The sequence below is a fragment of the Bactrocera tryoni genome, unplaced genomic scaffold (assembly GCF_016617805.1).
Source record: "Bactrocera tryoni isolate S06 unplaced genomic scaffold, CSIRO_BtryS06_freeze2 scaffold_351, whole genome shotgun sequence".
NCBI classification, from domain to species: domain Eukaryota; kingdom Metazoa; phylum Arthropoda; class Insecta; order Diptera; family Tephritidae; genus Bactrocera; species Bactrocera tryoni.
This window is the reverse complement of record NW_024396062.1, coordinates 196289-329564: the sequence shown is the minus strand read 5'-3', so window position 1 is coordinate 329564 and position 133276 is coordinate 196289. Positions and strand designations below refer to the sequence as shown.

Sequence of the window (133276 nt, the reverse complement as noted above, 5' to 3'; positions counted from 1 at the left end):
ATTTGTGTTCCCATTGAACACAACTGAGACGATAATATAAAATTGAAAGCTCTACAAATATTTAAAAATAAACAAAAATTAAGATAAAAACCCATCAAAGGTCTAATTGTACATAAGCATTAGGGTGGTGAAATTAGGTGAAAAAAAAAACAAATCGCTTGTTAATCTGAAAAATATGTCTTTAGACGCTTCTGAGAAAGTCTCTCAAAGTAGAAGCCTTAAGGTTAATGGGAAATTCCGCCTATATGAAAATTCCGTTTCCAAAAATATGAAAATATATCTCATTGCATATATTTTCTAGGAAATTGAATGCCCAACAAAATAATCTGTCGCGAGTTTTTTGGAAATCTAACCATTTAAAAGCTATCAACGGTATCTAAGAACCTATTTTTCAGAGTACCAAGCGAAAAAGTAAATATTATTTTTTGACTCACCCTAATAAACATATTGTATCTCTACGCCGTGATACTTTTTCTACATTAAAATCCAGAGCGTGAGAACTCCATGTCATCTCATATTTATTATTAATCTTACAGCTTTCAAATTGATAAGAGTTGTTGTACACAATTCTATGAAAGTGTGAGTAAGTAACTTTGTCTTCAGATCAAAGTATCGACGAAAATAAACGAAAAATAGAAAAGTGGGCAAAATGTTATAATTGCCAACGCATTAATTAATTAGTTTTTGCTTATTACCCAATTTGATTAAAAATTCTTAGCAGAGCAACAACAACTAAAATAGCGGGATTGTAATTTAAGTAGCAAACAATAAATCAATGCCTCGATGCGCTTATGCGAGAAACAAACAGCTCCTTACCGGCTAACAAGCATTTAATGAAGAAACTCACAGCAAGATAGAATAGTTTCAGTCAACACAAACACACAGACACACAATGGTGCAATCATGGATACCAGCAGACAGAAGTTGAAGCTGTGAAGATGGAAAATGCACTTGACCGTGACTCTGGGCGTTTGCACAAATGCAAAGCTAATGCAGACAAGCTGGAAGATGAAAGCGCCATAAATTATTCACAAGTGAAACGATATTGCTGATCAGCAGAGAGACGCCAAACAACTAAGTGGACGGACATGCTACACATAACTGGCTGAAGTTGAAGCGGGAGCGAGTGAGCGTGTGTAGAGGGCTGTGTATAGCAAGAGAACAAAGCCACGTTGATGCCCATTTATATACAAATATTCATGCATTTGTTGCTGTGAGTGTGATTGTGTATGTGTGTTGCATAAATGCAGCTAAACGCATTGCATACACTAGCTCAGTGGTATTAGGGGGAAAGGTGTGGCTGATGGACGCAATATTAATACGATTTGCTTGTATAAAATTTTCGTTGAAATGGCTACATTTGACTCCGATTATTGTTCTACTGCTGCCTCGTGTATAACTGCTCCTTAGATGGGGTGTAAACTGATTAAAATTAACTTTATATAAATAGCTTTGCGTAATCTGATATAGGGTTAATTGCAAATGAATGCTTTGAAAATACATCATATCCTTACACAATTACATGGATATCCGTTCCAGTTCCAACGCTTATGAATCAAAATAGATGAAAGGCGGATTTCGATTATAATATTCCCATATAGAGTTTTGCACATTGATCATACTTCAATTCGATGAATCATATCATATCATGCGAAGGTATTTAGTTTCTGATCTCTAATGTCAAAATTTTTCGTTATTCATACATGTTAGGGTGAGTTAGAAATTAAATTTCATTTACCATATTAATGAGTTAAAATATACTGAGAAAAACTATAACTCTTTCAGAGTTTTTAGCTCATTTGAGCATTCCAGAAGGACTAGGAACTTCAGAAGAAGCAAGCAAAGACCCCTGGGGAAGGGAATACAAAATTTATAAATCGAAGTTCAAAAATAATTCGCAGCAACCTAATAACGCATCATTTATGAGAAATGAATCATTACCCATTTCCTTTGTTAGGCGAAACGAAGCTACAGAGACAGTCTTATTAGTCACAGAAGAAGAATTATTGGATATTGCGAAAAAAATCAAAAATTCCAAAGGGCTTGGAATAGATGGTATACCAAATAGAGCCCTAAAAGGATACATGACTGTAAAACCCAGTATGTTTGTTACCATTTACAATGCGGGTATATTAGAAGAGGTGTTCCCCGATCCGTAGAGGGTAGAACGTCTGGTTCTACAACCAAAACCAAAAATGCCATCAGAAGGACCTTCATCATATCAACTTCCTATATTGCTATAGTTGAAACACCTTGGTTAGTGGACTCAAGACTTAAATTCAAGGAGCACATGGAAAATGCGCCATGTAAAGGAAATAAAATCTTTAATGCTTTATCTAGAAGGATGGAAAACAAGCTGTGTGCGTTCCAGCCGACGATTTTTAATAACATAGCAATAAGGTATTGAGTTCAATTATACTGTATACGGTAATGTGGATATCGGCGCTGGACAAAAAATTATATGCTAGACCAATCAACGCAGTGCATAGGCTTTCTGCAATATGCGTGATAAGTGCTTTCTAAACCATATCAAACGACGCTGCGGAGGCATTAGCCAGTATGACACAGATTGATATTCAGGGAGACGAATTCGCGCGAATTTATATCAGAGACGTCACAGCAAAAGGAGAGAAGAGAATCGAAAGCATCACAATGTGGACATGCATTCGTGGATAAATGGACATCATGAGAACCTGGATTTCCAGCTGACCCAAATACTTACTGGCCATTTTCTATACAAATATCGTCATGACTTCAGTCCATATTGTCCGACGTGTACAGAGTGTATAGACGACTCTGAACACGTACTTTTGCCCTTGGTTTTCAAGTATAAGGAAAAAACTGAAAACCACACTTGAATGTAGTCTCACGATAGCAAATTTGATTACACTTAAGTGCGAGATTGACATATTTACCTACAACAAATTAGGCGTCAGTCACTCCGTACAATAGAGGAGACTTAATGTCTTCTTTTCGCCCATGAAGTAATACTTCGTCCAGTTGTCCCGTAGGAGAGACAAGGTTTAGAGGATTAAAGTCACCAACTCCGGCTTTCGATGCTTCCTGCTACATCCTTTCTCCCCAAGAAGTGACTCATTTATCCGACCACAATAGCATATAGCTGCCATACAAACTGAAAGATTGGAATTAAGTTCTTGTAAGAAATCTTTTATATTTATGAAGGGTATTATAGTTAACGTATTTTCTTGTTTTATTCAAAAATTCTGCTTTCTCTTCGGGTTTATAAAGCTGAAAAGATCAATTGCGTTAATTAAGTATAAATTTAATTTTAATAAAAAAAATAAATAATTTTTTAATAAAATGAGATAATTAAACGAAATAAATATCCCTTAAAGTTGATCAAGTGTACATCAAATAGTAGCATTTGAGCGGGTAAAACATGAAACAACCATTTTCTTGATCCACCCTATAATCAAGTGATATAAATATTTCCTCATCAAAGCATTCTTATTGAAAGATACGAATATATGCAAAATAAATACGACGAATGTGCACTTGCAGAAACAAAGAAAATACTTAGAATAAAGTCGTGGCTGAGTGCATTTGAGAGACTTTCTTTATTTGAGAACATGACTCATGGCTGTATACATGTACATGTGTGTGTGTGTGTGAGATGAAGTGATGAATAAATCATCGATACTTTTATTGAAGAGTTCGACGAAAGTTTCAGTTATGCGCTGCAGAAGTTACAACAAACTATAGAAAGAGAAATCAAAATAGATTAACGGTAGTTACACATATTTATAAGAAAATTCCGTAGTACTTATTGGAAATATGTATGTATATACTCTATGCGTATGTTTGCATTTGCTTAGTGCGTATTGAATAAGAAATCTACTTCAATTTGTGTATTACATACCATATACATACATATGTATATATATCTATATATATCTGCATATACAAGTATATATGTATGAATGTGTGCTATGAGTTGTAGAAATATGCAGCATCCCGTTGCATTCAATAAGCGTCAAAAACACATGTTAATTCGAAGTTTTGTTGCACCACATCCGTTGGGTGTTTTGCGTGGCCAACACAGAGGTCAATCGAACGAGTGCTTCCGTTTCCGGTACGAGCATGTTGAAAGCGTTGTTAACAATAAAATAAAAACTAAGAAATCCAACAACAACAACATAACAATTCAAAGCAATTGTGGAAATCCCTCTTCTTCCAAGGCTCGCCCGTTGTGCTCGTGTCCGCTTTTGCTGCCAGCGCTTTATTTGTTCAATGCAAATATTTGACTGCAAATGCAACTCTGCTCTTTTGTTTTTGTGATTTCGCCTTTTTCATCTTATTGCTTGTTTAGTTGCAGACGATTGCACACAAGTGCCGCTGCCACTCAGCTGCCACCGCACGCCAGCCATGCACTCATAAACAATGGGGAAGACACAGCCAGTAGCTAGCAGCCAGCAGACGGCCAATCTCTCTTGGTTATTTCTAATTGTGGGTCATTTTATGGCGTATAAAATGGGGCTCTGCTGTCACTTGTGGCCATCGTTGTATTGTTTCAATTGTGTGCACGTTGAGTTGCTTCAGTGATTTACCGCTCCTTCGTGCCTCACGCTGGGCAAATTAAAAGACAGTACCGTTATCAACCTCTAATGTACCACTTAATGACAGCAGATCAACCGACAACAATGAAAGAAATTTGTAAAGCTCTTAGTAGCTGCTTTTAGTTTTTATTGTGGAAGCAGTGTTATAGACGAACTTCTTTTATAGCAGATTGTACCCTCTCTATTCAGCTCTGCAGTTCGAATAATTTCCTTCAGGAGTAGATTGATGAAGTCGCATAAAAGGGAGTCGTCTTGTCTGAAACCTCGTTTGGTATCGAACCGGTCGGACGGGTCCGTCCTGATCCTGACGGAGCTTTTGGTGTTGCTCAACGTCAGTTTTTCACTGCCGTATTAGTTTTGCGTGGATACCAAGTTCAGAAATCGACGAAGAGGAGGAAGAGATGTCGAACCTTTTTTCACCGGTCGTTTCCAAGAATTGGCGCATGGTGAATTTCTGGACAATTGTTGATTTAACAAGCCTAAAGCCACACTGATAAGGTTAAATCTGTTTGTTGACGGTGGTCTTTAAGCTTTCACATAGTACGCCCTATAGAATCTTATATGCGATGTTGAGGAGGCAGTAGTTGGTGCACATTTCAATTCCAACTATGTTCCATGTTCCTTATCAGTTCGTCGCCGCCATATCTAATTAACTCGGTCGGCAATCCTTCGGCCCCCGCCGCTTTGTTGTCCATTAGACGGGTTATTGCTGTTCGAACTTTTTCATGGTAGGGGATTGAAACGTTTGCTCCATCATCCACCTTTTTACCACTTTCGTATTTTGTTCGGTGACTGTTAGTGTGGTCTGCTGATGCAACTTCTCGGATGTGAGCGATTTTTCGACATAAACATAAAAAAAAATAAACAATAAAATACGTCAACTTCGGTCGCATAGAAGCTATAATACCCCTCATAAATAAAATTTGTTCCTTCAAAGAGCTTAATAGTGTTCCGTTATCGGCGGTTCCAAAAAATTAGCAACTTCGTTGAGAGTAAAATACGTGTACAAAGTTTCAGGACGATTTGAAGAAAAAAATATTATAAGATAAGAGAACCCATTCTGCGCTCTATTCTGTTATACGTCAAAATTGGTAGCTGAAGGGAACGCAAGGAGATCATGTCGCTTAAAGTGCACGGACTTTGGCTTTACCAATCTATGATCGGTTTTAGCCAATGGCTGAAACTATTCAAGTTCGAGAAGCGCCTCAAAATCGCGAGCATGATTATTAGTGGTAAATGATCTATCCTTTTCAATTCCAATAGCGTTGTATATTCGTACTACATATCCAAAGGTTCGCGGTTGTTTTAGCATACTGGAAGGGAATACGTACCAGTTTGGTACTCAATTGCGTTTCCTCAGAATGAAGGCACTAACGTAGCCGAAACTACAGTCCCCACAGAAATTCATCTGAAATAACGATCCAAATAGTCGCTCGGAAATTCCTGTGAAACTGCGAAATACTATATGTGTACCATTTGTGGGAATCCCCAAATTTCGTTTACAAAAATGTGTAATATCCAAAATAAGGCAACCAAAAAGCCCCTGGCCCCCCATTCTGCTAACTTAATACTTGAACAATCGCACTTTGAACATTTTTATGTTGAACGGAACGCGTTTTGATCACATTAGTGTATACATATGTATAAATACATTCTTTTTGATATTGCGCAATTTAAAATTATGCTTCTATGCTTTTTTTTTTTAAATAGACTTACATCCGTGTTGAAAATTTCTAACGGAATTGTTTTATTTCAAAGCTTTTGGTTGCATGATTTCTTAGGCTTACACAGCTTTAAGTTTAACGATTTTTCAATTTTCGAAAGCTTAAAGCTCTTTTTTGGAACTTCCGGTATAGCTTTCTTGTAATAAATGCCAACATTTCCTGCAGATGTCGCTTCACATCACACTCCAAAGCAATTTCGTCAACCATTCCCTGAGCTTTGCTTCCAACTCCAATAGGAGAAAGACATGACTTATATTCTCGTAAGCCTTTACTGCTTTTGTTGCCACATTCTGTCGCATAATTAAAGCAAACGAAGAGACAAAGCAACAGCACGTGCGAAGCGAATTTGGAGGAAAGCAATGCCGAAAACAAATAAGAAAAGCTTTATTCGTGCACGTTGCCGTTAGCCACAGCTGCGCTGGACGCGGCATGCAACTGAATTACGTGTATCCGCAGCCTGACGCGTTGCACGCATGTGCGCTAAGACACTACATCCTCATTTATGAATATTCAACGCGTTTCTTAATTTTTAAATTTTATTTATTCTATTTCCTCACACTCTTACTTCCTCTTCATTGCTCTTCGTTTCTGCTTCTGCTTCATTTGCCTTTGCGCTCCTACCGGCGCTGCCGTCGGTTTCTTTTGCCGGCATTGTGCTTTCGGCGCGTAATTAGTTCACTGGGGCATGCAGCAAGCACGCACGCTCACAAACAGACACACACACACACACATTCACACAGCGGTATGACGTCGTGCAAGCATGACGGTATGAATATTGCACATTCCTCCATTCCTTCATTCCGCCATTTGGCAATTCCTCATTCCTCCGTCGCACTGGAAGGCGCGCAGGAAGCCAATGCGGATTTCCATGCCGCTGCACGTGCCACACCAGCGCCGCGCTGGTCGCTGTTGTTGTTGCAGCTGCGCATTGCTGCCACACACATGCCACATGGCTACGAGTGTTGTTGGCGCGCTTTTTGTCACAGCGCGATTTCCTATGCTAACAATTTAAATGAAGCTAAGTGATTTACGACTTGGAGTCATTTCGCTACTTTTCTTCGGCGCTTTCCGCCCCTTCTTCTTTGCCACAGTTTTGCGTACTTATGCCCCATATTTCAGCGTTTTTTCCTTCGGTTTCATCAAATCGCAATTTTCCCACTGCATTCACTTGCAGCTGCGGTCTCTGCGGTGCTGCGGCTCAGTCGCTCCCGTTACTCCAGCTGCGCTTTGGGGAATCGTATTTGCCCCATTTTTGCAACAAAGTCGAGCTACACTGCAGCTGCTGTGTGCGTGTGTGTGTTTGCAACTTCGTTTTTTCCCACTTTCGCAATTCTTTTGGTGCGCTCGGCTCCCGCGCTGCCGTTTTGCTGCCGTGCCTTGCTGCTGCGGTTATTAGTTAGCCGGCAATTGTTACGCCTCCACTGCGAGTTCTTAACCTGCGACCTACTAACCCGCTGTTTGCTGCAATTTCACTTTCACTTTTGCAGCTGTGGCTGTTGCTGTTGTTGCTGGAGCAACTCTGGAAGAACTCCTCGTTGACTTCGTCGTTTGTTGACTTGTGCGGTTTTTTCAAGCCCTGCCTTTTTAATTTCGGTTTGTGAAAGTCATGCCGCGACAGTCACCCGCTCTGCGGCATGCAAAGCAATCATCATTTGTTGCACTTAAGTACACAGACCGCCATGGCGTATACGCAACCCGCATGGAGCAGAGCAATTAATTGGCTGGCAGTCATTGGGCTCGCAGTGCGGTTATCTGACCCGCTTGCAAATAAAATTAGTTAAACAAAAAGTCAGAATTTAATTGCGACAATCCTTTGCTATCACACACACACACACATGCACACAGTGCAATGCTGTGCCGCTTATATGCCGGTTACTTATCTCCGAAATGTATTTGCTTTCCGCTAAGCTTTTTATTCCTTTGCTGACGTATAATTTTAATCGAACTGCATTGCCATAATAAATTGGCGGCCGCTACCTCCCCCGCCGATTGCCTGCGCTGTTGCAATTTGCCAACAGCACTGATAAGCGTTGAATGGCTTCATTTGCGGCCTTTGTTTGTTGAATGAATCAATTATTTGCATGCGCACAAAATAATACATGACACAAACACACATTCACACATACAAAGTACAAACACATACAAAGTACAAACACACACACAAACCCACAAAGTGTTGTGATATTTGCACATTGCGTCGCATTTGAATTCGCTTTTGCCTCAATATTTGCATGGCCAAAGTGCAAACATAACTGTGGTCACTGTAATATATTTCAGAGTTCTCTGTAAAGCTCATTTCGGTAGCAGTTATCAATTTATTGTGCCACACATTGCCATAATTTCAATCATAATTTTCAATAATTATGCTCTGCTGGGAATAACGGCATAAATTGTTGTGCTCCTTGTTTGCTGTTGTAAGTTTGTTTTTGCGCTTGTTGGCAATATTGTCCACTGTGGTTGATATATTTTGAGCTTAACGTTTATATCACGCTCGCAATGCTTTCATACACTCACACGTGCAAGCGTTCTTGCCACTTATGTAACTTTAGTTCAATATATACCTCAATGCATTAACCATTTCATTTCCGTTTTTGTGTTTGATTTCTCCAATCACAATTTTGTTCATCATTAAAAAAAATTAAAGCACGTTCATATAGTGCTGTTGTGAAGAGTAGTTTCGATATTATGGGTTTCAAGTTTTTGCATTCATGTTACTTAATTTGCTTAAAAACAGGGTTTTCTGTCACTGTTGCCGATCTTAATTAATGGAAATTTCGATTAAATTGAACAGAAGTATATTTGTGTAAGAAGTCGCTTGTTTTGTAAATTTTTCGTTTTTCTATTATAATACATTGCAACTAGTTCGATAATACGATGTGACAAAAAAACTCCCGGAAATTGTAAATAGAAAGCAAACTTTTAATTATTCATCAATATTTATTTTGTCGCCTTTAGAGTAGTCCCCACCAGATGTAAGTAATACACTTTTCATAAGAACTTTTTGGGTTGACCTTCAGCTCTTTTTCAGCAAATTTTGTTTCATCTTTTCGGTGGACTGAAAGCGGATTTCACGGAACGGCGATTTCACTTCAGGGGACAAGAAAATATCACATGCAGCGAAATCGTTTTCGACAGACGGCCAAATAAAACTTCTTATTGACCGTCTGTCTCTCCGGAAAAAATTCGTGATGCACCAAACCACGAATATCGCAAAAAATAATGAGCATTAGCTTGATTTTATGGCTTCTTCGTGGTTTTTTTTAGATTTTGCTTTCCATAAACGTGGGAACGAAATTCGCACAATCAAACATGTCCAAAGATATCTTTTTACGGTACTCTTCTTGAAAAAAATTAAGCTTTATTTTGACGAGGTGAGCAAGAATGCGTTTTATACCCAAAAAATTGGAACGGACTCGCGAGCAATGTCAAGCTCTCTTGCCATCTCTCTAAAACTTGCCGGACGATTTTCAAACACCACATCCTTTTTAAATATTTTCATCAGTTGAAGAGGTCGAAGGTCCAAGAGGGTCCAACACTCCATCTTCTGAAACTCCTGCTTTTTTTTCCTTAAAATATGATTTAATTGATATCATAATGAGTTATACGAGATATACGACTACATTGACATAATCGAATTAAAAGACAGAGGCTACGCTGGTTAGGTCATGTCGTCTAAATGGATGAAAACACTCCAGTTCAGTACCCACCGGGGGAAGCGAAGGAAGGCTCCACTCTGTTGGAAAGACCAGATGGTGAAATTAGTTAGAAACCCAAACTGAATTATGGCTTCCATTCTATGAGTTTATTGAGACGTTTTATGACAATTTTCTCGAAAAGTTGAGACATTACCCGCAGAAGCGATATGGACCTGTAAGAGGTTACAACATATTCTGGTTTTCCTGGCTTTTGAATTGTGTTAACTTCAATTTTCCAAGAAGTTGGTACGTGTTTATATTAAAAAAAAAAAACGCGTAAATTATATAAGCGGGCGATTTTTGTTTTTTTTTTTTATGTTTTTTATTCCCTTACTCAGTTCGCTTTTTTGACTAGAAACAGTAGGGTAATCCACATGTGTTTTACATGGGGAGAATATGTTGGCTTAATAATCCGATAATACTTCCGTTTTTTGAATTTTCTTTGATCCAAGTGGTTATTTATAGTTTTTTAAAGATTTTCCAAAGAGGGCATTTCTTCTACTGGTTCAGACCCGTATATTCTTCGCAAAATACTTTCATTTTAAAACCTCTTATTTTCCGATTAACATTTTACGAAATTTGTTAAAAGTAGATTTCTCATCAGGGCAAAGAGTTTTATGGCGCTTTCGTAGTTGCTTTCAATTTAATTTAATTATTTCCTTATATCATTGAGATATTGAAAGTTCATAGAATTTTGCCACTTTTTTGGTATACATACTTTTCCAAGCTACAGGTTGGATACTTGTTGTAAAATGTAAAATTTCCAGATTCCACTTAGATCGTATATAGAGTCATATCTACTTTCATAAACTCGCATGATAGAAGTCGGGTTTCATTATAGCCAGGCATAATAACGAGGTTCCCTAATTTTTCAAAGAAAAAACCATAAACATAAATAATATAATGGGAAATTTTTATTATCAATCGAAAGAACATTCATTGGCGTTCTTTATATGAAGATTATCTTTTTCAAAGGTTGGTCGCGGCTCCGTCTCAGATGGTCCTTCCGTTGAGTCCAATTTTCGAGCATTTCGACTAGTAACTGGCGAATAACACGTGTGATGTTATGGTCCATGGCCTGACTGGAAGCGGGATTGTCCGCATAGCTTTTAGAATTTACATATCCCTACAGGAAAAACCCTAATACCATGTTCAGACCGACACTTAATCACATGATTTCGGTGAAATTGTTTGTTCACCGAAGTGTTCTCTCAATGAATCCATTGATTGATGCGATGTGTGGGAAGTTTCGCCGTCTTGTTGAAATCAAATGTCGCTGAGATCACGAGCTTCAATTTCAGGTAACAAATAGTCGGTTATCGTGGCGTGATAAGGCTCGCCATTAAGGATTACGTTCTTACCGGCATTATTTTTGATGAAATATCAACAGATGATTCCACCAGCACACAAATCACATTAAACCGTTATTTTTTTTGGATGAAATCTCTTGAATCTCTTCAAGTTGTGATAGCTTGTTTACATACCCATTGAGCGAGAAATGGGTCTCATCGCTGAAGAAAATTTAGCTAGAGAACGTCGGTTCTTCTGGGAACTTTTCATTAACTGGCATTTAAATATTTATTTCAATTAAAAATTTGTTTTTGCCATTTATGCTTAAAATTATATGTATCACAAAAAACTGTTACTCACCGCTTTCCTTTCATTCCTTCATCATACAAAACACAACAACTTTTCTTTAAATACATATGTTTTATATAATTTCGTTTATTTATTTGATTTCAGCTTTATATTTACAGTTCAGAATTCCTTCGGTATTCAACCAATTATCTTATTTATGCTCGGAGTTATGAAAATTAAAATTTATTGCATTGAAGTGAACGTTTCTATAAAGACATTTTGGTTTTGTTTTTGTTTGTATATAAGTTTCTTCTATATGTACAATTTATATACTAATTGATTGGTAAAATTATTGTTAGCAATCTTTGCCAAGCCGTCTTGCGAGTAATTGCAACGGTTCTCAAATTATGTAGCTTTACAGTTAAAAAATCGTTTTTTCTCTAAGAGCTATGAGTACATTTTCCTTTCGTCTTTACTTATTAGCTTCTTCTACGCATAAAAACTGCTTTATTAACTACGCGAGTATATATACACGACTCTTCGCCGCAGCTTTTCTCATTTCTGTGCGCCAAGCCACAGTTTTCTCAATTGCGAATGGCTGCAAGTGTCTTGCCCTTTGATTATCGTTAGGTTTATGCTTTTCTCTAGTAAAATTATTATCTTTTGCCTACGTTAGTTAGAGTATGTATGTATATATTATTTGGTGTAAGTTGAAATAGATCTTAGCTGCCCTGTTAGTAAAATAAAAATATCATTTGATTTTAAGACAAAACGAGTATAAATGAAAAGGGGCTCGTCTCTTTTTCTTTACATTAACCGTAGTAGTTCATTGGCGGTTGAGTGGGGTAACTTTTGGGGCCTTGAGAGCTCGAGGAGTACCCGGATGATCCGGAGGATCCGGAGGAGCTGGAAGATGGATTCTCACTGAAGAGACCGCCAAAGTTGCGTGAGCCCAAGATTTCGCTAATCGGATTGCTGCCGCCGGCACGGTTAGCGCTGCTGCTGCCGCCACCGCCGCCACTAAGCAAGCTGCCCAAGAAATTGCTGGCACTGCTACCGCCACTGCTACCACCACTGCTGCTGCCGCCACCGCTCAGAAGACTACCCAAGAAATTACTGGCGCTGCCGCTACTTCCAGCGCTGGTACCGCCTCCACCACCACCCAACACACCTAGTAGACCCCCAAGAATGTTGCTGCCAGATGAACCACTGCCTGAGCTGGTGCCACCACCGCCATAACCACCGCTCGGTTGATAGCCACCACTTGGTTGGTATCCGCCGTTGGCGCCACCATTAGCGCCGCCACCGCCGCCGCCGCCTCCTTGCAAGCTCTTCGTAATTTGGCCCGCAATAATGCCAGATACAGCCTGACTCACCGCCGGATTGGAGAAGAAGCTGGAGAAGAAGCCGCCGCCTTCCTTGTCTTTCGGTTTCTGCGGCTCGTTGCCGCCGCCATAACCCGGTGCATTTGGCACGTAGCCACCGCTGCCGCCAGTATTGGGATTGTAGCCGCCGGGTTGGTAGCCGCCGGGTTGATAGCCACCGGGTTGATAACCACCCGGCTGATAAGCTCCTGGCTGGTAACCGCCTGCTGGTGGCTGATATCCGCCCGGCTGTGGCTGGTAGCCGCCGTAAGGGTTCGATGCGCCTGCTGGCGGGCTGTTGGGTAAAGTAGGATAGAGGCTGTGTCCACCTGAACCGCCGCCGCCGAAACCACCGCCGGCGTTGCCGCTGCTGCCGCCACTGAAACTGTTGCCATCACCAAGATCGGGCACCGGAGCGCTTGGATTGTACGAGTTGTGCGTGGTGCCGGTGCTCACTGTGCGCAGGCGCATTTGTATTGACCAGACGCATGTATGACACGTATTTGCGGGTGTGTGTGCGTGGGTGAGTTGAAAGTGTGGTAATTACATTGGCGAGGTTTGCAAAGCAAGCGGCAGTTTTTTGTAAGTTTTTAGTCGTTTTAGCCACAAATTAGCAGAGCGGAAGAGCGTAGCGTGTTGGAGTAGAGATTTAGCCACAAAAGCGTTAAAACAGAAAAACAAAGAATAAAATGTAAAAATGAGTTACTAATACACAACAACAAAGCAAAAAGCAAATTAAATAAACTAAATAAATAGGAATAACAGAAGATCTACTAAAATTGTATGAAGATGAACTAAGCTACTGAAGAACTAGTCTAAAATGTGATGGCTTTTAATATAAAGTATGACCATTAGGGTGATTCAAAAAAAAATTTTTTTTTCAATTGGTACTCGCAAAAATAGGTTCCTAGACACCTCTAAGAAAGCCTCTCCAAATATGAGTTTTTAATTGTAACGGGAAGGTCCTCCGCCTAACGGTTTTCTATTTTTTCTTATTATTAGATAGAAAAATTTATATCTCGCTTCCAACTACTTGAAAAAATATCTTGTTAATTAGGTTTTGTAAGAAATTGAATGCTCTAAAATAAGGTCTTTTATGATTTTTTCGTAAACCCAACCGTTTAAAAGATATTAACGGTTGAAATTAGACTATTTTTGGAAAAATTCTTTATTTCTTATTAATTTTATAACTCAATGAAAAAAAATTATTATGAATGATGAAACACATAGTTTTGTAGGAAATTTACTGCTCTATAAAAATGGTCTACTATGATATTTCGATTAAGTTAAGCGTTTACGAGATATTCATCGTCAAACATCAATGCATATTAGGGTGGATCAAAAAAAAATTTTTTTTTTTCGTTTGATACTCTGAAAAATAGGTTCCTAGACACCTCTAAGAAAGCCTCTCCAAAAATCTATTCCTATTGATCTTTAGTGGCGCTTTTTCTAAAGCAAAAAATACTGTCAGAGGCAAGCCACTGTACACCGAGGAGTGACGGCTACTAAAAGAAATACGAGGCAAGAGCTTGCATTAATGAACTGCGCACCTTAACTACCTTGCTATGGCGTGTCCCGTACTATGGAACCAATATACATATATCATCTGAAGTTTGTTGATATATCAAAGGACCTGAATCTTTTGAAAGAACGAAGCTTGATCGCGGTCACAGAGAGAGAAAGGCATCATGACTGGTGATGTGCCGTGAAATTATGAGTATGAACACAAAATTGTTCAATAAATTAGCGAATGACACTCTAAAAATTGGTCGAAAACGAAAACAGACAAAGGCCTCAAGGCCTTCTCAGTCGATGCCTATTACGGGTGTACAAAAAATTTATCTAAACGCTGACTTATCTTTTGTTTCTATTGACTCATTTCAGGGCGATGTTAAGGATTTGAAGTTTAAAAAAAATGTTACTAAAATGCGTAGAAATGTAGACCTATTCTTTGTCGGGTCCAATTTGATCCGATAATAATATTCTATTAAAAAACAATAAAAATATGACCGTGTATTGTTAACCTTTTCATTTTTAATCGGACTACTTATGTTAATTTTCCATATCGAATGAGAAATTAAATCGAAATCGAGACGGTGATTTGGCCTTTGAAAAGGGTTTCCAATAAGAGTGGTATAATTTCTTTTCATTGTTAAGGAAATTTTCTATGTTTTTCTATTTAATGTGAAGTAAAATCGATACAATTAAGCTCTGTATGTAATATCATTCAAATAATGGCTTATACACTTCTTTTGCAGGAACGAATTCTATGAAACCGATTTTCAAGTAATTGACTTCTAAAGCTTGAAGAGAGTCTGCTAAGGACCAATAACTTCAAATCACCACACAAAAAGTAGTCTAATGGTGCTAAATCACAATTCTTTGAGGTCATTCAATGTCACATTATCTTGAAATAATCGTATCTCAAAACTTTTCTCGCAATAATTCGGTTGTAGCACGTGCTGTGTGACACGTCCAATTGCGGCCATAAAAGTATGGTTATCATCGATCTATACCGCTCTCCAAGATCATTCATTTCGAATGTACGAACCGATGATTCCACCAGATCGAAAATCACACCAAAGTGACAATTTCGGTGAATGTAATGGTTGTTCATGAATAATTTGCGGATTTTCTTAGCACCAGAATCGACAGTTCTGTATATTTACCACACCACTGAGATGAAAGCGAACCTCATTGAAGAAGATGATTTTCTTAAAAAAGTCGTTATCCTTTTCAAGTTGTTCCAAGGCACAATCAGCAAATTCATGACGTTTACGATACTCTAATGGCTTCAGTTCTTGAGTGAGAACAATTTTATAAGGATGCAAGCCCAATTTTTCTTTCAAAATCCGCAGGGTTGTAGCTTGAGACAGTCTCCATTCTTGGGAACGTCTTGGAATCGACAAATTGCGGTCTTCAGCAAAACTTGCCTGAAAGTCAGCAATATTTTCATTACTTCGAACAATTCTTTGCTTTATTGGAACTTGAATGTTATGTAAAGAAAAATTTCGCTGTTCAACAATTCGACGAATAGCGAGCACAGGCGTTCGTTTATTACGACAATGAAATGGCAAAAGCCCAGGAGAAGTTGCAATTGGACGATGAAGAACGATTATTTTGATAATAAAATTGAATAATTTGTAAATTTTGTGCATGTATGTATCTTTCCATGATGAAATTATAAACATTACTGTGCACAATAAAAAAATCAGATCGTGACATATTAAAAATGGCCGAAACGACACTGAGAAATGACATCATCCCTATAGGAAAACCCGGTATAAGGATTTTACTAGTGTGAAAAAGTACTAAAAGTAATTTTTTTATTTTCCATAATTATTTAAATGTCTGATTCACTAACAGTTCCTAGAAATAACTATTTAACAGAAGTCCGACGGCAGGTTCTCTGAAGTCATACATTACAAAACCCATCACATTTTAGCTATGATCTTTATTATGCCTCAAAGAAGCGTCGAGAGTTTTTGTCTTTATTAATTTCTATAATTATTAAAATGCTAAGCTACTTGTATGAATATGCTTACATTTAGTAACAAGTAATTGTAGTGCTAAAACGCCGCTTTTGGTTAGGCCTAACGCATTTAACCCTCGCTTGTTTGTATTTACTAATTAAAGCCATTACGCTAATAACACACTCGCCCGCAAAGTTACGTTGCCACTTAATTTTATTTCGTTGAATTTTGTTTTCCTAAACCTTTAGTTGCAATCTTTTTTATTTTTATTTTTTAATTAAATGCTAAACAACTTTTCAAGTTCACTAAATATTATAAGTCTTCGGTTGTGTTTTGTTAATTGTTAATTAATTAATTAATTATATAGCTAAACGTTTTCGTATTTTCAGCATGTTACATATGTACAAATTGAGTTAAGTTTCTATAGTTTTTTGTTAAATATTTTCATAATTTCGTTAGTAATAATTGCCATTGACATTATGCGTTTTTGTTATTGTTGTTAGTTATGTTGGTTATGCTTAAAATGAACACAATTATATGAGAGGCATAAAATGCTAAATTCAATACTAAATGCCCATTACTTTGCCATTAAATATAATTTATATATGTACATACATACATACACACACCCAACTGTACATACATATTTTGGTTAGTATTTTGGTTAGAGTTTAGTACTTTGCTATTGTTTATGGTATGTACTTGCGTTAGTTGTGAGTTTTTAATGCCGTTATGCGTAAAAAAATGTTAGTAGCTTTAACGGTAATTATTTATATAATTAATAAATTAATTTGATTGCATTTGTTGAGTTCAGTTGGCAGCTTTAGCTTCAGTTTCTGCTTTTGCCATTTTTCTTAAATTTTTTTGTTTTTATTTTTATATGTATGTGTGAGTGCAAATGAGTAACAACGGACGGAAATATAAAAATAAATTTACATTTGTCGTTAATTTTTCTTATGAGGATTAAAGAAAACTATTTTTATTAAAAAAAACTATTTTAATACATTTTTTTATGAAAATTACAAACAAAAAAATATTTTTATTTGCTTTGAATAACGGTAAAATAAGGTTTTATTTATGATTTGCATACAAAAATATTTGAGATAAAGAGTATCTAGTACAATAGATGCTTTAACATTTCTTACATAAAATAAAAAAAAGTTCAAGAACTCGTTTAAATGCCAACACCTTGCAACAACATTGCTAGTTTTCACATATCTATATGTATATATATATATATATATATATATATATATACCTTTGATATTGATTTTATATTTATTTACAATATTTATTTATATACGCTTTTTTAATTTTTTTTGTTTTGATTTGATTTTGATTCAGTGGTTGCCATATGTTTCGCAGAATTTTAAGTTTTTTTTTTTTTTTATTTTTTATTGTTGCGTAAACATTATTTTTTTTTGCTTTTTTTTAAGTTTCTCTAAACATTTCAAAAAAGCTAAGCTTTCAAGAATATGCCTGAAAATTTAATAGAAAGTTTGTTCTCCAAAAGCAACAAAAATATTCAATTTTGAACGCCAACTTCTTCCAAAAATGTACGGTCTAAAATTTCTAAAAATTTTCGTTAAAAATTGAACAACCCTAATGTGGGTTAGATTTATAAATTTAGTTATAAAAGCAAATAGCTTTTTTAGCTTTTTTTAATTTCTGAGAAACAAAAGCACTTTAGCAATCTTGAAGTATTAAGAAATTATATTGCATACTTTTCGGCATATATTGAATTGAGATTTTTATTTTATATTTCTCATTTTGTGGCAACTCTGTTTAGAGTTCTTTTATTTTATTTAGTATCTTACATTGGTTCAACGTTTCTAGTGGGTCAATTCAGTTGTAAATTTTCCTTCCCAAATTGTGGAATTTGTTAAAATAATATTTTTTGTATGGAGATTTTGTATTTCTTGCTGAAAAATAAAAGAGTTTTTCGTTTAAGACATTTGGCATTACTTTTCTAAATACAAATTCATGTATATAATTAGTATTATTTGCTTAAATTAACTATACAAAGTTGAATTCTATTATAATTACTTATTTATTCAACTACCTTTTTGCTTCTTATTTGAACATTTTTCTTTTTCACTTAAAATAAGACTTTTTTGCTTTTGATTTTCGCTGAAAAATTCGTTGTGTTCAAAATATATTCGAAAATTTTGTGGAAATCACGTGCAAAAACTTCCGTTGTGAAAGCTTTTTTTCAGTAAAAAAATTGGTAATAATTTAAACACGGTTATCGTATTTCCAGTATGTACGCTTATTTATTCAGCTGTTGAAAACATTTTTGAAATACTTCGAAAATCTGCGAAAAAGAGCAGCGCACAAAGGTATGCTAGCAATTTAATATTTTATCAAAAACGTAGTCCAAAATTTGCAGTTGACTTACAAGAGTGAAACCATATTGAGAGTTTTTGACTAGCGCAACCAAAACGCTTACCTACTACCTTGAAATGCTTATAAGATTATACGTTTCATAAAGCACGTTTCCTATAGTAAGTATACCTCTAGGAGCCCGCTAAAATTTCAAATCATCAAAAATAACATTTTGCGACTGTGATGTTAAGGACTATAAGCGCGTAAGCGTTGTCTCCACCAATAAAGATGAAGAAGACTATGTTAGAGGCTGTTCTGACTAATTAATAGTAAACATTTCCTAACACGAAGGATTTTTTTGTTGTAGGCAAGAGGTGGAGGCGTCAAACCAGCCCTACTTACTAAATTTACAAAAATAGCTGTACATAGTGGAACATTTTTCGACTCAAATCCGTAATAAGGGCATCTCAAAGACCCCACAGACGCCAAAGCAATTTTCTGCAGAATTTTGAGTACTGTAAATATTACGATGCTTACGAATTTCATATTTTCGGCAACTACAATTTTTAATTCATACAAATATACCCTTATTTGCATATTCTACATAGGTGAAAACAAAGCAGTGCAATCCTAACGGTATGCAAAAGGAATCTGCTGCGCTAGAATTAAATATCTCTCCAAGCAAGTGGAAGAAATTCTCGAAAATCGATTACGAATGTGTGCACAATTTAATTGCGTTTCCTTTGTGAGTTGGACAAATAGAGAAATGCAAATACTTCTAAGACCACACGCCCACACAACAGTAAACGAGAGTTCAAGCAACAACAAAATGTAGAAAGTTGCAAATCTGAATAACAGTACCATCAAATACATTTGAGAAATTCAATTAGCAGTGGAAGAAATGCATGAGCAACAACAAATTTCCGAATTCCGAAATCAAAAGATTTGAATTTCTCGCAAAATTAATTTTCCAAGCAAAAGATAAAAGAGCTGAGAGCAGTGCAACATTTTCAATATTTATTCAAGTATGTTCGTGCAAATTCAGACATATATGCAGTTGTTGTTCAGCTAACTATTCAGTGTTAGAACCAACTGGATTGCGTGGTGGTGGAGACGTTGTAAAAGCCGAAATTTTGTTGACCCATCGCATTAGAGTTCTGCCAAACTGAGGGGGGGCCACCAAACTGCTGCCTATTGGGAAAATTGCCATTGGGACCGCTGCCGAAACCGTTTCCACCACCAGCCCCGTTCCATTGGTTCATTGGTCCATTGGGGTTGTTATTGCTGCCGCCATATCCATACCAGGAAGCAGAACCATTGGTGCCGTTCATTCCCCTGCCGAAATTTCCATTCCCACCTTGCATATTCATACCGGGACCTCGAGGTGCTCCATTCATCCCCATACCGCCCGGTCCTCCCATGGGACCGCGACCATTCGGCATGCCCATCCCACCTTGTCCGTTCGGCATGCCCATTCCACCTTGTCTGTTTGGCATGCCCATCCCACCTTGTCCATTCGGCATTCCCATTCTTCCTTGTCCGTTTGGCATGCCCATTCCTCCTTGTCCGCCCATCGGTCCGCGTCCATTCATTCCCACACCCATACCCATCCCCATTCCGCCTTGACCACCCATTTGTCCAGGTCCGTTCATGCCGTTTTGTTGTCTAGGTCCGTTCCCCTGAGCTCCCATCCCGGGTGCACCACCCATTCCGGGACCTCGACCACCTGACCCAATCTGTCGCCTTTGCCGGCGATTCATCGTCTCGTTTACTGAGTGCGTTGAACGACGTTGTAGATAATGCAGGATCGCATCTTCTGCAAGGTTTAGGAGAATAAAGTAGTGTTAAAAGAGGGAGACAGGAGAATGGCAAAAGGAGTGCAGTGTTCAGTGCGTATTTTTCCAGGAAAAGTAACCCCTTTTAACATCAATAATGTACAACTTCCTTGGAAGCCTTTAGCAGTGTTGCATTCATACAATTTATTTGACTTTTGACATACTTAAGTCTGGTGCACAAAGTGTGAATTTATGTGCCGTTATCCGTAATTATTGTTACTATAATTATTGTTGTTATAATAATCGTAATTGCCGCCGTAGTTATTGTTGTTGTAAGCGTAGTTCCCATAGTCATTATAGGCGTTATTATTATTATTATTGTAATTGTTGTTGTAATTATAGTAAGCAGGCCGCCTTGTCGGGTAGACTTGTGGCGTGTATGGATAGAGACCCGATGGTCCGTAGAAAGAAGGTTTGTACCCAGAAGGCAGGTAACCGCTACCGATGGGTAAGATGACCACTGGTTCTACAATAATCGTCTGGCCGCCACTATTTAAAAGAGGTAAACGAGGTGGTGGTAATCTAGCTGCTGGTAATTGTTGCATTGGAGGCACCACAATAGGTGGTGGCAAAGGATTAACTGGCATTAGAGGTCTCACAGGTATCATTGGAGGAGCTGCTGGAATCAGTGGAACCGGCCTAACGATGGGTGGGCCAGCTAGCGGCGGTATCAAAACTTGTGGGGATCGTACTGAACGGTGCTTTGAGATAGATATAGGGAGAGAGCTCGCGCTTTCGAACACACTATCTTCACAGAGCATTAAGGTATCCTTGGAAGCATTGTTATCAACTGCAATGGAGAGAGGTGTAGAAGGACAACAGAAAGTGTCGAATGAAAATTGATTATTTGAGAATATTGAAAGAGAGCGTAGCAAAAGGAACGCGTGTACTTATTTATATATCAGGTGCTTTATTTTAAAGTGTTCAGTGCGGAGGTAACGGCAGAAAGGAAGGTAAAGGACTCGCTGTTGCAGTAGATTTTGATGCGTTTTTGAGAACTTAATCAGTGAGTGATTGATTTTAGAAGGAATTTTTTATTAATTTCAAGCGATTTCAGTCACTTATTTTTGAAGAGGAATCTAGAAAGGTTTTGTAAAACAATTTTTGAGCAAAGAATCTTAAGATATTAGAGTTAGAATTTGTCTATTTGCTGAGCAAATTAATGAGTTACTTTACCCAAAAGTGGTAAGGAAATAGATAGAAATTCAGTGAGTAAAATGGTTTGAAACCAGGATAACCTAAAATTGAAAGGCACTAAGAGAAAAGCTTCTTACAATTAGTCGAATTCTACAAATGAAAAATATCAATTATCGTTTATCAAACTTTGAATTGGATGTGATCTCTGCTATTCCAGCGCAGACTTCCAAAGTATTTCAGTATTAACATTAGAATTTGTTCAAACACTTTATATACAATAAAAAAATATCGTTGATTACTTATGGTATTATTATAGTCCGCACCGTTATGTTTCCATTTTATGATTTCGAATTGATATTTTAAAACTACAGCAACGAAAGAGCAAAACAACAAAAAGGTAACCGAATCGAACTGAAAACTAAAATGTAATATCGCTTAACCCATTAAGCACTTAATAAACGTTGACCGTCGATAACAAGACTATAACAGCGCTGCCACAACGACGTCGCATGCAACATTACGTGCTGCGACCGCAGGCCAAACGCTGCGACACCAGTGCCGTCAATAGAGCGTAACCGCATGCAACAATGGTCAGCGTCTGCCAACTAGCCGCACCACCTCGGTGCGCTGCGCCCGATGGATGTCCCTGCGTCTGGCGATTGTACGGGTTCTGATTCTGATATTGCGGCGGTGGTTTGTTGTACATATTCGGATTTTGATAGCCGACATTGCTGTTGCCGTAATAGCCGCTGGGCGGGGCCAAGCCGCCTCCGCTGCCGCCGAGTATGCCGTTGCTGCCGCCGGGCGGGCCTCCAGTGCCGCCTGGCATGGAGTAGTAGGGCTGTTGGCCGAACACGAACGACGGACTGTAGGGGTTGACGGGCTGCAGTCCGACCGGGTAGCCGGGATTCAGTACGCTACCTGGATGATTAGGTTGGGGAAATTGTTGAAAAGATGGTGCTTGTGTGGGTGAATTATAGGGAAAAATTGGCAGATTGGGTAAGATCGGCACCGACTGTGGTGCGCCGAACACATAGTGCGGGTCAATGCCACCGGTACCGCCATTCGGGCGTAACTTTTGGCTATTGCCAGGCGCGCCGTTGCCATTGCCGCTGCCATCGTGACCGTTGCCATAATTCGAGTTAACATTATTACTACTCTTGCCGGCATAACCGTTATTTATGTTATTAAGGCTGCCACCGGGCGATGAATTGCTGCCACCGTTGGCCGCTGACGAGCCACCATTGCCGGTGTAGTATGTGTGCGTGTTAAGCGTGGGGTTGGATGAGGCGGATGAGAAGATGGCGTGCTCGGGACCAGGCTTGAAGCTTGATCCTGGGCACGTTAGCAACATTTAACACGTGTTACGATAGAGAGTGCGGGCAATGAGATGGTTTATTTACGTTTTTTTTGTTTTAATTTCGATTTTGTTATGCAGCAACCAGAGAGCCGGTGAGAGAGAAAGAAAGAGTACAAATTGCGTTTGGTTAGTTGAGAGCACTTAGAGAGATGAAGTTTTTAAAAATATATATGTATGATTACGTTAGTTGTTATATGTGCTACGCTTCATGCAGGCGACAAGTAGCTTAGAGTGGTAAAGACATGCGTGGAAGAAATTAAAATGCAGCAAATCTCAAAAGAAATGTTTTTTAAAAGTGATTTTGTAAGATCAATCAACAACAAATATTACAATGCATGCTTTGAGGCGTGCGAGCATATTTTAGTTTTCGGGTGCAACAACAAACACCAGTATATACTTAATGTTAATGATTATGATTTCAATGCTTGGGTAGTGACTGCAGCAAATAAAAGTCCATAAAACCAAATAGTCGAACCCAAAATGTAATTTCTTGAAGAAAGCAACAACTTTTTGAATTATAATGAAATAAACGTGTGTATGTTATTTGCTTTTGACGTTGCCAGAGTGAATAAATTAGCATTATTTCCGTGATTTTGATGAGTTTTAGTGTTGTTATGTGTCCATTTTTGCGGTGAAATTTACAAGCGTTCTCAGGCCAATTCTTAAATGTAGGCCATATTCATTTCAAGCGTTTTTAGCCTTTTCGATTTGAGCTTTTTGTGAAAGCTTTCGTGAGTGTCCTATGATGCTTTAATTAAGCTCCTAAAGCTCTTAAAAACTAAAAGTTCTCTAACTTTTTAACTGGATTTTTGGGAATTAAAAAAAGTAACTTTTCCTGATTTGATAACTGTTGGTAATATTTGAGATCAAGTGGGTTAGTGGGTGCTATCATAAGAATTTGTCAAATTTAAAAATGTGTTGGCTTATAACGGGTTTTCAATAGGAACGCTACAAAAATAGATCGATAGGGACAGCAAACAACGCCATATTTTTCTCGCTCTTTTGACATTTCTCTTCGGTAGCGTTTGCCATTTCATCATAGAAAAGTAAACGATGCAACAACGAGTCGAAATTATTGAAATTTACTACTGAAATTCGGAGTCAATGGTCTCATCTTTAGGAGCGCTTCGTCCAATTTATGTTCATCATAATCGTCTTGTCAGATCAAAAATTGAGCGTCTAGTGGAAAAGTTTGAATCCACAGGCAAATTAAAAAATTCTCCCGTGCCAGTAAGACAAAGAAGCACCCCTTGCTGCCGCTGGCACATCAATTGAGGAAAACCCAAATCAGTCTCCCACACGTCGTCCTCAAGCGTTGGATATCTCTGTGACGTCATTGTGGCGAATTTTGCAAATTAACACAAGAACTGAAGTCTCCTGATCACCAGAATTGTCGCATGTTCATGAATTGGACTGAGCAACTATTTGAAAATGGTCCGGATTTTCTTCGAAAAATCATCCTCACCCATGAGGCTCTTTCCTGGCTGAATGGCCTCGGCAATTAAAAAAATTTACGTTATTGGTGAGGCAACAATCCACACCTACTCCGGAAAAATTACGGTTTGGGACGGTTTATGGGCTGTCCGTGTACTTCTTCCGTGATGATCAAGACTGGCACATTACTGTGATTGGGAAAGCTACCTCTCAAAGATAACCGAATAGTTTTGGTCCGCATCGGATGTTATGAACTAGGACAATATTTGGTTACAACAGGATCACGCCAGAAGTCACACAGCGAATGTCATAATCGATTTATTTAAAACCAAGTTTGGTGGACGTTTTATCTCAGGAAATGGCCCAAAATTGGTCGCTTCGGTCGTGCGATTTGTCGCCGTAAGACTATTCCCTGTATGGTTATGTCAAGTCGATGGTCTATGCTAACAAGCCAGCGACAACTGATGAACTTCGTACGAATATCGAACGTGAAATTGCAGCAATATCGGCCGAAATCTTTTTGAATGACGAACGACGGATGGCGAAAATTGGGTTCAGCGTCAAGTCTTCTGCAAGCATTCCCGTGGTTTCCATGCAATAGAAATCGAGTTCCATACATAATGGCATCCAATGTACTTTCATAAAAATAAAAAAAAATCATTGATATCGTTTTATTTAAAAAAAAAACTTTTATAGCGCTCTTATTGAAAGACCCGTTAGTTCGAGAAAACGTGAAGAGAGCATTGATATGTTTTTGTTTTTTTTTTTTTTGAAGCTGTAAGTCAATATTTGACACTTTAGATACTCAAATATTGTTGCGTGTCTGTCTTAAGTATTCGACATTTTTATTTCAACCAACTGATTTAGTAAGAGGAATTCATCGCAAGACCAAAATAATTGAAGTGGTTCTTTAAAATATATATTTTTGAATTATTTAAGCCAAAAGTAGGGCCTACAAGCGATATGTTAAACAAGTATGTAGGTCTTCTAGGAGAATGAAAGAGAATACTAATTTTAATTATCTCTAAATTGATCTTAAATATTTCTGTACTCTTTTTTTGAGACTTTTATGAAACAGATAAAACTTTCATTAATTCCCAAAAATCAAAAATAAAATAAAGTAGCCAAAATCATGCCTTGCGGTTGACCTACAGGTACTAAGATTGAGCATCACTTCTGCACCAAAATAAAACTAAAAGAAAAGTGAAAATAAAATAAAACAAAATGATAATCACCTGACGGATTAACTGGCGCCGACGACGAAGAGCTGGAGCCGGACTTCCTCTGACATTTCGGGTAGCTGCCGCAGTCCTTGCCCTCGCGCTGCGTGTAGCTGCACGAGTCGCTGGTGATGACGCACTCCTCACTGGGCAGACAGCCAATGTCGTTGCAGCCGCGTCCGTACTCTACAGTGGCGCGACAAAGCCGACGCCGACGAAGTCAGTGTGGGTAGGCGAGTGTTTGTTTTTTATAACGAGACAGTCGTTGTTGTTGTTGTGATTGTTGATTTGATAACATTTGCAGGACAAAAATAAAATTGATACAATAAAAAGTGAAGTAGAGAAAAATATAAAAGGACAAAATTAAATACACAACAGTAAAAGAGGAACTCAAGAATGGGAGTAGAAAAAAATGTGATTGTGTGTGTGGGTGAAAAGGAGAATGAGTGGAGAGGGAAGGCAGTTTGTTTTGTGTGTGTGTGGGATGTGTACTCGTGTTTGGGGCCGAGTGTGCTGAGCATTGCGAATGGATAATAAATAATATTATGACATGTTGACAACACTGACGCGGGTGAAAATTACTCAAATATTTACAAAATGTTGCGGAAATTGATGAAAATGTGTAAATGCGTGAAATATGTTTTGCTGTGAGTGTGTGTGCGTAGGGGTGTATATGTGTGCTTATTTGTGCTAAAATGTTGGTTGGTAATGTGTGTATGTGTGAAACTGTTTGTGTGCACGTGACCGGATGTCTGTTGAAGGGTTCTTTGTTTGTTCTACACGCTCGAGTTGTTGTAGTGGGTAGGATTTTCAGGATTTCAGGCAAAAGTGAAAAGTGGTTGTTGGTGATTTGAACATTTAAATGGTGATGAGACATGAGAAATGGTAAACTCCCTGAACGCGTATGAGAAATACATACTTTTGAAAGTTTTAAAGACTTAAACATTCCGGAGAGTTAGTATGCAGCAAAAGTAAGGAAGTAAGAAGCGATTTAAACGGCGAAAAAGTTGTTTTAATTAACTCAGACTATTTTAGTTATAAAAAATTATGAAGAAAATTTTTTCTTTTCCAAAAATATATTGAAATAATTTTTTTTTAAATTTTCAAAATTTTTTCGAAATTATTTGAATTTCGAAAAATCATTTTTTTTTTTGTTTTCAGTAGTAATTAATAAAAATAACATTTTCCCGATATTTAAAAATTTTTTTAAAATAATTTTTACCAACAAACAACTTCGAAATGCGCTTCTCCCCCTCATGTTGCATACCACATTGATAATTTATTGAAAATTTTCTACTGAAACTCATGAAATTTTGTTAGTTTCAGGAGATCTCAAATAACTTTAATGTAATGAAATACTCAGTGGTGCTGAGATGAACACTTAACGACTTATAAAACTGTTTAGGTGCTTCACTCGCATTTAGTTCGTAATTTCGTACATACTTGAGAAGGAGTTGACGCTGTTAACGACGCACAGCAGCAATAAGACGCCGGCAGCAAGACCAGCGGTGCCCATTCTCGGCCACATCTTCGCCTAACTATGCTCCAAGTCGTTGTCTTTTGCCTGCTAGTTTTCTAGTTTTCCTTACTCCGTTCGGTTTCCTCTCGATTGGTCGACCACTTTATGCTCTGCTGCTTCTGCGGTCGCTTTGACTTATTACTGCAGCTTCAATATATCTTCTGTCAAATATAGCGACTCGCTGTCCCACACTGTTGAAAGCCAGCAAGTAATATAGCCTGATTCTATGCGTTCTGCAATGAAGAGAGAGCAAATATATTTCTGTTAAATTAGATGCAATGAAATATGAACATCAAACAAATAAGGAGAGATGGAAAAATATTCAGAATGTAAACACAAATCTCCAGCAGAATGAAAAATGCGAAAGAATACTGGAAATGGCCAAATAATATGAAGCTCTGTTCGGTTGTGCTTCGCTTTATACTTTTTGGCAGCGCTGTTATTTACTTTTGATGTTGTTATTGGAGTTCGGTTTGTTAAATATTTGCGCTGTCGCATGCGGATGGCTTTCTTTGTTTGCATTTCTATTTGCACATATTGGTATGACACTTTGACACGCTGCCTTATTTACGATTGCGGCACTGCGACAAAGCAAATTAATGAAAAAATTTGATTTCTCTGGAATACAAAGCGACTCTCATCACTGCGACAACTGTCAATTCGAGTTTTTCGAATATCTCCGCAATAAAGCCACAGTTCAAAGATAACAGGATCTTGTTTTTTTTTTTAGTTTTAATTTTCTTAAATATTACAAATATATAAAAATCGTATTTGGCGTTAATTTTGCGTGAAGCACTGAATTAATATTTAATTTAAATGCTGCATTCGAGAACAATTTTTTTGAATGGTATAAACATTTTGCTGGAATATACTGGAATATATTTATATTATATACATATATTTTTTTATTAAGGAGTTACATTGGTTCACAGTTTGCCAAAACGCGAATCTTTATTTTATCGTATTAAATTCTACAACACCTCTAGAATATTGTCATAAATTTTCAAGTTGATCCGCGTAACAGTTTCGAAAGTACAGCCTTGAGAAATAGTGCGCTCGAGGCTAGTAAGACTAAATGTGACGTCTTTAAATGCGTTTTTGTCGAAACTGTGTTTCTGAAGTCGGTTGGAAAGATTTCTCGAGTCAGTTTTTTCCTTCGTCCATGTTCTAAGTTTAGGGTTCAACTAAAACACGTATTTCTTTTAACTTAGATGATCCTGTGAGGAGATATCCTGCCAACAAATGGAATAGCCAAGTTTAAAATATTTTATTCCAAAAATTTCAGAATTTCTTTTTAACAGTTTATGTTCGAACAATTAAAAAATTTTAATAAAATATATCATTTTTTATATGAAAAAAAAATGTTGAAAAAAGGCTGTTTTTTACCCGAGGAAACCCATGTAACTCCTTAAAATAGTATTCCAGTTTGGAAATTTGACTTTTTTCAAATATTTACCCCTAAAAGGGTTTTTCAAAGTTTAAATTATTTCCGAAAATATAGTGGGTTTAGTCGCGTGGTAACTCTATGAAACTTAACGCAAAGCTTTAGAGGCGTTTTTATTGAAGCTACATTTTTCATTCTAATTAAAGGACTCACTTGACATATGGCAGAAATATTCTTTAAATATACCACTATCTCATTAAGCAACAAAAAAAGAGAAAAAATATGAATTTAAAAAAAATTCGACATACTTAAAAAACTAAGTAAAACTAGTAAAAATGATCTTTAATTTTTGACTGGTCGCCATTTTATTAAAAAAAAATAGTTTTCAGTTCTACAACTTCTTGAACGATATTCGTGCTAACCAAGAATTAATTATTGTTTTATTTTTCAGATGACCTCATGGATAGAAGTCTTGGCGATGAGAACGCGGCATTTTTCCCCTCTTCTTCAAGGATGCATAATTCAATAATATTTTTGGTTTTGAAATTAATTTTGTATTTTCTTCAAATATAAATAAAAAAAGAATAAAAAATGGATTGTAAAAATATTAAATGCATTTAATATCAATTGCCTAAAAGTGCCTCTAAACGACGGTACCCCTCAATGAATTTTTAATTTTGCGCTGCAAAAATTTTTGTTTTTTTTTTTACAATTTTTTAGAAGATATTAGCTGCTAGGACACTACTGGTGCTCTCAAACATCATTTCATATAATGGAATGGAGAATTTAAGGCATTTAATTTAAAAGCTTTGAGGATATTATAATTTGTGAATAATATTACTGTTTTCTACAGTGAGCTGGACACAATTTGGCAAAAAAGCCATTAATTCAGAAAATGTTATGATTTTTTCAAATATACTATATAATGAACCGCCACACGTTATAATAGAATAATAATTCATAATTATTTTGAATCCCATCTAATTTGAAATAGATCGGAGATAAGTCAGGATCGATTTCATGGGAGAAAATATTCAAAGCCGGAAAAACATGATAACTTCGGTTGCGCCGAAGCTTTCACGCAAAAACTTGATTTTGATGCCAAACGTTCAGTCTGTATGGCAGCTATATGCTATAATGGTACGGTATCGGCGGTTTTGATAAATGTGTAGCTTCTTGGGAAGAACATAAAATGGGAAAATTTTTCTGATTGTTATCTCAAGAACTGACAGACAGTCGTGGTTGTATCGACCCAGCTCGTAATGCTGATATTCATATTATACACATAATCCATGTCCTTAAAACTCCTGAAATGAAAGCAAGTGATAGAAGTTTGTTCTCTTGTATTCAAAGCAAACGACATGTAATGTTCAAACTATTAATTTTACTACTAGAAAACTAGAATACCCCAAAAATACAAAAAACTCACCCAAATATTTTAAATAAATTTTTTTTAAAAAATATGTCATTAAAATTCCTTACTCGCGACTATTTTTTCTGTTGTCTAACTTCGAGGAGGTTTAAAAAATATCTGTACAATTTTTAAAAGCGGTTTTGAGTGTATAAAACCAGTGTATAAAAGCAGCAGTGGTCTATACAAATCATAGAACAAAAAATATTATTTTAATCTATTTAAGAATTAAATGTATCTATAAAGGTATCAGACCTCCTATCACAAAGAAAAAAATAATAACTATAAAAACGAATTAAAATTATCAAATAAAGCAACAGGAAGCTAATTGTTTTCACTTCGCATTAAGCATCCGGCTTATTCATATACATACATACACATACAAACACACAGAAAATTACCACAAAGTCGAAATTGCGAATATTAAGAGCAATAACTATTTAATTTTATCAAAAAATATAAACATTTAATGTGCACGATTATTAGCGTATAACCAAAAATACAAAAACACAACGCACGTGGCAATTAAACCACACCTATACTAAGAAAAACCCACAATTAAGCGTTCGATTGTGTGTGTGGGAGGCAAAAATAACGCTGATAAATGACTTTGAGCGTCAATGGCCACCGAATATTCGGCAATTTTCGGCAGAACGCTCACAAAAAACCAGGCTTAATTTTGCCTAATGCCGGATGAAGGTATAAGCTGCTTGTTGTTGTTATTGATTAAGCGTGAAAATGGGAACGAAACAAAATATCGGGTGATTTTTTAAGAGCTTGATAACTTTTTTTAAAAAAAAAACGCATAAAATTTGCAAAATCTCATCGGTTCTTTATTTGAAACGTTAGATTGGTTCATGACATTTACTTTTTGAAGATAATTTCATTTAAATGTTGACCGCGGCTGCGACTTAGGTGGTCCATTCGGAAAGTCCAATTTTGGGCAACTTTTTCGAGCATTTCGGCCGGAATAGCCCGAATTTCTTTTCGGAAATGTTGTCTTCCAAAGCTGGAATAGTTGTTGGCTTATTTCTGTAGACTTTAGACTTGACGTAGCCCCACAAAAATAGTCTAAAGGCGTTAAATCGCATGATCTTGGTGGCCAACTTATTAACGGGTCCATTTCTGAGATGAATTGTTCTCCGAAGTTTTCCTCAAATGGCTATAGAATCGCGAGCTGTGTGGCATGTAGCGCCATCTTGTTGAAACCACATGAGTCAACATTTAAGTGAAATTATCTTCAAAAAGTAAATGTCATGAACCAATCTAACGTTTCAAATAAAGAACCGATGAGATTTTGCAAATTTTATGCGTTTTTTTTTTAAAAAAAGTTATCAAGCTCTTAAAAAATCACCCGATATTTTAGCATGTTAATTGAATCTGTCGAAATGCCAATGCATTTGGCCATGTGTATTAGGCCTAATTATATACTTTGACAAATGATTGCAGATAACGTTTTTTCTTTCTTGTGGCTTTCGATTGAGGCGATCGAGTGTTTGTTGTAATATTTAAGGTACGAGAGTAAGGTTAAACAATTGTGGTAAGAAGCTTTGCTGAAAACATCTAAAAATGTTTGGAAGCTTACTCAGCTGAGTTTTAAATGCCGAGACTTCATTCAGTCGCTTAATTTTTATTTACGAAATTTTACAGAAGAAATTCTCAAAAGAAAAAATTATTCACTAAGTAACTTTTCAAGCTTTTGGGTTCACTTAGGACTTAGAATTTTTTGTGAAGCAATTTCTTTTAGACAGTGGTGTGAAAAATCCTTCAAAAGTTAAAAAAATGCTTTCAAAAATAAGTTCGCTTCGGCATTCTTCTTTGTGGAATATCGGTTATTAGTGTGTTACCGATTACTCCATTCAGAAGACATTCAGTGTGTTTCTACCAAACATCATCTAAATTACTCCAATTACTTCACCACAACTGTACAAGTATTATATGTATAAGCTAGCACATGTCGTTGTTTTCTATTTGCACTTCGAAGTATTCTTCGCCACAAGTGAGTATGTGACCATAAATTGTTGCTTTGTTGCGGCAGCAGAGCGCATTCGCCCGGCCGCAGCTGTTGTTCAACTAAAAATGCCCGGAAGATATGCACAAGTAGGCTATAAGCAATTTTCTTGGCTTATTTGCATCCACATCCGCTGCCACGGTTGCCTTGCCACTTAGCTGCTGCTGACAGGAAACGGATGCAAACTCTTCTACAAATTCACTTAAATGTCATTTCGGCTCGAAGCATCTCCCGTTACGGCGAATGTGTTGCACAAATTTGTTTTGTTTCGCATCTGCTGGTGTCTGCTGCCACATGGTTGGGCCTTCGCAAAAGTTGGCAGCGCATAGCTTACGTGCCGCAGGCAATAACATACGAATTTCGGAGTTGCCAAAAATGCAAGGCATTGCTCTGGGGAAAGGAAATAGTTTTGGGAAAAATAGGTTTTCTAACTCTGCTATTTCTTTTTTAATACTCTAAACGTCATATGCTAAATTTTTGCAGGATTGTTTAGAAGTTTTTTTACATATGGGCTAGTGAGTTTCTGGTAATACTTGAACTTATATACACATATATGTATGTACAATATATAATAAAACTAAATTTTTTCGAAAATAATATGTTTCTAATTGCTTTCAATTAACTTCTCAACCCAAACTAACTCGAATTGTTGTTCAATATCTTCAACAAAAGCAGCTAAGCGGCAAGTTGAAGACAGAAAGAATTTGTCAGCTCTGAAAGAAAAGCTCAATTGAGCTGTTGGAAACTCTCGAAGATAATTAAAAGCATTGCGACAATTTCCTGCTTTGCTCTTCGTGCCAATTTAGTGCGCTCTTTTGTGAAACTTTTCATCCGCAACGAAATGAAAAACGGACAAGGTGTAAAGCGGACAGTGTGATGGACAGAAACCGCTCAGTTTAATGCCAGCTTTAACGAGTAGCTGAAAAAAAAGTTTACTTATTTCACTTTGACTCTGCACTCTTTTCTGTTTTAGCAGCGTGTTATTGATTAGAGAGAAGAACTTCAGTGTAGCCCTCCTTTGAGGCCTACAAGAAGTTGCCAAAATTTTTATAAAAAAAAAGATTATTAATAAATTCGTGTAAAGAAAAAGAATATTTTTCTGAAGAGGTCTTCAGTTTTGTTTCGAAGAGTAGTAGATATTAGCGTGCGACACGTGGTATGAGTAATTTAAAAACAAATTAAATGGAGGAATATCACTATAATAAAAAGAAAGATAATTATTAGAAACATGAACCCCTTCAAAACAATGTGGCGACCGGAACATACTCTTGTAGGTGATCTAGTGACCAGAGCGTACTAAAATTATGAAGGGAACAATTCTCCAGGGGGCTGAATGGCAGCAGAAGCATAACGCCAGGATAAGGCGAACCCGATTCCCCAAACAATGATGATGGAGCAGACGTTCCATTGCCCGACAATGAAGAAGTTCGCAACATAGCAATTACCCGTCGAAAGAACAACAAAGCGGCGGGACCGATGTATTGTCGGCCGAGCTATTCAAATATGACGACGAAGAACTGATAAGGAACGTGCCTCAGCTTCTTTTTAAAATATGGTCGGACGAAAGCATGCGCAACAATTGGGATTTAAGTGCACTCTGCCCAATCCACAAAAAGGGAGATCCCACAATCTGCACCAACTACTATGGGTATAAGGTTCTATCGAGCGTATTGTGTGAAAGATTAAAGCCCACCGCCAACAAACTGACTGGACCTTATCAGTGTGACTTTAGACCTGGCAATTCAACAACCGACCAGATATTCACCATGCGCCAAATCTTGGAAAAGACTCGTGAAAGGAGAAGCGAAAACACACCATCTCTTCGTCGATTTCAAAGCTGCTTTCGACAGCACGAAAAGGAGCTGATGCCCCTGCTATGTAAACTGTCGTTGAGCAACACCAAAACCTCCGTCAGGATCGGGAAAGACCTCGCTGAGCCGTTCGATAACAAACAAGGAAAAACATGCAGAACTTAATGGAGTAGACACAATCTTTTATAAGCCCTAACATTCAAAAGAAGAGTGTATGAATATATCATAGTGAGTGAAGCAACTTTTGTTATTGTGAAAAAATGGTTAACAGTGTGGTTCCCATGTTGAAAAAATATTGCTGCTTTTTGAAGAGAAAAAACATAATTGCAGCAAAAACTACGATTGGTGACGAGATTCCGGACTTTGCCTCAGGAAAATTAACCTTTTGGATGACCGTAAAGTGAATATGTTCGAGTTAGCAAGCGCTCTATGGATATCAACATGAATATGTTTAACATATAATTCAAGAAAATTTGGGTATGAGAAAGCTCAGTGCAAAGTGGGTGCCGCGCGAGCTCACTTTTGTCCAAACACAATCACGAGTTGACGATTCGGAGCAGTGTTTGAAGAAGTTCAAGCATAACAAACCCGACTTTTGGCATCGATATGTGACTAAGGATGAAAAATGGCTCCAACAGTTCACTCTGAAGTCCAATCTGCAGTCGTCCGGTCATCCGAGTGGACTGCACACGATGAACCCGCTCCAAAGCGTGGAAAATACAACAGTCAGCTGGCAAGCGTATGGCGTCCCTATTTCAGATTGCGCATGGAATAATTGACAACTTTAGACCAGGAAAACCAGGAAAAACGATCAACAGGGATTATTATTTAGCTTTCTGGGATCATTTAAGCATTGGTTTAACTTTAATTGCTTCCGCGTTCAGCCCCCAGCGGTAGAAAAGAGCTGGTCGCCGAAAATGAGGCCTATTTTGAAGCAAAAGATAAATCGCACTATAAAAGTGGTATCGAAAAGTTAGAGTGTTGCTATGATGAGTTTTTCAACCTTGAAAGGAAATATGTTGAAAAGAAAAAAATGAAAATGTGTTTTACTGTACACTCTATTTAAAATAAAGTATCTTCCATGTACTAGAAGACCCGAAACTCTTCACAATTTCAATCAGTTGTTGAAAAGCAACTTTTAAATTAAAAATTTAAATATATATCTAACGTATATTATATTACATTAATATAAAAATATATTGTAGTTTAAACTATTACCTAATTAGCATAACAACTTTTCCATTTTTATACACATTTCCCAAAATTTCTTCATCAAGCTGCGCAGCTAATTTGCGAAAATTATCAAAATCAACCAAAAATCATTGAAGAATTTCACCAGTGCCACCACTGAAGTTTTGACAACAACTATTTCAACAAGCCCACAGCAATCCAGGAGAGTTTTGCTTAAATGCACAAATGATTTCATTCGCACTTGGAAAAGTTTGCCTTGGCATGGCAGTTGCACGGAAATAATTGCCAGTTTCAGTTGCAGTTGCATTGCCATAAAGTTTTGGGCACGCGCAATTTCTTCCTTCCTGCCGGCATAAAAGCTTGAAAGCAGCCGAAAATGAATAAAGTTTGGATTTCCATTTCGGCTCGATGTCCTTACGGCACCGGGCGGCCGGTGTTAATGTGCAGCGGGGATGACGCTCGCGATTTCCTTCGATTTCAATGGTAATTTTGGCAGCGAACTTTGGCTTGACTTGCAAGCAAAGTTATAGGTTCAAGAAAACAGGCCGAGAAATAAAATTGCGCCGAACTCAAATTACTTAGTGGGTTATTGGAAAGTTTGGCGAATTAAAACAGAATAAAAGGATTAAAACATAATATATACCAGCTAAGTTGCTCGGAAAAATAAAGAAAATAACAGTTCATTTATTTATTTCTATTTGCCAGCAAAGTTGACACACCAGAGTTAATTAAGTTTTCAGGAGCAGCGCAGAAAAGTAGGCTACCATTTGATTTCCACGCTCACATAAGCAGCTAAGCTCAAACTCCCAAATGATTATCTTTGTCTGCTTCAGCCTCAGTCGTGTTACTTGTCCTGCTCTTTTGCATGCTTTCCCCGTTATTGCCATTTTCGTTTATTGATCCTTGTTTCCTGCATCCTTGCGCAACAACAATGAAACTTCGTTCCTTTATTGCCATTCGCTCTCAATCTTCATTTGATATATGTGGAAAATATTTTAATTACTTTGGATATTGGCAGACGGCAGCCAGCTGCAGCACACAGCAAGCGCACTTGACCGACCAACCTGCCGGAGATGCACACACGTGCAGAATATAGATGTGTGGATGTGGCAAGATTGCCATCATAAACACTTTAGCATGAACACCTTCAGGAAATGTGACAAATTTTCTTCATCCACTCGCACGTTGCTTCCACCTGCACTTCTCCCAATACTTGGAGTCCTTTTCGATTTCGCTTTGTGCTCATGTGCACAAATGGGTCTGTGTATGTGTGTGTGTGTGTGTGTGTGAAAGTCTAAGAATGTGTGTCAATTATGCAAGCAGAGCATTCTTTCGTGTTTAATTGCTTTCGATATATTCACCTGCGCCGACACACCCGCTCTGACTCAGGCAAACTCCTTGCTTGGAGCATTTCGCTTGTGAAAAAGCCGGCTGAAATATGTCTTACTCACACATGCACAATAATGGCTGCAGCTTAGGTATGTACAGGGAGGCATGTAAACATTATTTCGTGTTACATAACTCGTAAATTCGAATGAAATGTCAAATAAAATGCTTGCGTACTAAATTCTAAGCCGAATTCTTTGAGAAGGACGCTGCAGGTGGTGAGCAAATTTCAAATAAATGTATTATACATATATTGGGTGTATTTAGCTTGTCTTAAATTTCTTACAAAGATGATTCTGAGGACATGAAATGCCACAAATTAGGGTCTTCGCCTTACTTAGTGATTTTTGTGGTTGCTTGGCTAAGTTTTCAAACTATTTTTGGTTCAAGTCCTTAGGGGGTTATATGACCAGTCAGAAGGCCGAAGAAAGCGATTTTTCTAAAAATTTTTTCGAGAAAACTTTAAAATTTATTGATCCGAAAATTATAACCCACATTACGGTATCTTTTGGCTTTATTTTAAGACTTAGTTTTAGTAAAAATATTTATTTAGCTAGGAACTACGGCTGATCGCCGGGAGCTCCACTCAAAACGGACACTATCTAGCAAATAATCGGAGGAATAAGCAAAATAAAATTATTTGACTGAATAACGGTTTTTTAAACCGATTTTTGACCAAAATTTCGGAATTAAATTGTTTATAAAATCGAAAAATATTTATAAACTAAAAAAAAAATTTTATTACTAAAATTATATTTATGAAGCTCGTGTTAAAATTTGAGACAAATCGGCTTAGCCGTTTTCGAATAAGGTTGTTCACTCACTTTGAAACAAAACTTTCCAATTAAAATGCGGGAATTTGTTGAGTTGTTATTGATAGCGTTCCTATTAATCGTCTCACACGGGCTTAGAAGCTCATAACATAGCACACCCTGCAATCCTGGGCGTCATGGATATTCGGCTTTGTCGTCGATTTCGCTGGTTTTTCAGGTTTCACAAACGATTTTTTTCATTTATTCTCTGTCGTAATAAATTGATTTTTTATCTCCTGTCAAAATAACGGCTGCTTTGAAACGTTTTGATATTCCTGCAAATGAAATTTCCAAAGATTTTGCGAGCTCTTCTTATGTTTGGCAACAATATTCATAGCGTAATGCTTTCAGCTCCTCACTTTCAAGCTCATAACGTTACTTGTCTTCCACAAAAACTCACCAAATCTTAAATTATATTGAAGGAAACTGAATAACAACAGCTTTAATTTTTAACACAAACACACATACACGCAGGCAAGTTCAAAGCTGGCATCAAAAGTGTGGGTGACATCATTACAAAATCATCAAATTTTAATTTGTTTCGCCCCAAAAGCGCTACAAAGCAAATTGTTTTTCGGTCATGAGCCTCCAAGTAGACTTTAAAGCACCCCTGCAATGCTCTTTGCACGCACACCGGCACACCGCTTGTTTCCCTGTTTTAATATATTTGCGCTTCAAGTATTTTCAGAGCAAACAGCATAGATTCGTGCATGAGCAGCTCACACACACACACACACATACCTACAAACTCCATATTAAATATATATGTGAAATTAAATACAAGTATATGTGCACTTCCAGCTCTTGCAAATGCTATATTTGAGAGTGTATGTGTGTATGTGTGTGTATTGTTGGCTACGACTGTCTGGGCATTGTTCAGCGTTGCTGTCATTTGTTTGATGTATGTCAGTGCACTTACTGTCCGTCGCCGTTGAAGCCGATGTCGTTGACATTGTTCTCCATGTCCGCCTTTTGCTTTGCTTTGCTTTGTGGCACAACATTTCCAGTGTTTTATGAGATTTTTCGTCATATTTGGCTTTGCCCGTTTGTTTTCGCTAAACTCACACACATATACACACACTCTCATAGCAGCGCTAAATTGCTTTTGTTAACGCTTGTTTTGCTTTCATTCTCTTATTTCTGACATTTTCCTTTCGTTTACTCCATGCAAGTGCTTCGTCTTCGATATGCAAATGCGCTGCCGCGAAGTTCACTACACGCCAGAGGGAGGGGGGGAGAAGTGCATAAAAGTTTGCCATAAGAAAAAATCGTATGTCACTCTCCTGTTGTGTACATGTATGTGTGTGTGTGATTGTTTGAGGCTTCTCATATCTTGTATTTAGTTTGTGCTCATGTCTGTAGCATGCTTTCAGGCGTGGCTTTGCTGCAACTGTGACGACATTGACTCGCGCCGCTGCTGCTGCCATCCATTTAGTCTGTCAGTTTGTGATTCTCGCTTCTGTCAGCTGCACTGAATACACACGCATACAAACACATGTGGTGAGGCAAAGTATAAATGCGGAAAAATTACAGTTTTCAGAAACAAACCATATTTATTTTTTCGTTTTCAATTCAAAATCGTGTTCAATTCGCTTCCTGTACGCTCAGCCTATCCACAATTGGCAGCCTTAGCGGCCGCTCTCCAAATCATTACAGTTCTTTCATTACCAGCGTTTGACAAATTCTTTTTTCTGTTTAATTTTTTTGTTGTTGTCATTTAGTCACTCTTTTATCATCGTCTGTCAATGGCAATAGCTGTCAATTTAGCGCGTTTAATAAGCATTCTCGCATAGATTGGCAGCGCTCCGTTCGCCATCCAAAATCCAAATTGCTATTAGGGCCTATTTGCGCTGGTCCATTCTTCGCCGAATGATTGGCAATTTCAATGCGTTGTAACGGCTGCCAAAATTGCCGAAAACAGGCAGCAATCAGCGTGATTCGGACGTATTGCCATGTCACAGTGGAGCAATCAAGTTTCGTAATAATGAAATGTATTAAGGAATGCCGGCATATTTTAAATGAAAATATAATTTTCGTCAGAAAACGAAATCGACAAGATAATGATGTGATTTGACTACTAATATTATAAGCAATATGTTAGCTTATGTTGAGTTATTTTGAGTTCTGTAGCATGTTCTTGGAGAAATCCGGTGCAAAGATTCTGTAGAACTTTATTAATCGGAAGGATATGCAGAAAAATGCGATAATGTGATGGAAAGTGTCTTAAAAGTAGGAGAGTACATTTATTATAAAGCCAGTTGCTAAGTATAAGAAAGCTTAGCCATCTTATAGAAACGTTACTAATTTGGAGCCATATAGTATGTGTTTTAAAAAAATCTCGCTCACACCTATCCCTCAACAGACACAAGTTATGTAGGTTAAGATAACTAAAAATACTTAAACAATATTAATAAGAACACTCTACCTTATGGCGAAATTTTTTCTTACAATTACCTTTTATGCAGGTGAAATTAATTTAAGCACGCTAGTTTTTGGAACGTAACGATAGATATAATAATATCTTTAATTCTGGGGAACGTCGCTCAGAGGAGAAAAAAGTCCCACCTGTTTAAAGAATCATCGTGACTGAGTCGATTTAGCCATGTTGGCTTGCCCGTCTGTCTGTATAATAGTGAAGTAGTTTCTCAGATTTTGAGCTATCGATCTGAAATTTAGTACACGTCCATTTCTCCCCAAAAAGTTGTTATTTGCCGTTACCGCTGTTATCGGTCTGCAATAACATATGTACATACATATATTATAGCTGGCATACAAACTGGCCCATCCAAATAAAGTTCTTGAATGAAAAGTTTGTTTTCAAAATATCTTGAGGAAATTTGGCATAGAATAATATTCCAAGCAATTCTCAGCATATTCGAAACTTTCTGAAAGTCATTCTACATACACGCATGCATCGAAAAGATCTTAGGTCATTGCATAGTAAATACATATATTCAACAATACTCAATTTTAATTTGAAATCGTTCCGCCAATTTGAAAATTGTCGTTTAAAGTTTTACTAATATACTTATGTTTATACCTGTGAGCGGTCGGTCCTCAGAACGATGCCATTCAAAAACTATTCACGATAGGACCTTGCCGATTTCACAGGATAGTTTTGAAAATATAAGCTGTCGAAAACGCAAACAAAAAAATTTTGAAGGTGGTAAAGCACTGGAATAGCACCTTAAAAAGACCGACTTGATGTTTTTATTAAATAAGCAAAACTTATTTAAAGTCCGAATATTAAAGCCTATAATCTGTTTTATATAATTAAATTATTCCAATTTCCCTCTACATTGGTCGATGGCTAAATTTTTACTCGTGGGTTTTAACTCCGTTAATAATGGCAATCCTCATTTTAAAACTCCTCTGCCATAGTCAAATGCCACCAATGCGTTATGTGTTTCGTCCTCCGGCCACAGTATGGTTTAAAAGTAGTAAAGCTCTCTACGACTCGAATTGAAAAATATTTCATTCAATAAATTTAGAAAGGTTCTTACGATTTACGATAGAAAACAAACTAAACGTCGTATGGAATTGTGGCAAAGTTTATTATCTTTCGCAAGTTTGGAAAGTCAAGTTTAAACATATTTTTAAACAACAAAGTAAAATTTTTTTGGTCAAAAACCACTTTTTTTCAATAAAAAAAAATCAGAATTTTATATTTTTTTTGAATTTTCTTAGTTTAACTAGAAGATTAGTTATTAACTAATATGCATCTCTTTGAATTTTTTGTTTCAGATAGAAATTGCGACCTGCATTCTGTCCCGTCGTACGGCAAATGCACATGCACCGGGTAACTGCTTTTCAAAGGCGGAATATAAAAGATTACGTATCCAAAAAAAAAATCAGATGATGTTTATATATATAACTATGAACCTTAAAAATTTCGCTTTAATCAATTATTTCTTTCCTTCCCGAAAAAATCCTCAAAAAAATCGATTTTTTGAAGCCTCTTAAGTAGGCTCCCCCCTAAGGGATCATCTCAGTGTGAAATTTTCGTAAAAATCCAGTTGTTTTGTTGCATTATCCAATAGTATACACTGAAATAAACATTCTCTGAAATTTACAAATCGAAATTCAAATAATTATGGTCGCTACAGTGTTTCTTGAAAAAAGGGAATAGAATGGGGAACATAGCGACTACAATCTTTAAAAGCGTTTTTTGTAGAAACTGTTTCCACTCTCAAGGGAAGATTTTTGAAAATATCTAGTTTTAATTTGAAGAGAACATTTCTAACGTCCTTCTCTTTTTTTATGAAATCTTCCTATTTTTTACGAGAAAGTGTTTTAAAAAGGGCCAAATTCGATACTTTTATTTCAATCCGCCACCATTTTCCAAATTAGAAGAAAACAAAAAAAAAAAAAAAAAATCCATAGCGCGATAGCGACTTTCCCACAGATTAATAAACTTTTCAAATTTTTGTTTAAGATTGAAATTGCGGCCGCAATCGTAGACATCGTTCAGGATCTTTTTCTACGTGTTATTTCAATAATTTATTTAACTATTTCACACAATGAAAAAATTAAAAAAAAATTTGATTTTGTATTCGTCATGAATGTATATATTTACGAAAAATCGGACTGAATAGTTAATTTCAACAATAAAAAAAATCGCGAATTATTTTTCGGAGCGTCACACTGCGACGATACCTTAAACTTGACCGTTTCAAAAATATTAATGTTAAAATTTGATTATTTAAGATTAGAAATTTTATAATTTAATGCAAAAAATTGTTTAAATTGAAAAAATCAAGAATCCAATCGCTTTGTTAGAAGTTTGGAAATTTACTACTCTACAAAAAGGGTTTCCAGTAATCTTCTGATTAAGTTAAGTGTTTATGAGATAATCATCGCCAAAAATGAATGCATATCATATGCGTATTTATATATCAGAATTTAAATCATTTTCTACGCCCACTGTCTTCATTTCTAAATTATTATCATTCATCACTTTAAAAAAAAAAAATTATGAAATATTTTTGGCTATAATCCTATATATTTAGTAAGTTTTTATTCAATTATTCACAAGAATAACATTTAAAGCTTAAGAACATTGAACAAATGTGCTGTGAGCAAAGAACAAATGTGGAATGCTAATAGTCTGGCATCCGCTTGTTAGACATTTCAAAGTTTTCCGAGGCTTTTGTTTTTCTTTTCCAACAAATATGCAGTTCTTTAAATCTCCGACTGCCCACACATCTAACAAACCCTTGCCAACAACGAGATGTCACTGGCCTCTGCTGCAATACCACATACACTCACACACACATACACACTCGGTTAGTCATAAATTCAAATAATCAACAAATGTTTAGTGAAAAGCAGACGAAATGTGCACGAACTCGCCGAAGCAGCGTGGTAGCGTGGCAGGGGCAGCGCTTCTTTTTTGTGACGTATTATTAAGCTCATTGAAGTGGCATAAATTTGTAGCACCCGAAGCTCAACAATGCGGCATTCACCATACTTCCAATGTACTTGCTCATTACATGTACACATGTGCATATAAGAATACTACGATGTCTGACAAGTGACTGCTACATGCCGCTTGCCGCCTGCCGCATGCCACATGCTATGTGGAACCGCACAACAAGAAGCCGAACTAACAATAAGTACAATACCCACACGCTCGGAGTGCATAGAGCGAAGTGAAATTGAAAAATATGTGGTGGCCACTCGAAGCGCAGAGTCTGAAGTGTGGCGTTGGCGCCTAAAAGCATGCTTCGTAGCATTGCAGCTTTTCGGGTGCGAGTGCGTGTGTGTGTGTGTGTCGGAGTGAAGTGCTCTTGCAGGTACTTGGAAGTAGGTGCGCGCAAATAAACATGTGACACAACAAAAGAATAGCGCATGGAGTGGCAAACGTATAGGAAACAACAAAATACTTGCTGTGCTCTTAGAAATACAACAACACAAACAACAAAAACATGTGTGTGGAAGACGTATTGAAAAGCTTAACCGGAAGCTGTTGAATTTACGAGGAGGTGCACAGCAATGACATCTAATTTTTCACTCTACTAAATCCTAAATACACTGAGGACCGCGGCAGATTTGCAGAAGTGAAAAACAAATGGGCGAGCTCAAAGGTGAGAATGCTTGTAGATGGCAGCGCGGTAAATATTTTCGCAAATACATACCTGCAGACTCAAAATATGTTTATATTTTACTCAAAACAAAAAAAAAAAATTACAGAAATCGCTTGGAAGAAGTGGCAGACATATTTTTGGATCTGGATCTGGGGTTTCAGCCCAAAATTTAGTTTATATATAATTAAAGAAATGTTTAAAATTCCAACTTCGCGTCATCATACACTCTTTCTTTAATTTCTGCCACATTAAAAGCTTAAAGAAAACCGTAAATGCGTGCACGGGCTTCCAGCAATTTGCCGCCAACTTAAAGAAGTTGCAAAAGTTCACTATTTACAGCTTGTTCTTCCACCACTCTTTAGCGCTAACAAGCAGCTACAACAAAAACGGCGAAAAGTATTGTTCACATCGGCAGCGGCGAATGTTGTACGAACAAGTGTAAGTCGAGTGGCACAACGGCAAGACAACATGCAACTTAACAGGCCGCTGGAAGTGACAACGCGCCGCGGAAGAAGAAGCTGAAAGTTACAAAGAAAGAGAAACTCCAATAGACACAATCCAACTTTCGACGGTTGCTGGTACGTTATGTAACGGGCATATTACGCGACGTATGACTATTCGGCATTAAAAAGAAGAGGAAGTGGCAGTTTTTTAACGGTATTACCAGCGAAGCAATTGTAAAACGTGATGTGGCAAGGGTTTTAAGTTCTCAATACATACAAGATTTAGAAGAACGGGAATATATTTTTTAATGAGTTGGCTAAGTTGAAATTAAAATAACCATTGGTTTAAAGAGACAAAATTCTAATTTTTGTAGAATTTAACTGAGATTTTTTAAAATTATTTGACTTAATTGCAGTAGCCCATGTCCAGCGTATATGTATGTACGAGTTTAAAGTATACCATACCTTCAAGTTTATTGGTTATTTTGTTGTTAAGCATTAAACTCTACCAACAAACTCAGTGTTTGTGCCTACAAAAATATCTATAGCTTGCTACAAAATCTAGCTCCGCTGAAAACTGTTTTGTTTTTTAGGGTTTCAAACTGTTCAATAAGATCACTTAACAGTTTGTTAAACGCACGAAACCCATTTTGTGTTTTTTTTTTATTGTGGGAGAAAGCATCAAAAGCCGTTGTGCGGAACTTTAACTCACTCAGCCGAACCTACTCTCAACTCATGTCTCTTCCACGGCACTACTGGATTTGGTATTACTTCATGGGAGAAAAAATACCGTCGTACATCAAGTTTCATAGTAGAGGACCTACGACCGAGCCTTGCGGTACTCCAATTGTGATGGTGCAGCTCTGAGTGCCTTCGTTCTTGTCAAATAACAATCTCCTGTTTTAAAATAGCTTATTGTGATATTGGGTAGTTGAAAAATATTTTCGTATTTTGTCAATAGATGTCGTTGTAGTCCTATATCACCAGTGCTACCAGTCACATTCTGTCATACCATATAGTGCTGGAAAGGAGAGATTTTAGGCTTAACTAAACAAAAAAATAAAATAAATTTGGAGAAGTTGTAAAAAAAGTTACAGCTGTTAAAAAATGAGGGAAAATAATGAAGAAATTCGCTCGCTTCCTTTCTGGAAATTTCGATGTGAAAGATGCACCGGTAATAGGAGACGAAAAGTGTATCAAACACGACAAAGCGTGGTGGGCTTGGCTGGGAAGTTTGGATGCGTCCACCACATAGCCTTGACCATTCACCATCGGACTACCATTTGTTTCGGTCAATGCAGAACTCCCTTAATGGAGTAAAGTTGAACGGGTTCTTCACATCCAGTGTAATTAGCCTATAATATGTTCTTGTACTATCTTACTATTTTTCACCACGACAACGACGACTTCTCTTATTGCGTCAATAGTGGACCCTTTTTTTATAAACCGAATTGCCTCTCTTATAATCCGTCGGCTTTTTGGATTGCTAACTCCAAGGGGTTTCTAAGTATGCTTCTTAAACTTTTCCAATCGTGTCGAGCATACACAAAGCTTGATAAAATGAAGATTCTTCAGGTGCTCCAGGCACCTCATCTTCAGTGACTAACAAAACTTTCGTTTCGTGGCTTAGCTTATGAGGTAGAGTGGTGTGTCGGAAACATTGACCCGACTACTCTTCCTATAAAGGATGCGCTATTTGGCTGCTGTGACTTATTTTTTAAACTTTAAACTAAGCCGGTGTTTCCAGTCGCTGCAAGGCTTTTGAAGCAAGTTTGATAGAAAACATTTATAAATATATTTGTATGCACACATTAGGGTGGGTAAGAATAAGGATTATTTTTTCGCTTATTAATCTGAAAAATAAGTGCTTAGACACCTCTAAGAAAGTTTCTCCAAGTATGAGCTCTTAATTGTAACGACAAAGTCCTCCGCCTTCCAGTTTTTATTCTTTTCTTATTATGAGAAAAATCCAACTACTTGGAAAAATACCTCGTATTTTATAGGATACATATTTAATGCTCCAAAAAATGTTCTCTCACGATTTTTTCGTAAACTTAATCGTTCAAAAGCTGTTATCGGTTAAAATTTAATTATTTTATGCTAAGTTTTTTTTTATGAATTTTATAAGCTAGTAAAAAAAAAACGTTATAAATCGAAAAACTCTTAGTTTTGTACGAAATTTATGCCTTACAAAATATTTATTAAATAAGATAACTAAACTTTAAGTCTAAACTCATTGATGATACACCGAAACCTACAAAAAATATCAACGTTGTTGAATTTGTGTCCAAATATGAAAATATGAATCCGGTTCTACGTCGCCGCAATTGATCCGGTTTTGTCCGGCCACTTGCTGCACTTTCGAAGATCAATCTATGCTCAAAAAAACACAAATATGAATCCATCACGTCGGAAAGTCGCTTTATAAAATTAGAGCATCAAAATAGTAGCGGTTTGCAAGCGGAGTGGGAGTTACAAATTTTTCACAGGTTATTCAATATTTTTTAAAATGAAAACAAAGGAGCTTAAACCAAATTCCTCACATAATTTTCAAATTCTCTGAAAAATCAGTTCAAGGCAAAAGTGTGCTTATGCCAAAGTGGCAATGAAAATTCGAAAACTCTACATTTGAGCCAAGTTTTATAAAGCGATAAATTTACGCATACATATGTGCACACATATACAAACACACTAGTTAACTGTTGTTCGAAAATTTTGCTGCGCCCATTCGGTTTTATTGCGCTAACTGTACGGTAATGTCACCGCGGAGTAACGGTGCATGGCAAAGTTTGAGGGTGTCACCCCTCTTAAGTTTGAAAGTTTAATGAAACAAAATTAAAACGCTGCCACAACGGTAGCCCATGGCGACAGTAAAATTTGCAATGTAACCAAACATTGTAACATAAGTGGCATACATTGTTGCAGCAAGGCACAGCAACAAAGTAACGTTTGAATATGCATCGGTGGTAGGTTTTATGCTTTAGAGCATTATGGTTCCGATGTACGTAAGGTTTTCTGCATTTTTGCATTTTCCTATAATTTTATGCAGCTAAGACTCAGCGAAATAGTGGATTGCTTTCAAATTCTATTCTATTCAAACTGGAAATTCACAGTTTTATCGTGAAATTTGTGTTGTTTACAGTAACTGAAAATATTCATCTCGGCAAAAAATTGGAAATAAATAGCGTACGTTACCGTTACGTACGTTAACTCAGCAATAGTGAAATAATGAACATAATTTAATTTGTGGTGTTGAAGCTCCACAAAGACCAAGAGGAATTACGTGAAGGCCGTTCAAAATCAATTTGTCAATCGCTCAAGACAAGGCTTATATCGATTGGTCCTTAACATCGTGATGAATCGTCGACTTACGCATATAAGCCTGAAAGTAAAGTGCCCTCAGGATGAGCCGAGTCCCAGAAAAGTTGTTTGCGCACGAAGCACTTTCAAGCAAATGGTTGCCTATTTTTTGGAAAAACTGAACATGTCGCAACCATACCACTAGAACAATGCCAAACAGAAAATTCTTACAGTTACACTGGTAGTCGTTTGCCAGTTGTTTCAAGAAATCAGGAAAACCATCCGCCAAAAACGGATCTCTCTTCACCACCACAATGCTAGCTCTCACACATCGACTGAACCAACTTATTTTTGAGCAATCAGAACATCGTTTTGCTGAGTCATCCTCCATATAGTCCTCCTATAGATGGATAGATAGAAAATAATTGAGGTCTTGCACTGCGACCTATGGTCTATTGTGAACTCTCTTATATCACATATGGTCCCAAAGGCCCAGCGCTCTGAGTAATTTTATGAGTTTGCTGAGGTGCTGTGATCTCTGTCCACGTTGATAGAATCTAGGGCCTTGACCCTGCTTCTACAAATTGCTGGGCAATCAAGAATCAGGGATTCAAGAGCTTCCTTTTCTATGTCGCAAAACCGGCAGTTTGCACAAGAGACTATGACATATTGGACAAATGTTTCCTGGGTCTGCAGTGCCCTATAAAGAGCGCGACAAGCGGAATGAATTCCCGAAAGTCGAAAATCCTGGCTTTTGCACTGAAAGACTTTTTTGTGCCCGTACGTAAAAGATTATCTAATAGGTCAACGTCTTCCGATACCTGAAAAGGCGGTTGATGTGTTCAAAAGGCATGTTTTGGCGACATCTCAATCAGAGTGGCAAAAGTGTTTTGCCATGCGACTCGAAGGAATGCAAGATTGTGCAGATGTTAGTGAAGAATATTTTAAAAACAATAAAGCGATTTTCGAAAACAAATATTTGTTTTTGTTCTCTTATACCAAAATATCTATAAGAAAAACCATCATACCATTATGTACTTTAAACTAGAAAATGAAGAAGACCATTCGATTCTGGTTAAAAAATTTAAATATTTGAGTTTCAAAGTTAATTTCTCCTAATCTATCCAATATCTCTACAATCTTATTGCACTTAAAGTATACATTTCTTTTTAATTATATTACTCTCAATTTTAATTTCTATCCCCTGTGCTGTTTTCCAATTTTGTCTCATTTACCTCTGAAAAGTGATAAGCGACCTAATTGCATTCTCATTAAAATTATTTCAGATTTTTCATTTTTGGAAACGTGTTTTCTTTTAAACGACGTAGCCGTGCGGGCATAAATGCTTTTAAAAAGCATGGCAACATTGGCTTTTGAAGTGGCAATAATGCCAGCGACAACGGCACCGCTTTCGACGATGAAATGGAGCAAGAACACCCGCAAAACAAGCGAAATAAAGTAGCTTTGTGAGCGATGAAAAGAAATATGTAAGAGCCAAAGTGCTTGCTGAATAGGGCGAAAAGTGGGATAAAAATGGGGCTGAAGTGCGGTAAGTAAGTGCTGTTGATAATAAGTGAGAGCCTGTTACGTTTTCTCGGACGGATGGGATCAGAGCCTTAAATTGATATGGGGGGGTATGAGGAATTTTTGCTTAATATTAAGCAGTGGTAAATTTAAAAGTACTTATTTTATAGAACTTTTGTATAGCTAATATTGTGGTTCTATATACATATATTTAGACTTTCATATTTATTGAATTCGCTTTAAGTAGAAATTTCAATATTTAATAGAGCATGATCCAACTGCTTTCTAGCAAAACACAATAACAACTTAAACAATAAAAAATATTTTTATCGCCTTTTCTTCGCGAGTTACGCCTCATTACAGATTCCTGCCTTCTGCCGCTCAATCTCTGTGCTCCGCTCCTATCACAAAACATTCCAATTTCGTATTCTTCGCTTCGCATTTTGTGTTGCAGCAATAAATATTTTTAATATTGCGTACAAATACAACAACAACTAGCTGGGACACAGCCGTATCAGCTTCGAAAAGCGAAATTTGTGCGCATAGAAACGTCGCGTCCTCCCATAAAGCGGGCAAAACGCCAGCAACATTACGAGCTTTTATGATATTAAAATTTGTTTTTGTTTAAGGATGTGGAGGACATTATGCTTGCTGCGATTATGAGTGGTGCTGCCGAAAAAATTAAAAAAACAAAAAACATTGAAATCCGTCGCACAGTTAATGCAATTTTAATCCGAAAAAGCAGGAAGCAATGCGGACCGCTATAAGTAAAAATTTGTTGTAAAGTTTATGCGGCGCAATTTGCACGTAACCCAATTACTGGGCTTAAATTAATTTTTTTTTGTTGATGTTAGTGTTGTTGTTGTAACAAGTAGCATTAAGTGGAGGTGATTGAGGCGTTTTTCTTTTATTTATGGTTTGCCTCCGCTCGAGTGCGTGTTTTACTTTTGATAGCTTAATTTCGTTTATTGTAAAATGTTGTGTATTTGTGTGTATGTGTGAGGTTTGCTGCATAATTAACAGTGTTTGGTGGTAAAACAAGTACTTTCGTGTAGAAATTATAGCTTTGAAGTGGATCAGCACGAAGAATGAATGTGACAGATGAAAATCGGGATTATACAAGTATAATAATATTTTTGTTTGTTTGAATTAAGGTATTTGTTATAAGAATTGTGTTAACAATTTAGCATATTTCTAGATTCGTCCCAAAATTTACACATATTTTCGATATTACCTTTGTACCAGGTTATTAGGTTATTCAATAAGTTGTGTCGTTCGATAATAGGGGGCATTGCTTGCCCATTTTTTTTTCTTTTTTTTCTGGTACACTCTTCATATGAACGTATGTCAAGTTTCATTTCAATCTGTCAATTCATTCTTTGTTTACAAGCCACTCGTCCTGTCACAGTATTTTTTTACAATGGAAAAATTTAATACCGTGCAGTGATAAAATTCTTATTTTTGGAAGGTGTAGCGTCAAAAAAAAGCGCATCAACACCAGAAATCTTAGCCAAAATACAGGATATGGTTTTGGAAGATCGTCGATTGACTGAGAGAGATTTAGAGGAGGCTCTACATATCTCATTAGGCAGTGTGAGCCATATTTTAAGTAAAATTTTGGGTTTTAGCAACCTGTGTGCACAATGGGTGCCGCATTCGCTAACAATGGAACAAAAACACATTTGAAAGTGACTTTCTCAGCAACATTTGGAGCGTTTTAAAAAGGATAAAGTGGATTTCGTGCGTCTATTCATCACTACGGATGAAACTTGGGTCTATCACCCTGATCCTGAATCAAAACACGAGGCTAAAGAGTGGTGTGAACTTGGTTGTTCGGCTTCGAAACGAGTTCGTGTTCGGAAATCGGCCAATAAGAGTATGGCATCAGTTTTTTGGGATGCAGGACGATCTTGTTACTTGGTAACTGGTAAAATTCTGAATATTATTGCAATCTATTGGACCAGTTGAAGGAAAAAGTTGGTGAAAAAAGAACCGGTTTGCAGAAGAAAAAAATCTTTTTCATCAGGACAATGCACCGTGTCACAAAACCATTTTAATAATGGCTAAAATCTATGAGTTAAAGTTCGAATTGTTGGACCGTCTACTGTATTCACCAGATTTGGCCTCCAGCGATTTCCATTTGTTTCCAGAACTCAAAAAATTTACGCGTGGCAAGCGTTTTTCATCAAATGAAGAGGTCATAACGGCTGTTGAAACGTATTTTGCAGATCTTTCGGATTCTCACTTCAGGGATGACATCCATAGATTAGAAAATTAAAGTGCATTTCGAATCATAAAATTGTTTTTTTCCTATCAAACGACGATACATACAAGGTGCATTCCAAAGCAAACAGGACTTTTTGAATCTAGCGTCCCCTGGTGGCGCCATCTGTATGTCGACTGGAATCGTTAGAATCTGCTATCTTTATCGATTTTTCAGTGAGAATTTCATGAGATTTCATTGATTGAAAGTGAAGTTATTGCGTTTTAAGTGTCAGTATGTTTGTGTTATCGGGGCGAAAATGAGCTTCGAACAAAGAGCGATGAAAAGAAAGCGTTATGCAGACATAGGGGCCATCCGGCCAACGAGCTAAAACACTCGTTCGACAAGCTTTTGGACCGTGCAAAATGCTATATTGAAGCAGAAGGAGATTGTTTTGAATAAAATAAATTTATTTTGCCGAAAAAACCATTTGTTCTGTTTTTTTTTAAGTCATGTTAACTTTAGAATGCATCTTATATATAGGGTTAAGTTACGTCGTGGGATTAATGAAACTCACTTAAACAAATATTTGCCCATAGCGTTACCCAAAAACTCCTTATCATCACCTCATAGATCGAATAAGCGTTTGAGCGTGCCATAAATTTATTAAGGAGGGTAATATGAATCCCAACCACTTCGCTGGGATCTAAAAAAAGTGAAAAGATGTGGTGCAGCCTTGGTAAAGAGCATTCTACATAATATTTAGTCGTACCGCGTGTGTGCCTATTGGACAGTGTTCAGCCAGAATACTTACAATAGCTGCAAGATTGACTTTTCTAAGTGAAAATAGTTCGGAGGACCGCTTATGGTTAACTTCGGGCCAGCAGAATTTCGCAGTTTCACACGTTCTGGTTGTTGAGAAGTGTCTGCCAAGTTAGAGGGCAAGGGAACATTAAACAATCGACTCGCTTCTAATGGAATTAAATTTGGGAAAGGGTGACTTCGCTAACTTGGCTTTGCAGTTTCCGGCGATTCCGCTGTGAGCGGGCACTCATATAAATCTAATATGGAAAAAAAATTTGAAGATGTTGCTAATGAGGCCATGTACTTCTTTTAATCAGTTACATATTCAGCGTGCTCAAATCCAGTATAACCGCTCAGCTATCAGAATGAAAGTACATTTCTTTGAAAGAGACTGCACTTCAAAGCAGTATATGTCACCTAAAATGCAAAACAACGTATCATCAATTTTTTGTTGCCTTTGATTCACCACATCATATTACATACATATATACGTATAGTATTAAATTTTCAGTTTCCGCTTTCAAATACAACCAGTATGTAACCATTTTGTAACCAAAAATCAAATTTTGTTTCCTTCGCTTGTGAACTTTTGAAAAGTGATGTTACGATATCTACCGCTACCTTGATGGCAGACACCTAACTTTAAAAGATGCTACAGTGTAAAGTATTACTAGTCTGAAACTAGAGATGATGGCGAACACCGACTCAAGACTTCAGCTCCTATTCTCCTTTTTAAGTTCGTTCCCTTCCGGAAAAAGTTTATATGCTGAGCGAAAATTTACGAGTCGCAGAAAATAATCGAACATCATATTAAACACATTATCTCACACAAATCTTATATTTTAAATTTTCTACAAGCACACATATTTTTCGCAATTATTTACCGCAAATGAAAACCCATTTACTCGACGCTCGTTTTAAATCGATTTCCTGAAATAATAAACATTTTTGCACATTCACTACAGTTTGCTGTTGTAAATGAAACTCTCAGATTAAAAGCTATTTTTTACAGTTACATTTCTTTTGTGCTAAAGCCACTTTCGGCATTATTTTCAATTCCACAATCCACTTTTACCCAAAAGTAGCTCGCTGCGGAGTATATATTCCACTTACACAAACACTACACAGCAACAATTAATGTACATATGTGTATGTGTGTGTGTGTGGTTTATTTATTTTACATGCCAAAAATGTGCGTTGGACTCATTTTGTTTGCGTTCGTTGGTTTTCATTTCGCTGCTGAAGTGCTTGCGCCCGCGCGCCAATTGTTATTCTTCAGCTCACTGCTGAGCACCAGCGCTCGCTGTATGTAAACGTATGTGTGTGTGCGTGTGAGTTTCGGCGGGTAATTTAATGAATTTTAAATAAGTTTCAAACAGCCGTTTGGCAGCACAGCTGCTGGCAAGCCACTCGGCGCATGTCCATGCTGGCGGGGGAGCATTGAGCCAATTGCTTTCCGCAATTTGAGGATTAGGTGCGCCAATTTACGGTACCGTTATTATGTGGGCGCCGCAAGAGCTTGCGAGATTTATTGCGACATGAATTTTTTTCGAATTAATTTTTTCAAAACTGTGCGGAGGAAATTGCTGTACGGAATTTTTTCCTCCACGTTACTCATACGCCGTGGCACGTGGTGATGTGGGTCAGCATTCATAGCTTAGTGGCAGTTTAGCACTCAATTTTTTTGTTGTATGCTGTCAAAATATGGATACATATATTACGAAGGGTGGGCATGGCTGTGTATAATTGTAGTGTTGTGAAGGATTTTGTTCTAGCGCGGGTTGGGTAATTTAATATTAGTAAACCTCATGATGTAAATATATTAAAAAATTAGCAAAAGTGTCCAACTGATTCGGATATTTTTATCATAAAAATTCAAAAAAACACTTAAACCACTGTATAGAAGTTCTCCTTCCCGCAATGACTTTGTATTTCTGTAGTAATTGTGCAAATCTCAGACTTTTATGCCCAAAGAGCCGAAGGAGCTTCAGAAAAAAACGTTCTCGCCTTGCAGTAACTCAATTTATTACTTATAACGTGCCTTACTAAATAGCGTGTATTGCCATTTCTAAATTGATTGCGCCGTTACAAAGTGGTCAAATAAATTATGTTGCTGCGGCGGGAGGGCAGCGGCGAAAAAGAAAAAGGGAGACAACTTTCTATGAACAGAAATTTCCAAAGTCATTGCCTCGCCAAGTAACGGTGCTCTATGCCGTTACTTATTAATTGTAAATATGTTAGTGGGCCCAGCTCCTGCTCAGTAGCGAAATGTCCAGTGTCTAAAGGAGTCTTCAAATTATTTGTTGTTCTTGCAGCACCGTGCTCTTCGTGCGCTTGCCGTCAGCTCGTCATTGCCTTTGTTGTTAAATTTTTGTGTTGCTTTTATTGTCATCGTCTGTCTGGTCTGCACCTGATCCGCTCCCTGCGCTTGGCCCATATCCTTGTGCTTTGGCCGTCTCTTGCTTGTTTCTGTGTGTGCGCTCTTCTTTAAGCTGGTTAAAGAGGCGCAATTACTTTATTTCGTTGGGCATGTCTCGTGTTGCTATTGTTGTTGTAGTTTGTTGGCGCTACAGGAAATGATGTTATTGACCTTACGGGCCTTCATTTTGTAGCACACTCAAGTGAAGTGGCGTTCTTTGGTGAGGAGGAGCACCGTTTACGAGCCGACTTGCAGCAGTGTGGCTACTTAAGGCTTTAGGCGTTTGTTGTCGCCGCCACTTGTCAATGTGATGGAAGGCAATAAATTCACGATGAAGTTAAAATTATATTTCCAGCGGTAAGTGTGAATTCGGAAATTTTTTAATAGCCGCATATTTCAAATATTAATTATATCGTTAAAAAAGGTTCAATTATGCAATTTCCGTTATGGAGTAATGGAAAAATAAATATTGAAAAATTTTATTTCATATTTTGTTTCAATATTTTAGGTGATAAAATTTGGAGAACATGGGTACCAAACTACATGAATTTGACACAGTTTAAAATTTACGTTGGGTTGCCACTTAATTAAAAATTTTAACTTGAAAAACATCGGAAAACGTGGGTAGCAAATTGCATATATTTAACACAGTTTAAATTTAAAACACTCTTGCATTGGGTTGCCACCTAATAAAAAATTTAAAGTCAATAAATATTAAGAGGTAAACGTAAATTGCTTTAATGCATCCAAATATAATACTTAATTGGTTTGGAAAAAGCTTACCGCATTTTTTAAGAGAGTTGCCACCATTCTGAAATTTTACATTACAAAATGCCTAATTATTGATTTACAGCTCAAATTATAAGAGTGAATAGTTAAATATGTGCATCAAACTACATATGTATGCTTTGGAAGAGAGTTGCCACCTATTTGAAATTTCTAATTTATATAATGAAATAAATTGAATAAATGCAAGTTTAAAATAAATATAACAAACTGCATATATTTGCAACAGTTTAAAATTTAAAACATATTTGCGTTGGGTTGCCACCTAATTAAAAATTTTAATTCAGTAAATGTTTTAAGGTAAAGATAAATTGCTTTATAATATCCAAAAATAATAATAAATTTGTTTGGAAAAAGCATACAGTTGAAAGCATCTTTAAGAGAGTTGCCACCTGTTTGAAATTTTATATTACAAAATGTGTAATTATTGATTTACAGTGCAAATTATAAGAGTAACTAGTTAAATATATGCATACTTTGGAAGAGAGTTGCCACCTGTTTGAAATTTCTAATTTATATAATTAAATAAATCGAATAAATTCAATTTTAAAATATTAAAAATGTGTTTTGAGCAGGGTTTTGAAAAATACAATTCAACCAAGCTGATGAAATAATTCCTATATAAGTACGTATGTAGGTATTTGGGCATAAATTGCATAAGAACATCCATTTTTTATGTCTTTTACAGAGTTATTTAAATGTAATCAACAGCCATGTTATATTCCTGTCAACAGTTTCCTCAATCAAATTTTGTCATGTTATAATTTAATGACATTTTGGTCTTCAGCATTTAAGCGCTTCTCTGCGGCTTTTGTGCCCGTGTCTTCTTTCAATTTCCTATTTTCTTTGTTAAAAGGTACACATACATATGTGCATGAGTGTGTGTGTGTTTAAAATTAAATTTCCGTGGAGTATTTCGTACGCATCCTGCTCGCTCGCTTAACGCATTACCAACGCTTGTTTACAAAGACACAACAACACAATAGCCTGTGCCGCACAAGGCACACTCGTGTGTGTAGGACATGTTCTCCGACAAACAAGCATGTTTCCTTTAACGCTTCAACTCATTGCCACAATGGCCGTTTTGTTTATTGTGTGTGCGTTGCAGATTAAAGGGCTGGTCCGGATTGTCATTGGTTGGAGGCTCCCCTACGCAGTGTTGTTTACATATTTACATAGGAGCGCCTTGTGGGAAAATCTTTCATTATGCTTGAGCAGATATGTCTCACAGTACGGTCTGCGATATTCTTAGAACTTTGAGGCAACTTTAAAACATACTTGGACTAGCTGTTATTTAATATTTTAAATTTATTTTCTGAAAAATACTTTATATGACTCATATACAGCGTCTATAGCATAACCAGGGTGTAATGAACAAAAATCGCCTCATAGAGGAATTTAAGAGCCACAAGAAGCTTCTGAATTAGCCAATTACTCAAAAAAATCATGTTTCGAGAAACTCTTTGAAGAAGCAAACATTGACCCTTGGGGAACTGCTTACAAAACCTGTATGTCGAGATTTAAAAACAAGCAGCAGCAACCTAAAACTGCTTCTTTTACGAGAAAAGTCGTCGAAACATTATTCTCGAAACACGACGGGATTTCCTATGCCAAGCGACGAAACGAAATTGTAGAGTCTCCACCGTTAGTTACGGAAGAAGAGAATCAAAAACACTAAAGCGCCTGGATTGGATGGTATATCCAACAGAGCCTTGAAGGAAGCTGTAAGCTCAAAACCTCAACTGTTCACAAAAGTGTACTCATGAAAAATACAGCGTTAGGTACTGCTCCCTTAACCAAGGAAACCAACTGAAGGAGCTTCATCGTACCGACCTCTGTGTGTGCTCCACACAATGGGTAAAATTAAAATATAATAAGAAACCACTTGGAGTTAGCAACCAACAAAGCTGGCGGATTATCAGAGAGACAATAAGGCTTTATAAAAAAGAGATCCACTATTGACGCTCTACGAGAAGTCGTCGATACTGCGAAATGTGCTGTAAGTAGCAAAATGCATTTAACACGGCAAAATGGACACACATAATCAAAGCCCAGGATGAAATACGTGCTCTTGAATACCTCATAAACATTATAACGAGTTATTTTAAAAACAGATGGCTCATTTTTGACAGGACGAAGACACTCAAATCTATTCTATTTCGAGTGGAGTACTCCAAGGCTCAGTATTAGTTCCACTACTGTGGAACCTCATGTGTGACGGGGGCTAAACAGTTAGTCGACTTAAGAACTAAATGCAATGAGTGTTTAAAGGGTCTACGCCATTGGTTCTCTTCTGTGATTCTGGAACTGGCTGAGCTCAAAACAGAAGGTTTACTCATAAGCACCATGAAGGTGGAAGAACGAATAGAGCTCACCATAGGAGAGTGAGAGATTACTTCTCTGCTGAAGAATTAGACAGTATGCCACCCATTAACATCCAAAGAGATGAGTTCGAGCGATCATATCAGCTATCAGCGCCTAAAACAATATAGGAAAAGACAGAGGAGAGGAACAAGAGCACCAACTTGTGGCAGGAGCGGTGGAGTTCCTCATTCAAAGCGCGCTGGACCCATCGACTTATACCGGACATCCACTCGTGGATACAAAGATTGGATTTCCATCTGATTCAAATACTTAGTCGACATGGATGCTTTAGAAGCTAACTTTCCAGATTCCACATTGTCATTAGTCCGACGTGTACAGAGTAGAAGAAAGAAGACTCTGAACTCGATTTTAACATAAAACCGCACTAGGTGTTAGTTTTACGGTCTATAATTTAACGAAACTCATGTGCCAATCGACCGTGGAATAGAAAGCTGTTAGCAAAGCGTCTGAAACCTTTACAACGGATTAGGTGTCCGTCAGACCGCACTATAGAGGAGACTCAAATGTCCTGTCCCTCCCACGAAGTAATACTTAACCGGTGGTTCCGTGGGAGAGTCTTGAGTTGGTTAGATTAAGCTTCTGCTTTGCCTTTCTATAAGAAAAAAAAAAGCCATAGATGCGGTCAAAATCAGGAGTATGAAGGTTGTGCTAATCCGGCATTGAATTACTGAAATTGTGTGAAATCACTCAGTTCGATTTCCTACAGGGTACCTTGCGGATACACGTCCCATTGTGCAGTTGTGTAAATAAACGCATGCATCAACGTCCCGGAAAACGTGCATAAGTATGTGCGGGTATAGAAGGGACGTTACAAGCCGTATTTACACACTTCAAAATAACATATTATATGCACACACACCGCTTACACATTGCTTGTGGAGCGTAAAGCGCATACGTGCAACACACGCATTGCTGAACTTATTTAAAGTTGAAAAATTTTTGATTTTTTTGACGGCGCGTTGTGATCACTCGCTGACTGTGCTGCTTGTTGCACCGCTGTTTCTGGTTTGTGTACGGTAATGCAGTCGCAAGTGTTGTTGTCAGATGCCACATGCTGATGCCGCACACTGTGCGCGCTTCACGGATCAATGCGCGAAAGCAAATTACTTTTTTGCATGTCCGTGAAAATTAATTTGTCGCCGATTATTTATTGCTTTTCGATATTGTCCTTCACACGCCATTGTCCGTGCAGCGCACGTGTGTGGGTGCTTATGTGTTAGTGAGTGCGCATGGAATTTGAATGCCGCTTGTTTGTATGAGACAGTGTGTGCGTCTTTATTTCACGCTTTTACAATACGCTTTCATTAATTACAAGAGCTGGCATGCAGAATACTGCGCAGACATATTTAATATTATTTTATATTTAAGATATATATTTATATTTTTAATTTCGAATTTCTGTACTCACAAAAGCAAACTTAAATAAAAAAGAATGCCTCGCTTCCATTTTATATTCCTTACCATGCCCGCCTTAATATATTGCACAAACATACCAAAGCTAACCGTCGTCACACACGCTGCACAAACACAATGCCGCCGTTTCTGCTCTCTTTGCTGTGCCTCTTCCATGTACCGTTTGCTGTGTTGTGCCGCCTAAAATTATACCACATAAAATTTAATCATATTTTGTTTACTCGGCCCTTTCGCTGTTTGTGCTCGGCTGCCATTTTGCCAGTTTCATTGCTACAGCCACTGTGCATTTCGGTTCGCCGCAGTCATGTTTACAGTGCCACATTCCTTTTCATCAGCTTCTGTTTTCATGAAACCCGTTTTACTAGCTTTATATTTCTCTATTTACTTTGTGGCTGTTGAAATGCTTTGCCGCATGCCGCGCGTGCACGTGTATGAGGTCATACACGAGCAGAACTATTCATGTGTCTCCTAAAAAATGGCTTTTTATCTGTCTTTAATGAAGCGATTTATTATATCTGATTTTCCCTTGTATCCTTTTAAACAGAATTTTATTTTATTATTTTTCATATGTTTTTATTATGTGCTTGCTGTTGGCCTGTACTTTTATAACTGTTTAGCTTATGTATAGGTGTTTTTTGGTGACCAGTTCCAATGGACACAAAAGTGTCCATTTAATATTTTCATGCTAGTTTGAAGGCAAAGGGGACTGCTCGCTCCACACAAATAGCTGCAAAGTGGTGTGAGTTGCATGTTCTTTTCTGATTCATTCCCGACATATTTCGGATTCTTCTTATATGTCGTTGCTTTATGTAGAATGCGTTAAAACAGTTACAACGGGTTGTCAAAAAAGTCTTGCGGTATTTTTATTGAATTTTTTTTTATTGAAATTGAAATGAATTTTTGATGACTCATGCCCAGCTCTTGACCGATGCTACGGCTGCTACTATGCCGGTCTCTATCGACCAATTCAGCGATTTTATCGACGACAAGCCTGCCGGAGCGTGGCGCATCTTCGACCACCTCTACACCAGAACGAAAACGTTGAAACCATCGTTGTGCGGTGGAAATGGAAACTGTATCGGGTCCATAAACTGCACAAATTTTATTGGCGGCTTGAGATGCATTTTTGCCTCTACCGTAGTAGTACTGTAAAATATGCCGTATTTTCTCTTTATTTTGCTCCATGTTTGCGACGCTATAACTCAGGAACGACTTAAAAGAAACGACAATCAACAGTTCTTTTGTCTTGGCGCTGGAATTTGTATAGAAAGATCCTATACTTAGGAGCACCCAGCTACCTGCTTATGTAAAAATCAGCATTGAGAGATCATCTCACCAAAGAATATTCTGGGACTTTTCAGATGCAAGGAAAAATTCTTAACTCGAAAAAGGCATCTATTACACGGAATCAAAAATCCCATTGCCGAAGAATTTTATTGCGATGTTTAAAACCCTTAATACAAAAGTAAAAAACACAAGTATTTATAAAATCCCAATTCTATTCCATTAAATATATATGAATATCTGCAAATTAAACATCTAACATTTCCATTACTTATTTAATGTCCTTGCCTTTCAACGATCTGGCCACATCGGAGCACGTGGTTACGATCAGCAAGCCAATCTTCGTTTCCGTACAACCAAATCTTTTTTGAACACAATAAATGATATCGGAGACCTTCGCAAAATCCAATGACGGCTTCGACAGACGATCCGGGCAAGAGAATGCGTTCGATAGTCTGCTGAGCGTGTGGGTGGCCAAAGTCTGCTGGTCGAATATCAAAGTCAAGAGCATACGTGTGGCAACTGCAGCGTTTAACCATTGTATCCCCTCAAACTCCTTCTTTGCCACAATTGTGCCGTTTGGTCCAATCATGACTAAGTTTTCAGTGGAGACTGTTGCTTTGAGCGCTCGATATTTTTCCGCGATGCTGCTTCGTTCATAATTTATTGCTGCTGTGTCTTTGGAACCATTCATACGGGCTTCGTATTCGCGGCGACATATCAACTCGTTTTTAGTTATGAAGCGGCTATCAAATGACCTGTCATACAATTCAGATGGTTGGATTTGGACATTTGCTGACATGATAATGGGTTCAGCACTCAAACGGGCTTCGTATTTGATCAAGCGTACAGCATCCAAAAGGACTTCGTATTCGCGGCGACTTATCGACTGAGTTCTAGTTCGTGAGACTTGCACTTTTCCTAACATGATGATATTTTCAGTGTGTGAATTCGTGAGATGTTGACAAGTTAGAAGATTTTGCGAATATGTGAGTGAAATGCAAAAGACGTCATGTTTTATGCTATAAAAACAGGTCGAACGTACGAACAGCAGGTATTGTTTTGAGTTCTTTTTAATTGTTTTGCCCTTCGAAATAAGGTCTCTTCATCAGCAGTCGTTCAGGTAGCTTAGAGCAATAATTGTTGTTCTTTTCAATTATTTGACCTTGGAGTAAAAAAAGGCTTTAGGAACAGCTTATTTAACTTCGTGTCTTATCTCATGATCAAAGGCGTTAAATGTATATTTTGACCTCTTTTGTTTTAAAGAAAGTTGGGCCAATATTTACAAAGTATTTTCCAGTGAAAAAGCTTTCAGCCTTAAATTTCCACAAAAATAAGATAAAAAATATTATCAACAAAAAATATATCGAGTTAATGAAAATGTAGTTACTTTTGTGTTTTGTCTAAAGTCGGGTTACTCTAAAATGAGATAAGTTTTAGTAAAATTTATATTTAGAAGGATTTCAAATTTATAACAATATGAGTTTCTAAGCACGACTATCAACAAATATGTATAATGGGTAGTCGAAAAATTTTTTTCATATTTTGTCAATAGATGTCGTTGCAGTCGTATATCTCCAGTGCTACTAATCACATTGTATCATACCTTATAGTGTTGGAAAGGTGAAACCTTAGGCTTCATTTAACCAAAAAAAAATTAAATTCAGGAAAGTTGAAAAAAGTTACAGCTGTTCAGAAATGAGTGAAAATAATGAAGAAATTCGCTATATTTTGAAATGTTTGTATTGTATAAAAAGGGAAGAATGCCACGCAAGCAGCCAATGAAGCTTTTGAAGTTTACGGAGACGATGCTGTATCAGTTCGTCTAGCACAATAATAGTTCGCTCGCTTCCGTTCTGGAAATTTTGATGCAAAAGATGCACTTCGCTCTGGTCGACCTTTCGCTGAAAAAGTCGATGAAATTATGGAAAAGATTGACCAAGACCGTCACATAAGTAGCCACGACATCGGTAAAGAGCTTAACATTCATCATCAAACCGCGTTCGAACCATTTAAGAAAGGCTGGCTATAAAAAGAAGCTCGATGTTTGGGTATCACATGAATTGTCTGTGGAAACTTTAATGGATCGAATTAACATCTGCGATTCTTTGCTGAAACCAAATGAAATCGAACCATTTCTGAAGCGAATGGTAACAGGAGACGAAAAGTGGATAAAATGCGACAATAATGTGTGAAAAAGATCATGGTCCAAGCGTGCTGAAGCTCAACAAATGTTCGCAAGACCAGGATTGACGCCTCGAAAGGTTATGTTGAGTGTTTGGTGGGATTGGAAAGGAGTCATCCATTATGAGCTGCTCCAACGATTGATTCAACGTTTTGCTGTCAAAAACTGATGATGAAGCAAACAATCGAAAAAAATGGAGAGAACTGATCAACAGAAAGGGTCTTGTCTTCCATCAGAACTCCGTTAAATATATATTTTTTAGAGCTACAAGTAGACGTTGGATAAAATACTCTCTGAAAATATTTCTGAAATATTTTGCTAAACTCAATTATCACCCTTTATTCTTGGTAGGAGCTAATGATTAAAGAAATCGGTCCATACGTTCCGAGAATGTAATTAGTTCGCAATATATGAATAAGTTTTTTAGATCGGACCACTGTAGTAGTAGCTGCCACACAAACTGACCTAACACAATCAAGTTTATTTTTATGGAAACTTTTTTATTTGTAAATGATATTTAGCTTCAGAGCAATCAAAGTTGCCGTATGTTTTTTTTTTGTAATTTTTTTTTGCTGTTTGTTTACAAAACAAAAATACACGAATTTAATCCTCACAAGGACGCCATATGAAATCCCGCCCATTCAGCAACGCCGCTCAAGCAGCTACAAATAATTTTCCGAGTGACTTTTACTTTTTTGACTATTTCATACGTTTTTCCAGTCTTCTAAGTACTCACATAATTATCACTAACTACACATACATTTCGCATATGCGGCTTTTCATGCGAAGAATCACAAGAATCACAGTAAAAAACATACAAAAGCGCCATGTAACTACTCTCTTGAGTGTAATTAACATTAAGAGCTTTAGATAAGATTAGTTGAGGTAGTTGAGTCTTCTCCAGAATATAAATGCGCATTCATACTAATGCGCCGCGCACACAGTCAACGACACATTTACACATACACATAAATAAATAAACATTGCGCATGCAGGTTGTTGGCTGAAGAATCCATCTCGGCATCTAGTGCCTAAAAGTATGCAATCGTCGTGGCTGCCTGCGAGCGCAGCTTATTAAATGCTGACGAGTTTTCGTCGAGCGCTTTCTGTCGTTTCGGCTACGCGGTCTAAGCGGTTTCACTGCTCACACATGCACGTAACTACTCATGTGTGTGTGATGTGTGAGTATGTGCATCCGAGTGTGTTGGTGTGTGCGGAGGCTCTTTATGCAGCCCACCTATTCAAATGAATGCTTTCACCGCATTCTCTAACAGCCTTAAAAGCTGCATTTATGCCTGTGAATATGCATACATACATGTGTGTGTGTGGGTGCACTTGTATAAAGCGTGCAACGAGCTAAACGCTGTTGATTCTGTGGCTTTCATTGCTTGCTCTAACCGGCACAAATGCGGAAACGTTTGTTTGCTCTTCTTCTGTAGTGAAAACATGCCTGCTTGTATGTGTGTGTGTTTGTGTGGTGCGCCTATGCATATCCAATAAATTGTTGTAAATTAATTTATTCAACTTCTAAATGAATTGCTTTTTTGCAGCGTCTCTTGGTGTTGTTGCAGCTGCAAGTTGTTCATGTGTGCCCACTGGCTCACACACACACACACACATGCATATGAGTAAATTTGCACTTGTATAGACATGCTCGCCTAAAAGCGCAATATGTTGATGTAATAAATATGCAAATTGACACAAGTCGGTGTCGTTCGGCTCGGTTCGGCTGGCGGCCAAGGAGCGCGGCGTGCTGCTACGAGTGTTTGCATGTTGCGGCAGCTGTTGCCTTAAAGCCGTCGGGCGAGTGATACTTTAATTGCCAGTGTGATTTTCTCGTGCAATTCTCAGTTATTTAGTGCAACAAATGGAAAATAAAGCTTATTTAGTCCGCATACGCACGTCACGTCTCCAAATAGTCACTTCATTGTTGCAATATTTAGTGCTGTTATCAATTATCAGCTCTTCACAGCTTGTGCAGTGAGCATTTTAAATTGAGTTGTCTGAAATTTAATTAAACTTTACAAAAGCCGATTGCCTGTCAAAAGTGAAATGTTGACTTATCCTGACTCGACTGCAGCATAAATGGATTTGACAAGCGCTTTCCATGAATATGTCACTTAAAGTTGTTAGTATTTATACTATATGTGATAAAAGCTTTAGTAAATTTCATATAACACTTCAAAATCTGTTTTTAACAAAGTCAAATTGCTTATCATTTTGTTTTGATAGATTTATTTATATTCACTTACCTCAACTTAGAACTCGCTTGTCAATATTTTTTAGTAAATCGGCTAATGGTTTAAGCTGCAAGGAAAGAATAGGTATTGTTAGAAATTAAATAATTATTTTGTTACAACATTAGTCTAAGAGACTAAGAAAGAGCAGTTTTTAAGACTTGTGATTTTTTTTTAATTGAAAATTAGAGATTTTTCCGATATTAGGTCAATATTAGGGTTAAAACTAAAAGTTTATATTAGCAAAAATACTATGTTTTTGTGACATAACCAAATTTAGTAAAAAAAAATCTTGGTTAACATAAAAATAAAAAACCCAAAAATGGCTTATGTGAATTTTTAATAAAAATTTCGAGGTTATGTGAAGAAATCCTGTACAAAAAAGTTATAGATCTTTTCATTACCTACAACATTGCCACATAACTTTTTTCTGTAGCACTGGTAGTTTTGGCGGAAATCGAGAAAACCCGTTTTTATACCTAAAAAATTTAGCTACACCTCTCTCCTTCCTTTTCGATATCTAAGATTGCTACTGAGTTATTTTCCCTTCATGTTTGTTGTTTTTCCTTTAGTTTCCGACGGGTTTTAACTTACTATGAACCTCTTTTTTATTATTTTTGAAGGGTTTTGAACAAGGCTGAAGCTTTTTAGAATATTAGATTTGGAACACTTGAAGTTACGTATACTACATGTACCACACATGAGAAAACTTCGAGAATTTTAACTGGTATTAAGAAGTACTTAAACACATGAGGGTCTCCTAAAACATATTTCAGTGTGTTACAAGGCCACTATAGAACAGCTTTACAAATTTTCAAGTGAAGTTTCTCAATGCTAAGCAAATAAAAGACGTTACATGCAAGATTTAATATGCCTTTAATCTCTACATTTTTGCTCTCAAACTTGAAAGAGGCCGAACTTAACCATATAAACCATTTTTATTGAGGATATTTTATACAAGAGTTCAAACTGAAGGCATACTTCCTCACTAAGTGACAAAAAAGGACCCGAAAATTAATAACAAAACGCAAAATATTTAAATATTCATCAATATTCATTTTGTTGCCTTTAAAGTAATCCCCACACCACAATCTGGTGAAAACGGTAGTTGAGCGATGGTTCATTTTTGGCTTTAAATTCAGTTACAATCGTGACTCGGTGCGATGCTGCATTATCATCGTGTAAAATCCATGAATGGTTCTTCCACAATTCCGGCCGTTTTCGACAGAGAATTCCTTATTGAAAGTATGTCCCTTCGGATAGAATTCATGATGCATCAAACAACGAGTATCCAAAAAAAAAACAATGAACATCACCTAGATTTTTGAATGGCTTTGGCGTGTTTTTTTTTGGTTTCAGCTCGTTTTTTTCCCTCCATTTCGATGTTTGTTGACTTGTTTGCATGTTCAACTCATTAATCCATTTCTCTTTAACAGCTGTAATGCTCTTCTTAAATTTGGGATCGAAATTAACACCATACCAGTACTCCCCATGAAAAAATTCAGCTTTATCGAGACGAATCGAGTAAGAACGCTTGTTTATACCCAAAATGCTCACCAAAATCATTCGAATAGATTCGCGAAAGATTTTGAGCTTTCTAATCATTGCCTGACGACTTTCAAGCACCATACGAGTATACTTCACCTTTTTAATATTTTCATCGGTTGAAGAGGTCGAAGGTCGGCCAGAACAACTCAAGTCTTTGAAGGTCGTAAGCTTGTATTTTTGATAAAACTGAATCTCAGTAAGCCTTTTGCTATATTGGCAATGATAATGCGCAATGAAATATGGAGAGAAATACAAAATTTGAGGCAAGATTTACAGATCGCGCTCATATTTAGGATAGTAATTAAGGAAAGTGAAACTACGAACCTCATAAAAATTTATATGAAGCTACTAAGTGCTTAACATTTTTGATTTTTGAGAACTTGTTTTTTAATCAATCTTTCCAGCATATGTATTAGGAATGGTCAAAAAAATTCTATATTAGACCATTTTTGTAGAGCACTATATTTGGTACAAAGCTATGAGCTTTCCGATTTAAATGATTTTTTTTTTTTGAGTTATAAAATTCATAAGCAAAAATAAAATTTCAGTTGTTAATAGCTTCTCAACGGTTAAATTTACGAAAAAAATTATAAGAGGCCTTTTTGTGAAGCATTAAACTTCCTACAAAATCTATAAAACGAGATCCCATTTCAAGTAGTTGGAAGCGATATATTTTCTCTCTGATAATATGAAACAAGAAAAAACGCTAACTTCGGCTGCACCGAAGCTAATATACCCTTAACACATGCATTTCTTTCAGTAACTATGTGTCCAGTTTGTATGGAAGCTATATGCTATAGTAATCCGATCTGAACAATTTTTGTGGAGATTATGTTGTTATCTTCGAAAATAACCTGTGCCAACTTTTGTAAAGATGCCTTGACAAAAGTGAAAGTTTTCCATACAAGAACTTGATTCCGATTGTTCAGTTTGTACGGCAGCTATATGCTATAGTGAGCCGATCTGAACAGTGTCTTCCGATATTACATTATTTCTATGAGCAATAACTTATACCAAATTTCGTGAAGATATATCGTCAAATGCAAAAGTTTTCCAAACAACAATATATTTTAATCGTTCAGTTTGTATGGCAGCTATATGTTATAGTGATCCGATATCAGCAGTTTCGACAAATGAGCAGCTTCATGACGTTTACAAAATTTGAAAACGATATCTTAAAAACTGAATGACTAGTTCGTTTATATACAGACGGACAGACATACAGATGGACATGGCTAAATCGACTCAGCTCAACGCACTGATCATTTATATATATACTTTATAGGATCTCCGACGCTTCCTTCTGGGTGTTACAAGCTTTGTGACAAACTTAATATACCCTGTTCAGGGTATAAATACAAATATAAAACTGTAAGGCTGAGCACCATCTCGTGACAATTAGGAGCTCATACTTCTCATCCGTGAGAGACTTTTTAGAGATGTTTAAGAACCTATTTTTCCGTTCTGAAAAGCGAAAAAAGTTATTAATTTCTTTGGATCATCCCAAAAGTGATGTTATTTAACTACTTAGAAGAAGCTAAAGAAGAACTAATTTGCTCTCTTTCTTGTTTACAGAAAATGCTAATAAAAAATATAAAAATTGCATTATACCATCTAATAAATCGTACAAAGTATTCTTAAGCTTCTCTGAAACGTGTTACGAGTGTTTGTAATAATATACTCGTACATATGTTATTTAAGAAAACCGCTATTAATTCATTTATTGTTATTTTTTGTGAAACAGTTCATATATGTATTGCTATCACATGAATCAACAATAATTCTTGCTTATCGGCGCGTCGCAATCACAATCTAACCTCATATTGCGCCACAAAGTTTATGGCGTTAATATTTCCACAGCACTTTCACCGCAGCACAACCGCACACTCAGCCACCCAGTAACACGAAGCATTCACAACAGAGTTTCCTACCCAATTCATAAATAGAGAAGGCAGTATTTGTTGGCATGGTTGGCCTTTCCTCAGTCCCTCTGGTGCTGCGCTCGTTCTCGGCGTAATTGCCCCAACAATATTGCCACAGTGTTGATTTTTGCACTGTTCTACTCCACTTTCAATTCCGTTGGGGTTGCCACTCAGTTCACTCGCCTCACACGCCCCACTAGCTCCATCCGTACAGCGAAGTTGTGTTGTTGGCATGCCACGTCATCGGCGAGGCGACGGCCAGCAGCGCTTAACAAATACAAATACAATAATAACTAGCAATGACTAAAACAATGGTCAATTGGTGGCGCTTCACCACTTGTGCGCTTGTTGCTCTCATTATTCCGTGTAGCGCCTGCAACAACAACAAGAGCAGCAGCGTCGCTTTTTGTCGCCACTTTTACAATTTTTCTGTCTAAGCGTATTCTCTGCCATTCGCTTGATCCTTGTTCTAATGGCCGCTTTCGCGGCAGCAACAGACGACAAATGAAAAGTGCAACAACAAAAATGGTGAAAGAAAATACAGAAAAGGAATGAAATAGTGTAATGAATAGATGGCGGCAATGAATTTATTGTTTTTATCGTCGCGCAATTTCCAGTCCCACTGCTTGCCCCAGCCCCGAGCGTCTCGAGCACGAAAGTGATGTCACCTTTGCCAAGGGCGCACAAGTGGTCAGCAACACCACGAACTGCAAAATGCCGAAGTGGCGACGGAGCGGTGGGGCGAAGCGCTCACTGTGTTCTCAAAGAATTGCATGTGAAAGAGAAATGCCCGAAACAGAAAAGCCATTTGCGGCTGGGAAAGGGATCGCACCCTGCATCAATAATCTGTTAATTGGGGCTGCGAGGTTGTGACGTGTTCAGAAATTGATAAGTGCGTTCTTGGAATGTAGCAACGTGCCAGTAAGATTTTTATTTAAAATAAATGGTTTATAGCATTATATTATATATTTAGTTGTGATTCATAATAAGCTTTAGAGATTATACATTTTGAGTGATTTGGGGAGCTTAAGGTGCTTTTATACACCATACCCTCGATATTAGTAGTTATTGTCTACTTAAGCTAACGAGGCGGCATATAGGCCCAAATACATAGAAGAAATGATGAAAAGTTGAACTTTGAAAACTCGGTTTCGAATATTTTATTACGGAATTTATTGAACGGCCTCAAATACTTTTACTTTGTACAAGACTGAGAATGTTGAACATAACAAGTTGTGGTCGCATAATCCAAATCATTCGCGGGCTTACAGGGTTTGTCCGGAAAGTAATAGGACTGAATCGATTTAAAAAAATTGATTGAACCAATTGTTACAATTCTTTCAAAACTTTCAAAATACTAAGGCTCCTGCTACATCGATGCAGCACTACCAGCGTGATTTCCAAGCATTGAAGGCTGTTCACAAAACAAGCGGTCTGAGCCAGCCAATCGGCTGCGATGTTACGTCGGACCCGATTGACCCTTCGTTTGTGTTTCTTGAGGACTTCCACGTAAAACTTAGCGTTGATGATTTATCCATGTGCATCGATTTTACTTTCGATTTGTTCATTCAGCGACCTTTTCCCGGCCATCCGAAAAGGCCTGGTGCCAAAAAAACACACCACTTCTTGCTAAAGCAACATCTGGCTAAGTCTGCTTGATCATATCAAACGTCCAGTCGCAGATTTATCGAGTTTCAATCAGTCATATTACTTTCCGGAGAAACCCTGTAAATTTCAGACCCATTGTGTATTAGTTCTAGTTGGACCTATGTCGTTTTCAAAAGAGATTTTTCTAGATGATTTTAACTCAGAGACTTTACTAACAATGCATTATTAGACTCAAACTCAGACTCTACCTAGTACATATACCATAAATAGAGGTTTTAAGTTTGCAACGAAGTTTGTAATACCTAGAAGGAAATGCCGGATGCCCTAGAGAGTATGTATAAATGATCAAAGTGAAGAGCTGAGCTGGTTCAGCCATGTTCGTCTCCATATACCCAAATTAGTCCTTCTGTGTTTGAGATATCGATATGAAATTTTGAACACGTTCTTTACTCTGCTGTTCAATCGTGGGAACCGAATATCGAACTACTATAACATACGAGTATAGCTGCCATACAAACTGATCTATCGAAATCAGGTACTTGTATGGAAATCTTTTTTAATTTGTTTGTCGAGATATCTTCACAAAATCTGACATGGGTTATCTTCTTCGAGAAAAATGTTTAGATTGGACAACTATAGCATATAGGTGCCAAACGAACCGATCGGCCAAAGTTTTGTTCTTATATAGAAAACTATTCCATTTGAAAAGCTATCTTCACAAAATTCGGCGCAGATGTCTGCCTTAGATAGCAGAACAATCTCCGAAGATATTGTTCAGATCGAACCACTGTAGCATATAGCTCCCATTCAAACTCTCTCAACAAAATCCAGATAAAGATATTTTTATACTCATTTATGCAATAAGAAATACAGCTATGCACCTTCCGTGGAGCCAAATTTAACGTTTTTTATCTTAATTATCAGATTTTCACTACTCTCAGCCCACTGTGCGCGTTGCCATTGACGACGTTCAGTCAACCGTAAGCCACAAAAAAAGTTTTAATTATTTTGCATGCGAACAATTTGCCATGCAATTTGACTTTGCACTATAATCGCAACAAGAACAACAACAACAATAATAGTAGTAACAATAACAACACAAATACCATAATAACCAGTAAGTCAAAACAATGGAGGCGCCAATGTAAAACAAAACTGGCAACTATGATGAAGATAACAATTTTGCCAACAACTATGCGCTTGTTGTTGTTGTTACACTTGCCGTTGGAAAGTTTCGCCTTGCACTGCGGTTATGCCACAACAATTCCACCAATACAGTGGACAACTGCCAGGAAACAGAAATTGTTGGCAACACTTAACACGCCAAGCGCCATCAGCAAGCGGTCATCAATGAAGGCAACAACAACAACAACAACAGTGCAAGCATAGAAACCACTTTGGTGGGGAGGAGGGGGTTAGCGCGAGAGGGTGTTGCCAGTGCAGCACGTATGAAAGTTATGAGCGGCTGAGCGGTCTTTCCAAGGAGAGTCGGGTGCATGCGAGGATTGTTGCCGCCACACCACTCAGCCCAACAACGATAAATACATCCATGCAAATATGTATGTGGTGCAAACAAAAACTGCACGTACTAAGTAGTTGCAACATGCCACATGTGTGTGTTTGTGTTTGTGCATTTGTTTGTCCTTTTGCCACAACGATCTGGGTTATTGGAACAGGAAGGTGAGACCAACAAATATGCAAGGCAACAACAACAACAAAGCAGAGCAAAACAAAGCAGCGAAGCACAGCAAAACGGGCAATCGGTTGCTGGCCATTGAAAATCATTTCCATTTGACTGTGAATATTCATTTGTCGGTGTTAGTGCTCACAAACAAACACACACTCACATGTACACTAATGCAGGTTTTGATTTCAAAACTATGAATGCATAACTTTTTGCAATGCAAATAACTCATTTTTCAAGCGGCGGAAAAGATTTATTAGCAAGTGCCATGCATCGCTGCCGCCGATTCTATTTTTCCACCGGCAAATCAACCATTCATTTATTCACACAAATTTGCATGGAAATCCCCGCTTTATTGGCAAACACTCCGCGAAAGTGAAAGCTCATATTACACCCACACAGGCGCTCAATCTAATAGCGCGGCACAGTGGAGGTGTGAAGGCAAAAGTGTTTCGGTTGGCGAAAATAAATAATATTTTGGCCACTTTTGATGCTGTGCCGCTGTGGCGCTTTGACAAATTTCATCTTTCGATATGAGTCAGCAACATCTGCGAACCTGTCAGTAGCGACGGCTGCTGCTGACACACCGCCGATAAGCGTTCGCATTCACAAACGATCTGAGCAATGCTTTGTTCAATTTTGACCTCATTTTGCTCGTAGTTGCCTCTTGCGGCAAAACAATTAAATGCTTTTGTTAAAAAAAATAATAAAAATAAAAATTTACTTATTTTGTTAAAAAAATCCGTTAGTTGCAGTGTATAAAGGAGTTAACTCTAATTTTATTTATTATTTATCACTAAACGTTAAGAAGATTTATTTGGAATATTTTGCTCTCGTTCAGTGCTAATGATTACTCTCAGCGATTTTACAAATTTTAATTACTCGCTCTCAGAGCAAGTGGAGGCAACTGTGAGCATTTTGTAAAAGATACTCTGTTAGACAAATATAAGAGTACAGAGAGCACTGCAAATGTCACTTTTATACTCTCCGCTCAGCGAAAAACGCGATCGCTGTATAAAATGCGGAGCGTTGTTTGCGTATAACTGTAGTTTTATATGCGGAATCTTTCACAAGTTGATTTATATTGAATTGTACTAAAATAAGTATATACATATTTATTTGGATAGACATATTTTCACCTATAATAAGTATTAGCGTTGAACTGAATACAAAAATGCTTCTAAATCAATGCAAAAATGCAATTCCATTCGCCGATTTGGCCGGAAGACCTTGAAATTCTCAAATATAAACATACATACAAACATATCCGTATTTTTATACGAGTAGAAACGTCATATATTGCAAGTTAAGTTATGTATACATATATAATATAACTATATAAATATAAACGTCATGTATATAAGAAAAATATATAATGTACTTAAGTATACAAATTGTGCGTATTAACATCAAGTAATCGACGCTTTCGGTAGTAAATTTTATATACATAAATACATACATACATATTGCATGAGTATAAACCTGTATGTGTTCCTTCGTAATGAAACCAGTTTCTGTTTAAGTTCGAACAGACGTTTCGTGTTACTTGTGATTCCCCAGCTGTTCATGACGACTTTTCTGTTTAATGAATGCCAATGCGGTTTTAAGTTTGTATATAAAGATTATACTAGTTTTTCGCTTGATTTTTGTTTTGTTTTTTCTAAGAAAAGTTTTAATAAATTAATTTTAATTTCTTCCAAGGAGTCTGATAACAACCAAAATGCTTATTTTCCAGAATGTGAAAAATAAAGTGCACAATAATACTTCTTTACTTCCTCAAATTTCGAAAAAAAAAATTTTATATTGACAATTTTTAGCTAAGAAAATATCTATGACAATTTTGGTACTTATTCTTCCCCGGAAATTCTATATTACTGTCCCGAAAACTATTGAACCAATAGTTACAATCTTTTGATTGTGCTAACATCAGTTTCTATGTACAAATACCGGAAAGCCCCAAAAGACGACGCTGCAGTCGATATTTCTCGCAAAATCGTACAATATTAACATTTCGATTTACTATTATGAGTATAATAGTAATAGTAATACTTTGTTCATAATTTTTTAATTCATAATATTTTCTTTAAAATCTATGACGTCTCCCTCAAAGTAATCCCCATTGGCCACAACACACTTATGCCAACGTTGCTTCCAATTTTGTTAAAGTCAATTACTGGAATAGTCTTCAATGCGGGTAGCGATTCACGTTTAATCACTTCTATTGGCGGTCGTTTGAGTTGAGTTGAGTCACATGGAACTAAAAAAGGCGCATACGGTGGTTGCGGCTCTATATTGGTTGAAAACTCACGAAGAATCTATGCTGTATGCGACGGTACATTATTGTGGTGCAAAAACGAAAAGTAGTCGGCTGATAATTCCGGCTTCTTTTTTTGAATAGTTTTGTGAAAACAACGCATTGCACACAGAGAGTATTTCTTGTTAACAGTTTGGCCTATCGAAAGGAGTTCGGAGTACACTACACCTCGGCAATCGAAGAAAACTGTCAACATAACCTTGATTTTTGACCTACTTTGACGTGGTTTTTCGGCTTCTGCTTACGATTGTCACGATATTCCGTCGATTGATCGTCTGTTTCCGGGTCATAAGAAAGATTTAAGACTCCTCGCTTGTTTTTTTGACAGACATTAAACGATGTTGTTTTTCGAAAAATTTAGTGATTTGGAGCCAATCGTGCTTTCACTTCTCTTAGGCTTAAATGATCTTTCAAAAGATTTTCACTAATCCTTTCGATATTACAACGATGCCAGATAGATCTCTGACTGTTAATCGTTTATTCTCAAGCACCAATTATTTTATTTTATTGCAGTGCTGATCGTCAGTGGATGTTATTGGCCGTCCTGGACGTGGTTCGTTGTCAACGCGGTCTCGACCCTCTTTGAGGAATATGTACCAGTCAAAAACATTTGCTCGCGACAAATCATTATCACCGAAGACTTTTTCCAACAGTCCGAACTTTTCGGTGCCAGAAATTTGATTTCGCACACAAAATTTAATGTAACTTCTTTGTTGAATAATTTCACTCATTAAAAAATCGCCGAATGCACTTTATGTACTTTAGAGAGACAAGCGCATCCTAAACACTAATCTCTATTTTGATGTGACATTTGGCATGTGGTATATGTCACTGACAGTCATACCAACCCAGAAAAAATATTTCGACGAATGCGTTTTCGCGCGAATTTTAAATAAAAAGTTTTTACTATTTTTTGCCCACATTAATCAGTTCAAAACTATACAATTATATGATTTCTAAGCCAAAGTATGAGTTCTTGCGGGAATGGCATTTTCATTGGATTGTTAGTTTTCTTTTGCATGAATATGTATTCAGGAGTCTTGACGTAACTTAAGATTGCTAGCAAAGTTGGAAGTATATTTTGCTTGGAATGTTGGGTTTTACGATTTTGAGATTGGGTACCTTTTGAAATTACTGTATACTTTTCATCAGCTCAAGTTTAGTGGAGAAAGTCCTAATTTGCATTTAGCAGACAGTCTTCATTAAAATTTGTGATATATATATATTATATGTCCCGTAATCCCAGTTAAATTATCAGCATGATGATCTGAGTAGATTTAATCTGTGTGTCTGCGATATGCGATACTGAGCTACTAGTTTTTGAAATATTGCTCTGGAATTTTGCACACATTCTTTTCATCTTTTCACCTCAATATACTGCTTATTTGTGGAAAACACCGATACCCTAGTATTAGCTGCCATACAAACGGAATGATCGCAATAAAGTGCGTGTATGAGCAGTAATTTCATTTCACCAGATATATTCATGAAATTTGGATTGCAATATTGTTCAGTCAGTCCCAATAGCATATAGCTGCCATACAAACTGACTAATCAATTTAAGTTCTTGTAAAAAAACTTATTTATAAGATATATATAATTTGGTTCCTTAGAAGGAATGCATAGAATGCTTCTTATTTAGATAATCAGGCTTCAGCGCTGCATATATTTAAGTTTTTAATTTATTTGGGAATTAAGAGATTTTATTAAAACCTTTTAAAAGAAAAATTTATTTGGCAAAGGTGCTATATAAAATAAATTTTTACGATTATAGTTTACATCTCACATATAACGTCGCCGACAACTGTTAGCTTCAAAAACTTTCTACATATAGTAAGTAGCAGAACCCACTCACTCATCAATCCATCTTATAAAGATGCTCAAAAGATTAACAACGAAAGTTCGTTCAGATTAACTTTTCCTCTTCAACATCTTCATTTCAAAGCGATTTCTAATTTTCTAAGTATGATTTACTTCGCAGCGCTCCAATTGCCGCCGTCAAGGGTAATGATTAGTTAGATTAATTTTATTGCTTCGCTAATGATGACAGCATTGATCTCCATAATAAAGCTATAAGTAATCCAAGTACACGTACACACACACACACACACACACACACACACACACACTCAAATTTACATAGAAAACAATGCGAGGCAGTTCACAACGAATCAACGAGTGTCAGGCGAGTGCGCTCCCCTCCCTGCACTCATGCACGACACTTGCCACGCTTCGCATTGTGTGCCATTTGTAATAGAACCAGCCGCTGGCAGCGCCCCTTCCACTCCCAATCATTATGAGCACTCTTGACAGGCGCACAACAGAGGCTGGATGGAGCAGAACAAATTGTGATGATAGCGATTATGCTTGAGTGATAAGCGTGTTGCATAGGCGTAATGTTGTTGTTGTTGTGGCTGTTGTTGTTGCTATTGCCTCTGCGCCTATTATTGTGTTCGTTTTTGATGTATTTTTCATATTTTTTTCTTTTTTTTCGAATTATGATTTATAAATGACAAAGTGGCAAGCAGCAACATTCCCACATACCGTTAGGCATATGTTCCAATAAAAGTACATACACACGCACATACATGCACTCACACTCGCGCGTTGTACGTCTAATGTGATGAAGTGTAAACGGCGGAAAATGCCCGCGTTGTCATTTGAATGGCACTGCGTCACACGAAATGGGGGTGGAGGCCGGTGAGCGGGTGCGAGGCCTCCACGATTTTTCAATTCATATTCAAATACAAAGCGCTGCGACAGAGAAAATGAAAATTTAATGCGCAACGTAATTTCGTATGCCTTTCATTCGCGCTGCTCTTTTGTGTGTGCGGGTGTGTGTGAGTTCGTTTATGCGTGTGTAAATGTCAGGTGGTCTCATAAGTATAGCAGCTTATAGCAGATCAAAGCGAGCACATCAATTACAAGTTTTTTCTGCTTTTTGAAATGGAATTTTGAAATGCTTTAATTTGGATTTAAAAAGTTGTAAAAATATAGAGTCTAAGTGGTTATTTGTTTGAAGGAATTATTTGGATTGAGTGGGGTTATTAGGAATACAGAAGATATTTATAGAACATTATACATATGTGTAATTTATAAAATTTTATACGAGAAGTTATTAGAAGGCTGACACTGTTGATTTAAATTTTTTTATAAAAATTGGACTGGATTAAAGAACTTTTAACTATATTTTTGCTTGAATAACTCAAAAAGTTATAGTTCAAACTTTCAATGCGGATATCAATAATTGTTAGCGAATGTAGCATGGTTCCGTTCAGAGACTCCATATACATTTTTCCGCACCAAAAGTTTTACAACAACCAACTAATGAATTAAAAAGCGCCGCAGCTGCCGCTAGAGATCTACATTTCGTTATTACGAGCTTGTCAATTGCAGCAGCAAGCGACCCTTCCCCTCTTTCCCCTACCCCGCTTGCCAATTCGACTCACATGTCGCTCGATTCGCTGGCGCAGCTGATATCGATCTTTGAAAACTGCCGCCAAACACCCACACAGCTACATAAGTAAAGATACGTGCTTTATATAACGGCACATACTACATAGTGTATACTTATATCGCTTCACACACACAGCATCCGTTGCCTTCGCAAGGTTAATGAGGTCTCGCCACTAATGGCGCTCGGCTGTGTGGCGGCGCGTCGTGGACGTTGGAAAAATAGCGGAATGTCAATGTCGCTTTCGCTGTCGCTGTCTGGTGGAAATGACACTTTTCAACCAACCGTTTATTCGCCACTTTGCAGCGCAGTCGACAGTGGCAATGTGCAGGGAAATGGCGGCAAATGCGCGCTCCGTTTGTGGCCAACTTTATCGTTTGCCAATCTTGTAAATGTCGTAAATGAGCGAATGCCTTTTTTATGTTTCATTTTCAGCGAAAACTATATTTTATGAGCGTTGAGTTTACTTGTTGTGTGGTTTGCTGATAAAAAGTGTTTCTATGTTTTTATTTCGTGTAGTAACTGGTTTTATTTCGTGTAAAAACTGGTTGTTTATAATCAATGTAGTGGGTAAGAAGTGCTCAACAGATGAATAAATGTACATTTTATCGTGATATTTTTCGGATCAGAATGCAATCAGAATGGGCCTGGCCAATACAGTCTTGTATCGATATATTAAACAATATATTTGCGTCGTAACCTTCAAATTACTCTAAAGGAGGGTTAACATCTAATGTTTTACTATTTACTGAGGTTGAGAAAATTTTTCTAGATTGTATGTTGAATATATTTTTGTCTTTAAAAGTTCCTTTTGGACGTCGCAGAAGCGTCTTCGATACTCAGCGCTCGGATAGCACTCACTTACACATATTTTGTTATTAGAGGCGTTTTTATTAAGTGGTTACATGGGTTAATGGGTTTCAATTTTTTTTTTTTTTTATCAACGCCTCTAGAATATTGTTCTTAATTTTCATGTTGATCCGAAAAATAGTTTCGGAGATACAGCCTTGAGAACTTGTGCACTTGAAGCTAGCAAGGCTAAGTGCGCCGTCTTTTAGCAAGTTTTTCACGAAACTGTGATTTTGAAGTCGGTTGGCAAGATTTCTCGAGAACCACTCAACCGATCTTCCTGAAATTTTACAAAGGTCTTTGAGTTACAATTCTTAAAGACTTGGATGAGGTTTACGTAAAAATTACATAATTTCTTTGATCATATTGTATGTTTGAAACAATAAAAAACTCTAATAAAATATTTAATTTTTTATATGAGGCAATCATTGTTGAAAAGAGACTGTATTTTACTCGAGGAAACCATGTAGCCCCTTAAAAAGTTTTATTAATACGGCAAATTTCTTGCATTGCTATTTCCAAAACATTTTTAAAGAAATACTATTTTTCTGTAGCGCATCAATCTCACAAGTTTTTAGCAAATTGTTAGTGTTGTCTAATTTCAAATAGAGAGGATTACGACACGTGTTTCTAGTACATTTCGAGATTACATTTCTATGTTAGGAAAATATCAATAATAACATAAATATATGTATTTATAATCACAACACAACACAAAACAAGTATATATACACATATGTATTTATATTTAAAACAAATATACATATGTATATACAGATATGTATATACATATATATTTGTCCGTCTCTATATTCATTTGAAATTATATTTTTTCTAAGCAACTGCATCCGCAAAAACTGATAAGAAATTAATATTAATTTCAAAAAATAAATACATGATTTTGACCCGCAAGAAAGTTTATCAGCGAACTGTTGATTATTTGTAAAAATATTGATGTTTTCCAAAATGTAATATACAGAAGTTTGAAAATATATTCTCGTATTTCGAATAAGATTTGTATTAATTTTGTAAAATATACAGAAACACATTGACGCAATAATTTCCATTCCACAAAAATATAATAATTAGAAAATTGCATGCGGGAAACGACGTAATTCAAGGAGAGGAAGTGGAAGTTGGTTGGTATATATCTGAAAATCATTGCTTGTAGGTCACTATGTGCCATAAAAATTAAGTAAAATATTCGATGTGATCCAAAAAGAGTGTCTTCAGCTTCTTGAACTACATGAGACGCGATTTTGCATGTATTACAAAGAAAGGTTTTAATTTTTTTAGAAAATTTGAAAACCGCAAAGCACTTTTGCATAAGCAAATGTTCATTTCATTATCAATATTTAAAAATTAAAGAAAAACCTTAATTCGTTTAAATAAATATTTTTTTGTTTGCTGTATGCGAAATAAGCACCGCCAAATAAATATTCGCTCAGATAACGTCACTAAAGTTTAAGCGAATTTTGTTGTCATTCTGCGAAATTGTCAAAAATTGCTCAAAGTCAATGTGAAGCATTGACATATAATTAAACTTGAAAGGCCAACACGTTTCTCGATTTTTAATGAAATAAATTTATGACTTTTTTTATGTGCTTGTGTGTGCATGGTTTGTGGAATATTTGAGAACAGTGGGTTGCTTAAAGAAAAATTCGCTTGCGTGTTTGCTTCTAATATATATAAAAAATAAATGTACGTTGTTGAAAAAATACTTTGTAGAACACTCCTAAGCGAACTTATTTGACCAAGTAGTGCAAATATAAACAGAACTAGTCTAGTCTTTTTTTCACTTTTAATGAGTCACTATAATTTCTTTTTACTAAATAAATTGCAATAGCTTTGAACAATTAGTGAAAAAATTAATTTAGAGTGAGTGTGTTTTTTATCTAACAAGAAATAAACAAATTTTGCTACAATTATGTATATATGTATGTATGTCTTCTCTGATCAGACACATATTTTGCTTATATTTTAGCTGGTTCGTGTTTGCTTTTTAGCGCAACAACAGACTGTGACGTGATCAAATAAATTTCTGTTTATGTTCTTGCGTATCTATACAGATATAGATATACTTGTATGTGTATATGTAAGTACATTCACACTTATGTGAATATTTGGCTTTCCATTAAGTTATTGTATCTTTTTGTATTTCTTTCAATTTCTTAAGTAGACTTTTCAATAAAAAATGTGCTTGTGTATATTATATATTATTTGCTCGTATGTTTTATTGTTTCCAAGCAATCTTTAAAATATGCCGACATAAACGTTGCCATTGTATTGCGAAGTGTCCAATGCTTTTGATTACTATCCCATACTTTGTATGTATTGGTTAGTCGAAAAAGTCTTTTCGTATTTCTAATGAAACTTCAACTTATTTTCTTTATATTTATAATGAACAAAAAAGTAACATTTTTCCGCAAGAGACTATTATATTATTATATCACACACTCTAAAAACAGCAAATCTTCAGGATTCAGTGCACGCAATTAACACAAAAGTAGACCTAACGGTAAATTTCCAGTTAAGATTTGAAAAAGGTTCACTTTGAAAAACTTTGAGTTAGAGTTGACTCTTTTGTAATTCTTCTTCTTCTTAATTGGCGTAGACACCGCTTACGCGATTATAGCCGAGTTAACAACAGCGCGCCAGTCGTTTCTTCTTTTCGCTACGTGGCGCCAATTGGATATTCCAAGCGAAGCCAGGTCCTCCTCTACTTGGTCCTTCTAACGGAGTGGAAGTCTTCCTTTTCCTCTGCTTCTCCCGGCGGGTACTGCGTCGAAAGTTTTCAGAGTTGGAGTGTTTTCGTCCAGCCGGACAACATGACCTAGCCCGCGTAGTCGCTGTCTTTTAATTCGCTGAACTATGTCGATGTCGTCGTATATCTCGTACAGCTCATCGTTCCATTGAATGCGGTATTCGCCGTGGCTAACGCGCAAAGGGCCATAAATCTTTCGCAGAAATTTTCTCTCGAAAACTCGCAACGTCGACTCATCTGTTGTTGACATCGTCCAAGACTCTGCACCATACAGCAGGACGGGAATTATGAGTGACTTATAGAGTTTGGTTTTTGTTTGTCGAGAGAGGACTTTGCTTCTTTTTGTACATAATGTGTGATATATAGCCAAGCAATCTGCTAATTATGATAAATTAATGACAAAGCCACTTTTTTATGGAATATACTGTGTTCAGATTTGATTAGTTTAAATTCTAATACTACTTTAAAACACATTAGGTTGTAGAGGAACATTCACAAAGCTTTTTCATAAGCTCTATAACTCCACTGATTAATCAAGGTGTATTATAACAGATTGAAACGAAGAATTTATTAACATTTGCTGCTTTTTGGAACCAGTTTTTTATTATTGAGCTGAAAAGTGAATAATAATTTGAAATTCTCTTAAAGTTGTTATTAATGAGAAGTAGCTAAAACTTAATTCTCTGACGATTATTAAAAAAAGAAAAAGCCTTATGAGTTTAAAGTATTTGTGAAAATATTGGGAAATAACCTTATAAAATTATTGAATAAAACTAATGAGTATAGAGAAACAAAAATAAAAGTTGACCCTGAATGTCCTGAGTGGCCTAAAAGAGTTTTGAATTTCTTATGTAATGTTAAAAAGATTGAATTTCAGAAAATATGTCCTCGTGATAGTATTAATCTGTGAAAAACTACGGAGATCTAGCAGTTAATGGAATTGTCATGCCAATACTCAAATATTCATCTAGCAAAACCACTCACGCTGTCTACCATTGTAGTAATATTATAAACAATTTGTCACAAAAATATTGCTTCAATTATCGCTATTCCTAGGGAAGCTGTCAGTTATGTGAGTTTATAGTAAATATGTTATTTCTACTTCTACTTTTGCTGTTCGGATTAGGTCAATTTCCCCCTATTAATTGGAGTTCACATCTAAACATTCTTCCACACCGCTAAAATACTTGACGGTGAGCTTATCAACGCTAAGAGTACGTTTATATATATTAAGAACACAGGGACATCCACTGCTGCAGTGATTACGTGTTTCTCCTTAAAGGAGTCTTTACCTATGAGACAATGTCCGTAAAATACCTACGGTCGTTAAAAAAATTAGTCAAAATGGTGGCGTTTTGAAGCAAAGTTGTATTTTACCAAAAATTTTAGTTGTTTTAGGTCTGTCAAAATTCGATTTTTGAGAAAAAAAAGTATGTATAGAACATGCAAAAAAAAAATTATAATGGTGGAATTATTTGTTTGAACATAATCACTCAGTCGAACTCAAAATATAATATTTTGAGAAAAATGCTACAAATGTAAGTATTGTAAGTATAGAAAGCTGTAACTCAAACACTCTTTGAGATATCGATTTAAATTTTGTTATTTTTAAAGGTTTTTCATCTCACACTTTCATCGTTAAGAGGGTTAGGTGGGTTTGAAAATTTCAAAAAATCGTTTTTTGTGTTATTAAATAGTACAATATGTTAAAATACTCACCAAAAATCCGAGTAAAACTCTAAGAAATACACCCATCAGAAGTTCCACCCATTAAGTCACAACTTAAAACTTTGAATGCGTTTTTCTCAAAACTCCATTCTTGAAGTCGGTGGAAACGATTTCTCGAAAAGTGATGAATCTATTTAGTTCGAAATGTGAACACATCTTTAAAATAACATTTTCTTTTTTCTTCTTTAATTGAACGAAAAATTTTTTTTTATCACAACTTATTTTATAAGCCAAAAAAAGGCGAAAAGTTGTCAAAAGATGAAATTTTTGAGAAAAAATTAAAATTTTTATATTTATTTTAAAATTTTATTTTCATTAAAATTTTTAATTTTTTTCCTTCGTTTAAACACGAGGTTTAAATATTAACGGAATATTTTTGATTTTGTAATTTCAGATGAACCAATAATAAGTTATACTGTCCACGGTGAAAGCACTTTTTTTGTACCTCTGAAACACACTTAACCCCATAACTCACTTCTAACCTCTTTTTATGCGACCAAAGGCAAGAAATGTACAGTAATTCACATTCAATGACAAATGCAGACAATAGTTTTAACAGAACATGGCTAGAAAAATAATGTTAATTAATTAATTAATAATACTGTTTTATTTACTATCACTAATGAAGTTACAATGTCAAAACGAAATATGTTGCTTCACTCACTTCTTTCTATTAAAAATTTATGCGTTCAAAAATAATGCAAAAATTTGCGTTTCATTCTCGAAATTTGTATGCAAATGAAAAATGTTTTCTGAAGTAAAGACACATTTTTGGTATAAACGCAATATCACTTATTCCCGCACACACACACACATACACGTGCGACGACATGCAAATCTTTCCAAATGACTAATTTCTAAACAATTTTGGGCATTCTGTGTTTCTTCTGCCGGCATTCGGCCGCTTTTAGTGCAGCAAAGCAACTGAAGAAATTTTCTACGCAGAGCCACAAACACACACGCACACAAGAGTGATTAAATGTATGCATATTCGAGACTCTGATCAAAGATAGCCTGCTTACTCATAAGCAAACATGCCCGCAAATACAAATACACACACACAAGTGTATTTGTGTGGCGGTAAGTGCACGCAGCCGAGTCATCGTCGCATTCATCGAATCACAATGCGGGCTCTGGCATTTACGGGGCATTTCGAACAGTCAACATTGACTGCCGGCCAGTGTGCACTCAGCCAGCCGAAGCCACAACACCAAATAAAGCAGCAGCAATGTTTGGCAACCACAACAACAACAGCAGCAACAGCAAGTGTACACTTGCAGCAAAAACGATGTGAGTCAGCAAGTGCTGAGATTGCGATAGCTCAGGCTTATCAAAAGGAAAGCAAATATTTTGTATTCTTTTTGCTCAGTTCTTTCATTCACACAAATACCCGCTGAGCTGGACATTTGAGGCATTTATTTGCCAAATGTATATTCGTGCGCATCCGAGATGTCTCGGCATTGTGCGTTCCCCGAACACACTGGTGCCCATTGTGCGTGGAATGTAGCCAAAGGGCTGTGTTGTTGCGAGGCCCGCTGTGCGGCACGTGCTTAGCCATTAGAAAATATTGGAGTTGATAAGCGTTTTTATGGCTGTGCGAACATGCCTTTTTTATGCATATTCCCCTTTTTATGGCCTCAATTCGTAGAAGTATGAAGCGCCAATGACAGCGGGTTGGCAAAATGCAAAAAGATGTGCCTAAAATTTGCCCAAATGGCCCATTCGGCATTAAACTCACACATTTGGCTGCAAAATTATTTTGTGTTTAGGTTTACTTTCGTAACTTTTTTTATTCTTTCCACAATTCCGCCACGTGGCACGCTCTTGCCCTTCTGTTCCAAAGTTGCGCCTAAAAGCTCACTGCATTAAAAACCTAAAGACTGTCAAGCATCCTTTTGCGTACATCAATTCCGATTTGGTTAGAGCAAAAAATTATCGAGTTGCATCCACAGTATTTGCCACAGCATGCCAGCCATGGCAGTTCTCCCCCCTCGTCCAGGCGCAGCTTGTTGCGGCGCACAACTCATGCAACCACACATCCTTCAGCCATTATTTGTGTCCTTGCGGTCACAACAAGCAACGACAGACAACACTGCATACACACACACACACATTTATATATTGTAATGTTTATACTAACAAATATGCGCATATATGTATGTGTGTGTGTGCTTGCGTTATTGTGCTTTTCTGCTCTCCACTTTAATGTAATACAGCGCAAGTCAACCGCAGCAACTGCCTTGCACTCGCACATTCACGTGTGTGCTGCCGACAGTGTGTCCTTCAACCTTTATTGTCTTTCTATGTCACTTCCGCAAGCTGCCTCGCACTTTGGCCGCTCGGCCGGGGCTGCCAGCGTGCGCTTTTGTTGCATTTTTCTTGGCTTGCATTACTTACCGCAGACCGAAATACATTCTGCTTTGTTTATGTTACCGCTTTGTTGCTATTTTACATAGTTTTGTCTCATATATCTGTATATGTGTATATGTGGTTGTATACATATATGCTCTTATGTAACTCTGCCGCTGACTGTGGCCGCCGTTTGTCTTTCGCTGCCGTTCTTCTGTTTTATCTCATTTTCTAGTCTTATTCATGCATTCGCATTGCAATGTTGTTGTTGTCATGCTGCGTTGCACTCAGCATTTTAGTCCTTCGAAAACACAAGTTGACATCGTTTATAAATTCAGACGTGTGCGACAATACCATTTTATTGCGAAGTGCTCTTTTCGAGAGCGGAGATTTTTTTCTGCATTTCGAATTTAAAAATATACAAGAATATATCGTAAAATTAAAAAAAAATAAAATTTTAAGGATTTAGGTATACAGAATAAATTTTAGTCAACAAGTAAGTCCCACACTCAGTCAGCTTTATAGAATTTTTATTTAGAATATTTAATTGCAGTAAAGAGAGGTATTCTTGATATTCATAAAAGTTGTGAGGTAAATCGTAGTAGAGTGTGATAAATTCATAAAATTTTAATCTAAAATTTCAAGTGGAAAATCCAAAATTTATGACTAATTACTTTAGTCACAAAACATGCAGCGGTAAAAAAGAAAATTTGAAAACACAGCTAACTTCATGAAAATTGGATGACTGTAAGCCAGATCAGATGATTGTAAAGTCATTTCAATAAAAGAAGAAGTGTGTGATTGTTGTAAGAATTTTGTATCAAAAGTCAGTCGCCTAGAAGTTAGGAAGTTTGTTGTTGACAAATTGGTGGTGTAAATACCTCAATGGAGTTTATTCAAAACCTAACCACTGGTGGGGGGTAAATAAAATACTTACGTAGAGGGATATTTCTTTCATTCTATAGTAAATTCTTCAAACAGCATTTGTATCACACTGAAGAGAACTATAAGTAATTTCAGGCACTTCTTCTTGTAGTCACGTTTTACAATGTTTAAGATTCTCTGCCGTTATTTCAAATTACAATTTGTCAATTTCAATAGGAAACTCTGTTCAGTACTCTGTGAGAAAATTGTACATTTGAAGAAACACAATTTTCAAAAATTTGATATGATTACTTTTCATTATTATAACTTTGTGGAGATCATCCATTACTTTTCTGAGGCGTTCAATTTTGCTCTTGAATATGGAGAGATGGAAAAACTAAGTGGAGTTACTGTTACCAATGAAATTGCACTACGAGAATGTTGGCTGAGGAATTAAATATGAACGAAAACACTATTTGCAAAATTTTAACTGAAGATTTGGGTAAAAGAAAGCTCCTCGCACTTCTTCGAAGATCAGTAGACATAAAAAAAAAACCGTAAAGAAGTGTATTTGGTGGGAATTCAATGGAATCTTTTATATTGAGCTTTTGCTCGACAATACTACGATTGATTTTGAAAATTGTTTGCAAAGCTTTAATAAAATGGGTGACACTGGATCATTACAAATAATATGACTTATACTTTCTTTTGGATTATAACCGAAATATCGAAAAAAGATTGAGAACTACAATGCTCAGAAATTTGAACTTAATTTGCAGTGAAATAACTAACTGGTTAAGATCTTGATTAATTTCAAACACTTTAACAAGATGTTAAGATCAGTATTTTTTATTATTTGTGGTATAAATGAAGAGTAACTACAATAAAGTCTAATGTTGGATACCACTTCAGTCCTTCTACACAAGATCCATTACCATTAATTACCATAAAAATTAATTTCTTAATGCCGTTTTATTTTCGATGCTTCTTATATTTTAACTATTGAATAATATTTTAAAAGTCAAAAAAAAAAAATATTATAAAAATACAATTTTGTTTTTGGTTATGCACGTTTTAAAGGATTAACGGGTGCCTCTTAATTCAGCATCAACCTGTCATCTAATTTCTTCTCTTTATAACCACAAACTAAGATTCAGCTGTTGAATAAGTCTCAGTACTTTAATTATATAATTTCCATTTTGTGAGAATAAGCGATTTCAGCTGGTATTTTCTCATTACCGGAATCTGAATTAGTTGTCAGCGAAATGCCTTTCTATGTCTCGCTTACAAATTCTTAATTTAAACTTCCGTTAAAAGCATAAACAAACGGTATACTTAAATGCTGCTAACCGTATGTACATTTATGTAATACAATAAACATATGTATGCTTGTATGTCTGTAAGTGAATCAGTTGCCTGTCTTGTTGAAGGTTTAACTAATTTTTGACAGCTCAATTCAAACAAACAATCAACCAGAATACTTTCAGTTATTTATGCAAATACATACCTTTACATATGTATATACAAGTGCATGTATAATATATATTAGCTTTATTATACAAGTCACAATTACATTTTAAGTAGCTCTGCGAGGCGCAGTTCCAGCGATAATTACTTTGTTTTGAATTTGTTTTGGCATAATAATGAGCTTTTAATCGTGTACAATGCTGGCACTTGTATGTGTGTGTGTGTTGAAGCAAATATATAAATAAAAATAAAAATTTTTTTGGCCCACCTTAATAAATATATATATATGTGCATAAGATGATTAGTTGGTTTCTATAATTATAAAGACTCGTATCATTTAATTCTTATAATTGGAAAACGGGTTTTCTAAGCGTCTTCTCATCTAAGGAGCTTAGAAAGTTATAAAGCTTTACTAAACCTATAATTAAACAAATTTGAGCAGAATATTTATAAAAATCTTTTTAAAATGTAAAACACTTCACGATAACTAATTATTGCAATTTTTCCTGAAAAAGTTGTTCTAAAAATTCATTGCTATTTCTAATGCTGGTAAGTACGTAATACATTGCATTAATATTTATTTGTAGTTGGCTTTCAAACCTAACAAATAATTGCTTTACCTTTCACAATAAATCGTTTAAAAATAAATTGTTTATTTTCTGTTTAATTCCGTTTTTAATTGGGATTTGTTAGTGTAACGCGCAGAATAAATATATTTTGTATGAAATAAGATTTCTTCTTCGTTATTGACGTAAACACCGCTCTTACACAATTTTAGATTAAGATTTCGGACGTTTGAATTGTCGCTTAAAATATTTCTGAACAAAATTTGAGACGACTTTAATTCATTTCTGTAAATATACATACAATAAAAATTATTATTATATTTATTTGTTTTTAAACCCTCAACAGGTTAAATTTGTCACGAAATTGTAACACCCAGATCGAAATCTCGGATACACTCTAAAGTACCTATACCGATGTAAGTACTATAAGCGTGACTGGCTGCGCCGATTTAGCTACATATGTCCGTCTCTCTATAATTATTTATCCAAACTAATGCCTCAGTTTTTGAGATGTCGCCCTGAAATTTTGATATTTCCTCTTCTCTGCAAGAAGCTACTCGTTTGATGGAACCGCTGATAGCGGACCAGCATATACATAGCTGCCACGCAAACTAAACGTAAATCTAATCTTTCTAGGGAATTCCTTTTAATTTGACAAAATATCTTCACGAATTTAGCATAGATAATAATATGAAGCATCACTGCAATCATCGAATAAATTTTTTATATTGGACCACTATATCATATAGCTGTCATACAAACTGGCTTATCTACCTAAAGTTCACGTAGGGGAAACTTTTTATTTGACAAGTTATCGTAACAAAATTTGTCGAAGATTACTATTTTAGATATCACTAAAATCTCCAACAAAAATGTTCAGATTTGGCTAAATAACATACATATAGATGTCAATTAAACTGACCGTCAAAATCAAGAATAGTGACATTTTATATACGTTAATGCTTTAAAACGCCCACCTGTATAGGATATTACAGTTTTGGTAAAGCCGAATTTTACAATTTTTTTTTGTGAAAATTATGCTTTTAAAATTTATTTATTACTAAAACATTTTCCCATGCATAAATAACTAAAAGCGAATTTATTATGCCCAACAGTTTTCCGGTTAGAAATAGACCGCCGCGGAAGCCTTTACCGTGGTTGAACACAAAAGAGTAAAAAGAGGTTTTAATAGTAAGATATAACGAAGGCCTATTATTTTACCAAAATGGCAGGCTTTTAAGAGAAAACATGTTTGAAAAAATAACATTTTTCTGTATATATGCAAAGCAAAAAAAATTGTTTAAAGGTAAAATGATCGATCTGTTTGAACTAGGCCTCCACGCTTTAAAAGCCTCCAATTAGTTTTTCAATTCATTTATTATACGATTTTTGTATGTTATTTTGAAAGATAATGCAAAAACAAATTATCTTTCGAAATATCACACAAGTGCGCTTTAAGTACAGTCATTCAAAAATAGTTAGCAACTGGAATGTTAGTAGTTGAAAGATTAATGTTAAGAAATAAAACAAAAATGTTGAATAAAGTGAATAAAACCTAAAACACCAGCGAAAAATTTCAGAGGATTACTTCGTTTTTAATTTGTTTTACATGTTCTGAAGATTATAGTCAAAGTACTTTGAAGACCTCAAAGGAATGTTATTTTAAATTTCTAGAAAGAGTACGCGCACTTGGAATTGAACTTGCCAGCAGATTAACCTTAAAAAGTAGAATGTTCACAAACTCAAGGTGAGTAGTATAAAGAAAAAGACTGCAGTGAAAAGTCCTGTTTTAATAACAAACACACAAAAAAACCGAGATAAATGTATACATTTTTTAAGCAAGCTTGACACATTAGTTTGAAAATAAACAATTCACATTTAAGATCTATTTGTAATTGCTAGTGATATATTTCTCACTAATAATTAACGCCTAAATGCGAAAACTGAATCATGCCCACACAAATAATATATTGAATACATAGGAAGCTTGGGCCTGGCAGGTTACTGAGCCACGCATATACCAGTTTTGGTCTTTCGCGATATCAGCTGGAGTTCCAGTCATCCATTAGAATGATTGCGCCTGATGCTATACTTTTTATAGTGTCTCCTACCCTGGGGCGCCAATGCTTAAAGCCTGTGGCCTTGTTTACGATGTTATAAAATAAGTATCAAAGTGTACTCACCCTTCAAGTATGTAGCTATAATTTCAGCCAGTCTATGTATGCTTGCTTTTAGCAGCAGAATTTACACAAATTGCGATTTCTGTTGTTAAGAAAATATTAAAAATTATTACGTTGCAACACTTAAATGCGATCAGGTAGTGAACTTGAATAATTAAATATGCAAAACTCAATGTTATTGGCGGCGCTTTGCACTAAGTCACTGGTTGGCTGCTAAAAAAAATCAGTAAAGTAAAAAACAATTACATAAAAATTGTTAACAAACGATGCTTATTTAAATGAAAGGAATATTTTTTAGATTTTTATTAGATTAAATGCGTTATAGAATACACTTCTTTGACAAAAATAAATTTTATTAAATAAATTTTTAACATTTACAAAAATTATTTTTATAAAAAAAATTGTTATTGTAAAGTTTTAATAACATTTTTAGATACCTTATTTTTTATAATTACAAAAACTTTCGTATTTTAAATTTTCACTGCAACCGAATCCCGCAATTAGTACTCTCATGTATGAACTTATGAATAATTGTATTTAATTACGTCTTCCGCGTAATGAACGCCACCCACTTAAAGCCAATTGCAAACGATAGCAGCGACGCGATTCGTAATTGAAGCCAATAAAGGTGCAGGTAGTATAACGGGTCTTACGAGTAGCAATAACAGCAACAACCAGCAACTGCAGCAAAAGTGACGCAGCAATAACAATAATAGTTTGCACTTTTAAGTACACGAAACAATTACGCGCTGTTTATAAGAAAATAACAACAACAATAAAAGAAACACAAGCGTAATGACTGTTTTCGAACTTTCTGTAAAGAAAAACACGAAAAAGTTGGATTCTCGATGCGGCTCAACGCTTCAAGTGCTACAGCCGCAACAATGAGGCTTATTCGATCGCAGTTTCAAATGTTGATTTCACTGATCACACACACACACATACGTATACATACATATGTAGCGATTTTTTACATAGTCACACATCTCCGCTTCTGATTACATTCGCACACTTAATTTGTTGGTTTATTGTGTTTTCGCAGTCATTTTCGACATTTTTATTGTTTCTCTGCGTTGTCTCGTATACAAATTTCAAATAATCTATAAACTTTTTTCTACACCGAAAATTATTTTAATTTTACACTCTGCAAACACAGGCACACAGCAGACTTTTGCATATGCTAATTTTGTGAATAAATAAATACGCTTACGTCTTTATGATTGACGCTGATTTCACAAATTGGCTCGGCAAAGAGCCCAACACGAATGCACTGTTCGCTTTGGATGTCCGCGCCACGTACGTTTCACGGCGACGAGCGCTCCAAAAATGCCACTTCACACAGCAAACAGCAAACAACTGCGAGCTGTCACAGCCACCGACTGACTCTGCTACTGGCAATGACTTGTGGCGAGCGCGCGCTCACTGTGAAGTCGAATAATTGCTGCTCCCGGTACACCGTTTGCTCTGAGAACTGCAGTGCTGCCAGATTTTGCTTCACTTTATTTATCATTTCATACACTGGTCACTTACCTGTGTACTCGCTGAGTTCAACAGACGTTTTCCACGCTACAGTCAGCTATTAACATGTGCGCTCTGTGCGCGTTACATTTTTCCCTTTATTCCACAGCACCTGTAACAGTTAATGTTAACGACAACATTAGCCGCAGTGTAAAAGCAGATAATGTTTATGAACATTTGAACATTCTGTAGTAAAACTTTTGGAGAGAAAATGAGCGGCAAATAATCACATGCTTCGAGTATGACTGTTACTTATGTTAGGCGCGCGATTTTCAATGCCACTTGCGCTTGCAAACGCACAAGCATAGAGTATAGCAGTTTGTACTACAACAAATATGTTAAGTAGTGAAGTTGTGGTGAACAGTGCTCTGTTAGTTTTGATAGTGAATGCAAGCATTTGAAATGTGTGAAAGGAAATGTTTGCTGTTGTGTGAATTTGAAAGCAGTTTTCACTGCAGTTTCTCATATTTGATGTGTCATTATGAAACTTGCCACATAATTTCTTGCATTATGATATTATATTAAGTCAAATTGGTATTTATAAAATTTTTACAGCACACCATTGGAAAATCATAGCATTATATCAGTGGATATTTCCACACAAAATTACGTTGAAATTATTATAGCATATTATATACAAGGCTCTCTACGTATATATAGTATTGAACTATTTTGAATAATTTCTTGGCAAAGCTCTTACTTAGGTTACAATACCGTATAGACATTTTATTTATGAACACAGCATTGCGACACAAATGTTATATGCTTCCTCTCATTTGTTACGCCTCATTTTAAAATATTGCTGCGGTAAATGTCAATTTCTTGTGCCTTGAAAGGTAGCCAATTGCCAAAAATGAACAGAACATGAAAAAAAAAAATTAGGAGTCTTCTTCAGACCGCTAACTATGCGATGTCTTGAAGAGCGGAGAAAAACCTGCAGCTGTGAACACAGTAGCAAATTTACTGTACGATTTACTTTAGTTTGATGTGGGGCTGCAGTCCCTCTTAAAGTCAAAGGCAGAAAGTGGTGAAACGTAATAACGATGACGTTAGACGTTAGAAAATTAATATTAATAAAATTAATACCCAATTTATTGAAGAGAGGCAACATTTCCGTAATAAATAAGTTTTTGTTTACAAAATATTTCATATGCGGCACTTTCTCTCATTTTCTTCTTATCTAAACTGAGCGCCTAAGTCAACAGGAAATTAAAATTAATTCTTAAATTTGAAAACTAGCATTTTAAGGGTCAGTGTTTGAAGCGTCTTGTCAGCAAATAAATTTACTAAGTTTGTCGTTTGTTAAGTAGTGAGCTCTTCTCTAGATTATTGCCATTTGCAACGAATACTAAACAAATTTTAATTTCTTATATTGCAGCTCTCAGTATCTACATGCGTATCTCCTTACTCCAGAACGCAACACCCCCACTTGCCGCTAACTTGCTTCGCCTAATTTATTTGTTACTTAAATACCTTCTTTATTTTAATGCCAAACACAAATAATCATAAAAACAACATAAACATTGACACTTTCGTCCTACACAAACAACAAGAAAGTCATGGGCAAAACACTTGACCAAAGACAAATCTCAGATAGGACATAAGAGAATTAACACAAGTAAATCTACGTCTATTCCGATGCGTAGACCCTTGAGGCCACACAAACACTCTCATATTCGTATCACTACAACAAATTGGGCATTGCTGCATCAATGTGTGTGCTCGAGCGGGTCAAACGGCAGACCAACAGGCGACATTCAAACTAATAAATGACCGACGCTGGAAAAGACAACGCCGTAAGCTGAATGAAATGTCACCCGGATATGCCATGATAGTGAGATTATGAATCCCTCGGGGCCAGTTTGTGTGTTCATCATAAAAGTGAGTTCGCAGATAAGTATGTGCGCCCGTTATATGGTCATGTGGGAAATTAATTCGTGTAATATTATATATATTATATACTTATACATAATAATAATATGTAATTTTGTACATAAGTACAATTATGACGGCCTTTTGCAAGATGACTATGTAATATGTGCGTGCTTCGCACATTAGTCGGCTTCTGCGGAGTAAAGAATGTGAGGTTAGGTTTCACATAAAGAAGTGTTCTATTAAAATAAGTCGAATTTTAGAGAATGTTCAAGTTCTTTCGGAAAAATACTGTTATTAGTTATTAGTTTTGTTAGGAATAATATCATCCCTGAAATTTGATTGATTAATTGATTGATTAGATTCATGTTTGATTATTTATAGTGGCGGTAACCTTTTTCACCGGTTAATCGAAGTTTAAGGGGAATGTTGGATTCATAAAGTCTTCTTGGTGATCTCCCAATCAACTCTTGTTTCAGACTGCCAGACCACTATTGTGTCTTTTTAGAAGGATTGACAGCTTTAAAAGTGGAAGTAGATGTAAGTACGGCTTCTTTTAGACAGATATGTGTCCACTCTGATAGCAAAGCTATATAGTCCTTGAGCTCACAGACAGTTAGATGAAAGCTGGTCAAAGAGTGCAGGATCGCATTAGCTGTAGCTTTAAGCTACTTTCATGTTAATCTTGTGGGGATGTTTGGTCCCAAAGGAATCGTCGGAAACTTTAAAGTCGCTGGAAAGGGAATCTCCCTAAATCCCATTAGGATGCGAGCTAGCAAATCTTTCCCTGTCTACGTGCACTCCGGTGCTAGATCTATGGACCATGCGCGAGCTTAGTAAGTGGTGGATAGCAATCTGGGCATGTGGGGCTGGGAAAGTCTTCTGGGCCAAGGTGGAACGCAAAAAGTTCTTGAAACTACCAGTTCTTAACAAGACTTATATGGACACTGTGTGAGGTTAGAAATTTTGAAGGATGCAACTCGTCAAGGTTGCAGGAGGGAAAAAAATGTGGAAAGATCTAGACACTTTCTCCTTGCTTTCTCAGGCTAAGGTTGAAGCAAATTGCCTGGAGTAGCTATTAGTCGGCTAAATAAATTAGTGGATGGCAGTAGGCGCTTCTTTGACAGACGACGGCATTTTTCCCCCAGTCGGGTCTACGCAACTGGAACTGACCCGGATTTTTATCCATCCAAGAACTGTCAAAATGGCAAAATTCTGCCGTTACAACAACAACGGTATTTTTTATCCGTACTTAAAATTTCTAGGTATCACAGTGGACAAGCGTCTCTAGCAGCCTAAGCAATCTACGCGAAAATAAACTTTTTTACCTAACCTAATCTATATACACGCCAAAACACACATTTTCATACTAATTATGTCTCCACTTATTTCTGGAAGAAGTTTGAAGGATGCCTGTGACACTTATAGATAGCAATATGGGTTGCTAATTGTATTTTAGTTATACTGTTAGAGATTCTGTTGTGACTTCGCTTTAAAGTTTCACAACTAAATCTTGAAAAATGAAACTAAGTAAAATTAAATAAATATTTATTGCGAACACAGTGCTCCCAGTTAGTGTAATAAACAGCAGCACTAAAAATCCAGCACGTTTTGACTTAAAAACTTTCGTTTGTGACCCGTCAAAACTTCGTAAAATCTCGCACAAATAAATCTGTTCAAAATAATTGCTTTTACACAACGTTTTAGCGCTTCCATTTTGAATAAATAGCATAATGGCGATACAAACAAACGGTGTGTTGAAATGCGTGGCAGCACAATGCGGATCACTCGGCAGAATTCTGCTAAAAATCGCAGTGGGTAACGGGAAAATGTGTCAGCTGCAGCTGTGTTGGTGCTGATGGTGGTGTGCGGTTGCGGCAAGCCGCTTTCGTAGCATACTTTTTTGCGCGCATTCGCTGCGCATATTTGATATCAGCTGGTGCCGCTGCTGCTGCCGCTGACGAAGCTGGCATGAAGCCTCTTGTATGTTTTGTTGTATTTGTGCGCCCGTTTTATGCAATTTATTTCTTTTGTAGTTCATACTTTGTGAGTTTTTTGTGTGAATATTTTGGCATGCGCCGCTAAGTATGTCACATCCGCTTATGGTGGAGGTTTCACCATGTTCGTCAGCATGTGCTCGAATGGCAAGCGTTAGTTCTCGCTTCCTCCAGCTGAACTAATTACATTTTTAATTAAGTTTCTAATACTCTTAGGCTTGGCATGAAAGTGTTGGCTGTTTTTTTCGAAAGACTTCATAAATAGTATACAAGCTTGTTGGGGTTTAATATTTATTTGACAAATAAAATAGAAAATGCTGGTGATTTGGTGAAAAAGTAATGAAGTGGTTATTATTTATGTATATACAAAAGAAGTAATGATGTAGGAATATTACATTTCCAATGGGTGGGCCATAGTCCCAAACACCAACTTCAACTCAAATTGGAGGTTAATAATGTGTTTGTGTGTTTACTGTTTGTTTCGACGATTGTCATTTTCCTAAATAAAATCATGAATCAATATGAAATTCTTCCAAAAACAAAAATATATTTTAATTGATATGAAAATTTTCAGCAAGAAATGTTATCGATAGTGAATTATGTGACCTATCAACCTGGAGACATTATTGAAAATCTCTTCTGGAACATTTCACTAGCAATTCTGCACACTAACTAATAAATCATTACTGTTAAGATCCCTGTTTTTTCTCTGCCACTAATTACTTAATATAAACAGTACAAACCCGGCATTATCTGACACCAATCGCATTTACTATTGCACCGGAATGCAATTCTAAAGCAAAAACAGATAACAAACTTTGCCCTTAGGCTCCGCATTTCCTTTGCATATACAATTTAATGTATCTACTTATGTTATCTTCCGCTCTTCTCCTCTTGCAGAACTTTCTCCGCGCTGCAGTAGTTCTGTAAACACTTCATAAAATGTATTACTATGTGTTACTTGAGTCCTTTCATTGTCTGCAGCGGAGTGTTCGCGAGCAAGTGTGCGCTGGAGGTCACTGAATTTTCAAGTTCCCTGTTTACAACCAACAGCAGTCACGTAGTTTCCTGTTTTGATTGCCTGCCTACGGTTCACTGGCTTGCTGCTACAACTGTAGACTGAAGGTATGCTCCTCCAACACTGGTACTCTCCGCGGCGTCGACTTGCTTAGAAAACATGTAAACACAAAAAAATACATATAAATATACATATTCAGTCAGGCTGTCGCTGGTGGAGCGGTAAATAAAATGCAATATACATAAATAAATATCGGATTTATTTATATAGTTTCTAGGATGACGATTTAATAAAGGTATTAGTCAAAGGGGGCTTTCAATAAGCTCTTTAATTTTGCAAGTTGAAATTAAATTGTATTTAAGAATTTCTTTTAATATTAATATAAAATTAAATCAATGTTAAAGTCTTATATCTCGTTTTGAATTTCAAAAAATTATTTTCTATCATAAATTTGAAAATTTTTAACTTGTCTTTTGCGAAAATTTTAACTTGATCCTGGAAGTAGTTTTGGAAATATCAGCGTATTTTAAGGGATTTTTAAATTTAATACATTCGACTTCAAAAACTTAGAATTTAATCGGCTTCTAAAGCCTAAAATGCGGGTTTCACCAATCGCAATTTCCAAATTAGGTGTGGAAAATTTTACCGAAAATTTCCTGAAATTTTCACACGACCTCCTGATATATAATTGTTAGGCAATGATTGAAGAAATTAAAAGTTTTAGCCCTTCTGTCATCAGAGCATAGAAAGAACAGAATATCCGTACTAAGCGGTCAGAAACGGAACGGAATAGAATCGTCTACTGTTGGTACTCCTTCTTACAGATAACATCACCAAGAGTATTTTACTTTAAAAATACTTTACTTTAAAAATACTTTACTTTAAAAATGGAAGCCCCACTAAGCAGCAAAATTAAACGGGTGGACTCCACGCTTGAAGAGTACCTTCAGTCAGTCCGTTAGGATCGGAACAGTTCTTCGTTATGGGTCCTCAAACTTTTCGAGAGGGCTATGCAAAGAGAAAAGGGCCAGTAAAAAACGCAACTGGTAACAAGTGCCTGAACTTCGAGAGGCAAAGATTTTTCTGGGAGAGTATGATAAAAAACGGTTGAAGAAACTAATCGGTCTTCCCAGATACAATTTACGGAAGACTGTGGGATTTTACACAGGCCAGTAGAGGCTCTGGTGTCATCTGCACAAATTAAATTAATATTGCAGGGTTCAATGTCGTTTTTGCGACCACTGAGCAGAGATACCCGAGCATATACTTTTGGATTGCCACAAGATTGCAAAAAGAGGCAAATGGGTAATCGGATAATCTGGGGCAGAGCACATTACTACCATAAACCGAGAAGCTTAACTAAGCCTGTTTTATATGACTGAGTTAAAGAAAGTGTTGTAGTAACAGGAGAGGAACAATAGATCACAAGCTGGGTTGCATTCCTTAAGTTACAATATGATCTAATTTAATAATTTTCATAGACATTTTTTAACAAACCACGCTTTCTTTAGAGAGCCGACATTTCGCCAAGAAACAAAATTTTGATTGGACCTTCAATAATTACCTGTATTCATCAAATACAAGTGGATATACATATATTAGAGCCAAAAAATCTGAAATATCGTGAATTGTTCCCACGTCGGGTCTATGTAATCGGAACGGACCCGGACTTTTATTCGGCCAAGGACAGGCAACTCGGCAGATTTCTGCCGGTAAAACCACAACACCAACAAAAAATCGTATCGCAAAGTTTTTTGGGATCATAAAAATTGTGTCTTCAGTTTCCGAGATATCTGAATGAAATTTAATACTTAGGTGCGTTTTGACATTTTATTGATAATTTGTCGGAGTCGTTCAAATCAGAGATTATATCACATATCTCCCATACTACGGATTATTCAGATTTTTAAACTTCGCCTTAAAAATCGCTAGCTCGAAACCAGTATTAGATTCAACTTCAGATGGCACACCCCGGTTAATACGAGCGATGCTATATTGACCAAGTAAAAGCGTTATAACCTTATCAAAAGCTCGGAGGAAACTCCTGCGTCCTGTAGCCAGAAGACAGACCGGCAGACCCGTATCCAATCTCGGCTGCATAAGTCTAATACCTTACTAATCTTAAATTAAACAAATTCATGAAACCAATATAAACAAGTGGATATAACGCCTTAAAAATTGGGACCCACAGTCTCAGCAACATCTCATTGGAGCTCACAACTTTACACTAGGATCTCAATACCAACTCTTTTGATCAAAACTTTGAGTTAAGATAGAATATTGATAGATTAATACTAGTCGTTCTACCCAAATATTTGAGAATCAACATCTTGTCGAGCTACAGAGAAAAAGAAGTTTACCAATGAGAGATAGCATCTTTACATAAGGTAAGCTGCTTGTTCCAATAAATTTTGCAGTTCTCAAACGATCCGTAGCAATACCTAAGTTAAAAAATATCATTAAACGCTTGCTAATTATAATTCGCAACAATTTTGGTACTTTAAAATCGATTTCTCTAACCATGAGAATGACACACTGAATGCATTAATATTGCATAACACACAATTTAAATCCAGTTTCGATGCAGGAAAGTCTGACAGTACAAAATTTTTAATATCAATTACCACTGAAATTCAAGTAATCCATAACTTCCATCCGCTACATAAAGGACAATGGCAGAAACGAAAACTTTATTCATTTTCTTAATCATTCCAACGGCATCCCGGGCTGCTAGAAAGCAGCAAAGAAATCGCGAGCGCACCAAACTTTACTGAACTCTGCAACGACAACAACAATGGCGAACAATTATCAATGCAGCTTTGAAAGGAATAGTTTCGCACGCCGCAACTGAAACCATTTCGACGCGCTTCTTAAACGGCTCCAGGCACTGGAGCAATAGTGCTTCCGAATCCTTCCGCACTCGCCGGCAAATGTGGCGTGGTGAAAATGATTGCCAATGATTAAGAGAAATCTCAATATCCTTGGATGGCTTCGCAGCGTTGCAGTTAAATTATGCAAATGCGTCAGCAGTTTTGAAGATGGCGTCAATTCTCGACAAAACTCCGCGGGCGGGCGCTAAGCTTCCTGAGGCACCAGCGCGAAGTTTAGCAAAAGTTTAAACACGCGCGCGGCCTGGAGGAGTCACCACAAGCCGGCGTGTAGTGTGGTTGTCATGGCTTTGGAGAATTCTTAAGCAAACCATTTGCCTTTGGCTTTCGTATTAAAGACATTCAATGATTGCTTAACTAAGCGAGAGAGTTCAATGAATGAGAATAAACTGTCAGGGATTTTAAAGTATAGAGGAGAGCGAATAAGTGAAGTTTTAGGGTAGAATTATTATAAAGTCAAGTCTTAAGATCCTTTTGAAAGATCGATTTGCTTACGGAACAGTTTCGGAGTACTAAATCGGCTTCATTATAAAAGAACCTGCAAAAAAGGAGTGGAAGTTATTAAATAACATTATTTATGATAACCGCGCAAAAAAACAAAGAAAAGCCAGGAATTTTCGTATTAAAGTTTTTCCCAAAAAGCTTTAACGCCTAAAAAGCCACTAAACAGTTGGGATGTTACTTTCTTTGAGCCCAAGTGCACAACAATCTGAGAGAGCGGTCAAGCTTTAATTAAAGGCTTTTGCTAAGACTAATACTAATATTTCAAACATCAAGTCATAAACAAAATAAGCAAATCTTAATGGTAAACTCTTTGGTGTAGCGTACTTTCCGGAGCGGAAGTGATAACTGTTTCGGGTCGAGATTTTGGTCGATTCCTTTATACTTGTCTCTTGTTTTGATAACTTATGGCAATCGTTTAACACCAACACTGTTTCTTCAAAAAAGGTATATATTTAACACTAGTTTGCCAAAAGCTGCAGAGCTTTTAATTACCAAACTTTCTGTGCATACCAATTAATTAAAATACCGCCTTCCTGCGCTGCCATAGGCCCATATCGCTTTAGTGTCTTAAATTTGTGAGCCTTATTTCAAATTTTTGGCAATAAGAAGTGCGGCCGGCAGGCGTTCCACTACTAATGACCCGGCGCATGTCATAATTTCCGTTGCTCGTCGAAACTTTTGCAAGCTCTCAGCCAAGAAACTTTAGCGAACTTAACGATTTTTCTGCTAAAACTGAAGTCCACCGACCTGTGTGCTGCGTCTTTGCTGCCAATTTGTGCGCAAGCGACCCCCAGTTGAAAGGTGAGCGGCATCTTTGAGCGTCTTTGAGTTTCGCACTTGCGTAATTAGCGGCGGTCGAGCGGCTCTCCCTAACATGGCGGTCGCTGCATAAGGCATGGCGAAGTAATTAGCGTCAGCCAGTTGTTTCTGTGAAACTTTAAAACTTCTGCAATTGGAAATTTGAATGAAATTAGGGATTGGTGGCAAGCAAAGCATCATATGAACTTTTTTTTTTTAATATTAATATTTTGATATTAAATTTTATATATGTATTTGTACATTGTGTTATATAGTATAATTGCTTTCGCCAATATTGAGACTTTACATTCTAATTATTAAATACTTAAAGTAATCTAAGGTCTTAGAATGAAGAAGATAAAATAAATATTTCCCTTGTTTGAACGCTGAAATCGTAACCTACATTTTTCGAAGTTTAATTAAATAACGGGTGATACAAGTAGAGTCTAATTTTGACAGATCTCACCTGAGCCGTGACAAGCTGTCACAGACCAAGCTCCTTCCAAAATGTTCTCCACACAGTGGATGGGCTTAGCTCCAAATGCTGCCGACGAAGGCGGATGGTCTCATTCTAGTCTTTTTCGATAATCCACAGAAGCAATAGCGTCTGCGATGCGCACTGAACAGCACTTCTGAGGCGCATTCTCTATGTATATCCTCGTTATCCACTAGAGTAAACGTACTGCGAACTGCGACTCCGACTATTTTAATAATAAATTATCGCGATTTGCATATATTGCATCGTAGTAAGTATAGCAACTCAAACTGTAACAGCTAGGAAAAAGACCAAACATCGAGAAAAGGATTGGCTCATTGAAAATCACTCGCCTAAAAAAGATCTGTTATATAATGTTATTATTTTGAAGATATTTTTATGAGTCTTTCGATATTAGAAGAACTTTTTCTATAGCTAATGAAGTTACCGCGGTGATGAATATTAAAAATGCCTAAATGAAGACTAGAAACTACGAGTTACTCTATGAATGCAAGAATATATTACAAGGCACGTTGAAAAGTAGGTTACCGTTTCAGAATTAGAGAAATCAGAGAATAATAAAATTGGTAAAGTATTGGCTTTCGATATGCTTCCCCATCCCACGTGCTTGCCGGATCTAACATTCAGAGATATTTGCATGTAGTCAACCTGAAAAAAATTCTAGCGACGATATACAACTGGTCATCCAAGAAGTGGAACTTTCTTCAACAGCCTTTTTTTGACAGATCACGCGTGAGTCGTATGAAGCTGTCATTTTATTTTTGTTCAGTATTGTTTGGTATTTAATCTTGGAAATCGCTCAACTTTATTACGAAAATCCACTATCTGTAAAGAACGCGTTTTGAGCGCTTCGCGTAACTTATGATCAACATATTCGGCCTACTGAGCGTACTATTCGCAACACCATCACCCATCTTGAGACCCAACATTCATTATTGGATAATATTCAACCTAAAAGACCACGTTCAGCATGGAGTAAAGAAATTATAGCAGTCGTAATTGAGAGTGTACACGAAGACCATGGATATTCGATCCGGCGCCGTTCACAGAAACTTCGAATCGAGATCGTAAATTGAATGCGTACAAAATATAGCTTGTGCAAGAACTGAAACCACTCGAACTTACCAAGTCACATTGCTTCGCTCTTTAGGGTCTTGAAAAATTCTGAGAAGATCCGACGTTTTCAAGCAAAATTTGGTTCAGCGATGAACCCAATTTCTGCCTCAACGGTTATGTAAACAATCAAAATTGTCACATTTAGAACGAAGAGCGACCTAAAGAGATTCAAGAGCTGTCATTTCATAAAAAAAAAAAACAATTTGGTGTGGTTTGTGGGCCGGTAGAATCAACGGTCCATATATCTTCAAAAATCTTCAAGAGCTGATATTTCATCAAGATAAAAAATCATCTTCCAAAAAAAAAAAATGTGAAAAGACGTTGCTTCAAATGATTATAAACATTACAATTAGAAGTTTCTGTGTTTTGCTCTTTAAAAAAGTAGAGAACCTCGAAATGGATCGCCGTATATATTGCTGATTTCAAACGCAATTGTAATCCATCCAAAGTCGTCATCAGTTTGTGAAATATTAAAGCTTGAGTATATTGATGGAGTGTTTATAAATTTGAAACCAGTTTGTCAAATTATTGAACATGGTGTAAGTATTTTCAAATATTATTTTATATTCCCGGAAATTTTATTGTCACAACCATTGAATGTGAACTAATTGGTAAGTGGCAACGCAGAAACAAGCTAAATGACAATATGCTTTTTTTAATCGACGGTGAATTATTCAAAACAAAAATGAAACTATGTGGAATTTTACTTTCTATATGTAAAACATTCTCACATACATATATACATAGATATATACTCTATGAGATACCCTTTTACCTTTTTATCAAAACAAAAAACTCAAACTTTGACTCTACATTGCGGTTGTTGCACAACGTGTCCAACGGCAACACTTGTTACCGCCATTGTTGGCTAACTGTAACTTTCAACGTGCCACCAGCAGTCGGTCAACCGGCGGCAACTGCAATGCGCAGGAAATTGTGCAGCGAGAATCGAAAGTTGGGCACGGATATTGGCAATGTGTGACTGTGGCGCCCAAAAGCTGCAAGGGAAGGGAAGGGGTAGCGGAGCAGAGCGAAGTAAGGAGTGGAATTTTAATATACAATGGTTTTATGAATGCACTCACACACACACACCAACACATGCACACGTGTGTGGGCACCAATCTCATGTATATGTATATGTGTGTGTATGCCCATGCATTTTAATTTTGCGTCCATTGCTTTTGTTTTTAGCACTCGCTCCGCGCGTGTTTACCTTTCGCGGACAATCTGGGTTATGAGAACAGGAAGGTGAACTTGTCAAATATGCAAAGTGAGCAATCGATTGTGGATATTGGATATTGACTGGCTTCATTTCGCCAGCCGATTGAGGTGAGTGCATTTGTATTTGTATTTGCACGCCGTGCTTTCAGCTCCGTGTAACGGTTATTTTAATTTGCAATGCATTCGTAAACTTGTGTTTGCATATGTTTTTTGAAGGTGTGGTTCTTATGGGCTAAAATAGATTTAATGTATGTTTTGTAGTGCATATTATGCCACTTTATTAAGGAAGTTTTTCAGAAACCCTTCTTTGCTATTTAAATACAATTTTGGAATAGGAAATTGAGTAAGATAGTTTGGAAAATAGGTGATAAATACGCCTAACTTATTTACAAAGAAAATACTTAATTTTTAAATATTTTTAAACTCAATTTGCTCCGAGATTTATACTAACAAGGCAACCGTGTAAAGTGTTTAATGACCTTATCCTTCATCTTTCCTTTGCAAAAATAGTTAAAGTTAATTTTCGGATATAGTTACCGAAAAGTTTAAAATTATTATTTTTGAAAAAAAGAAATGGTTTCCGTTTCATTAACCATATTTATTTATAAAATAAAGGAGATACCTTTCAACATCTCAGTAATGCACAAGATAAAAAATTCAAAACTTCATCCAGCGCTTACTTTCAGCATAAAATCATCAATACTCAATCAATTTATCACAAACTTACAAATATATGGATATAAACACTCATTTAGACCAGCAATTGATTTTAAACCTCTTAATTAATTTCAATTCATGCAGATAATTGTTTGCTAATTAAATTAGTCGTTATTAAATTAGATTTGTTGAATCAAATACATTCGAGTGTGATTAATTAATTTTGAAAACTAAAATAATTGAAATATAAGGAAATGATACAATATTTAAAAGCTATCAACATATCCCAAAAATTTTGCAACTTTTGAGCTTTTGGTATAACTATTCCGGAAAAAGTCATCTGAATTGGTGTAATTCATATGTATTATGTAGTATACAAACAGTTTAGGTTTCAATAAAACCCACAATAAAATATAATTAGTCAATGAGTTGGTGACGTCCTGCTTGATATTTTTCCAGCTGTCTATTGGATATAGTTTTTCATAAAGAAAAAGAAATAAAGAATTTGAGTAAGAAATTACTTACTATTATATTTTTTAAGACGAGTGTCATGCTTTGACCTCAAAACGAGTAAATTTAATACGAATTGCTACGACTTTCATTCATAATTAAATTTTGAAATATTTAATTTAACTTTGAAATGCTTCAATTTCTTATTAACTAAAACTATTGGGTGGTTCGCATAGTAATCTCGTTTGATGGCAACAGTTGATCCTTTTGAAACTTTTCCGCAGGCATTTTCACACTTAGCCACTTTATTGTTATATAAACTTACTTAATAAGTATTGTTTGTGAATATTTTTTAAAATTTTTGGGACTATATTTGTTTGTGCTCTGTCAAAGATTAAAGATCAAAAACAGCATTTTCGTCATATTTTACTGTTTTACTATCAAAAGTGTAAAAAACAATTTTCGCGAGGCGAAAATTATGTGTTGTGTACGGAGAAGATGTGTTAACCGAACGCCAATGCCAAAAATGGTTTGAAGAATTTGGTTCCAACAATTTCAATCTTTATAATCCTCCACATTCTAGAAAGCCTCTTGAATGTGGATAAAATAAATTCTGCGGTCAATGAAAATCGTCGAATAACAACTCGAGAAACTACTGAAAGATTAAATTTGTCTAACGCGATCGTTCACAAGTACATGAAACATCAAGGATAAATTTGAATCTGCACACATGGGTTTCTCAAAAAGAAACAGATAAGGATCTAAATAGCAGGAACCAACTCAAATCACTTTGAATGCCGATAAACACCAAGAAAGGTTATGTTGCCTTATTGGTAGATTACAGACCGATAGTTTATTTAGAGCTTCTACCCGACAATAACACGATTCTTTTCGAAGTGTATTAAGATCAGCTGGACAAATTGAATAGCATCTGTTACCATATCCGCCCTATTCTCCAGACTTGGTGAAATTTGGGCTATTCTTGTTCCGGTCTCTGCAAAACTTTTTGGATGGGAGCACATTCATATTAAATCTGGCAGTCAAAAAACCACATGGACCAGTTTTTTGCCTGCAAGGATCAAAAGTTTTATAAGCGTGGAATCAATATCTTGTCTGAAATATAGCACTAAATTTAAGTTTTTGTATTCAAAATGAGCTTCTTTTTTATAAGAACTTAAATAAATGAATCAGTAGTGACTAAAAATTTAAAAAAATAATATCAAATTTTACAAGTCATTTCAATATTCAACTTCTTATAGCAAAAACTTGCAATTTTCAAAAATGTAGTAATATTAAACATTTTTATTTATTAATACTTATGTAGATATATTTGTTAATAGGAAATACTTATATTTAAAATTCAAAACTCATAATAACTAAATTATTAATTAAATATTTTTCTCATAATTTTTATGGTGCTGTCGCAATCTAAAGATAAGCAGCTTATAACTAAAATATGAGCGGATTACAACAGCCTTATGAAATCGTATATGGCTTCAGTCTATTTTTTCACTCTAACACATTTTCCCCCCAAAAAACAACAACAAATAAACATATAATTAGTATGCCTGCATTTTTCATTTATCCGCTCTCCCCTAATCGTGAATGGTATAGCATCTGCTTGCATGTCTTTCGTCACGAGTAGAATACTTTTTGACATAGAATCATAGCTATTTTATAAGATGTGTTGGCTAAACGATGAGTAAGAGTGATATGCACTTTGGTGGAAGTTGTTATTGTTAATTTTTGTGTAAGAAAAATGCACCTTAAAATCTAAGAAATATTTTTTTGGAGGGGAAAGTCCTATTTTTAGCCAAAGGCAACTGTTATAAAAATACAAATTAAGTGTAAATATTATAATAATAATTAAAAGCTCATTTCTTTCACATTCAATAAAACAATTGATACTAATTGACTGCCTTCCTCCGACTTTTTTATGCTTATAATAAATGCAAAGACTTATTTATATTTCAAATTGAATTCTTTTGGATATCGGAGACTTTTGGGAGTTTAGAAATCCCTGCTATTTATATAAAAATGCCAGAATAGATTTGTGTAAAAAAAGCTTAGAGTATATTTATTGTATATTATGTGTTGTATTATATATTGTTTAAGTCGAATTAAAATATAAAGTTTTAAATTGTAGAACAATGCTCTGTACTCAATGGAAGAATATCCAAGATATTCACGCTACGAAAATTTATTTTGAAATCATTCACAGCACTTTCTTAATAAAAATTCTTGAAAATTACTCAGAGTATCTAAAGTTTAGCTGATTAGAAATTAGTATATTATGTTAAAACATGAATATATGGAGACTTTTCTCCAAAGAAAATGGAATAAATAGTAATATTCAGCGCGTTAAAAAATAATAGTCAACATTTGTGGGATCGATTTGCGGAAAATTTAATTTTTAGAAATAGACAGACTACTGTGCCCAAAAAATAAGGTGACATTGTATTTATTTTGAAAATTCTTTATTTATTCTTCCAAATCAATTTCATCCCCTTCAAAGTAATCCCCTCCCGATGCAATGCACTTATGCCAACGGATTTTCCAATCTTCGAAAGACTGGTAATAGTCACTTTCCGGGATGGCCTTCAGTTTCGTCTTCGCTGCGGCTTGAATCTCCCCTATCGTATAGAAACGGTGTCCCCGGAGCGGTCTGTTGAGCTTGGTGAACAGCCAGAAGTCGCACGGCGCCAGATCAGGTGAATACGGTGGTTGCGGAACGATATGGGTTGAGTTTTTGGCGAAATGATCATGTATGTATGTAGTATGGGATGGTGCATTATCGTGGTGTAAAAACCAAGAATTGTCTTTGCACAATTCCGGCCTTTTTAGGCGGAAAGCGTTAAGCAAACGACGCATAACGTTCAAATAATATGCCTTGTTGACTGTTTGACCGGTTGGAAGGAATTCATAATGCACAACACCACGATAATCGAAGAATACAGTCAACATGACCTTGATTTTTGAGCGACTTTGGCGCGATTTTTTTGGTCTCGGCTCTCTTTTGGCACGATATTCGCTCGATTGATCGGTTGTTTCGGGGTCGTAAACATAGATCCAAGTCTCATCGCCAGTTATAATGCGTTTCATGACACCCTGGTAGTCGGAAAGCATCCTTTCACACTCTTCAACGAGATGCCTTTTCCCAAAAAATTCTATTTTTTCGGTACTAGTCAAGATTTGACGCGCTTGAGGCCTAAAACATCCTTCAAAATGGTATTGGCTGAGCCCTTCGATATGCCAACTTCATCAGCAAGGTCTCTAATTGTTAATCGACGGTTTTTCAACACCAAATCTTTGATTTGTTGAACGTGAGCTTCGTTGGTTGAGGTTGATAGTCGCCCTGGACGCTCTTCGTCTTCGACACGTTCACGGCCGGCTTGGAACTCACTACATATACCACTTGTAAACATTTTTTTTAGACATAGCCTCATCACCAAAGGCTTTCTGCACCATCCTCAATGTATCCGCTGCAGAAAATTGATTCCGTAAAAAAAATTCAATGCAAATTCTTTGCTCAACAAATTTCGACAACGCAATTTGACATAAATGTGACTGACAGTACTACCAATCTAAAAAAAAATAATTCTCCAAATCCTTCGACGCGCGCAGTTTAAATTCAAATGTCCCCTTTTTTTTGGGCACAGTAGTATGTTATATTCGCACAATTCGTTAGTTTTTGATCTATGTAATATGTCATGTTATGGCGTAAAATGAGAAAAATGAATAGCAAGTATAAGGAACGTGTTGAAAAAGCATCCTACATGTTCTGAATAAAATATTAAAATATTTCAATGCGAGTTTTACATTTGTGTATAAGTTCGAACACAAGAGTTCTTATTTTCTTTGGCTTCACAAATCACTACATATAGAAGTCCTCGTGCTATCTTTTATCAGCCAATTAACCTAAGCTGTACATTTACGAAGTGGTGAGCTGACCATTATACAGAAACTGGAATAATAGATGATAAGCCAAAAGTGAGGAAAAATCTTTGTTCTCCTCTTTGAGAAGAAACCACTGCTCAGTCTAAGAGAAACTAAAAACAAAAAATTTGTGTAAAAAGAGATGATGAATATCTCCAAATACAGTAGGGGACAGACTTCAGAGATCTGACATCAAACGCAGCAGGACTGTAATGAAAACACATTGGAAACAGCATGCATTGTGTGCAGGAAAACATTAACCGCGATTGCAAAAATGTAAAATTTACAGATAAGTCAACTTTTGTATTATTCAAATCCTTGAGATCTGTTTGGCTAAAAAAAGCACAAAGATTTATACAACTGAATTTATGGATGCTTCTCCATTCATGGACCTGTGGTTTTGAGGTGCTTCACAGAACACCTTAATGATTAAATTGTATAAAGAGGGTTTAATGAAGTTAGCTGTAGTGTTTTATAGCATAAATGATCATGATTGGATGCTGAAAGAAGACAGTGATTCGAAACACATTAATTGATTTTGTATTCAATGGAATTAAAAAATCCATTGAGTTATTTTAGATTGCCCAACATAGTCAATAGATGCTAACCCAAAAGATAATCTTTGGACAATGACAGAGGGAGATTTTCACAAGCATTGAATAAACATTCGTTTTAACAAGCAATGCATTTTCTATAAATACAAAATCTTTCTCAATGAATGATACTTACACTTTGGAGAAAAAACGTTACTTTTTGCACGCACTGTATCAAACTAAATTTTGTTAAATTAAAAAATTCTCCAAATTTATATTTGTCTAATCATACATATGATTCTTGGTTTTAAAATGCGTTATAAAAAGGTCATGATTTTAAAAAACTTACATAAATTTAGAAATTTGTGTATAGTATGTTGAAAGAACCATAGTTTCGCGGAATCTAGACTATTTTGCCCAACTTATTATTAAATCTATCACTATTAGCCTTAGCTTTTACAGATGAGTTAGTCTTTATAAGGACATTCTACTGCAATAATATATATAAGAATTTAAACGAAGCAACACTATGAACCGAGTTTTCGCATTGTTATTATAAAAAAAAAATTTAGAAATTTTCAAAAGTTATTTTACACATACTAAACTACACAAGAATACAATTGGCGTCCAATCTACGCTCCATAAAAGATTTCTGTAGTCAACAAAGCAAGCGTCTGACATGTAAATGCATTTGAATGGCCCCGGCCACCTCATCAGCTGCGAGTACTTAGCCTTTCACACCTCCGCAGAGGCATTAACTGAAGTGTTTATTTGTGTGGAAATTTTGAGTACATTGGCGCGTGGCTTTGGAGCGTCTGTCAGCACCTTTGAGGGCAAATAAGGGAAGTAGGAGTACTTAGCAGCCAGAGCTGCCGTTAACTGGTAGTCAAAACAGGAAAGTACGTGCGCCAGTGAAACACGAGTTGAAAGGTCTTATTGACAAACAGAAAACTTGAGAATGCAATGAACTCGAAGAGGACGTGTGGGATCAGCACTGGTTTCTCTGTAAAGAGCAAAAAGCAGTGAGAAATTTTTTACTTGAATGTCATAAGAGTACTCAGTGGAATTAAAAGCGCTTTCTGAAGATAATTTGAGGCTCATTTGATAATTTGTTGTTGTAATGACATTAAAATGGGTATTAGCCTAAAATGTTTTTAACCGTTACAAAAGTCAAAAGTTTAGCTTAATTAATTAAATTGATAATAAGCTTGAGCTTATTTGCAACATGTTGCCACTGGCAATTAATATATTTATCATTTTAATATTGAATGAGTAGAGATTGACTCTCAGCAAATTAATAATTCAAAACGCTAACGGCATCCTAATTTAGCACACTTAAGGTACAGACATATTGATGAGGTCAAATGTAGCTGTTTAAGTCATTAGTATTAACTTAAGTGGCATAAGTGATTGGGCAATGCATATGTGTATGTCTATATAAGCATATATTTTAGGGTGGGACAAAAAGGAAGAATGACGAGAAACAAATTTGCTAATAATAAGTAAACATAGAAAACCGTTCTTCAACCTGCTTCTGGAGAAAATAGTTCGAGCTGCAGATTTAGTTCTTTAGAGAAGGTACCATCTTCTATAAGAGTGTACAGTTGATATTGATATCATCGGCCTCAACACCCGCGCCGTTAGTTCTGCTTTCTCCAGGCTGGAGAAGGAAGCACAGAAAATGGGTCTGGCAGGGAACGAGGGCAAGACGAAATATCTCCTGTCATCAAACAAAGTCGTCGCACTCGCGACTTGGCTCTCACGTCACTGTTCACAGTCATAACTATGCAGTTGTAGATAATTTCATCTATCTTGGAACCAGCGTAAACACCACCAATAATGTCAGCCTGGAAATCCAACGCAGGATTGCCCTTGCCAACAGGTGTTACTTCGGACTAAGTAGGCAATTGAAAAGTAAAGTCCTCTCTCGACAAACAAAAGCTAAACTCTATAAGTCACTCATAATTCCCGTCCTGCTACGAGATATACGACGACATTGACATAGTTCAGCGAATTAAAAGACAGCGGCTACGCTGGCTGGGTCATGTTAACTCGGTTAAAGAAGAAGAAGAAAACCGTTAGGCAGAGGACTTTCCTGCTACAGTTAGGAGCTCATACTTAGAGAACCTATTTTTGAGGTGTCCATCAAACCAATTAAAACTACCCTAATATAATATATATGTACATATATAGCGTATCTCCTCGAGTGTTTTCAAAGCAGTGTACTGTACGATTATGCTAAAGGCGTTTATTTTATTCCAGTGAGAATATTTTATTTTTATACCCTGAACAGGGTATGTTAAGTTTGCCACGAAGTTTGTAACACCCAGAAGGAAGCGTCGGAGACCCTATGAAGTATATACATATATAAATGCGCAGTATGTTGAGCTGAGTTGATTTAGCCACGTCTGTCTGTCTGTCCGTCCGTCTATACTATAGCATATAGCTGCCATACAAGCTGAACGATCGGAATCAAGGGCTTGTATGGAAAACTTTCGCATTTGACGTGGTATGTTCACGAAATTTGTCATAGATTACTGCTTAAGGTAACAAAATACTCTCCTAAAAAATTATTAAGATCGGTTTACTATAGCATATAGATACCATACAAACTGAACACAAAGTTACTAAAAGAAATGCACCTGTAAAGGGTATATTAGCTTCGCTGCAGCCGAAGTGAACGTTTTTTCTTGTTATTAATTAAAAATATTTGTTAGGTGTAGGTAAAAATCTGGCAATATTTTTTTAAATTATGTATTTTATGAAAAAGTATTAGAATAATATTTTTTAAACAGTTGGCATCTCTTTCCATAAATTTGACTGAAAACTTTATTAAGCCCCTTTAGTTTACTGTTTAAAAAGAACTATTTTCAAGTTTTTGATGCAAACAATTTTAGACAGGTGGCAACACTACTCAAAAATAGGTTATTCGCGACCTTCTTAGTTCCATATCAATATTTTACTTTTGTTGTTTTAAAAATTTTAGTGAGTTAATAGTTTTAACAGGTGGCAACCATCTCATTAAAATTTTTATCTGCAATTTTTCTTATGTTTCCAATGTTTTGCAGAATTATGTTTTGAAGTTATATTATGTTATATGAAGTCTATTTTAATTTGTTTTAAGATATAAAAGTATTCCAAAATATAAAAAAAAATTTCTAGCTTCAGTCGGTACAGCCTTTTCTTTGCGATGGTATATACTTGTATAATGATATGACGAACTACGATGAGTAAAAAACAGTAAGACTTTGTTAATAATTCAATTTATTCTTCAAAACCTTTTTCATACCCCGCAACGTAATCCTCCTAGTCTCCAATACACTTGTGTCTAAGTTTTGTCCATCTCAACAGTTTCTAAAGTCAATTTCTGGAATAGCCTTAAATGCGTTTCATGTCTTCGTTGACTCAAAGCGGTTCTCCGAAACGGTCGTTTGAGTTTGGTGAAGAAGCTAGAAGCCACACGGACCTAAATCAAGCATGTACGATAATTGCGACGGATTGTGGTTGAAAATTTGACGGTGCATTATCGTGGTGCAAAATCTAAGAGTTGTTGGCCTATAAATCTGGCCTCTTTTTACGAATATCTTCACGCTAATGACGCAAAACACTCAACTAGTTTTCCTGGTTGACAGTTAGGCGGTCGGAAAGAGTTCCGGGTGCACCACACCTCGATAATCGAAGAAAACTGTCAACATTTCTTTGATTTTTTACCTGCCTTGACGGGGTTTTTTCGGCTTCGGCTCATCTTTGCCACGATATTCGGCCGACCGATCGTCTGTTTCCGGTTCATGAGCATGGATACAAGACCCCTCACCAGTAACAATATGTTTTATGACATGCTGGTAGTCGGAAAGTATAGTTTCACAAACGTTAGCGTGACGTTGTTTTTCGAAAAAATTAAGTAATTTTGGAACCAATCGTATTTTCACTTATTTTATGCCCAAATGATCTTTCAAAAAGCTTTCCACTGATCCTTCCGATATTGCAACAATGAGTGCTATGACTGTGAATAATCGTCGATTCTGTAGCACCAATTCCTTCATGTTATTTATTGATCATCAGTTGATATTGATGGCCGTCCTTGACGTGGTTTGTACTCAACGCGTTCCCGACCCTCTTTGAATAATTTGTACCAATCAAAAACACTTGCTTGCGACAAACCATGATCACCGAAGTTCTTTTCCAGTATTCTGAATATTTCGGCTCCAGAAATTTGATTCCGCACACAAAACTTAATGGAACTTTTTTGTAGTATAATTTCTCTAATCGTAAAAATTGCCGAACCCACTTTATGTAATTCATAAAGACAAACGTATTCTAAACACTACTAATTATTTTGATGTGGCACAGCTTCCACTGACAGTCTTACCAAATAAAAAAAAGTTTCGACGAATGGGTTTCGCGCGAATCTAAATTAAAAAGTCCCACTACACAGTAGCATGTCAGTAGTATGTATGTATATTTATAGGCTCTGAAAGGATTTTCCATTTCTCCATTTAATGTTTGCCCTAAAAGTGCTTAGAGTTCATTTCAGAGAATTTTATTTAATGCCTTTTGCTGCTGCTTTTACTTTAGGCTTATGGTATAATCCCAAGAATTTGTTTAGATTTATTGCTGTTCATTTTGAACTCTCTGTTGTGGCACTTAGCGTCGTCTCTGCACACAAGCCTGGAGGAAAATAACTCGAGGTATATTTTGGCTGCCAAAACTTGTTGCTGGAATTTCAAATCTCCCATTTATGCTTAGACGGATGTTTTCACTTACACAGAGTACGTTGAAGTTTTACACACGAGTTTCTTGGGAAAGTGGAACAAATGTGTAGAAAAAGACTATGCAACGTATGAATATGTTACATATGTGCTGGTGATGACATAATGAAGGCGCATTTTAAGAAAAGCCAAGTAGCTTAAAAAATTATTATTGTGATGTTAAATGTCATTGCTAAAATAGTTTTAGAAGCAACAAACTCGAGGGACTTGTTAAGGTTGAATGGTCTTCAAAATGGTCTATAAAGAAGAGTTCTTCAGTTTTGAAAGGATTTAGAATTATTGTAAAAAAGGGAGAGTAGCCCTTCAAACTAAGCTTACCAAGAACTTCTGGAGCATATATTACGATTTATGTAATATTCCTGAAAAAATTTCGTACTTGACCTCTTGATCTTTATGGTGTCTCGTTAATACTATACTGGCATACCTCTTTAGTGATAATTTCAGACTACTTTCGAAGAAGAAAATTATTTTTTAGCGTGTCTAATTTATCCTTAACAATGGAAGTATGGCTCTAACTAAGATCAATATATTTCTCCGGTTTAATCATCATCGCTTCAATACTTATTCTTTGTTTTAAAACTTAACTATAAAGAGAATGCAACACCAAAAACCGATTGACAGCAGCCGAGAGCCATAAAACAACAAAAGTGCTTCGCATTTTCGCTTTCTTTTATATCCGCGATATATTTAACTTGTAAATAATATTTTGTGTGCCTTTTCTCTCATGATTCCTTACCCTCCTTTCTTACTCCATTTGCCCGCAGAATACCGTTATATTGTGCAATAACTTGCAGCGAGCCACGATTTCATAAGACACGGAAGTGCGCAGTGAAGGTCATTGAAGCGAAAGCGTGAAGAAAGCAGTGAAGTGCATTCGGTTGAGTTCATTTATGAGCAAGTCCGCAGGAACCAGCTGCCAGGTGCAAGATGCACTCAGCCGGTAGTATGTGTGGCAAGTCCACTGAAGTGTGTTAAGCCGCGCTTGGGGTAATAAAATTGTGAAAATCGAGGAAAAAGATGGAAAAGAAGGCTATAATGATACACTAACCTCCACAGCGCAGTTTTTGTTGCTTTATTTGCAGTTAAGTAACAGCTTGTTAGCGTTGCTGGTACTCGCTAGGGAGTAATGTGTGCGACTATAGACCAAATATTTAACATTGAAAGAAATATTCATTATTTGCAGATCATTTGTGTTTCAATATTTTGCTTAGAGCTTACACGGAGTGGAATAAATTATTATTTTTTCTTTGTTTAACTTTTTGTTGTGTCCAAGTCCTGTCTTCATCTCAACAAAAATATATTTTGCTTACTCGTCATTAATATGAATTTGTCTGGCTAACAAAGGAAACTTAATCCAAATAGCTGAGCTTGTAATCTAATAAAGAACTCTGACTTTGTAATATCTTCCACTTGAGAGCTTCTCACATCAACGCACAATAAATAGCTTAAGCCAAAATTTTATACCCAACTTTGCTTTGCTTTTCTACGATAGTAAAGAAAATATTTTCTTGTTACTTTGTGAGTTAAAATTTCAAACAAATTTTTCTAGCTTTCCCTGAATATAGTCAGATTTTAACATCAATCCAATTTCTGTAGTTCCATTGGTTCACTTGTTCAAAATTGGACTCAGCCTCTGCAATGATCTGCTCTTCTTTCTAACGATTTTTCACTTGAGGTCTGCGACCAATGGAAGGTAACTGATAAAATGGTTATATAATTCCAGCCTAAGTGAGACATTTACTTAGGTTTTTAATTGGCTTATCTGTGCAAGTAGAATAAGAATATTTTTCAATGCGAACCAAAGTTTATATGCAATAGAAAACTGGACTCGAACTGCTCTGACAGTCACAAAACACTCGTATAACCAACTAAGTAGTTAAAAATATAAACAACTATACAAGTAATTTATACCTCCCAGAAGTGCTGAGAATGGTAAAATTCCAACCTGTAATAATTTCGGAACGCAGCCTTTGCTCACCTTTCGCTTTCTACCCCAACATGTGCTTATATGTATGTGTGTATTGATAATTTATAACAAAGTGCGTGCCACGCAAAAAATCTGCTGCTCCAAGAAAATGACAATGTGACTCCAAACCATTTGTTTTTTCCTATCCAAAAAAAAAATAACAAAAACAAATAACGCTTACAGAAATGAAATGAAAGCTGGTGAAGTAATGACATGAGAATATTAGTTGGTCCAAAGCAAAGAAAAAGAATATGAAATTTATTATGAACTAAAAAATGGAGACAAAAGCAATCGTAAATGCGAAGAATATAAAACGCTTCATTTAATAGCAACCAGCAGGACATAAAAGGCAAATATGCTCGGAGATGCACACATAAACCGACTCATATGGACGCGTATATAAATGAGTAAGCACTAAGTTGCTGAGACGAGTAGTTGGGAGCGAACAATATTTGTTACTCTCACCCTAATGAGACATTCTTCCGTTTTTTTGAAGTTGTCTACGAATATGTGAACACATGTAAATATAATTTAATATTTTTTGTCTCAAGTATTGGATAGACTGTGAGACGGAGAGGCTCATAAAAAAGATGTGATGATAGCGAAAGTAATATGGATAGATGATAGGAAGTAAATGAGTTCCCTTGATTTTAGGAAATAGCTTGTTATTAAAAAGGATGTGATTGTGTTTTTAAATTTTATTTTCTATTCTATTCAAAGAGCTTTTCATAAGCAAATATTTAGAAGTGATATTTTATTTATTATGTATTATATTATATTTTGTTTATTATGTATGCAGAGCAATGGAACCAGACTCATTAGAGCGGAGAGAATTGAGGAATTTAAAGCTAAATAAGAAATTAATACTAAAGTTAACGGAAGACAACAAACTGAAGATAACATAATAACAGGTGGCGCAAAAATTACCTTCCGATGTTTTTTGGAAAATGAAAAACTTTTTTAAAAAATGAAAAACTTTGATTCTGCTTGTGGATTATTTTTTTATATTGTCTTTTAAATATTTTTTACATCAAGTCGAGAATATGATATCATGTAAATGGCCGCCGCCACATTTGATTGTTATTTGAACCTCTTTTATGGCAATTTCCATCACTTTGGCCAGACCTTCCGGCGATAGGTCCTCACATTTTTTACGGATATTGTCTTTAAGAACTGCAAGAGTCTGAGGCTAGTTGACGTAAGCCCACGACTTCAAAAAGCCTCACAAAAAGAAGTCTGGAGCGGTCAAATCAGGCGATCTTGCTGGCCAGTGCAAATAGGCAAAACGGGAGATTCAGCGCCCGGGAAATGCATCCTTCAGCATATCGGTTGTGGCACGCAGTATAGCGTACCATTGTTTATTTAAGTGTATTTCGCATGTGTTTACTACACAAATGGCAAAACAGAACTGACATTAGAGGTCAATTGCAAAATTTATAGCATCTTCTGATCATCTTCTGACTTTTGCGCCATTATTTAGCTTACTGTTAAATTTTTTTAAGAACATAGTTACCACCTGTTTAAAGCAAAAAAAAAGATAAAGCTAACGAAAGACAACAAACTGAAAATAATACTATATTAGCTTACACTTAAATATTTTTAAGGATGTAGTTGCCACCTATTTAATTCAAAAAAATATAAATCATAATTTTAATGGAGACCAACAACTGGTTACATTTAAAAAAGTTTTATTTTTATTTTTTTTTGTTTGATATGGTTGCCATCTGTTTAAAAACTAGATAAAAATTTATAAATTTTAAATTATTTGTTATGATATCCAGCTACACCGATAAACGTTTGAAAATTATTTTTTTAAGCGTTGCCACCTACTAAGATTTCATTAATTTTTCAAAATAACGGAAATACGGCAACATTAGTATTTCAGCAATATATTTTTGTTAGTACACTTGTTCGCTACTAAGTAGGGATGATTGTTCGAAATGTTAAGTCCCAGAAAATTTCGTGATTTAGACACACCCTAATATAACAATCAAGTTGGTTTAAAAATTGCCAAGCAATATTATATGGAATAATGCCTGATTATTGACAACTTTCACAGAAATCGTCAGTGAACTAACATGTTTTAGCAGAAAATTTTATTTAAGCCACACAATTGTTGCTTTTTTATCATTGGAAAAATTAAATTAAATCTTCTGAAAAAATATTTCGGTTTGAACTATCATAAAATTACATTTTAAATTATTCGGTAATGATAATTTAAAAACAGTATTAATATTATGGACTGAATAATACTCTTTGGTGGAACTCCCAACTTAAATTAAAAATTTACTTTAGCGTTTTACATATATGTATATGTACATACACACATACACATACACATATTTTCATATAGATATGATGTTTAAAAACTGAATCTAATGCCTCTACAATCTGTGAAAAGTGTGTGTTTTCCAATGTGCGCTTTTGTTATTCTGCCTTTCTCTGCCGTTCTGTAGCTGCACATCCTGCAAAGCATGAAAATTACCCCATTTAATGTCACGTGCCCTCAATTTTAGTTTGAAATATGAGCAAAATATTTTAATTTTATTGGCATACCTACCATTAAGGTACAACGCTGAACAACAAAATTTGCAACAACAACAAGAATTTATGCAACTGCTCGTACAAGCAGGCACATTCGTTATAAACCATTACACCTCTGAAGCAAGGACTGGATGGCTTTAAAATTTTGAAATATTTCAGATTTTTGTTGCAAAGAAATAAATTTAATTTAATTTGGGGCAAAAGCTTAGCAAAATACTTGTTGTTGGGATAAATATAAATAATGATTCAACGTGCCTTAGGTCTTTATAAACTCACGATTTAACACAAGACAAAGGTGTGCCACACTTCTCTCGAGCACAGCTACTGGAATCCGTGCTGGCAAATGATAATTTGTTGTGGCTTTTATGTGGTGTGCTAAGGAAATACTAATGAATATATAGTCTTGGAACAGAAGTGGAGTTGCGAGGCATTATTTCTATGCTTGTAGTTACGTATGTTTAAATTTGCCTAATCCCGATTTCGAAAATGAATATTCGCAATAAACCATGGAAAATTGCGTAAAATTGGCAATTGCAGAAACAAAAAATAATAATTTAAAGAACCATTAAAAACTGAAGAAACTTGAAACTTGAATGTTTATGGCAGAAGATACAGTTTAAATTCAAATATTTAGTCATAAAAATTGATCAAAGAAATTAGTTTTTATAAGGACTTGTGTCGGCACTACACAGGGTAGAGTGCTATCCACCCTGTTATGGAGCCTTGGAGTGGATGATCAACTTGTTTTGCTAACTGACAATGGGATCTGCTGTCAAGGATACGCGGTTGACATTGTTAGAGACAAATTCGAGAACACTCTCAGCGACTTAATACAAAGTGGCTTATGGCTGGCTAAAGGATGGAGCAATGGGATTGTCCTGAACATCAACCCCTGTAAGAGGACCATCCACCCGTTCCTGAGACGTAGATCCCTGTCCAGCCTCAGGCGCCTAACACTTGGGTCAGAGAGGTAGACCAACCAACATGGTCAAGTATGTTGGTTTCAGATTGGATTCCACTCTGCGGTGGAAGCAGCATGTTAACCTGACCATGGGTCAATGCGACTAAGGCATTAATGATGTGTAATCGACTAGCTGGTAAATCCTGGAGCTGAAAGCCGAGGATTGGTTGTACACTAAGATCGTGCGAAGACGTGCAGTGGGCACTTGTGCGACGTCAGCACTTGAAGTCATTATTAAGCTTCAATCATTTCACCTAGTAATCGGTTAGGTAGCCAAGCAAACACTGCTCCAAATGTCAGAAGAAGATTTTGGCAGAGGTAGGTAAGTTCATCCTAGCGAATGAAAGGGTTTGTTTGAGTAGAACCTTTGGCTCTTTTCCCAATGGACAGCATTACCAAGAGGGTAAACTTCACCAATAAGTTTAGCAAGACTGTATGGAATGATCTCATTTTCGGGATACTGCTTAGGGATAGTACAATCAAGTGGTACACCGACGGCTCGAAAACGTGGGAGGGAATTGGTTCAGTAGTCGCAGGACCACGCACGAAACTCTCCATACCTGTGCAAAGTTTTCCGAACATTTTCAGGCAGAAGTCTTTTCCAAATATCGGTGCATAGAGCTAAACTTCAAACGTAACTATCGCCATGAACGTATAGCCATTCTTAGTGATAGTCAAGAGACACTCAAAGCAAACTCTGCCTGTGAGATCAAATCGCTACTGGTGCAAGAGTGTAGAAAACGGCACCTCATCTAGGTGCCCGGTGACAAAGCCGGGAATCAATGAATGATGAACTCGCCACCCCCGCTGCATGCACTAACCCTTCATCGCGGTGGGTCTTCATACCATAAGGGAGCTGATCCGCAGGGTGGAAGGTTTCAAGCAGAGAGAGGTATTGGCAACAACTCATGGGGCATGCCTTGGAGCCAAGTTGGTTTAAATATGTAGTCGATCTCCGTAGAAACAAATTCAGGCTACCTTTCTCATTCTACACTGGCCACTGCAAGCTGAAGACATTGAGCCTGAAACTGCAGAACACCTACTAATTGACAGCAGTCTGCAGACGTAGTATGAAGGAGCTGGGAGCCATGTTTCCAAGTAGGGATCACAGCGCCTCACATGCACCTAGCGGTATACGTATATTGGGCATTCTCAATGTGCTGGGACTAGGTGAGTCTTTCTGATTTGCCCTCCTTTAAAATACTTTAAAAAAAATTTCTTCAAAATGTATAATGATCTTCTTTTTAAAGAATGCCTATGGACGCCAATCCTCCGTTCGACAACAAAATAGCAGACCTTGAATTTCCGCAGTAACAACTTAACATAAAATCGACTTGTGGCTTTACATCCAGCTTCTACGCCGCCCTCCTTCTCGCCTTCCCCATTCTCAATCTGCCACAAGTTCATTTTCGATGCTTTTTCTAGAAAAAGTCTGCTCAAGTCAACCGCATTAGTGGCGCTACGCTCTTTCCGATGTGTCCTTCATGCGTTTATTGTGCCTTTTGCGTCATTTTCGTTACGCTGCAGCGGGCTGCCATGACTTTAGCCACAAACGGCTGCGGCAGCATTTGCACATTTCCTCTGCATTACGGCCCATAATAGTTTCGATACACATAACGCAAACAGTGTGAGCGCACGCCTATTCCATGCACTCTCTTCAACACACACACACACCTGCTTCGCACCATGAACTCGACAGAAGCCGCTGCTTACTAGCTTACTACAACTTTGGTATTTTTGCTGTTGTTGTTTGTATTTTGGTTGTTTTTGCTTCTTGCTTTCGCTTCCGTTCCTCGCCACTGTCAACATTATTCCGCGCTGTTGCTTGGCCAAATTCGTTTAATGGCTGTGTCCTTCGCCGGCATATTTTGGCATCTTCTTTGGCTTTGCACACATTCCCAGCTAGAACAAAGATGGCAAAACTAGCAATTTTTGTTGCTTCACTTTGCGTTGTTTTGTCTCTTGCAGTGAATGTCTACATTCTTTGCATTGACCTCATTAGAACACAACTTGCTACGGTGGAGCTCAGCGCATGGAAAACAAGCAGAGAGAGAGGAAGATATGTGTCTTTATAAGTCTGCTTATTTGTTAATAAACATATGATTGTTCAGTTGCCTGTCCTTGACTCTATACCTATATGTGTAGGTAAGAGAATAGGTTTGAGGACACAGGAATGAATGACTTAATTCTACTTTTCACTAATTTGTCTTTTGGCATGATATTTAAATATTTTATTAATTTCTATGTAATTTACATATATGTTTTAATAACGTGTTCATACCATATACTTATGATATTGCGGCAAAAAATTACTTGGAAATTGTAGCTAAAACGCAAAATACGTAATTGTTCATAATTTGTTTTGGAATATCGTTTAGCCGGAGAATTTAATTAATATGAGTGCTTTATTGTCAGAATATATGAAATATTTGCAAGGATATCCTTTAAAATGAATAGCTCTGTGTTCGCCTAGGAACTACCCACGTACAACTAACAAATATAATTCCTAAAGCCTTGAGTTTTGTTTTATGTTAAACATAGTCAGAATGACTCATCAGCTCATACTCGTTTCTATGTCAGGTGTATTTCTGTGGATTTGCGAAAGTTTGCGAGATGGGATATGTGATCGTGGGAAAGTTTTCACCGGATTTTATCCATTTTAGGCACAAAGATACACTACCATGAGAAAAACACGCCCTCTCAATTGCAGCGAGATAACTCACATATTGAAATGTGAAATACCTTTCAGGCCCTATTTACGGTAACTTCGAGCCCGGCAAATTCATTGGTGCTTAGTTCTTTTACTGAAAAGAAGAAGAATCAGATGGAATTAAAAATTTTATTATACGAAAAGTAGGCGTGGTTGGGATACGATTTCGCCCATTTTTTCGAGATTATACTGGTGTAACACGATAACATATACATATTTAAGTACCCAACTTGGACCATTAGATCCTAAGCTGTATGATTTGGCTAAAAGTTGGGCCGTGTCACCATGTTGGGTACAAAATCTAATGGCTCTGACGCATTTATTTGTTAATTTATCGCACTTTTAGTAGTTTTAACACAACCTATTATACTATGTACGAATATGTTGTGAGAGTATAAAAATGTAATATTCTGATGATAAAATTGAACTAAACTCTAAACGCATTTTAAGCATTTAATGGAACTCAACCAAGAAATAATTGAATTGACATATTCCAATAAAGTTGGCAATTTTCAATATAATTTCATTTGTATGTGTGGTTTGAGGTTATTGCACACTTGTTTATACACTAGATTTGAAGAATATGCTATATTCCACACTCTGAATTTAATGGATTTATGAAATTTTTGGTCAAATCAACAAGAAAGGGTTAAGTTTGCTTATGGCGAATTTTGGTTTTTTATACCCTGAACAGGGTATATTAAGTTTGTCACGAAGTTTGTAACACCCAGAAGGAAGCGTCGGAGACCCTATAAAGTATATATACTTATATGTATGTTGAGTTGAGTCGATTTATCCATGTCCGTCTGTCTGTATACTATATTAGTATACGAACGAGTCCCTCAGTTTTTAAGATATCGTTTTAAAATTTTGCAAACGTCATCTTCTCTTCAAGAAGCTGCTCATTTGTCGGAACTGCCGATATCGGACCACTATAACATATAGCTGCCATACAAACCGAACGATCGGAATCAAGTTCTTATATGGAAAACTTTTACATTTGACGTGGTATCTTCACGAAATTTGACATGGATTACTGCTTAAAGTAATAACATAATCTCCGAAAACATTTTTCAGATCGGGTCACTATAGCATATAGCTTCCATACAAACTGAACACACAGTTATTAAAAGAAATGCACCTGTGAAGGGTATATTAGCTTCGGTGCAACCGAAGTTAACGGTTTTTCTTGTTTTGTTGTCGCAATATCTAAATTCTCAGTCAACTTCAGTTGCAGAAATCACCGAACGTTATCACTTATTTTTGGTATGGAAAAATTGGGTATTCGAAAAAGTATTTTCGTATTCTGTCAATAGCTGTCATCTATCTCCAGTACTACCAATTACATTGTGTCATACCATAAAGTGTTAGAAAGGTGGGATTTTAAGCTTCATTTAACCAAAAAAAAATTAAATTGGGGAAAGTTGAAAAAAAGTTACAACTGTTCAAAAATGAGTAAAAATAATGAAGAAATTCGCTATATTTTGAAATTTTTGTATAAAATCGGAAAGAATACCACGCAAGCCACCAATGAAATTTGTGAAGTTTACGGAGACGATGCTGTATCAGTTCGTGTAGCACAATAATGGTTCGCCCACTTCCGTTCTGGAAATTTCGATGTAAAAAAATGCACTTCGCTCTGGTCGACTTATCATGGAAAAAGTCGATGAAATTATTGACCAGGACCATTACATAAGTAGCCATGACATGGCTAAGGAACTCAACATCCATCATCAAACGGGTTTGAACCATTTAAAAAATGCTAGCTACAAAACGAAACTCGGTGTTTGGGTACCACATGAATTGTTTGCGAAAAATTTAATTGATCGAATTAACATCTGCAATTCTTTGTTGAAACGTAATAAAATCGAACCATTTCTGAAGCGCATGGTAACAGGAGACGAAAAGTGGATCAACCACGACAATAATGTGCAAAAAAGATAATGGTCCAAAAGTGGTGAAGTTCAAAAAATGGTCGCAAAGCCTGGATTGACGCCTCGAAAGGTTATGCTGAATGTTTGGTGGGATAGGAAAGGAATCATCCACTATGAGCTGCTGCAGCCTGGTCGAGTGATTGATTCTACATTTTGCTGTCAACAACTGATGAGATTGAAGCAAGCAATCGAAAAACACGGCCAGAACTCATCAACAGAAAGGGCTTCGTCTTAAAATAGGACAACGCTAGACCACACAAATCTTTGATGAGTCGGCAAAAACTGAGGGATCTGGGCTGGGAAAGGCAGAGGCTTTCTAGTAATAATTTTTCTGAAAAGCTTATTTTAAGAGAAAATGAAAACAATAGATGGATGATATTTAGCATACAGAGATATTATTGCAAAGAACAGTCTGGAACTTGACGTTAGAATTAAATTTCAACCAATCAGTACAAAGGGTTGCAAGGGCCAAACACATACTGGCGCACGTGAGAAAAAATCGTTGGGTTTTCAAACTGCTTAACAAAATCGAACAAATTTGGCAACTCCAAGGGATCACCTAAAAATTGTAATTTCTTTTCTCTAGTAATTCTGTTTTTAAATTCCAAAGACATTGATATTAAAACTTTTTCATTTATTTAATATCTTTTATGCGAAAATAAAAGAGACAAAATTTGTGTTTATAACATTTTAATTTTATTACTTTACATTACAAGTTTTAGCAAAATCAAATTTTTTATATCAAACATCATATTTCTAAAGATAAATTCGGTTGATTTTTGTTATCTCCTGCCTTTGCTTTCCTTGTTCTGGCCACATCCGCGCACTTCATGGTAATGCTTTGACGTACATGATCTTCGCTGCACTGGAACCTGTTTTGGATGCAATGAATAACATCGGTTACCTTTAACGGGTCCAGCGGAGGCTTTACTTTGTGGTTAGGGAAGGCGGGCGAGGGCTTGCCGCTGAGTGTGTGAGTGGCCAGTGTCTGGCGGTCGAACACCAACATAAGAAGTCTGCGTGTGGCAAGTGAAGCGCTGATCCATCCCATCTTATCAAAATCGACCTTCTTCACTGTTGTGCCATTTGGTCCAATTATAACGGAATTTCCATCTGCTGTTTCTCTAGGCAGTTGGGCGGTGCTGTCTTCTTGGGGTTCATCTACTGTTGCTGTAACCGGAGTGACTGTCGCATTAGCTTCTTGAGGTTCGTTGGATTCTAACAGTTGTGCTCTAGCTGCTTCTGCGAGACTAAGCATAAATAATTGGTATGTAGCCAGCTGTCTAATTACCACATCGTGTTCTGGAATTTGTAAAATTGGTTCCGAGGTGCGCTGCCTTTTGGCGTCAATGAAACGAGCTTCGAACTCGCGGCGACGTTTCAACTGCTTGCTGGCTACGGAAAGCCCTCTATCTTCTTCTGTGGAAGAATTAGTATTTGGCATATTGTGGACAGAATTGTTTGCCATTTTTTCAGTTCTTGATTTTGGGAGATGTTGACACGTTGGAAGATTGTTTGGATATGAAAATGACATGCTAAGGACCTCAAGCTTTATCCCCTGTCGATCAGGTAGAATGTCGAGCAACATTTGTTGTTGTTACACCTGCTTAATTGTTTCGACCTTCGAAATGTCAGTTTAAAAGCACCCTCCATTGTTCTGAAGTTGGAAAAATATTCCAGGAAAATCTTTCAGTCAGTGAAATTTCATCACAAAATAAATCAAACTTGATTTTTAATCCAAAAGAACAAAACTGTCGTTATTAAATGATGATTAAAAAGGTGTTAAGTGGTGTCCAAGCCCATCTAGCTCTTTGTTCCCTTTGTATTGTAAACGATTGGTGTTTTTCGCAGGGAAAATTTAATTTGTGATTTTTAAAGTGAACAAACACGCATTAAATAACACGCATTAAGCTTAGAGAAGGTTATGCAAAAGAAGATACCATTACTCAACACTGTTTATGTCACACGAACTTTGTGGTGAAGTTTGCCTTTGCTGGTGTACCCTTATTAATAATACTATTATAGCAATTTCGTTTCAATTTCAACAATTCATATCCTATGTCGTTTTTTAAGTCATTTTCATTTATTCGACTGTGGAACATTGCATTGGACTAACTTACATCATACATACATTTGCTATATTGAAAGTGTTCTTGGGACTGCGTCAGGTTTTATTATGTGTGTGGAGAATGATCTTTAAGATTATCATTTACTATAAGTTATTATTCTTTTCGTTTGAATTAAACAAAAGGCATTACAACCAAGTCCAAACAAACTATCCAGTTTCCAAACTTGACCCTTCCTACATAATACCAAACTACCTAAGCCAAAGCATCCAAATCTATTTGTATACCCGAAAGAGAAATACTCTAATTTCAGCGAGATAGAAAATAAAGAAGCAATATTCTTAGGTCCACAAATACGGCAACAGATAAAGAGTAAGGGCTTTGAAGAAAAAGTGAATGATCAGGAAAAACACACATGGAGATTTCATGAGAATTGTCTTAACTTTTTCTGGAAACCGTGAACCGGAAAATTACAAATACTTAATAAACGAACTTAATATAATCTTAAAAACACAGGTGTTGGACTCTCATATAGATATCTCTCCGCCAATCGAACTCTAGTTGCCAAATATTTATTAGTATTTTTTCTATATTTACCTATAATTTCTGTAAATGTAGCTGAAGTGTGTAATTTTTTAGAAAATTTATGGTTTGATGTCTCAAACCAATTATTCTTCAATTACATTTTGGGTAGTCGAAAAAGTATTTTCGTATTTTGTCAAAAGATGTCGTTGCAGTCGTATATCTCCAGTGTTATCAATCACATTATGTACTATCATATAGTGTCGGAAAGGTGAGATTTTAAGCTTCATTTAATCAATTTAATTTGAAAAAAGTAAAGTTGTTCAAAAATGAGTGAAAGTAATGAAGAAATTCGCTATATTTTGAAATTTTTGTATAAAAAAGGGAAGAATGCCACGCAAGCCAAAATGGTGCGTATTTGTCAATTTATTTATTAGTATAAATACAGGGTGGCGCAAAAGTCAGTAGATGATGAGAAGATGCTATAAATTTTGCAATTGACCTCTAATGTCAGTTCTGTTTTGACATTTGTGCAGTAACCACATGCGAAATACACTTAAATAAACAATGGTACGCTATACTGCGTGCCACAACCGATATGCTGAAGGATGCATTTCCCGGGCGCTGAATCTCCCGTTTTGCCTATTTGCACTGGCCAGCAAGATCGCCTTCATTTTTGGGGCTGACTGAATTCGCGGGTTTATGTCAACAAGCCTCAGGCTCTAGAGATCTTAAGGACAATATCCGTCAAGAATGTGAGAACCTATCGCCGGAAGCTCTGGCCAAAGTGATGGAAAATGCCATAAAATGGGCTCAAATGACAATCCACTGTGGCGGCGGCTATTTGCATGATATCATATTCTCTACCTGATGTGAAAAAATTTAAAAGATTAAAGAAAAATAATCCACAAGCAGAATCAAAGTTTTTCATTTTTTAAAATAGTTTTTCATTTTCCAAAAAAATATCGGAAGGTAATTTTTCGAATAAAAAATTATTGTTGATGAAATAAGTGACTTATTGATAAAGATGCACGAGAACTATTACATTCGTGTTGTAAATAAGGATTGCACCACGACCTAAAGTCTCACTTAGCAAGAACGCTATAGCTATCCAACGCATGATTGGAGTATTGGCACAATGAAAAAATAATCAAGTTAAAATCATATTTTAATCATCAAAATCGCTTTGTTGTTTTCTAAAATAGTTTCAAAAAAGACCTACACACTTTGCATGGTATTAAACTAATTGTCAAAGCACTTTTCCCACTCTGATTGAAGTATCTCCGACACATGAGTTTTGAACACATCAACCGCCTCTTCAGGTGTCGAAAAATGTTGATCTTTTATTTTATTTTTTAAGTGCGGGAATAAAATAAAGCCACTTAGTGCCAAGTCAGGTTTGTACGGAGGATCAGATCGATGTTTTGAATGCTCAAAACTACAGTTGTTTCAGTCGATGTGTGAGAGTTTGTATTGTCAAGGTAAAAAGTGGCTTCGGTGGTTGTTTTTGGTGATTTCGCGAAAGAGTTTGCTATTCTGCGTTGTTGTAGTGATATGGTTGCGACTTGGCTAGTTTTTCTAAGAAAAATGCAACCATTTGCTTACCACCATACCATCGATGAAAACTGCTCTCGAATGGAACATCATCGACAAAAATTAACTTCATCGATACACTGTTGCTCAGTTAAACCACGTTGTAAGTTGTAAAAACGTATGGCGCAAAAATGTTCGCTATTTCAATCCATTCTTTGGCTGAAATGAATACTTTAAGTTACTGTAAGCAACTCAAATGGCAGTCATATGTCAAAAAGTTCTGAGTATTTATTATGAATTGTTGCCAAATCCTAAAATATCAAAGTCAACATACTATCTATTTGACTTTTGGTAGAGAATTGAAATCTCAAGTTAAGTAATAGTTTTTCAATGGGCCGCTATAAAAGTAGACCAATAGAGACAGCAAACGACCCCATATTTTACCCACTTTTTTGACATTTATCCTCAATAGGGTTTACCAATTTATCTGGAAGGATAAACGATTCAACAACGAGTTGAAATTATTTAAATTTACTACCGAAATTCGGAGTCAGTGGCAGTGTGCCGTCGTTTTGGCGAATTATGCGAAAAGATCATGGCCAACATCCCTACAAGACTGCAAGAGCTTAAGCCATCGGACCACCGGAAAAGTTGTATGTTGTGAGTTGGGCTAAGCAACAGCTTGAGAATTATTCGGATTTTTACTGAAAATATTGAAATTCAGCGATGAGGCTCATTTTTGGCTGAATTGCTTCGGAAAAGTTATATTTAATAGTTTGCTTTTTTTTCTGGTTTCGAATTGAAACTTTTATCACAACCCAAGACCTGAACCACACGATTTCAGCTGGGTATATTTGGCACTAGCATCGCAAAAACGAGCATGTCAGGGAATGCCAAGTGCCATGCTTTTAGTATTATGTGGTTCTCTTGTAATAATTTATAATTTGCGTCAGCCGGAATTTGGTAACCAATACACTGAATAATGATGCGCGCTTAAACCAGCGGCCGTGTCAAATACTTAATTAAAATTCTGTTGCGCATTTCTGCGGTTTGAAAACTATTTTGTAGCGAAATTAAACGTGTCACAATTTATTTAATTAGTGTGAAATTATTCGATTTTAATTATGTGCTGAGCTTAGCATGAGCAACAACAAAAACATGCATCAAAAAAGCGTTTAGCGAAAGAGGCCACACAAATGGCCACCGAAAAAAGCAACAAAAATGTGAAAAATTATGATTCAGAAATTGATTGCAGCAACAAATGAGCCGAATATTTCATTTTTATTGCCAAACATATACATGCATACACACAAGAACAGCAATGGAAGCGTCTACATATGCGACTTTATATTCTCGTGTCAAAATTTCAGAAATGTGCTTGACAAATGGCAGCACAAAACTGCAGCGGCCAAAAATCGGAAGTGAAAGTTGACGTATGACAAGCGGGGGAAATGGCAAAAAATACAGCTGCATGCATGTAACTGTAAATGAGAGGTAGACTTGCGGTGGCTTATTTAGGGTGGAGCAAGTATTTTTGCAGCCCAGCAGGGAAAGGGGTCATAGGTAAAATGGCAGATACTTTTGGCCGGTCACTTGGCCACTTGAGACCCATTGACAATTAAGAATTTTTTCAATTCTTTCTTTTTATTGTTGCAAGCACTTTGGGGAAACATTTTCCTAGACGATATGTGCGCCTTTTTTTCTGCCTATGCGGACGACTGTGTAGTTTTTGGCCAAGTCTCTGCCACTTGTCTGCCCACACGAAAATTGCGAGACAAAATATATTGCCTGTGCGGGAAAGTCTGGGAATAGTATGTACGATGACGTATGGAAATGTCGCCATAAATTTGAACGTGATTCTTTTTTCTTTATTAAAATGCTGCCTTCTTTTATTTTCATCGCAATCAGAACAAGCCGCCAAGGAGTAAGAAAATATGATATGCTGCTTCAAGGGCTGTGGAACTTTGGTAACCGTAAATCATTTTTAGCTATATGAGAGTCTTCTCCTCTCAATGCAGGCGAACGAAGGGAACGTTGAATGCAGCGAAATTTGAGGCAGCCAATTGCGAATCGAACGTTATGGCTATTTGGTGCGGGAATAAGCAAGTTGGGCCCGCATTAGAGCTGAGTACAGCTCCAGCATTCTTTTTCATTGAACCTTTCCCTAAAACAGTTGTTTAAGCCAAATTTAAACCCGTGTCGTATCCCATTTTTACTTCTAACCCCCTCGTGGGTCCGCTTGTTCGTTCCATTAATTAGCCCGATATGCATTTGTGAGTAATTCATTGCCGCTTGGTAGCTTTCATAATGGCTGTGTCAACATTGTTGGGCCGGAGATCTCATTGTTGGGTTTTATGTGCGCTGCAGTTGGCAATTAGTCGCTCCGTTGTTGTAATCCTTCGTGCGCTCATTACAACTCGCTCGCTCGCTGTTAATGATGGCGCTTGTAAATGCGCCTTAAAAGCTGCCAACGCACAAATCATCATGGAAATGCGAAACTGTCCGCCATTTATCAAACGTCGCTGTGACCCACAAAAAGGCTGCCTGCCCCAAGGGTGCGGTTGTGTTGGCGGCGCTGGCGGTGTAGTATTGCAATGGATTTTATTTCATTCAACAAAAGCTAAATAAATATTTGCGAATGCATTAATCAACTTGCGCCGCGAAGTATGCAACAATGTGGCGTTTTGTTTGAAAAAGGAAATAAAAAGAACGCAAACCCTACCATTTTGTACGTATTAATTATTAAAAATAAATGACGTAAAAATTAATATTTCTATGCTTTGGAGTTTTAAAAAAATTGTGAAAAAAATAAAATATAAAAAAATTTCGATGTGTTACATTAATCTTTCGAAAAGTAAATATTTTCTCTTATTCACTTTGCATTGTATTAATGTGATTAGATTGACATTTTTGGGTTATGTAAGAAGTTTACTATGGATAATTATATATATCTGTATGTATTCGAGCTTTTTTCTTTTAAAAGAAAATCAAAAAAAATTACGTCTTTCTCTCACTAATAGTATAAGTGGTATTAGGGATTTAGGCTGATATTTGTGAGAAAATACCTTTACCACCAAGCCCTGTTTCAATCAAATCCAAATACGTCATTTTGTTTATAATCCGTGTCAAGGGTCAATTGTTCGTAGGGGTTCTACAAAGCTGAGAAGGCCACAGGTCATTTGGCGTTACCCACAATGCACCGTGTGGAGACGAAGCTACCTTACATCCCTATTTTGATTCAATGTGTAAAAGAGCAGACTTAGCTTTAAAGTAAAACCTAGTAAATTGAGCTTGAAAAGTATTATACTGAAATCTGGCACAAACCAGTAGTTTTGTATTCAAATGTCAATAATAATTTTTTGCACACTTAAAAATATGCGTGATGTAGTCTGAAAGATTGAAAAATATTGTCTTTTCTTAACTCCAAATATACTCCTTTTTGGAGGACTGTAGCTATACTTAATTTCTGTCCTTGCCACATTTTCAATTCCTACCATAATTTTGCGTTCGTGCTAGAAAATGACGATGATAAAAAACCATCTTTCTAATCTTTAAATTTGTTTATTTATATGGCAGCTGTACGGTGTAGTGATCCGATCTCAGTTCAGAATTTCAGATCGATTTCTTATGACTTAATTTGCGCATATACAGACAGACGAACAGGACTAATCGACTCAGCTCGTCTTGCTGTTCATTAAATACATATTTTATAGGGTGTCCGACTCTTTTAGGGATGTTGCAAACCTCGTAGCAAACTTAATATACCCTGTTCAGGGCATAATTACTCTCGGTGATTTTACATATGATAAACAATATTTTCATATTTATGGAGCTTTTGCCGAAAGAAATCTGAGATACTTATTAAAAGATATTCATTCGTTATATCCTAAGCATGTATAATATTGAAATTAATATAATAATTCACCGCATAATTTCCTTCAATAGAATAAAAATTATCACCACGTTACTCATACACTACTCAACAAAAGTTTACTTTTCTGATGACATTAAAACTTATATCAAATTTTGAATGTACTAGGATAACTGAACATAATATAGCCTGGGTAATATAGGGTAGTCAAAATAGTCTTTTCGCATTTCTAATCAAACTTCAACTTATTTTTTTAATATTTATAATGAACTTTAATGAATCAAATGTGTACCATATTGATCAACTAATTTTTAACATTTTTCCGCTAGAGTCATTAATCCATCAATGTAAAACTTTTCTAGTGTCTCGGCGAACACACACAGGCTTCTCTTGAAGCCAACTTTACTCCATTAAGGGAGTTATGCATTGACCGAAACAAATAATAGTCCGATTGTGCAAGGTCAGAGCTATAGGGTGGATGCTTCCAGTTTTTCCTGAGTCAACAAAGATGTTTATAATCTAGTATTGTCCTGTTGGAAGACAAGCCCTTTCTGCTAATCAGTTCTGGCCATTTTTTTCGATTGATTGCTTCAATATCATCAGTTGTTGACAGTAAAATGTGGAATCAATCGTTCGACCAGACTGGAGCAGCTCATAATGGATTATTCCTCTACAATCCCACAAAACACTCAGCAAAACCTTTCGAGGTGTCAATCCTGGCTTTGAGACTACTTGTTGAGCTTCACCACGCTTGGACCATGATCTTTTAATTGTCATATTTGATCCACTTTTCGTCTCCGGTTACCATTCGCTTCAGAAATGGTTCAATTTCATTTCGTTTCAGCAAAGAATCGCTGAAGATAATTCGGTCCAAAATTTTTCACAGAAAATCCAAGTGGTACCCAAACATCAAACTTCTTTTTGTAGCCAGCCACTTTTAAATGGTTTAAAACTTTTTGATGCTGAATGTTAAATTCCTTAGCGATGTCATGGCTGCTTATATGATGGTCCTGGTCAATATTTTCCATAATTGCATCGACTTTTTCAACGATAGGTCGACCAAAGCGAGGTCCATCTTTCACATCGAAATTTCCAGAACAGAGGCAAGCGAACCATTGCTGTGCTACACGAACTGATACGAGTATAGCAGTGATACAATGTGATTGGTAGCACTGTAGATATGCGAATGCAACGACATCTTTTGACAAAAGAGAATAGAAATAGAAAATAATAGAAATTATTGGTGAACATAGAAAAAATACTAATAAATATTTGGCTTCTGGAGTTCAATTGGGGGAGAGATATCTAGATGAGAGTCCAACACCTGTGTTTTTAAGATTATATTAAGTCGTTTATTAAGTATTTGTAATTTTACGGTTCACGGTTTTGTAAAAAAAAAGTTAAGACAACGCTCATAAAACATTTTCACGTTAGTGTTTTTGATCATTCAGTTTTTTTGCAAATATCTTATACTTTATCAGCTGCCGTATTTGGAGATGTAAGAATATTGCTTCCTTACTTTTTATCTCGCTGAAATTAAAGAACTTCTCTTTCGGGTATACAAATAGATTTGGGTTATGTAGTTTGGTGTTATGTAGGAAGGGTCTGTTAGCTGAAGACAAGTTTGGAAACTGGGTAGTTTGCTTGGACTTGGTTGTAATGCCTTTTGTGTAATTCAAACGAAAAGAATAATAACTTATAGGAAATGATCTCTTGATCATTCATGATCATTCTCCACACACATAATAAAACCCGACTGAGTCTCTAGAACACTTTCGATATA

The 133276-nt window shown here is 36.4% G+C and overlaps 3 protein-coding genes across 4 annotated transcripts; all 3 read right to left on the bottom strand.

Moving 5' to 3' along the window:
* Positions 1–11686: 11686 nt before the first annotated feature.
* On the bottom strand, positions 11687–90993 carry LOC120781141 (loricrin-like). 2 transcript variants are annotated; one of them, XM_040113273.1, is made up of 6 exons: positions 90824–90993; positions 89617–89695; positions 64332–64386; positions 27166–27474; positions 25738–25908; positions 11687–13393 (listed from the first exon to the last, which is right to left on the bottom strand). In XM_040113273.1, exons 4-6 carry the CDS (start codon positions 27248–27250, stop codon positions 12387–12389), a joined length of 1263 nt encoding a protein of 420 aa, XP_039969207.1. In that variant the 5' UTR covers positions 27251–27474; positions 64332–64386; positions 89617–89695; positions 90824–90993; the 3' UTR covers positions 11687–12386. The 2 variants fall into 2 exon arrangements, with proteins under 2 accessions (XP_039969207.1, XP_039969208.1); XM_040113274.1 differs by lacking the exon at positions 64332–64386.
* LOC120781142 (GATA zinc finger domain-containing protein 4-like) lies at positions 17836–22225 on the bottom strand. The gene has a single exon (XM_040113275.1). It carries the CDS (start codon positions 21330–21332, stop codon positions 20772–20774), a length of 561 nt encoding a protein of 186 aa, XP_039969209.1. The 5' UTR covers positions 21333–22225; the 3' UTR covers positions 17836–20771.
* Positions 60166–60822, bottom strand: LOC120781140 (early boundary activity protein 2-like). The gene has a single exon (XM_040113272.1). The coding sequence runs from the start codon at positions 60820–60822 to the stop codon at positions 60166–60168; it is 657 nt and encodes a 218-aa protein (XP_039969206.1).
* Positions 90994–133276: the final 42283 nt, after the last annotated feature.

Bases quoted from the DNA above. Each gene is read 5' to 3' on its own strand.
- LOC120781141 (XM_040113273.1), bottom strand. From the start codon at position 27,250: ATGTGGCCGAGAATGGGCACCGCTGGTCTTGCTGCCGGCGTCTTATTG. The intron at 25,909-27,165 runs GTATGTACGAAA...GCGCCACTGTAG, and splicing joins CAGCGTCAACTCCTTCTCAA to AGTACGGACGCGGCTGCAAC. The intron at 13,394-25,737 runs GTGATTATCATT...GCCTGCGCACAG, and splicing joins GGCGCCAGTTAATCCGTCAG to TGAGCACCGGCACCACGCAC.
- LOC120781142 (XM_040113275.1), bottom strand. From the start codon at position 21,332: ATGCTCTGTGAAGATAGTGTGTTCGAAAGCGCGAGCTCTCTCCCTATA.
- LOC120781140 (XM_040113272.1), bottom strand. From the start codon at position 60,822: ATGTTAGGAAAAGTGCAAGTCTCACGAACTAGAACTCAGTCGATAAGT.